Source organism: Phyllobates terribilis, unplaced genomic scaffold (genome assembly GCF_046119375.1).
Source record: "Phyllobates terribilis strain yellow unplaced genomic scaffold, ASM4611937v1 Scaffold_11__3_contigs__length_659146591, whole genome shotgun sequence".
NCBI classification, from domain to species: Eukaryota; Metazoa; Chordata; class Amphibia; order Anura; family Dendrobatidae; genus Phyllobates; species Phyllobates terribilis.
Genome location: NW_027362771.1, coordinates 482,496,330 through 482,640,508, shown reverse-complemented (window position 1 = coordinate 482,640,508; position 144,179 = coordinate 482,496,330). Strand labels below are relative to the sequence as shown.

Genomic DNA, 144,179 nt, shown 5'->3' with positions numbered 1-144,179 from the left:
ACACACTCTCTCACACACACATACTCTCTCACACACACTCAGACACACACACACACAGACTCACCATCTCCCGGCTCTGCTCCAGTCCTCCTGCTGCTCCTCTCCGATGCAGCACTGCAGTCCGGGCGCGCACTGTGTGACGTCACAGCTAGGAGACAAGGCAGCGCACAGGGCCGTGTCTCCTAGCAGTGACGTGGCCGGGCCAGCACAGGCAAGTTAACTGCTGCAGTGCTGGCCCGGCCAGAGAAGAAGCAGCGTCCGAGCGCCGCTGCTGGGGGAGCGGTCCAGGGCCCCCCCGCCACTGTCTGCCAGTATGTGCCGCAGCGCCGCACATATAATGAGGGCAATCTGGCCATAGACACCCCAGAGCCCCGGGCCCCCTGGAGGCCCGAGGCCCCGGGTGGTGACCCTTATTGCCCTCATTATATTCCGCCTATGGCCATAAGCCTCTTCTGACTCCAGACTTCCATCTTCCGGAACCACTGCACACATTCCAGGGCACACCAAGTGCTTTTCAACAGTCAAACTTTTACTAAACAGTTCACCGTCATTACAGTGGAGCATGTGGGATAGAGCACAACAGGTTCCAGTCTTTCCCTCATGTACCCGACATATATTCATCCCTAGCACTCGTTCTCGGTAGAGCATCCCTTCTCGTGCTGTCTCCATTACCTCTAGGGATCCCTCTCCACTGATTGCAGTGCACCCAGATTTCATCATCCTACCCTTTTGAGGATCTGTGTCCATCTTCCCCTACAAGCCTGCAGGTGTGATGTGCCCGATGGCCCCAGCGTCAATCTCAAGATGCCGGGCCCGACGAATGGATCTGCATGGAGGAGTGATAGGCCCATGTTGGCCCTAGCAGCCCACTGCACTTGAACTCCACAAAGAACTTGCTTAAGGCTATGTTCCCATGATGCAGAAATGCTCAGGATTTTTTCCTGAGCGTTTCTGCATCTCCCTGGCAGAAAAAAACGCATGCGAATTGTACATGCGTTTTCCTGCCAGGGACATGCGGAAGTGAAGCGTTCTTCACTTGCATTTCTGCATGCGGGTTGACAAGCGCTTTCCAAGCGATTTTAGCATCACTTGGAAAGTGCTTGTCAACTTGGTCACACTATATAAATCCATGCAAACGGCATGGATTTATATAGTGTGACCCGAGAGAATGTCAAAAAATAAAAAAATATATATACTTACCCTCTGAGGGCCCCCGGTGTCCTGCTTCCCTCCGTTCTCCCTTGCCGGCAGCGGTACACTGAAGGACCTACCGACGTCAGCGTCGCGTGGTGATCCGTCACATGACTATGACGTCAGAGCAGGTCCTTCAGTCCATCGCTAAACTGCCGACATGCGAGGAGGAGCGCATCGGGGGCCGCCAGAAAGTAAGTATATATTTATTTTTTATTTTATTCTTTTTTTTACAGTTTTCTATGGTACCCAGGTCCAGAGGAGAGTCTCCTCTCCTCTAGACCTGGGTACCATAAGCACATTAGAACACATGGAATGCGCATCTACATATACAGTGATGCGTAATTCATGCGATCTAATGCAAGTCAATGGCGGCGAAAACGCAGCGCTTCTGCTGGTTGTGGTAGTGCTGCGTTTTTTTTCCGCAATGATAATCTGCAGCGGAAATTTCCGCAGCATGTGCACAGCACATGCAGATTATCATTGGGGAACATGGCAGGCCTTCTACCATGCGTTTTTTTAAGCGTTTCTGCAGCGTTTTTGCCGCTGTGGAAACGCTTAAAAAACGCAACGTGGGCACACAGCCTAAACCTTCCACTACTCCTAACCACACATATCCAGGAAGCACCTCTCCTTTTATTAACACTATTTCCCTCCTATCTGTGAGCCTGTACCTAATATTAACAATTCCTAATCTGCTTCATGTTTTTAGAGTATATTAATAATAATCCTTGCTTTCTTTTATCTAGAAAACGCTAATCTTTATACACTATCATGGAGTTTCTGCCCTACTATTATATACATTACACACAACACATTACATAGGGATTATACACATACAGTAAACATAACATACATAAAACGTATAACACTGTTCACATTACACATATGCATACAGTGGTTGTCTTCAGGGTAGGGACGGGGTAAGACTGTCCACTTCCTCACAGTCACACACATGATGCTTGTATAGGGCACCAGTCACACAGATAGATGTAGTGCTGAACCACATTCAGCATCCATCACAACAGCAAGGCCTCGCTGAAGAAGAGTTCAGGGGATGAACCGGCCATTTGCAGTCCAGACCTTTAACCAATAGGAAACATTTGGCGCATTATGAAATGCAAAGATGACCCAGGGCTGTTAAGTAGCAGTAACATCTCTCTACCAAAACTCCAGCAATCGCGCTCCTCCTTCACAAAGTGGCAACTATTTGTGAAGTCTGAAGGAAATGATAGATGGTTTCCCAAATATTTTAAAAATATAAATCTGAAAATAGAGATATGCATTTGTATTCAGTCCCACTTGGTCAATACTTTGTAGGACAACTTTTCACTGCAATTATTGCTACAAGTCTTTTGGGGTATCTTTCTACCAGCTTTGCACATCTAGAGGCTGAAATTGTTTCCCATTCTTCTTTGCACACCTAATTCTAGCTCAGTGAGATTGGATGGAGGCGTCTGTGAACAGCAACTTTCAAGTCGTGTCACAGGTTCTCAATGGGATTTAGGTCTGGACTTTGACTGGGCCATTCACATACACATAACTATGCTCTGATCTAAACCATTCCATTGTAGTTCTGGCAGTACGTTTAGGGTCGTTGTCCTGCTGGAAGGTGAACCTATAACCAAGTCTCAAGTCTTTAGCAGCATCTAACAGCTTTTCCTCTAGGATTGCCCTGCATGTAGCTCCATCCATCTTCCCATCATCTCTAACCAGCTTCATTGTCTCTGCTGAAGAAAAACATCCCCACAGCATGATGCCGCCACTAGCATGTTTGACGGTGGGGATGTTGTTTTCAGGCTGATGTACAGTGTTAGTTTTCCGCCATACATAGTGTTTTGCATTTAGCCCAAAACTAAAAAGTTCTCTTTTGGTCTCATCTGATCAGAGTACCTTCTTTCACATGCTAGCTTTGTCCATTATATGGCTTTTTGCAACCTGCAAACGGGACTTCTAATGGCTTGCTTTCAAAAAATGGCTTTCTTCTTGAAATAAAGGCCAGATTTGTGGTGTATGCAATTAATAGTTGTCCAGCTTCTTGGCTGCTTCTCTAATTAGTGCTTTCCTTGCTTAAGATGTCAGTTTAGGTGGACACAGGGGTGGGATTCAAATTTTTAACAACAGATTCTGTGTTTGTGTGCAGGAAAACCTCACCCATTTTAAAGCCACACCCATTTGTAAAGCCACACCCATTTTTTTAAAGCCACACCCATTTACACACACTTTTTCCTCAAACATATAGAAGTAGGGGCGCAGTCAGACAGTTCCGAGCGCCCCTACTTGTACAGTATATGTTTGAGGAAAGGGTGTGTGTAAATACGTGTGGCTTTAAAAAAAAAAATAAGTGTGGCTTTAAAAATGGGTGTGGCTTTAACACTAGGACTACTGGACTCGTGACCCCGCCTAGAACTACTGAAAGGAGTCATTTTGACTCCTTGCTTGTTTTCGTTTATTTTTAGAGTTTCATTTGTGGTTATTTATTAATAATTATATTTTTTGTAATGTATTATTATTGTGAGATCCAACAGTAATGCTTTTGATTGTTTTTTTTCTGCTTTTCTTATTTTTCTACAGAAAATAACAATAATTATAATAGACGTTTTTCAAACATTTTTTTTTATTCAAGTGCACACATATAAACAACAACTGAAGAACAAAAAGCAGAGAAAATGTAGGTGGAGGAGCATAAAAATGAAAATATGGCGCAGAATTCACCTTCTAAACATTTGGTGTTTCGCATTTTAGGCATTGCCTTTGATTTATGGCAGTACATTGCCCACACAAAGACTTACCACAAGTCTTACAATTTCCGACAGATCTATTTTTCTTGCACTTTTCTTTGATCTGGCAAAATTTTGTTTGAACCATCACTTCTGAGCATGTAGAAACTTGGGACGTGGAACCCTTTTCCCTATCTGTGACATAAGGACCACTCAACTCTCTCACAAGCGTTTGCAAAAATGCCTTGCGTGACATTTTTTGGTGGGTAATCTCCTTGAATATTATCCATGCATTTATACCCGCAAAGTCTAAGGCATTTTCAAATGCATGAACAGGCCATCTCCTTGTGCATGTTCGTGTGGTATATTTTCGTGCCATCTGATCCACTACATCTACTCCACATTTTGTTTCATTGTAAAACTTTACCGTTTCTGGAGTTTTTTTAGCGGAATCAGACGCAACAACATCTGGATGGACGGAACTCAAAATGACAACATTTTTGTTGGGCTTTCCTTGATATACTGTAAGTGTAAAATTGTCTTCATTTCTAAACACTTTAGTGTTGTACAATTCCTCTTTCATGGATTTTATTTCTTTAGGCACTTCTCGCCTTATCTTGTTCAGTGTTCCCACGATGGTTGTTCCTTTGCTTTTTAGCTGTTTAGCTAATTTTACTGAAGTAAAATAATTATCGGTTGTAACATTGCGACCTTTTTTCAAAAACGGGTCCAATAACTTCATTACCACATGGTCAGCTAAACGGTCCTCAGCACGGCGTGTGTCATCTTTGCCTAGATAAGGGAAGCCATTTGCCAGATATTTGCTCCTCTTATCAACAGCTAGCCAATATTTGTGGCCATATTTATCTGGTTTGGAAGGCATGTACTGCGTGAATGGACACCTAGTTTTGCTTGGGAAAAGTTGCTCATCCACCGTTATGTATGGGCCAGGTTTGTAACACGCAATACAATTTTCAATAAACCTGTCCCACACAGTAGAAAATAGAGCAAACTTGTCCGTTTGCAGTCTCTCCGATCGAGTAGATTTCTCATCAAATCTGAGAAACCTCATAATTTCAACAAAACGGTCCCTAAACATTGTCGCTTTGCAAAACGGTATTCCCCAGTCATTACACCAAATACTGCTAATCGAGTGACGGTTCGTGCCAGATATTCCACGAGCATAGAATATCGCAATGAATGCATCTAGCTCCTCATCAGATAGAGTAAACTGTAAATTATTGTTCCTGCATGCTTCTGCAAGCGTACAATTCTTTATATGTGTCAATACACATTACACAGTAATACAAGCAGGTAAAACACAAGGAAAATGTGAAAAGTTGACATGTAAATTGAACTACATCTATATGAACATCAGGGTAAATAAGACAGAGTGAAAAAATTATGCACAAAACTTTATAGCAACATTTAGTGACAAAAGGACCTCAAAATATAGTAGGGAGTCAAAATGACTCCCTTCAGTAGTTCTTGGTAAATTTTGAAAAAAACGCGCAAATTTTTCACCAAAATTATTTATTCTCACAAAATCTTTTTTCACATCATATTTGAGGAAAAGTCACCGAGTTTCAAGCCGGAATTCTGAAAAATGTAGTCACAGAAGAGAAATAAAAAACGAAAGAAGTCAAAATGACTCCATCAGTAGTTCTAGTGTTAAAAAATGGGACATAGTGATACACCTAAATGGCCCACGGCCCGAATATTCCCCACCCCTGCTATAGATGTTACACTCCCTTTAGCAAGCCATTTTACCATATGAACTTCTTACCTGTTTTAGGGCCAGATAAGGCTTATGAGAGCCCTGTTGATGATGATACGCATAGAGCATTGTATCTAGTGTTGTCACTTCTGTGTTATGCACACGCCCGGGCTGACTGGCGTGTGCGTGGTTTAGTGATTCCACTGTGCCATGAACCGGAGAGTGCCTGGAGGGGCGTAACTAAGTATCAACCCGATCCGACCAAGGTCGCACGACGGCTAACGACGCCGTGCACTAGGGAGGAACCGAGCAGAGGGACCAGGTGCTACTCCAGGCCAGACCCCGGACACAGCTGTTGACCCACACCGGGGAATACAGGAACCGGCAGGTTAGGCTGGCACACAGACAGGTGGGTATTGGCAGGCATGGCAGGCATGCAGACAGGTGGGCACTGGCAGGCACGGCTGGAGTGCAGACAGGAGGATACTGGCAGGCACGGCTGGTATGCAGACAGAAGGGTACTGACAAGTACGGCTGGCGTGCAGACGAGAAGGTATTAGCAGGTTGGAGCACAGGCTGGATAGGGTCCAGTACAAACTGGAACAGAACTGCAGATGCGGTAGACAAGCAGAGCAGAGAGGAACCGCTGGAGCGGTGGGCAAGGCGGAGCAGAGAGGTACCGCAGGAGCGGTGAGCAAGCAGAGCAGGGAGAAACCGCCGGAGCGGTGAGCAAGGCAGAGCTTGCAGGAACCGCCGGAGCGGTGAGCAAGGCAGAGCAGGCAGGAATCGCCCGAGCGGTGAGCAAGGCAGAGCGGGCAGGAACCGCTGTAGTGGTGAGCAAGGCAGAGCGGGCAGGAACCGCCGGAGCGGTGAGCAAGGCAGAGCAGGCAGGAACCGCTGGAGTGGTGAGCAAGGCAGAGCAGGCAGGAACCGCCGGAGCGGTTAGCAAGGCAGAGTAAGCAGGAACCGCCGGAGCGGTGAGCAAGGCAGAGCAGGCAGGAACCGCCGGAGCGGTGAGCAAGGCAGAGCAGGCAAGAACCGCCGGAGCGGTGAGCAAGGCAGAGCAGAGAGGAACCGCCAGAGTGGTAAGCAAGGCAGAGCAGAGAGGAACCGCCGGAGCGGTGAGCAAGGCAGAGCAGAGAGGAACCGCCGGAGCAGTGAGCAAGGAAGAGCAGGACGAAACCGCCGGAGCGGTGAGCAAGGCAGGAACCGCCGGAGCGGTGAGCAAGGCAGAGCAGGCAGGAACCGCCGGAGCGGTGAGCAAGGCAGAGCAGGCAGGAACCGCCGGAGCGGTGAGCAAGGCAGAGCAGGCAGGAACCGCCGGAGCGGTGAGCAAGGCAGAGCAGGCAGGAATCGCCGGAGCAGTGAGCAAGGCAGAGCAGGCAGGAACCGCCGGAGCGTTGACAAGGCAAAGCAGAGAGGACAGGGCTCTGTTCACACTGAACAGACTGGAAGGGAAAAGCAGAACCAGATACACACAAGGTACTTACAGTGAAGTAGCGAGTGGACTCTAAACTCACAACAGAAGTACAGAGACAACGAGTAGGAGTTAGGTGCAGGTTCAGAGACTTCAGGAAGAGGGAAGGTATGGACACAGAGACAAACAGGCTAGGAGGGTGTTCAGACAGGAACTGACACTGCAACAAGATACAGGAGCGAGTCTGGGTATACGGCTCCCAGAGAGGCGGACAAACAGGCTAGGAGAGTGTTCAGACAGGAACTGACACTGCAACAAGATACAGGATCGAGTCTGGGTATACGGCCCCCAGAGAGGCGGACAAACATGCTAGGAGATAGTTCAGACAGGCCTGGGAATACAGCCCCCAGGTTGGCGGACAGGCAAGAACAGAACGGGACCTGGCACATCAGAGGCAAGGAGCCCTCTGAAGGTAAGAGTTGCTCAGGCACCAGCTTCAGGGTGGAGCTGGTTTAAATATCCAGTGACAGACAGCAATAGGCTGGAGACGCATTAGGGGTGTGCCCACAGCAGCTATAAGAATCAGGAAGTAACCGGGCCGCCGCCCTAAGCAGACAGACAAGGGACATGCACACAGCATGCACTGGAGAAGGAATAGCAGACTGGACAGACAGGTAAGATAGCGGTCTTGCATAGTGGGAGGTGGTGCACTATGCAAGTACGCCACCAGGGATGTTACAGTACCCCCCCTTACGCCCCCTCTTCTTCAAGCCTGCAATAGTCATCTGTAGAGAATTTGGAGGCCAACCCTTCTCTTCAAGAGGATTACCTCTTCTGTCCATTAGAGGAAATGAAACTGGTCTCATCATCTTGGTAACTAGGATGCTTCCTCCCATCGAGCCATCCTCAGCAACAGATGAAGTGGGTGAAGTACCAAGAACAGCACACAGAAAAGTCTCTCTCCATTTGTTATCAGGTAGCACCCTGGTGGATTCAGGAGACAACTGGAGGTCCTCCGCCTGGTTGGAGGGATGCAGAGACTCAGGGGTAATCACTGCTTCAAAGTACATTTTGCCAAGCTTACTGGATGAAGTGGGCGGCATACCAGGTACCGGGTGTAGGAAAGTCTCTCTCCATTTAACAGGTAGCACCCCGGGGAATTCAGGAGACAACTGGAGGTCCTCCGCCTGGTTGGAGGGGTGCAGAGACTCAGGGGTAATTACCGCTTTGATGGACGTAGGACCAGATTTATTAGAGACGGAGGGTCCTTGCTTTAGGACCATCTTCAGACTGGTTTCAGAGATGACTTGTCTGTAAGGTGGGACGGTACCTGAAGCCAGATCATTGGTACAATCGTCGAGACTGTGTGGGGACAATGCCTCTACTTCTCTTCCTTCGGAGACTTCAGCGCACATCGAGTCAGCGACTAGCAGATCTGGTGAAGAAGAAGAAGAAACTGCTGACTGTCCTGAAGATATGGGGACTGGACACCCCTTGTACCTTAGCAGTCCCCCAGGATACACCATACAGGGTCTCCAGACCTGAGCGGGCACTAGATCTCTCGGCTCTGGACGACTTGTGGATAAACCAGTCAGCACCTTGAATGTAAGCTTCTTCATGTGTAATGCTCCAATCTGGAGCTTAATTTGTACAGACATATTTTGACTGTTTCTGAGTAGGGCTCGTCCATCCGCTGACAATGCCCAAACCGGTTTCTGGAGTTTTCGGACGGGAATCAAACACTGATTCTTCAAGGCTTTAAGCCCGAAACTTCCGGTTAATCCAAGGCTTTTACTTGCCACGGAGACAGTCATGGTCATTTGTGGAGAGGAAATACTAAGGCCAAGGGCAGCCTCTCCTACAGGCCTAATGTCTTGGGATTCTCCAACCCTCTCTGGACAAAGACCGTCAGGGGGTCCCAAACAACCGCAGCGGGACCGCAATCCGATTTTGTGACTGAGTTCCGGCCTCTGCTTCGCCTGACGAACATGGTCAACCTTCATGGATTCAGTGCGGGTAGCTGCTTCTGCAGGCTGGGGAACAAGAGGTCTTTGGGAGGACAGAACCTGGCGTGATGGTTTGCCTCTACGCCTTGCACGTCTGGACTGCCTCTTGAGGTTGGGAAGAGAAGTATTCTGCAGAGCGTACTCATCCTGTGTGGATTCTGGGTGGGCAGCAGTCTCTTCGGGCTGGAGAACTGGTGAGCTACCCACACACATTACCCATCGGGGCTGCTCCGGGATACTGGGAAGGGAAGCTTTAGCAGAGGCTTCAGGATTGGGGTCATCGAAGACCATTAGAAAGGCCACCAGAAAGGCCTGCAGGTCAAAGACGATAGGATCCCATGCTTCCCATAGGGGAGTGATCCATTTCAAGGCATCACCAGCTAGGTAGGACATCATAAATGCCACTTTAACCCGATCGGTAGGAAAATAGTGAGGATAGAACTTGAAATGCAGCATGCATTGCTCCACAAACGCACGACTTCGTTTTGGATCCCCATAGTACCGTGGTGGATCCGCAGGAACGAGTGCTGATAGCTCCATTTGGGCTGTTGCGTACATCGCCTGGACATCAGCTTGTGAAAAAAAAATTTCTTGGTGCACGTATTCACCAGACAAGGATTCAAATGTCTCTGAGAGCGAAGGGCCGTGGGGCTCAGCGGGAAACATAGCCTGAGCAAACTGTTATGCACACGCCCGGGCTGACTGGCGTGTGCGTGATTTAGTGATTCCACTGTGCCATGAACCGGAAAGTGCCTGGAGGGGCGTAACTAAGTATCAACCCGATCCGACCAAGGTAGCACGACGGCTAACGACGCCGTGCACCACGGAGGAACCGAACAGAGGGACCAGGTGCTACTCCAGGCCAGACCCCGGACACGGCTGTTCACCCACACCGGGGAGTACAGGAACCGGCAGGTTAGGCTGGCACACAGACAGGTGGGTATTGGCAGGCACGGCTGGCATGCAGACAGGTGGGCACTGGCAGGCACGGCTGGCGTGCAGACAGGAAGGTACTAGCAGGTTGGAGCACAGGCTGGATAGGGTCCAGTACAGACTGGGATTCAGGAACAGAACCGCAGATGCAGTAGACAAGCAGAGCAGAGAGGAACCGCTGGAGCGGTGGGCAAGGCGGAGCAGAGAGGAACCGCCGGAGCGGTGAGCAAGGCAGAGCAGGCAGGAACCGCCGGAGCGGTGAGCAAGGCAGAGCAGGCAGGAACCACCGGAGCGGTGAGCAAGGCAAAGCAGGGAGGACAGGGCTCTGTTCACACTGAACAGACTGGAAGGGAAAAGCAGAACCAGATACACACAAGGTACTTACAGTGAAGTAGCGAGTGGACTCTAAACTCACAACAGAAGTACAGAGACAACGAGTAGGAGTTAGGTGCAGGTTCATAGACTGCAGAAAGAGGGAAAGTACGGACACAGAGACAAACAGGCTAGGAGGGTGTTCAGACAGGAACTGACACTGCAACAAGATACAGGAGCGAGTCTGGGTATAAGGCCCCCAGAGAGGCGGACAAACAGGCTAGGAGAGTGTTCAGACAGGAACTGACACTGCAACAAGATACAGGATCGAGTCTGGGTATACGGCCCCCAGAAAGGCGGACAAACAGGCTAGGAGATAGTTCAGACAGGCCTGGGAATACAGCCCCCAGGTTGGCGGACAGGCAAGAACAGAACGGGGCCTGGCACATCAGAGGCAAGGAGCCCTCTGAAGGTAAGAGTTGCTCAGGCACCAGCTTTAGGGTGGAGCTGGTTTAAATATCCAGTGACAGACAGCAATAGGCTGGAGACGCATTAGGGGTGTGCCCACAGCAGCTATAAGAATCAGGAAGTAACCGGGCCGCCACCCTAAGAAGACAGACAAGGGACATGCACACAGCATGCACTGGAGCAGGAATAGCAGACTGGACAGACAGGTAAGATTGCGGTCTTGCATAGTGGGAGGTCGTGCACTATGCAAGTACGCCGCCAGGGATGTTACATTCTGTATTTAAAGTCTCGCTCTTCAAAAAGGAGTGAGCGGCAGAACACTGGTCAATAAGGGTCTTCATGCATTTTCCTGAAAGGGAAACGAAAAAAAAAAAGTAGTAACGTCTTTGGCACGTCCAAAATATAATAATTTCTACAGCAGAAAAATAGAAGGTAGCAATTTTTAGATTTATATTTTTAAAATAATTAGAAAACCATGTATCATTTCCTTTACACATCACAAATACTTGCTACTTTTTGTTGATATATCACATAAAATGCCAATAAAATACATTTAAGTTTGTGGGTGTAATGTGAAAAAATGTGGAAAAGTTCATGGAGTATAAATACTTTTTCAATGCACTGTATGTCTGTTTGTACTTATATGGGGTAGGCTGTCTATTACGAAGCAGGATAGCTTATTCGACTTCTAAGTCCACGTTTAAATTAATGGAAAAAAAAATAGTTAAACTGAATTGTTCCCCACAAATATTTACACTGCTCAAAAAATGAAGAGAACACTTTCACATCCCAGTGTAATCCAATGTCAACTAAGCTTCAGGGATATCAAACTGTCCAGTTAGGAAGCATAAGCAATTGTGAATCAATATTACCCTTATTTCTGTTGGAGAGGCAACAGTAAGACAACCCACAAATAGGGAATGGTTTTGAAGGTTGTGGCTATAAACGATTAATCTCTCCTTGTCATTCCTAATTGATTATTTTTCAGTTTTGCATTTTGCAAGTATCCATGTCAGTATGGTAGCATTAGATGGTACCTGCTGCCAATTCAGGTTGCACAGATAGTCCATCCCCTCCAAGATGGCATAATCCTACTTGCCATCACAAGAAGGTTTGCTGCGTCTTCCAGCATTATCTCAAGAGCATGAAGCAGATATCACAACACGGGTTGTTAAGTGAGGAGAGTCGGACAAGGATGCAAAAGGCATCAACCCAGCAGCAGGGCCAGTATCTGCTCCTTTGTGCAAGGAATAACAGGAAGAGCACTGCCAGAGCCCTAAAAAATCCCCTTAGGTAGGCTACTGGTGTGCATGTTTTGGATCAATGTTAGAATGTAACACTTCTGAGGGTGGCATGAGAGCACAATGTTCTGCAGTGGAACCTGTGCTCACAGCTCAGGACCGTAACCATTAGTTCGCTCTTCTGAGAGAACATCGGAATTCGCAAATCCAAATATTGGAACCTGTTCTCTTCGCAGATGAGAGCAGCTTAAAATTGAATACATGTGACAGGCGAAAGAGTCTAGAGACATTTTGGTGAATGTTACCTACCTGCAACATCATCCAGCATGCCCAGTTTGGCTGTGGATCAGTGATGGTCTGGGGAGGCACATCCTTGGAGAGCCACACAATCCTCCAAATGATAGCCAACAGTACTTTGATGTTAGGTACCAGAATAACATTCTTAGAGCCATTGTGCAGTGAGCCTTGGGTTCTTTCCAGTACAGGATAATGTCAATACTCATGTGGCTAGATTGAGTAGGTAGGTTCTAGATGTCAAAATCATTGATGCCATTGTATGGGCCTTACTTTCGCCAGACGTGAATCTAATAGAGAACCTTTGGGACATTATGCATCAGTGCATCCAATATCATCACATAGGGCCACAGACTATCCAGGAGCTTGTTACCTTGATCCTTATCTTGGAGGAGATACCCCAGAAGGACAACATCTGCCATCTCATCAGGAGCATGCCTGGATGTTGTCGGGAGCCCATACATACAGCCATACACATCACTGAGTCACATTATGAGTTGCCATGATGAAATTCATGCAGATTGGATCTCCCTGTGATTTCAATTCTTTACTCTGATTTTTGCATTGATTTGGAACACAGCCCTCAATTAATTCATGATTTTGGTTTCTATTCCCCAGTGTTGATACGTCATTTTGTTCTCAACGCATTGCACAATTTATATCAGGAAAGATTTTCAACTTGAATCTTTTTTTCATCCATGTGTGAATTAAGTGTTCCATTCATTTTCTGAGCAGTGAATATAAATTTGCTCAGCTCTTCCTGTTCTACAACATGCAGTCCACAGATTGGATTTTTAACATAATGAGTTTAAAGGGGTTGTCCACTACTAGAACAACCACTTCTCAATCTGAATATTTGCCCCTGTTAAAATAAAAGCACCTATACTCACCTCCCATGCCAGTGGCATTTTAGCAGTTTTGGCACTCGCGTGAGGTTATGTCACATGAGCCCTGTGCCCAATCAGTGCTGGCGTCACTGTCCTTGCCTTCGGACTTATAAGTAATCAATAGGTAGGGATCGACTAGAGGCAGCTCTGACTTCCTCTTGATTACTTATTCGCCTGAATGCGGGGACAGTGACGCCAGTACTGATTAGGCGCAGGGGTTCATATGACGTAACAACCGCGCGTGAGCCCTGGATACGCGAGTGCCGTCAGCGCTCGAACGGTGCCGACACCGGGGGTGAGTATAGGTGTTTTTATTTTAATATTGTAAGGAGGGGCAAACATTCATATTGAGAAGGGGTTGTTCTAGTAGTGGACAACCCCTTTATTACGTGATGCAGATGAAGAAGAGGTTAAAATATATGATGATAAGGACCCAGAGGAAGCATTAGAAACATTTGCAAAATTACAGCTGTTCTTATAGCAGTATCAATGTATGGCAATATTACATCTGACCTCTTCAAAATTTGGAAACAACACACTGTTTCCTGAATAAAGGAAGCATTTGATGCCAGGGTGTTTGAGACTTACGGCATTCCATTAATGTCTAAGACAGGCACCAGATCAAGTACATAGACAAGCACCGCCTGTGTCAACAGCCACGGTACTATGAGTAATTCTGGTGTAACATATTCCACTTCCTCAGAAATATCCACTTCATAGCAAACAACATCACCAGATGTTCTTATAAATACCACCCAAAATAACGATGGTGCAGTACAGACTCATGCTGCATGATGTGGGTTTTCACATAAAGTTAAAAAGGTCTTGAAGTTAGTTATAGGATCTGGGGGAAGAGGTGCTTAACCGGCAGACAGTGTGGTTATGTACACCTTATCAACTCTTTGGGCCCGATTCATTAAGACTGGAGTTTCTCATTTCAGTCTTAATGAGGGCACTATTGGAGTAAGATGCGACTAATAAATTGAAAGGCGCAGAGACTGGAATTCATCTTTGGTGCTTTAATCTCACTATAGTGGCATACATTTGTATTGAATTTGTCAGGAAGGTTTTGCCACGCCCCGTCCCTTTCAACTCCATCTACTTTGGCATAGCTGGTCGGAACTGGCATAAAACACCAAAAGTCGCAAACTTTGAGCACAACTTCAAGTTATGCTAATGTTTTGTGACATTTAAAGGTGTTTTATTCCACAGTTCTGGCATACACACCTTGATGAATTGAGTCCTTCTTTTTTATTGGGAAATAATACTATGTAATGCAGGAAATTGTCAGATTAGGGTACCTTGGGTTCACTGGAGGAAATTTACCAAGGACATACACTCCTGCTGCTGATATGGGGTCCATGGAGAGGAGGGTTTTAAAACTGGTTGGTCCCACCGCCTTTGCTATTGGATGGTGAGTATTTATGCATGACTCTACTTTACTGTGTAGCTGCATTGTTAGCAAAAAGAAGGTGGAGAAATGGCACATGGGTCATGAGAAGTATGTGATGGGTGGCAGAACTCAGTACAGTAATAAAGAGGCTCATTTTGATCTTTCTTGCTAGGTCGCTTTCATTTATGTACTCCATTGCCTATACAGAACTCCTCTGTTATCACTGTACACGCAGGTTAATTATCGATAACGGCCAACAGAGTATATACTAAATATCCTAAAAATTAACCCTGATGGCTTTGCAATCAGGGCATGACCAGAATCATATGGGCCCAAGTCATTTTCTTGGAATGCCCCCCACGTTGTTGTTGCTTGCTTGCTAGAGCTAAACCTAGAAAAACATAAACTGCAAACAGCACTCCAGAAGGTTTAGATGCAGTGATTTATTTGCCCATGTGCAAAGTAGCCTCTATAATACAATTTTCTGTGTTTGATAATATACAGTTGAAACCAGAAGTTTACATACACTATATAAAAAGACACATATGCATGTTTTTCTCAATATCTGACATGAAATCAGAATAAACCTTTCCCGTTTTAGGTCAATTAGGATTACCATAATTTTTAATATTTGCCAAATGCCAGAATAATGAGACAGAGAGAATGTTTTAAGGCAATTTTATTACTAACTGCAAAGTCAACAGTTTACATACATTTCATTAGTATTTGGTACCATTGCCCTTAAACTGAATGACTTGGGTCAAACGTTTGGGATATCCTTCCACAAGCTTCTCACAATAGTTGGTCGGAATTTGGGCCCATTCCTCCTGACAAAACTGGTGTAACCGATCCAGGTTTGTAGGTCGCCTTGCTCGCACCTGCCTTTTCAGCTTTGCCCATACATTTTCATTAGGATTGAGATCAGGGCTTTGTGATGGCCTCTCCAAAGCATTGACTTTGTTATCCTTAAGCCACTTTGTTACCATTTTGGCAGTATGCTTTGGGTCATTGTCCATTTGGAAGACCCATTTCCACCCAAGCTTTAACTTCCTGGCTGATGTCTTGAGATGTTGCTTCAGTATTGCCACATAATCTTCTTTTCTCATGATTAGTGTTGAGCGATACCTTCCGATATCAGGAAATATCGTATCGGATTGGATCGGGCCGATACCCAAAAAGTATCGGATATCGCCGATTCCGATACCGGAAACCAATGCAAGTCAATGGGACACAAATATCGGAATGAAAATAAACCCTTTCTTTCCTTGTAGGTTAATTCTACATGAAGTAAAACAACTAAGAATAATGTAGAATGACATGAAAAGCCGGCAATTCATCAGCGGCATACACCGGTACCCGACAATTTACAACAGAAAGAATAGAGCTTCACACATAGATTAGATAGATAGAAACATGTCAGTCACATATATATGAAGTACAGTGACAGTGTTGCTTACTGTACTTGTCATTTAGTGTAAAGGATTTATTAAAAAAAATATTAGTGTTTTCGTGCACCGTCTCTTTAAAAAAGCCGGCCGGCAATTCAGCAGCGGTACCCGACAATTTATAACAGAAAGAATAGAGCTTCACACATAGATTAGATAGATAGAAACATGTCAGCCACATATATAAGAAGTACAGTGACAGTGTTGCTTACTGTACTTGTCATTTAGTGTAAAGGATTTATTTAAAAAAATATTAGTGTTTTCGTGCACCGTCTCTTTAAGAAAGCCGGCCGGCAATTCAGCAGCGGTACCCGACAATTTAGAATAGAAAGAATAGAGAATCACACATAGATTAGATAGATAGAAACATGTCAGTCACATATATATGAAGTACAGTGACAGTGTTGATTACTGTACTTGTCATTTAGTGTTAAAATAAAGGATTTATTTAAAAAAAAATTGGCGTGGGGTTCCCCTTAATTTTAGGCTCTAGCGGAGGTTAAGCAGACAGCTGGGGCAAATGTTTGAAGCCTGGGAAGGGGGTAATACCCACGGAGCTTCCCAGGCTACTAATATCAGCCCCCAGCTGAATACCTAGCCTTTACTAGCTATTAAAATGAGGGAACACCCCAAAAAAAATAACGTGGGGTCCCCCCTAATTTAATAGCTAGCACAGGCTAGGCAGACAGCTGGGGGCTGATATTAATAGCCCAGGAAGGGTGCCATGAATATTGGCCCCCTCCCAGGCTAGAAACACCAGCTGTCAGCCGCCCCAGAAATGGCGCATCCATAGGATGCGCCAATTCTGGCACTTAGCCTCGCTCTTCCACGCTGCCCTGGTGCGGTGGCAGGGGGTAATAGGGTTGGGGTTGATGTCAGCTTATAATGCCAGCTGACATCAAGACCACGTTAGTAATGGAGAGGCGTCTATAAGACACCCCCATTACTAACCCCATAGTCAAAGTTAAAAGAAAACACAAACACCCAGAATAAAGTCCTTTAATTGAAATAAAGACACAATTCTTTATTGTTCTAAATTAAACCATACTTACCATCACGCCCATTCCAGCTGAAGCCAACGATCTCCTGCAATAAAAGTAAAATAATAAAGCAACCTCATCCTTACCTTTCCATGGTTCCCACGACAGCTTCAGCTCTGCTACATCGAGATGACAGGCTGGACCGCAGCAGAACGCTGCCATCCAGCCTGTCATCCCGCAGACACTGAGAAGCGCAGGCATGCTTCCGCTCCTCAGTGTCTCTCTGTGACGGCATCCAGATGAGCCGAGTTCATGTCCAATGAACTCGGCTCACCTCATGCACGTCACTGACAGCGTGGGAAAATTCTCCTGCACTCAGCGCTTCAGCGTGAGAATTCTCCCACGCTGTCAGTGACATACATGAGGTGAGGTCATGTCCAATGAACTCAGCTCACCTCATGCACGTCACTGACAGCGTGGGAAAATTCTCACGCTGAAGTGCTGAGTGCAGGAGAATTTTCCCACGCTGTCAGTGACGTACATGAGGTGAGCTGAGTTCATTGGACATGACCTCGGCTCATCTGGATGCCGTCACAGCCAGACACTGAGGAGTGGAAGTATGCCTGCGCTTCTCAGTGTCTGCGGGATGACAGGATGGATGGCAGCGTTCTGCTGCGGTCCAGCCTGTCATCTCGATGTAGCAGAGCTGAAGCTGTCGTGGGAGCCATGGAAAGGTAAGGATGAGGTTGCTTTATTATTTTACTTTTATTGCAGGAGATCGTTGGCTTCAGCTGGAATGGGCGTGATGGTAAGTATGGTTTAATTTAGAACAATAAAGAATTGTGTGTTTATTTCAATTAAAGGACTTTTTTCTGGGTGTTGTGTTTTTTTAAATACTTTACTAGAAATTCATGGTGGTCATGTCTAATATTGGCGTGACCCCATGAATTTCGGGCTTAGGGCCAGCTGATAATGCCAAGCTGGCCTTAACCCCTTTATTACCCAGTGAGCCACCGCACCAGGGCCCTGGATGAGTTGGGTACAGCGCCAGAAGATGGCGCTTCTATGAACGCGCCATTTTCTGGGGCGGCTGCGGACTGCAATTTGCAGCGGGGGTGGCCCAGAAAGCTTGGGTCTCCCTGCGCTGCGGATTCCAGCCCCCAGCTGCCTAGTTGTATCTGGCTGGGCACAAAAATAGGGCGAAGCCCCACGCATTTTTTTTTAAAATTATTTCATGAAATTCATGGAATAATTAAGAAAAAAAGGGCTTCCCTATATTGTTGTGTCCAACCAGGTACAAATAGGCAGCTGGTGGTTGGGGGCAGCCCATTCCTGCCTGCTGTACCTGGCTGGACACAAATATAGTGCGAAGCCCCACGTCAATTTTTTTTTAATTATTTCATGAAATAATTTTTTTAAAAAAGGGCTTCCCTATATTGTTGTGTCCGGCCAGGTACAAATAGGCAGCTGGTGGTTGGGGGCAGCCTGTTCCTGCCTGCTGTACCTGGCTGGACACAAATATAGGGCGAAGCCCCACGTCAATTTTTTTTTAAATAAATCCTTTATTTTAACACTAAATTACATTTGAGGAGTTAATAAAGATGCAGTCCCTAAATTATTATTTATTTTTTAATTAATTTTTCCCAAAACTTTTGACGTGGGCTTCGCCATATTTTTGTATGCCAGCCAGGTACAGCATCCAGCTTCTATGAACGCGCCATTTTCCGGGGTGGCTGCGGACTGCAATTTTCAGCGGGGGGGGGGGGGGGGCAGAAAGCTTGGGCCTCCCTGCGCTGCAGATTCCATCCCCCAGCTGCCTAGTTGTACCTGGCTGGACACAAAAATAGGGAGAAGCTTCACGGATTTTTTTTTTTTAATTATTTCATGAAATTCATGAAATAATTAAGAAAAAACGGGCTTCCCTATATTGTTGTGTCCAACCAGGTACAAATAGGCAGCTGGTGGTTGGGGGCAGCCAGTTCCTGCCTGCTGTACCTGGCTGGACACAAATATAGTGCGAAGCCCCACGTCAATTTTTTTTAAATCATTTCAGGAAATTCATGAAATAATTAAAAAAAATTGATGTGGGGCTTCGCCCTATATTTGTGTCCAGTCAGGTACAGCAGGCAGGAACGGGCTGCCCCCAACCACCAGCTGCCTATTTGTACCTAGCCGGACACAACAATATAGGGAAGCCCTTTTTTTCTTAATTATTCCATGAATTTCATGAATTTAAAAAAAAAAACGTGGAGCTTCGCCCTATTTTTGTGTCCAGCCAGGTACAACTAGGCAGCTGGGGGCTGGAATCTGCAGCGCAGGGAGGCCCAAGCTTTCTGGGCCCCACCCGCTGCAAATTGCAGTCCGCAGCCGCCCCGGAAAATGGCGCGTTCATAGAAGCGCCATCTTCTGGCGCTGTACCCAACTCATCCAGGGCCCTGGTGCGGTGGCTCACTGGGTAATAAAGGGGTTAAGGCCAGCTTGGCATTATCAGCTGGCCCTAAGCCCGAAATTCATGGGGTCACGCCAATATTAGACATGACCACCATGAATTTCTAGTAAAGTATTTAAAAAAAACACAAACACCCAGAAAAAAGTCCTTTAATTGAAATAAACACACAATTCTTTATTGTTCTAAATTAAACCATACTTACCATCACGCCCATTCCAGCTGAAGCCAACGATCTCCTGCAATAAAAGAAAAATAATAAAGCAACCTCATCCTTACCTTTCCATGGCTCCCACGACGGCTCCAGCTCTGCTACATCGAGATGACAGGCTGGACCGCAGCAGAACGCTGCCATCCAGCCTGTCATCCCGCAGACACTGAGAAGCGCAGGCATACTTCCACTCCTCAGTGTCTGGCTGTGACGGCATCCAGATGAGCCGACAATGAACTCGGCTCACCTCATGTACGTCACTGACAGCGTGGGAGAATTCTCCTGCACTCAGCGCTTCAGCGTGAGAATTTTCCCACGCTGTCAGTGACGTGCATGAGGTGAGGTCATGTCCAATGAACTCGGCGCACCTCATGCACGTCACTGACAGCGTGGGAAAATTCTCACGCTGAAGCGCTGAGTGCAGGAGAATTTTCCCACGCTGTCAGTGACGTGCATGAGGTGAGCTGAGTTCATTGGACATGACCTCGGCTCATCTGGATGCCGTCACAGCGAGACACTGAGGAGCGCAAGCATGCCTGCGCTTCTCAGTGTCTGCGGGATGACAGGCTGGATGGCAGCGTTCTGCTGCGGTCCAGCCTGTCATCTCGATGTAGCAGAGCTGAAGCTGTCCTGGGAACCATGGAAAGGTAAGGATGAGGTTGCTTTATTATTTTACTTTTATTGCAGGAGATCGTTGGCTTCAGCTGGAATGGGCGTGACTGTAAGTATGGTTTAATTTAGAACAATAAAGAATTGTGTCTTTATTTCAATTAAAGGACTTTTTTCTGGGTGTTTGTGTTTTTTTTAAATACTTTACTAGAAATTCATGGTGGTCATGTCTAATATTGGCGTGACCCCATGAATTTCGGGCTTAGGGCCAGCTGATAATGCCAAGCTGGCCTTAACCCCTTTATTACCCAGTGAGCCACCGCACCAGGGCCCTGGATGAGTTGGGTACAGCGCCAGAAGATGGCGCTTCTATGAACGCGCCATTTTCCGGGGCGGCTGCGGACTGCAATTTGCAGCGGGTGGGGCCCAGAAAGCTTGGGCCTCCCTGCGCTGCGGATTCCAGCCCCCAGCTGCCTTGTTGTACCTGGCTGGACACAAAAATAGGGCGAAGCCCCACGTATTTTTTTTTTTAATTATTTCATGAAATTCATGGAATAATTAAGAAAAAAAGGGCTTCCCTATATTGTTGTGTCCGGCTAGGTACAAATAGGCAGCTGGTGGTTGGAGGCAGCCCGTTCCTGCCTGCTGTACCTGACTGGACACAAATATAGGGCGAAGCCCCACATAATTTTTTTTTAATTATTTCATGAATTTCCTGAAATAATTAAAAAAAAATTGACGTGGGGCTTTGCACTATATTTGGGTCCAGCCAGGTACAGCAGGCAGGAACGGGCTGCCCCCAACCACCAGCTGCCTATTTGTACCTGGTTGGACACAACAATATAGGGAAGCCCTTTTTTTCTTAATTATTCCATGAATTTCATGAAATAATTAAAAAAAAAAAAACGTGGAGCTTCTCCCTATTTTTGTGTCCAGCCAGGTATAACTAGGCAGCTGGGGGATGGAATCTGCAGCGCAGGGAGGCCCAAGCTTTCTGCCCCCTGCTGAAAATTGCAGTCCGCAGCCGCCCCGGAAAATGGCGCGTTCATAGAAGCTGGATGCTGTACCTGGCTGGCATACAAAAATATGGCGAAGCCCACGTCAAAAGTTTTGGGAAAAATTAATTAAAAAATAAATAATAATTTAGGGACTGCATCTTTATTAACTCCTCAAATGTCATTTAGTGTTAAAATAATGGATTTATTTTAAAAAAAAATGGCGTGGGATCCCCCATAATTTTAGTCTCTAGCGGAGGTTAAGCAGACGGCTGGGGCAGATGTTTGAAGCCTGGGAAGGGGGTAAAACCCACGGAGCTTCCCAGGCTACTAATATCAGCCCCCAGCTGAATACCTAGCCTTTACTAGCTATTAAAATGGGGGACCCCCCCCAAAAAAATGACGTGGGGTCCCCCCTATTTTAATAGTTAGCAAAGGCTAGGCAGACAGCTGGGGGCTGATATTAATAGCCCAGGAAGGGTGCCATGAATATTGGCCCCCTCCCAGGCTAGAAACACCAGTCGTCAGCCGCCCCAGAAATGGCGCATCCATAGGATGCGCCAACTCTGGCACTTAGCCTCGCTCTTCCACGCTGCCCTGGTGCGGTGGCAGGGGGTAATAGTGGTGGGGTTCATGTCAGCGCCAGCTGCCATGAAGCCCAGGTTAGTAATGATGGGCGTCTATAAGACACCCCCATTACTAACCTACAAAGTGTTAAAAAGAAAAAACACACTACACCCAGAAAAAAATAATTTATTTGAAATAAAACACACAATTTTATTTAATTCTTAGTTTACTAAAAATAATAGTTACCTGTCCACGTTCCTGCGCTGATCTCCCATGCACAGCTGTCACATCTGGAGATGGTGACAGCTGTGCATGGCTGCTGTAAGCTCACGCTGCCGGGAACACGTCCGCTCCCGGCAGCGGGAGCCACTGACTGAGGTCACCGGAGTGCATTCAGGCAGCGCAGCTCCGGAGACCTCCTTTACGGCACTGCTGTACCGTGGGAATTTCTCACGATACAGCAGGGCCGTAAAGGAGCTAACCGGAGCAGCGCTGCCTGAACTCCGGTGAACCCTTACGGCCCCGTCATTCTAGCGGCGGCAGCGGTTCAGAGCGGTCACATTCTATGTGGCTGCTCTGAACTGGAGATCTTCGTGGGACACTCGTGGACTGCTACGGAGGGGTAAGGATAAGGTTGTGGTTTATTATTTTATATTTTATTACAGGAGATCGATGGCTTCGGGGAATTAGGTGTCTTGGTGAGTAAAGGTGTAGTTTTTTATTTTTTACTTTATTTTAGGTGGCGATCGGCGGGGACAGGTAATGTATGAACTAATTTCTTTTAGGTAACCACTGGCCACCAATGACATGTATTTAACATTTATTGGGGACACAGTAGGGCAATTTAAATAGCAGGATCAGGCTGATGGGAACTACTGCTCCCATCGAGCTGATCCTGCTGGCAGGAGTGGACGGGGGACAGACATAGGCCGATGGGAGTAGTAGTGTCACATCGGCCTATGTCTGCCTGCACGCACACACCCGCACACACACCGCACACACCCGCACACATCGCACAGACACCGCGCACACCCGCACAAACATCGCGCACACACCCCGCACACACACTAATCATGACGGTCTGATCGTCTGGGAGGTGAGGCTGACCTGTGCGGCCGTGGGAAAGTTCATGTGAGTTCATGCAGTCAAGCATGAACTCACATGAACCCTCTGAGGGCAACGCGGCGACTTCAAATGAACAGCTGATCGGCATCAGCTGATACCTCAGCTGTTCATTTGAAATAACCGGCGGGAAAGCGCAGCACAGAACGGGAAAGCCGGCGGTGAAGTCTTTTCACTGCCGGCTTCCCCGCCCGGGTCCTTCACTCCCCGCTCCTTGGAGCTGCGCTCCCCGCCCGGTCCTAACTTACGATCGGGATGGGAGGTGGTGAGGGGAGCGGAGGATCGGGGTGGGAGGCTGCGGGGAAGCAGTATGGGGCTGTGTGATTGTTTAAAAGCCGGCGGCTTTATACCGCCCGCCGGCTTTTAAACAATCAGGAGAATTCTCCCCCGCTGGGATGGCATTCTGATGACAGGCTGGATCGCGCTGCCATCCAACTTGTCATCCTTCACAGACACTGCAGAGCGCAGGCATTATGGGAACTTCCGATTCCGGTATCCGATATTGTAAAAGTATCGGAATTAAGTATCGGAATTCCGATACCGCGAATATCGGCCGATACCCGATATTACAGTATCGGAATGCTCAACACTACTCATGATGCCATCTATTTTGTGAAGTGCACCAGTCCCTAATGCAGCAAAACAACTACACAACATGATGCTGCCACCCCCGTGTTTCACAGTTGGGATGGTGTTCTTAGGCTTCCAAGCCTCTCCCTTTATCCTCCAAACGTAATGATGGTCATTATGCCCAAAAAGTTAAATTTTAGTTTCATCAGATCACAGGACATATCTCCAAAAATTAAGGTCTTTGGTCTTTGTTACTGTGTGCATTTGCAAACATTAATCTGTCTTTTTTATGTTTCTTTTGGAGTAATGGCTTCTTCCTGGCAGAGTGGCCTTTCAGCCCATGTTGATACAGTACTCGTTTCACTGTGGTTATTGACACAATCTTACCAGCGTCCTCCATCATCTTCACAAGGTCTTTTGCTTTTGTCCTTGGGTTGATATGCACATGTCGGACCAAAGCACGTTCATCTCTGGGACACAGAACCCGTCTCCTTCCTGAGCGGTATGATGGCTGGACATTCCCATCTTGTTTGTACTTGCGTATAATTGTTTGTACAGATGAACGTGGCACCTGGCAAGTCCACAATTATTTTCCTGATATTTTGGCTGATTTCTTTAGACTTTCCCATGATGCTACACAAAGAAGCAGTGTGTTTCAGGTGTGCGTTAAAATACATCCACAGGTGTGTCAGAATATTCCAAACACATGACCTCATCATATGGGCAGTCCAGAATTGTTTAAAGGCATAGTAATCTTAGCGTATGTAAACTTTTGACTTTGCAGTAAGTAATAAAAATGCCTTAAAGCATTCTCTCTCTCTCATTCTGGCATTTGGCAAATATAAAAAATGATGGTAATCCTAATTGCCCTACAACGGGAAAGGTTTATTCTGATTTCATGTCAGATATTGAGAAAAACATGCATATGTGTCTTTTTATATAATATATGTAAACTTCTGGTTTCAACTGTACCTCTACATTATACAGTTACAAAATAGCACTGCTATACAAGGAGCTATCATCATACATATTTTACCACCACATAGTGATTGAATAATTCTAAAATACTGTTATTGATTAAAATCAACTTAACCTAGACCAATATTACCCCCATAAGATAATAGTATAGTAGTAGATACCAGTTCCACTTTGTGCCCCCATACTGTATTAATTTTTCCCTTTGTGGCCCTTATGCAGTAGTGATGCCCTCCCTGCTGTTACTGTAGTATTACCCCCTTTAAAGAAGCACCATCAAAGTTTTTATCCTCTTAATATATTGCAATCATTATATTATATAGCACTGGGCACTTATAATTGCTCATTTTGCCCTTCGACCAAGCTAATTCTTCTGTTTTCTCTGCTCTATGTAGAGACAGGAAGTAATCTTGTCCCTGCAGAAATCATTCCCCCTCTTCAACTCCAGTCCTGACCCAGCTGCTCTGTCCCGTCATTGACTTTTGCACTGACCTATCAGTCATACAGGGAAAATTAACCTCTTGTTTCTTCCTAGAGCTTAGAATAATTCAGCTAGTCAGTCTTTAATCACATGATTTCATAGACCTAATGGAAAAGAGAAGAATTAACTGGGTAGAAAGGCAAAATGAGCAATTGTAAGCACACAGTGCTATATAACATGATGACGGCAATATATTAATAGGATAATAATTTTGATGAGAGTGCTTCTTTAAGCAGCAAATAGTCTCTGGAGATATTAATTGACTTCTATGGGAGAGTTCAAGACATGCTCTGTGAACTGTGCAGAGGTCAGCTGTCATTATTGTAAATGGAAGACCTATTGTGTTTTTTCAGACTTTTGGGGGATGTGCATATCAGGGCCGGCGTCAGCACCCGGGCAAGTGCCAGGACCCTGAGCAGGCGGGGGGGTCCACTCACCGTCAGTCACCCTGCCGTTCTATGGGACCCGTGAGCGGAGGAGAGCGGTGTCAGCACCCGCTCCCCCCCGCTTGCTCAGGGCCCCGGCAGCCGGCAGCACAATACTTACCTCTCCCCGTGCCTCCACAGCAGTTCGGCTCTCTTCCGCGTCCTCTGACTGTGACGTCTCAGGTTAGAGGGTGTGGTGAAGTCTTTCCACCGCGCCCTCTCCTGAGCCGTCACAGCGCAAAGCGGGAAGACGCCGGCGACACTGGAGTTCAGAGCTGAGCAGCGGCAGCAGGTGAGAAGTGAGGTGAGTATTTGATTTTCTTTTTAATGTATGGAGGCATGGGACATTATAAGGGAGGGGTGTATGACATCCTGCATGGGGCATTAAAAGGGGGGGGAGTGAGATACTGCACGGGGCATTATAAGAGAGGGGGGGTGACATCCTGCATGGAGCATTAAAAGGGGGGGAGTGACATACTGCATGGGGCATTATAAGGGGGGTGACATCCTGCATGGGGCATTAAAAGGGAGGGAAGTGACATACTGCATGGGGCATTATGAGAGAGGGGGGTGTGACATCCTGCATGGGGCATTAAAAGGGGGGGGGTGAAATACTGCATGGGGCATTATAAGGGAGGGGGTGACATCCTGCATGGGGCATTAAAAGGGGGGTGGGGTGACATCCTGCATGGGGCATTAAAAGGGGGAGAAGTGACATCCTGCATGGGACATTATAAGGGAGGAGGGGTGTGACATCCTGCATGGGGCATTAAAAGGAGGGGAAGTGACATCCTGCATGGGGCATTATAAGGGAGGGGGGGTGTGACATCCTGCATGGGGCATTAAAAGGGGGGGAGTGACATCCTGCATGGGGCATTAAAAGGGGGGAAGTGACATCCTGCATGGGGCATTAAAAGGGGGGGAGTGACTTCCTGTATGGGGCATTACAAGGGAGGGGGGAGAGGTGACATCCTACATGGGGCATTATAAGGGGGGGAAATGACATCCTACATGGGGCATTATAAGGGAGGGGGTTGTGACATCCTGCATGGGGCATTAAAAGGTGGGGAAGTGACAGCCTGCATGGGGCATTATAAGGGGGGGAGTGACATCCTGCATGGGGCATTATAAGGGAGGGGGGTGTGACATCCTACATGGGGCATTATATAGGGGGGGTGACATCCTCCATGGGGCATTATAAGGGGGGGGTGACATCCTGCATGGGGCATTATAAGGGGGATGACATCCTGCATGGGGCATTATAAGGGGGGGTGACATCCTGCATGGGGCATTATATGGGGGGAACAGCTTGCATGGAGCATTATAAGGGGGGAACAGACTGAGTTGGGCATTATGTGGGGGGAACAGCCTGCATGGAGCATTATGTGGGGGGACAGCCTGCATGGAGCGTTATATGGGGGCCAGCATTCTGTATGGAGCGTTATATGGGGGCCAGTATCCTGGATGGAGCGTTATAAGGGGGCCAGTATCCTGTATGGCGCGTTATAAGGGGACCAGTATCCTGTATGGAGCGTTATATGGAGGCCAGTATCCTGTATGGAGAATTTTATGGGGGCCAGTATTCTGTATGGAGCAATTCACCGGTTTCTGAGCTATTGGGGAATTTACAATAGATATCGGTCATGTAATGTAAGAATTGAAATCTTTGGCATTGTACTATATATATATATTTCTCTGCGGTATCTGAGCATCATGAATCGTGGTATGTGTTAAAGGGGCCCACTGAGACTCTTTCGCCCAGGGCCCACAAAAACCTGGAGCCGGCCCTGTGCATATGGCGTCTTTTTCAGGCAGATTACACACAGAACTCGCCTGAAAAAGCATTGCAAAGGCACCTCATAAAATAATGAACAAAATGCAGAGCAATGTCAAAACAACATTGCTGAGTACATATTCCATGTCCATGAGTGATATGCTGATTCTTCCTAGCAGCAGCTGCCCACTCTCTATACTTCACAGAACAGAATGAAAGCTGCCACAAAAACGGCAAAGCTGCCAGTGAAGCCGGAATTTTCCTGATGCAATTTCGGCAGGGAAATCTTGGCGGCTGCCCCAGAGTTTAAATGACACCGTGTGAACATACCCTTGATGTGTTTTTCTTTTTTGGGAGGTCTTTGCCATTTTTTCCCAAACCCAGGTGTGTTTTTTAGATTTTCCCATAAACTTCTGTATGGGGTAAAAAAAAACATATCAAAATATGGTTGTGAAAAACACATATCGTTATTTACAAGCCAAAAACAAGTCTATGTGAATGAGGCCTAAAAGGATTGCAGAGCAGATATAAAGCAGTTGCACTAAATAAAATAAATGTTGCTGCAAACCTTCCAGGACTTGATTCACAGGTTCAATATGATAGTAAAAATGGAACCCAAAGCAGCACCATGCAATGTTACAGCTCAAAGAACCTTTCTTGAGTTTAACAAAAGTGCACTACAATGGTGTACAAATGCCAAGTATAAACACTTGCCACTTTTTGTCAAAGTCTATGGCACCGGCACAGGAGGTGAGTATAGGCTTTTTTATTTTATCAGGGCCAAGCTCTGTAGATGACAAGAAGTTGTCCAAGTAGTGAACAACTTCACTAACTATGCTCGCACAAAAATTAGATCATGCTGCCGATCTTTAAATTTGCAGCATGCTCATTTTTTCCTCAGATTTCACCCAATTTAATGTTACAGTTGTGCTCAAAAGTTTACATACCCCTGCAGAAGTTTTCTTTTCTTGGCCTTGTTTCAGTGAATATGAATGATAAAAAAAACTTTTTCTCCACTCATGGTTATTGGTTGGGTGAAGCCATTTATTGTCAAACTACTGTGTTTTCTCTTTTTAAATCTTAATGACAACCAAAAACATCCAAATGACCCTGATCAAAAGTTCACATACCCCAGATCTTAATACCGTGTATTGCCCCCTCTAACATCAATGACAGCTTGAAGTCTTTTGTGGTAGTTGTGGATGAGGTTCTTTAATTTCTCAGATGGTAAAGCTGCCCATTCTTCTTGGCAAAAAGCCTCCAGTTCCTGTAAATTCCTAGGCTGTCTAGCATGAACTGCGCGCTTGAGATCTCCCCATAGTGGCTCAATGATATTGAGGTCAGGAGACTGAGATGGCCACTCCTGAACCTTCACTTTGTTCTGCTGTAGCCAATGACAGGTCGACTTAGCTATGTCCCATGCGCAACCTCCGGGCTGGTGAGTGCAAATTTGCCTCCGGTATTTGCTGATAACATGCTGTATTCATCTTTCCTTCAACTTTTACCAAGTTTCCTGTGCCTTTGTAGCTCACACAAAGGAATTTACAGGAACTGGAGGCTTTTTGCAAAGAAGAATGGGCAGCTTTACCATCTGAGAAATTAAAGAACCTCATCCTCAACTACCACAAAAACTTCAAGCTGTCATTGATGTTAGAGGGGGCAATACACAGTATTAAAAAGTGGGGTATGTGAACTTTTGATAAGGGTAATTTGGATGTTTTTGGTTGTCATTAAGATTTAAAAAGAGAAAACAGTAGTTTGACAATAAATGGCTTCACCCAACCAATAACCATGAGTGGAGAAAAAGTTTTTTTGTTATCATTCATATTCTCTGAAACAAGGCCAAGAAAGGAAAAATTCTGCCGGGGTATGTAAACTTTTGAGCACAATTATGTAATAAAGTAGGGTGGAATCCATTGCTGAAGGAATTTATCCACATTTTTCTTCAGTTTTGTAGTCAAATCCACAGCATGTGTGAACATGGTCTAAAAATCCTGGTTCCATGGACATGGAAAACTGTAAACATGGAAGAAAAAGCATGGCTGTACAATTTTTTTTTAAAAAAAAGTAAACCTCCAAGAAGTGTGTCTCAAGCACTTACAAAGTACATTGAGCAGACTTATAGGAAATTACATAATTTATCATCCAAATTAGCAATTAGTCTTGATAAACATACAGTATATAAAATGTACATAACATTATCATAATATACATAACATTAAACACTATGCATAAAGTAAAAAATAGGAAAGGGCAATGTAAAGAATTTAATAATCATTTTCCAGAATTTCATGTAGGACATGTGTGGGTTTTCTGGTGTCCCCTAGGGGTATATACCTTTCCAAGCACTGTTTAGTTAGCATGTTCGGTAATGACGATTTTGAAATACTCTAGGTGGTTATAGGAATAAACACCTAGAGTACTGTAAATCACTATGCTCTATTAGGATGGTGTCTTAATATGATGATTTTATTGTTTATACTTGGGGAAATATAGTGCAATTATTTCTCAATGTTGTGTTCTTATTAATGAAGTGTATATTCTTTTTATGATTTCACCAAAAATTGCATCTTCATTTATAAGCTGTGTTTTATTGTGATGTCACAAAGTTGTTTGCTTTATGAGCAGTGGCATAACTAAAGTCTGATGGGCCCCGATGCAAGATTTGAACCGGGGCCCCCCATCCAGGCCCCCCCCATCTTGAATAACATATATATGTATATATACATACATTATTATTATTATTATTATTCATTGTTATAGCGCCATTTATTCCATGGCGCTTTACATGTGAAAAGGGGTATACATAGCAAAAACAAGTACAATAATCTTGAACACAATGTGACAGCGACTGGTACAGGAGGAGCGAGGACCCAGCCCGCGAGGGCTCACAATCTATTAGGGATTGGTGAGGATACATTAGGTGAGGGTAGAGCTGGTCATGCAGCGGTGGTTACTGCAGGTTGTAGGCTTGTCGGAAGAGGTGGGTCTTCAGGCTCCTTTTGAAGGTTTCCACGGTCGACGAGAGTCTGATGTGTTGGGGTAGAGAGTTCCAGAGTAGGGGGGAAGCACGGAAGAAATCTTGTATGCGATTGTGGGAGGAGGAGATAAGAGGGGAGTAGAGAAGGAGATCTTGTGAGGATCGGAGGTTGCGTGCGGGTATGTAACGGGAGACTAGGTCAGAGATATATGGAGGAGACAGGTTGTGAATGGCTTTGTATGCCATGGTTATGTATGCCATGGTTATGGTTATATAAACAGGGTGGTCCAAAAGTAGGTGGACAGAAAGTGTAAAGGCCCCGTCACACTTAGCGACGCTACAGCAATCCCGACAACGATATGACCTGTCAGGGATCGTTGCTGCGTCGCTATGTGATCGCTGGTGAGTTGTCAAACAGGCAGGCTCACCAGCGATGAGGGGAGCAGCGACATCGTGGAAAGAATCTTTCCACGATGTCCTGCTCCTGGTTACCAGTCTGCTGAAGCAGAAGCAGGCTGGTAACCATGATAAACAGTGGGTTACTAGGGGCACACGCGCACCTAGTATCCCGCTGTTTATCATGGTTACCACTCTGCTACGGTGAGCGGGAGGTTACCGCTCACCGTAGCAGAGTGGTAACCATGATAAACAGTGGGTTACTAAGTGCGCGTGTGGCCCTAATAACCCGCTGTTTATCATGGTTACCAGCCTGATTGCTGGGTCCCGCTGGTCACACACAGCGATGTGTGCTGACCAGCGGGAGGGCAAAGACCAAAAAATGGTCCAGGACATTTCTCAGCGATCAGCAACCTCACAGCAGGGGCCTGATCGCTGCAAAGTGTCACACATAGCGACATCGCTGGTGAGGTCGCTGTTGTGTCACCAAAACCGTGACTCAGCAGCGATCTCGCTACCGATCTCGCTATGTGAGACGGGAGCTTAACAGAATGTCCCTGTGCTGAGATAATCTTATCAATGTCCCCCTGCTGTGTACTGTGTAATGGCTGTGTTTGACCGCGCAGAAGCCTGGTCTGATCATACCACAGCTCCTGGGTGGGGGGTGCGCAAAAGAGTATACAGATATTACAGCAGGGGATCACAGCTGATTCTTTTTGTGAGGTAAATTCATTTCCCTGCCTGTTTTTAACCGGTTCCCGACCGCCCACTGTAGATAAACGTCGGCGCTTGCCGGGCTCTGTGCAGCGCCGACGTTTAAAAACGGTGGGTGGTCTCGCAGTGCTCAGGACCCCCAGGGTCCTGCAAGCACTGCGATTCCGGTGCAGAGCGTTAGCTCTGACAGGGTACATCATCGGGACCTGATTATATCAGGTCCCAGTGATGTTAACCCTTTGCTGTCTTCTATATGCTGCGATCTATAGTGATCGTGGCATATAGGAGACAGCAGGAAGAGAGGGGGTCGTCTTACTTACCTCCGAAGACCTCCGTTTCCTTCCAGGACCTGGGGTTGCTATGGCAGCTGGAGGTCACATGACCGCCTCCAGCTCTGCCATATATGGTGTCCTTCCTGTCTGGCTTCAGCCTGTATGTAGCTGATGCCAGACAGGAGACTCTGACTGAAACAGTCAGTGAAGATCTCATGTAATGTAATATATGTCTATTACATTACATGAGATCAGTGATCAGAAAAATAAAAATTAATGTCCCATACAGGGACTAAGTAAAAATGTAAAAAAAGTAAAAAAAAGTTTTTAAACTATTAAAAAAAAAAATCACAAAATAAATAAAAATAAATAAATAAAATATTAAACCAATAAATCCGTATATTATTACAAAACCAAAAAAAATACATATTTGGTATCGCCGCGTCCGAAACAACCCGAGCTATAAAACTGTCACACTAATTAACTCCTTCTGTGCACACCGTAATAAAAATAAATAAAAAACGGAGCAAAAAAATATGCTTTTTCATCATATCGCCAAACAAAAAGTGGAAAAAAATGCGATCAAAAAGCAGAATAGAAATAAAAATGGTACCACTGAAAACTTCATCTTGTTCCACAAAAAAAAGCCGCCATACAGCTCCATCAGCCGAAAAATAAAAAAGTTATAGCGCTCAGAATAAAGCAATGCAAAAAAAATATTTTTTTTTCTATAAAATTGTTTTACTGTGTAAAAGCGCCAAAACATAAAAAAATACAGTAAGTGTAGTATCACTGTAAACGTACTGACCCGAAGAATAACGCTGCCTGATCACTTTTACCACACGCAGAACGGCATAAAAAAAAACTCAAAAAACAATTCCTGAAGTGTTTGTTTTTGTTAACTTTACCTCCCAAAAAACGGAATAGAAAGCGATCAAAAAATGTCACGTACCCAAAAATGGTTCCAATACAAATGTCAACTCGTCCCGCAAAAAACAAGCCGTCACATGACTCTATCGGCCGAAATATGGAAAAATTATAGCTCTCAAAATATGGTGATGCAAAAACTAGATTTTGCAAAAAAAGCGTATTTTAGTGTGTGACAGCTGTCAGTCATAAAAACCTGATATAAATCTGGTATCTCTGTAATCGCACCGACCCGAAGAATAAAGTAATCTAATCAGTTATATCACACTAGGAACGGCATAAAAAATAAATAAAACAAATATTATTCACCTGCTACTGATTTGTTTATTATGTCTCCCAAAGATCCCAGTAAGGCTCTGCTCACATTTATCCTGTGCTCTGCGCTGAGCACTTAATAGCACTCCTTCCCCCTCAAATCTCACCGTATGGCTAAGTGGTACGATACAGCCACATATGGGGTATTGACACTTTTAGAAAAAATTGTGTGACACATTTCGGCACCATTTTTACCCATTGCCCTGTGTGAAAATGTAAAATCTGAGGGTAAAACATTTTTTTGTGGTAAAAATATAATTATGCTTTTTTCACTGCCCAATGGTATAAATTTAAAAATTAAAAAATGCTCACTACTTCCCTAGATGAATTCCTTGAGAGGTGTAGTTTACAAAATGGGGTCACTTGTGGGGGTTTCTGCTGTTTTGGCATGTCAGCGACTCTTCAAATGTGACATGGTGTCTGCTGCCTATCCCAGCCAACATAGCGCTTCTTTCTCTTCCGAACCCTGCCGTACACCAAAGCAGTGGTTTTCCCCCACATATGTGGTATCGGCTTACTCAGGAGAAATTGTACAACAAATTTCATGGTGCAATTTATCCTGTTACCCTTATGATAATGCAAAATTAGGGAATGAAAAACATTTTTTATGGGAAAAATGTGAAAATTTTATTTTTACGGCTCAATATTATCAACTTCTGTGAAGCAGCTGGGGGTGCAAGGTGCTCACCACACATCTAGATAAGTTCCCTAAGGGGTCTAGTTTCCAAAATGGTGGCACTTGTGGGGGGTTACCACTGTTTAGGCACATTAGGGGCTCCCCAAATGTGACATGGCGTCCACTAATTATTCAAACAAATTTTACATTCAAAAAGTCAAATGGCGCTCCTTCCCTTTCAAACCCTGCCATGTGCCCAAACAGTAATTTGCCTCCACATATGGGGTATCGGCGTGTTCAGGAGAAATTGCACAACAAATTTCATGGTGCAATTTATCCTGTTACCCTTATGATAATACAAAATTAGGGAATGAAAAACATTTTTTGAGGGAAAAATGTGAAAATGTTATTTTTACGGCTCAATATTATAAACTTCTGTGAAGCAGCTGGGGGTGCAAGGTGCTCACCACACATCTAGATAAGTTCCCTAAGGGGTCTAGTTTCCAAAATGGTGGCACTTGTGGGGGGTTTCCACTGTTTAGGCACATTAGCGGCTCCCCAAATGTGACATGGCGTCCGCTAATTATTCAAACAAATTTTACATTCAAAAAGTCAAATGGCGCTCCTTCCCTTTCAAACCCTGCCATGTGCCCAAACAGTAATTTGCCTCCACATATGGGGTATCAGCGTGTTCAGGGGAAATTGCACAACAAACTTCATGGTGCAATTTATCCTATTACCCTTATGATAATGCAAAATTAAGGGATGAAAAACGGTTTTGTGGGAAAAATGTGAAAATTTTATTTTTACAGCTCAATATTATAAACTTCTGTGAAGCACCTTGGGGTTCAAGGTGCTCACCACACATCTAGATAAGTTCCCTAAGGCAGGGTTCCCCAACTCCAGTCCTCAAGGCCCACCAACAGGTCATGTTTTCAGGATTTCCTTAGTATTACACAGGTGATAATTCCATCACCTGCACAGGCAATAATTCCATCACCTGTGCAATACTAAGGAAATCCTGAAAACATGACCTGCTGGTGGGCCTTGAGGACTGGAGTTGGGGAACCCTGCCCTAAGGGGCCTAGTTTCCAAAATGGTGTCACTTGTGGGGGGTTTCCACTGTTTAGGCACATCAGGAGCTCTCCAAACGCAACATGGCGTCTGCTAATTATTCAGACAAATTTTACATTCAAAAAGTCTAATGGCGCTCCTTCCCTTCCGAACCCTGCCGTGCGCCCAAACAGTGGTTTTCCCTCACATATGGGGTATCAGCACGCTCAAGAGAAATTGCACAAAAAAATTTGGGGTCCATTTTTTCATGTTACCCCTGTGAAAATAAAAAAAATTGGGTCTAAAGTAACATTTTTGTGAAAAAAGTTAAATGTTAATTTTTTTCTTCCACATTCCAAAAATTCCTGTGAAGCACCTGAAGGGTTAATAAAGTTCTTGAATGTGGTTTTGAGCACCTTGAGGGGTGCAGTTTTTAGAATGGTGTCACTTTTGGGTATTTTCTGTCATAAAGACCCCTCAAAGTGACTTCAAATATGATGTGGTCCCTAAAAAAATGTTTTTGTAAATTTTGTTGGAAAAATGAGAAATCGCTGGTCAACTTTTAACCCTTATAGCTCCCTAACAAAAAAAAATTTTGGTTCCAAAATTGTGCTGATGTAAAGTATACATGTGGGAAATGTTATTTATTAACTATTTTGTGTGACATATCTCTCTGATTTAAGGGCATGAAAATTCAAAGTTTGAAAATTGCAAAATTTTCAAAATTTTCGCCAAATTTCCGATTTTTTCACAAATAAACACAAGTTATATCGAATAAATTTTACCACTATCATGAAGTACAATATGTCACGAAAAAACAGTCTCAGAATCAGGGGAATACGTTGAAGCGTTCCAGAGTAATTACTTCATAAACTGGCAGTGGTCAGAATTGAAAAAATTGGCCCGGTCACGAAGGCAAAAACAGGCTCTGGCGCGAAGTGGTTAAACAATATTTTTATTCAAAGAAAGAATCAGTTGTGATCCCCTGCTGTAATGTCTGGATACTCTTTGCTCCCCCCCCCTGCACAGGAGATGTGGAATGATCAGACCATGTTCCTGTAAGGTCAGACACAGCCATTACACAGTACACAGCAGGGGAGCATTTATAAGATTATCTCAGCACAGGAATATTCTATTACACTTTCTGTCCACCTACTTTTGGACCACCCTTTATATATATATATGCGTCCTCCATCCTGGTATACATATTCCCCCTCTTGGCATACGTCCCTCGTTCTGCCGCTGTTCTTTAATGTATAGAATAGAAGAAAAGAAACCATTATAGTCACCAGGGGGGTACATTGAAGTCATGGGGCTCCATAGAAGAAGTATAATGCACACCCCATAATCCTCCATATAGTACAATGCATCCCATAGTCTTCCATATAATACACTGCATAGTTCATAGTCATCCATGTAGAATAATGCACAGCCCATAGTCATCCATACAGTATAATGCACGCCCATAGTCATCCATAAAGTATAATGCACCCCCATAGTCATCCATTAAGGATATTGCACCCCATAATCAGCCATAAAGAATAATGCATTCCATAGTCTTCCATATAATATACTGAAAAGCTCATAGTCATCCATGTAGTATAATGCACAGCCCATAGTCATCCATACAGTATAATGCACCCCCATAGTCATCCATAAAGTATATTGCACCCCCATAGTCATCCATAAAGTATCATGCACTCCATACTCATCCATAAAGTATAATTCATCCCATAGTCATCCATAAACTATAATTCACCCCAAAGTCATCCATAAAGTATAATTCACCCCATAGTCACCCATAAAGTATAATGCACCCCATTGTCCGTAAAGTAAAATGCACCCCCATAGTCATCCATAAAGTATAATGCACCCCCATAGTCATCCATAAAGTATACTGTACCCCCATAGTCATCCATAAAGTATATTGCACCCCCATAGTCATCCCTAAAGTTTAATGCAACCCATAGTCATCCATAAACTATAATTTACCCCATACTCATCCATAAAGTATAATGCACCCCCATAGTCATCCATAAAGTATAATGCACCCCATAGTCATTCATAAACTATAATTCACCCCATAGTCATCCATAAAGTATAATGCACCCCCATAGTCCGTACAGTAAAATGCACCTCCATAGTCATACATAAAGTATAATGCACCCCTATAGTCATCCATAAAGTATACTGTACCCCCATAGTCATCCATAAAGTATATTTCACCCCCATAGTCATCCCTAAAGTATAATGCACCCCATAGTCATCCATAAACTATAATTCACCCCATACTCATCCATAAAGTATACAGTAATGCACCTCTATAGTCATTCATAAACTATAATTCACCCCATAGTCATCCATAAAGTATAATGCACCCCCATAGTCCGTAAAGTATAATTCACCCCCATAGTCATCCATAAAGTATAATGCACCCCACAGTCGTCCATAAAGTACAATGCACCCCATAGTCATCCATAAAGTATAATGCATACCATAGTATTTCATAAAGTATAATGCACTGCATAGTCATCCATAGTAGTATGGCCACTCACCTTCCTTTCTCTCCCCCACCACATGGGTCCTCTCATGAAGCTGGCAGCTGCTGGCCTCTGATTGGTCAGCAGCATGTATTGTCGTGCACGTACCAAATGGGTCTGTGCGAGGCAATAGACTTCAACTGGATGTACATCCAGTTGAAGTTTCTGCTGGCATTGCGGTCGTTACGCAGCTGTTTATGAGTAATTCCTGGGTGATGTTCAGTTTTAATGATGACATAAAAGTCTTTGTGTTTAGTCGTTGTCCATGCTCTGTATTTGTGTTTATTTCTAAACGGTGTTTCTTTGAGATAATGTTACAGTACTATATATATTACCAGGCTGGACAGTATTTACTCTGATGACAGAACACATTATAGCCTTCATACCTCATCTATGTTGCATTGCTACTATTGTGTTGGCAGAATTTCCTATGTCATTAGTAAATGGAATCTGTCACCAGGTTTTTGCTACGTCATCTGAGAGCAGCATATTGTAGGGGAAAAAAAAAACCTGAATACAACGATGTATCACTTAGTTGACTGGGTGACACTTACACAATCAGAGTTTTTAGATGTAGCATGTAGCAGAGCTGAGAAAACTAACTCCGCCCACACCAGACTCTCTATGCACAATGTCTATTGATAGTGACCTATTAATCACAGGAAGGGGTGTGGTCGGACTAGCAAGCGTGTGCCATGTAGTCCTAGCAATGATAACCACCAGGTGATGAAACCTTCATTGTAAGTAAACAAGAGAACACAACCTTAGAAGTGACATATCATTGAAATGTGTTTTACCCTCTCTGTTATGCTGTCCTCAGATTACATAGCCAAAACTTGCTGACAGATTCCATTTAATGTGCTTTATTTAGTTCCAATTCAATATTTATTTACCATATATGATGTGTTCTGTATCAATGATGTTACAAAAGTGCTTTCCTGAGTATAACTGGACTGTTTAAACTGTGATGCTGTCACAATAGCTTCTTCCTTATTGATTATTATTTTTATTATTATTATTTATTTATTTAGCACCATTGATTCCATGGTGCTGTACATAAGAAGGGGTTACATACCAAATACAGATATCACTTACAGTAAACAAACTAACAATGATAGACTGGCACAGAGGGAAGAGGACCCTGCCCTTGCGGACTTACATTCTACAGGATGAGTTCTCTTTTTAATTCTTCAATAGACTGTGACTTCAGCTGCTTCATTCGATTGTGATTATGTGACAGTGATTCCAAATTTGTGCTATTATAATAATGTCACAATAGTGCTTGTCTTTATTCAAGATATTGTTCTATACTGTACGAATTGCTCATCAACTATACAATACAATGTAAAGTATACTTCTCACCCTCGAAGCTCTCCACAATACTGCACTGGCCTAAATATTTTCCCTCATTTCTTTGTACCACGATATCCATTCTGTTATTGACCTAATACTAACATCTTCCAATTTTAATCTAAACTTACTACTCCAATCCCCAAGACTTCTCTTGTGTTACATCGGAACTATGGAATGCACTAACCCAGACAATCAGGTTAATTCTCAGTGTCACATTTTAAGCACACCCTAAAAACACATCTACTACTTCACATCACTGATCTAACTTGTCTCAGTTTCCCCTTTCTACATGCCTTTTTACAACCTGGTCCCTTCTTTCAACAGTTTTCCATACAGTCGTGAGGGATCAAGAGTTTTGAGACTGACACATATTTTGGTTTACACATAATTTGCTGCTTCAGTGTTTTTAGATCTTTTCGTCATCTGTTTCTATGTTTACTAAAGTACAATTATAAGAATTTCATAAGTTTACACTTTTATTGGCAAATACATCAAGTTTATGTAAATTCTCAATATTTACAGTGTTGATCCTTATTTTTCAAGGCTTCTGCCCTTCAACCTGACAGCTGGATATCAGCTTCTGGGCCAAATCTGGACTGATGACCATCCCTTGTTGCCTAATCAGAGATTAGAGTTATGACAATTTCTATATTTTTGTTTGTCCACTTTTGGAGGATTGATCGTAGGTTATCAATGGGATTGAGATCTGAGGAGTTTTATGACCATGTACCCAAAAAGCATTGTTCATCACCAAATTGCTCCTGGATCGTTGGTAGAAGTTGCTCTTGGAGGATGATTAGATCCTATTCTTTATTCATGGCAGTGTTCTTAGATAAAATTGCAAGTGAGCCTGCTCCCCTGGATGAAAATAAAACCCCAAACATCTCTCAGGATGTCTCAGGATGCTTTATTGTTGGCATGACACAGGACTCATGGTAGTACTCACATATTTCTCTTCCCACAATCATTATTTCAGATGTCTCAAATAGTTTGAAGGGGCTTCATCAGAGAAAATAACTCTACCCCAGTCCTCTGCAGTCCAATCCCTGTTCTTCCTAAATAATGTCATTCTGTCCTTTATGCTTTTCTTGCAGAGAAGTGGCTTTTCTGCTGCTCTTCTTGACACCAGGCCAGCAACCAATGCCCTTTGCCTCACTGTACATGCAGTGCAGATGCACTGACACCTGCATGCTGCCTTTCTGGAGAAAGCTCAGCATTGGTGTTAAAACAAAGCTGTAGCTAAATTCTCTTTAGAACAAGGTCCTGGCACTTACTGGAGGTTCTTGGGTGTATTGAAATCTTCTTCACAGTAATTGAACCTCTTTCTTTGGAGTTTATGATGATCCAATAAATGGTTGATTTAGGGGCAATCTTACAAGGAGAAATGTCCTTGCCTGTAAAGCCTCTTTGATGCAAAGCAATGGTGACTGCTCGTTTCCCTGGAGGAAATCATGGTTAACAGAAGATGTCAATAATTTCAAATATCAGCCCCCCTTTGAAGCAACCAGTCTGTTCTTATAATTCCATAAACATGACAGAATGATATCAGCTGGCTTGTCCACGTTAATTCTTACTCCTGAGCGAACTAGAAGAGCACGGAAATTATGTAAGCGGGTCATTTTGTAATAGGTCTGAAATTAATTTGGAAATGTGTTTTTTGTAATTAAGCAAGTAATAGCTTTGCATTTTTTGCAATTCTTCTATTTACTCTTTATTACAATTCAGATTTAATGCAAATTGCTAGTTGTTTACTTTATGTAAACTTTATGAAATTTGGGTCAGTTTCAAAACTTTTGGTCACAATTGTACACAGATACTGTAGCTTTACATGAAGTCTTATTAATTATAAAATGGCTGGACCATAAAGTACAAGCAACTTATATATTTTGTGCCCCCCCACTTGGTAATTTTAGGATATGTAATCAATATCAAATCAGTGAGGGTCCAAAACTTGATAAAGCCACCAATCAGCTGTTTATAGCAGCCACTTTGGCAGGGTGTACACAGTATATAGAGCTGGAAACAGAACAGCATGGCTTCATCCGCTGTGTAGTGGCCGCTGTCAGGTACCGCAGCTCATCTCCCATTCACTTCAATAGTAACTGAGTTGAAGTACCCAAGAAAAGCCACTATACAGTGTATGAAATGTACACTGTACACCTGGCAACAAAGATCTGCAAAGGACTGATAGTGGGAGTTCTGGGTGTGGGATCTGCACAGATTTGATATTGATGATCTATCCTGAGGATAGGTAATGTCAAACTGTGACTGTAGGAAAGCCAGGGCAAAGGGATCCTATACTGTCCCTTAATCTAGCGGAGTCCTAGTCTGTCTCTAACCCCAGGGTTACCCTTGAAGGTGGAGATGCCTGGGTCTCATGCCTCTCTGTGCTCCTACAAAATACTAAGCTGCTCCCCCCCCCCCACCCATCCCTGAGGGAGGAAAGGGGCAGGAGTGAAAGGGTAAACACAGGCTGGACAGACAGGGGGAAACCAAGGCACAATAAAGTGGCAGACACACAGGATAAAATACAAGGGGAAATGAGTGCACATTAAAGAGGCAGAAAAGCAACACGAAAAAATGCCAAAAGGGCAGGATAGAGGTATTCACAACAAACCGCATGTAACAACCTCAAAACGATTAAGAGCGACTCTCCAGACCACTTTCTCCAATGAAGCCAGGAACAGAATGAAGATTCTAATGCACGCATGGAGGGAAGCCAGGCACAGGTTTATATAATGGAAGGGTGTGGTTCCAATAAGCAGCACAGCCAATAGACCACGAGAAACTCTGAGGGTATGTGCCCATGGTCAGGAGCCGCTGCAGATTTGAAGCTGCGTGTCTATGCAGAGTCAAACCCGCAGCGTCCAGATGTTGCAGCATAGTGGATGGGATTTCTAGAAATCCCATGTCCGCTATGCCTCTCTGTGCACCTGCGGATTACCCGCAGAAACTCACATGTGCCACGTCTTTCAGACCTGCAGCATGTCAATTTCTCTTGCAGGTCCGCTGGTGGACTTTCCAAATAAATTAACCTCTATGAGGTTATAATGACAAGGCTGGTTTGTTTGATAGTTTGATACTTTTCCCACTCTTGTATATAGTGGGTTAACTATTGTCAGATATCTACCAGGATATTTTTTACCTAGTAGCCTTTAGTACATTTAGTGCTTATGGAATTTGGGCCAAATGTGTATTTCTGCTTTTGTAGTTCTGATTATATATGTTTAATCTATATGGTATTATATACTGTGATTTATCTTTTTGTTACTATATATGTTTAATAAAATCATGTAATTTTTTATCCCATACACTCTGTGCCTCTGCAGACTATTATGTCTGCGATCCATATACGTTATACTGCTTTTTCTGCCACTGTATTTTGCTAGAGGTTATAGTATCAGTCAGAGTGTCACTGTATTACTCTGCAGGTTATTATATCACACAGCATGGGAACAGAAGCCTGTGCAAAGTTCTGTTCCTCTCTTCCTTTATTCCCCATTGCCTTTCCCAATGTACCCCTCTCCCTTCCCCTTGAGGGGAGCTAGAAATGTGACACAGAGTATTTCAGAGTTAATTCTTGATTGGAGAATTGGCGGGGAGCCACGTCCTCCCAATTTGAGGCAGAGGAAAGGACCTGATGGGACCTACTGATCCTTTTCCAACCCCCACTACTGTGTCCCACATAAACAGCCTGAGCTGATTGAGGTGACCCCACAGAGAGACACAGAGAGGTGGGGATGTCTGGCTCAAGGCATAGCCATAATTAAGGCACAACACAATAGGAAACCTGAGGAAAGCAAACGCAGGGGGTTAGGTCCAAGCCCAGCAGCTAGTCACACTTGTCACCAGCACTTCAGGCTGTGTCAGCCACTAATGAGGAAAAGAAAGTGACCTCATGAAAGCAAGGGCAGCTGTGAATTCCAGCCGTGACCTGTACGCATCCCCTGCTGCTACTCAACATCACATGAGGCAGGGGGTTAGGGAAGTGCAGCAAAATGCAAACACTTAGCCATGAAAATGCTTCACTCCTTCATATCTTAATGGGATATACAGTGCAGCTGCATTCATTAAAGGATTATGGCAAAGTAATCTAATACACAAGATGAGGGTTGTCATTTTCTAGTACATTACGGTGGTCAACATTTAGTGCATGCAAGGGTGTTGGCCTTATAGCCATTGTAACTGGTAACAGAGTAGAGTCTCTGATCATATTAATTGCTTGTGGAAGACTAGGGAAGACCCATTTCCACAGTGTCACCTTCTAGGATCTGCAAATCAAGAAGGATATTCTGGATATAGATGAATGAATGGTACTTTTAGATCCACTATATCTTTTAGATCTTCAATTTTTAGTATAATTGGAACATTGCACTTGCTATCCTTCCTTTCACCAGTAAGTGGCAGACTAGTGAAGGAAATAACCTCTAACACTAAGCAGATGTATAGAAGCCTGGACCTTTATTTCTGCACTCTAGTCCTAACCTAAACTTTTGTACAACTCTGTCCACAAATGTTCTGTAAAGCAACTTAGCCCATACTCAAGGTTGGCTTCACGTTTACAGAGGCCTAGGGTGATCAAGTTCCAATAGACCCTTCTTTTCTTTTGATTTTATCTTCTAGCCTTCCAAGAGCTTTTCATTTTTCAATTATTTCGATTGATGGAGTTGTAATGGGGATTGCTTTTTGCGGTAAGGGCTGTAGCTTTTATCATTACCTTTTTGGCACCCGTACTTCTTTCAGATGTCTTTTTATTTCACTTATATTGGGAGACAAAGTGGCCAAGAACAGAAATTCTACCATTTCAATGTTTTCTTTTCATTTTGGTGTTCTTGATAAGGAATAAATCTAATAATAATAATAATCTTTTTATTTATATAGCACCAACAACAGCGCTTTACAATTCAGACATTATCATCACTGTCCCCATTGGGGCTCACAATCTACATTCCCTATCAGTATGTCTTTGGAGTGTGGGAGGAAACTGGAGAACCCGGAGAATACTCATGCAAATACGGGGAGAACATACAAACTCCTTGCAGATGTTGTCCTTGGTGGGACCCCAGCCCTGCAAGGCTGCAGGGCTAACCAGTAAAATAAAATATTATATTTTACTAACTCAGACAGCTACGCATGAGTCGATGCTAAATATGGTAATTTTTTTTTTATATTTATTTTAAATATTTAATATTAATATTTTATTGTCAAATATAAATCTGTAATACTCCTTTTAATTATCTTTTTTTGTTGTTTCTTTCGGGGATTTGAACACTTGATCACGTTACTGCTTATATAATACACTGTAATATTGAAGTGTATTGTAAAATTACCTATCTCCTGTGAAGCCTCGGCTGGGCTTCATCGGTATACCAGCAAAAGCCCCTTCTCCCCTCCAGGTGCCATGACAATGCTACAACTTCTGTCTTATTCTTATATCCTGACTCATCATTCATTTTCGCCAGATTTTTGACATGAACAACACTCAATAATGGACCTCTTGATTTGCGAAAAATTCATCAAAGGATTTACTCCTTTTTTAAATTATTTGTTGTTGTCCAGTTTACTTTCTGATTTTTACTACAGTGTGGCTATTCCTGATGTTTTAGACAGATTCATCAAAAGAATTTTTGACTTTTTAAAAAGTCACAAAACATTTTGAGCAAATGTACTCCTGTCATTCACTGGAGTGATTTTTCTGCACGTCAGAACTTTTTGTTCAAATTTTGAGACATTTTTCGGAACATGCGACATTTTGCACTGAAAATAAAGATGATTTTACTTTGTGAAAAATTCATGAACCATGTGCATCACTTTGAAGAATTTTGCTGAAAAAAACAGCGACGAATACAACAATACAAAAAAGAAAAGAAAAACCCACAAAGGAGTTTAGAACTATATCTTTCATACTGCACTAGATGTGCAGAACATATTATGGGGGTAAATAGGGTATGTTGAAATAAAATTGCAATAAAAATATATCAGGAATGATTGTTATACAAAGTGCAGTCTACTTGTTGTGTAAAAGAATAAATTATTAGTAAATTATGTGGTATAATATTTTACCTACCAAGGGAATGTTTGTCATCAAACTTTCTGTATAATCACGTACCGAGCATTTATAATGCAGTAGCCTGGGAAGGACATATCATTGGTGTACAGGGGCCTAATAGGTAAGGGGACCCATTTTTACAAGCAGGTGCAATTTTGCATTTTTAGGAGCTCTTGGGCTGCAAAGGGCCCACATATTGTTCTTACACAGGGGCCCTTTTATGTCTGTGTCTGCCAGTGGGAGCGGCTGATGTCTAATCTGGGGTTTGGGGTCCAAACACCAATTTTAACGTCTTAATAGATTATAGATGGGTCATATATCTACTATTACATTAGGTTTAAAGGGGTTCTTCAGAAACTTAATATTCAAGGTTTGTATAGACTGTCACTACTTGATTGGTGGGTATCCTGGCAGTACCTGTCTTTGTGGTACTGATGAGCCACTGTGTCTATCTAAACAACTAAGGGGGCACATGCATTGGTGTCACTGTTTCTTCAAAATGCCGTTTGGTAGAGAGGTCTGACCTCCACTAATTAATGGACAATCCTACCGAGGATGCAATAAATGTTATTGTCCCAGAGAACCTCTTATCACACTAGACTATAGAGTATATATTTGGGACTGATAAAAGGTGGTTTATATAGAAAGAAATTCAGGTTCACAACATATTTTCCTTTTGTGCCACAAAATGGTAAAGTGGATTTCACATATTCTACAAAGCTTGACTTGAAAAAATGGTGGTATACAATGCCCACAAAAGTGACCACTAAATGGGGTGCCAGTATTATTAATTTAGTAGGCCTTATTTATCAAAACTGTCCTTGTTACACATAGCAACCAATCAGAGTTCAGCTTTCATTTTTCCAGAACAGTTTAAGAAATGAATGCTGAGCTCTGATTGGTTGCTGTGGGTAACAAAGCCACTCTTAGTAGTAAGATAGTTTTTAAGGCTGAAGGAACTAAGTCCATCTAGTTCAACCCATAGCCTAACATGTAGTAGTAGTAGGCAGTTTTGATAAAGGGGGTTCCTAATTATTTCTGAAGCATGAATATCATGTGTGAATTCATAGTGGATTCAAGTATGTCAGAGTCAAGAAGTCAATATTAACCAGCAATATAGACTGGTGTCCAAGTCTAATCTTTATAAATGGGAAATGAGCTGTTGACAAGTAAAAAGCTGTACTCGGCCTATGATGACTTGACTTGGATTAAAACACAGTCTTGGACTAAAATCTGTTAAAGAGGTTGTCTCAGCAAAACAACCATTTTCCATGTGACTTATTAGGGCACATGGGCGTCACACTCTAATTATCATCCAGGCTCCCCTGACACAACCTATATGGGGGGAAACCCAGTCGAGTACTCCTCCAGTGACAGAACAATAGTTACTGTCTGTGAGCAGCTTGCACTTTGACAGACAAGTCCCATCCTTGTATTATGGACGGTCATGGATTTAAACAGCCCCTCTAGGAATATAAAAGTTTGACTCCGATGAAAAAGGAAGATAATTAGCTTTGTTATATTTCACAGATCAGTCATTTAATGCACACGTTGCATAATATTGACCACTTTACTAGCAAGTATTTCTTAGATTTTCTAGTAGAGACCGTTGAGTTTATACTGCATGTGGTTTGTAATCTTACAATACCAATCCACCGCCGCCCTATATTATTTACTTCTAAACTCCCTGCTATTGGTTTATCCCCTCAATCCCTTGTTCTAATTTCAATCCCACCCATATTATCAGAGATGGACTGTATGGGAAATTGTATTGGGACAAGTTTGTCTCTGCAATCCATGGTTTTATTTGTGGAATTGCAAATAAAGAAATATTTTATGCTAAGTGATGAGTGCCCCTTTAACTACCTTCTGTATATATAAAGGTGGACTATTTTCATGGTTTGCTCCAGCTATATGACTGTTAATCAAGTCGTATATAGTTATTGATTTAGCGTGAATAGTGAGTAGTGTCAGAGCCCTGTTTTCTACTGCATTGAAAAATACTGGGACATCTACACATAAAACCCACAGGAACTTGGGACCTCCATTCTAAATCCATAGGCACTAATATGGAGTTGGTTCCCCCTTTGCAGCTGTAATAGCTTCCGCTCTTCTGAAGCTTTCCACAAGATTTTGAAGTGTAAATGTATGAATTTTTGTCCATTCATCCAGAAGAGAATTTGTGAGGTCAGACACATCATGATGTTGGACGAGAGAGCCTGGCTGATAATCTCCATTCTAGATCATCCCAAAGGTGATGGATGGGGTTTAGGTCAGGGCTTTCTGCGGCAAGTCAAGTTCTTTTACACTAAACTCACCTGACCATACCTTAATGGACCTCGATTTGTGCACTGTGGAACATGATCAGGCAAGTAACAGTCTCCTGACATTTGGAGAACCCAGAATTGTACATCAGACGGCCCGATAGAGAAGTGTGACTTGTCACTCCACAGAACACGTTTCCACTGCTCCAATGTCCTTTAGCAGCTTTACACCACTGTATCTGACAATTGGCAATGTGGTTGGTGATGTAAGGCTTACATGTAGCTTCTCAGCCATTGAAACCCATGTCAGGCTGTGTGCCCACAATGCGTTTTTTAAGCGTTTCCACAGCGGCAAAAACACTGCAGAAACGCTTAAAAAACGCATGGTAGAAGGTCTGCCATGTTCCCCAATGATAATCCGCATGTGTTGTGCACATGCTGCGGAAATTTCCGCTGTGGAATATCATTGCGGAAAAAAACGCAGCACTACCAATTATTTTGCGGAAGTGCTGCGTTTTCCCCGCCATTGACTTGCATTAGAACGCATGGATTCCACTTCACTAGATAAGCACATGCGGAATACATGCGTTCAATATGCGGATGGTACTCAGGTCTAGAGGAGAGGAGACTCTCCTCCGGACCCAGGTACCATAGAAAACTATAAAAAAAAGAATAAAATAAAAAAATAAATATATTTACCTTCTGATGGCCCCCGGTCTCCTTGTCTTCACTTGCCCGGAGCTCGCGGTGGACTGGAGGACCTGCGCTGACTGCATAGTCATGTGAAGGGTCACGCGACGCTGACGTCGGCAGGTCCTTCAGTGTACCACGATCTGCCGGCAGCCAGGACCGAGCGAAGCAAGACTCCGGGGGCCATCAGAAGGTAAGTATATATTTATTTTTTATGTTAACCATTTTTTCGGTCACAGTATATAAATCCATGCCGTTTGCATGGATTTATATAGTGTGACCAAGTTGACAAGCAATTTCCAAGTGATGCTAAAATCGCTTGGAAAGCGCTTGTCAACCCGCGTATGGAAATGCATGTGAAGAACGCTTCACATCCGCTTGTCCCTGGCAGGAAAAACGCATGTAAAATCCACATGTACAATCCGCATGCGTTTTTTTCTGCCAGGGAGATGCAGAAACGCTCAGGAAAAATCCGGAGCATTTCTGCATCGTGGGCACATAGCCTCATAAAACTCTTGGTGCATTTATGCACCATGCACCTCAGCATTTGGCAATCCCTCTCTAGAACTTTATGTGGTCTCCACTTTGTGGCAAAGTTGCTGTGGTTTCTAAATGCTTCCACTTGTCAATAATAACACAGTTGATCATGGATATTTAGGAGGAAAAAAAAATCTCATACTGACTTTATACAATGGTGACATCCTATTACAGGTCCAATGTGCAGTGAGCTCTTTAGAAGGAGCCATTCTGTTACAAATGTTTGTAAAGGCAGTCTGCATGGCTATGGGGCGGAATTTTGTAAATCTGTGTCAATGGCACTGAAATCAGTGATTAAGAAGTGTGACCCAATACGTTAGTCCATATAGTGTTGGTGTATTTCTAATAATTTTGAGTGTGAAGACAAAACGTCAACAACCGCCTCGTTTTAGTGATAAAATTTATATTATTTGTCTTCTATACTTTGGTGCTTGTTTTTCCAAAGCAAAGAAAAAAAAGAAATCTGCCTTTTCTCCTAAGTAATTGTTATGTTTCCATTTTTCCTCTTTCTGTAATTTGCACTGAAATAAACTAGGCAGGGCTTGTGCCCACAAAAAATGTCACCATGGACATTGCAATGACAGGCCGAACAATTACCTAAATTACTGTGTCCAGAACGTGTACAGCACCCACGTATTGAAGGGCAGATGTGGGGTGGTATGAAGTGACTGAAAATGACAGAGACACAATTATCCAGTGATTCATGCCAGTAACATAAACAGCAGAAATACTGCTACTCCCTACAAATAATGAAGTAATCCGGGTAATCCTTCCAAAATGCAGTTTAGTTTATGTCCCCATGGAAAACTAGTAACCTACACCAAAAGGGAACAAACTTTAGTGCCAGGTAGTTTTCTCACTATGTAGTTTCCATATGATTATACCGTGTTAGGTTATGTGCCCACGATGCGGAAATGCTCTGTATTTTTTCCTGAGCGTTTCTGCATCTCCCTGGCAGGAAAAAACGCATGTGGATTGTACATGCGGATTGTACATGCGGATTGTACATGCGTTTTTCCTGCCAGGGACAAGCGGATGTGAAGCGTTCTTCACATGCATTTCCGCATGCGGGTTGACAAGCGCTTTCCAAGCGATTTTAGCATCACTTGGAAAGTGCTTGACAACTTGGTCACACTATATAAATGCATGCAAACGGTATGGATTTATATAGTGTGACTGAAAGAATGTTAAAAAATAAATATATACTTACCTTCCGATGGCCCCCGGTGTCTTTATTCGATGCGTCTTAGCTTGCCGGCAGCTCGCGGTACACTAAAGGACCAGACGACGTCAGCGATCGCGTGACCCGTCACATGACAAATGACGTCATGGCAGGTCTTTGAGTCCACCGCGATCTGCAGGCAAGCCAAGACAAAGACACCGGGGACCATCAGACAGGTAAGTATAATGTTTATTTTATTCTTTTTTTTTACTCTTTTTTCTCCTCTTCTCCAGACCCGGGTACCATGCGCACATTGAAATGCTTGGATTTCGCATGTACAGATCCAGTGATGCGGATTGATTGAGTGCCAATGCAAGTCAATGGCGGTGAAAACACAGCGCTTCCGCAAAATAATTGGTAGTGCTGCGTATTTTTCCGCAATGATAATCCGCAGCGGAAATTTCCGCAGCATGTGCACAGCACATGCGGATTATCATTGGGGAACATGGCAGGCCTTCTACCAAGCGTTTAAGCGTTTCTGCAGCGGCAGTGCTTTTTGTGTGGCTCCATGTCTCGCTTTTAACCAATCTTTCTAGTGCATAATAATTCTATAATATAGTATGGAAAAGCATATGCCTCATTCTGTTCATGGACTTATATGGGATGGAACATAATGGTACAGCATGTGTCATTAAATGAGAACTGGATTTGCATTAATCAATAGCTCACGTTAATAAAAACTTTATTATATATCTTATCAGAAAATGTGCTTTTTTCCCCTCATTTATGAGCCACTTCTTCAAATCATCCCAGACTTCTGAAGTTATCATCCACTCAATGAGGAGTCAGATTGCACAGTGTATTATACTCTATGCAATGGGGAAGGAAGAGTGAGGAGCAGAGTGAGAAAACAAGTAGTAAGAGACACAGAAAGATCGTGCTGAGCTTTCTAACAGGTCTTTTACCTCATCCAAGAACAGGATTCACATCTATACAGCTCAATACTGATGTATCATTTCCTCCATGCTTCTGTTCCGTCTGTCTGTGTGCTAAAAAAAAGAATGGAGGGCAGCAATCCCTCCCTTTGTGCTGTGCTCTGTATGAAGAAATAATGGCAGCTAGTCTTCTCCAGCCAGCTAATTGCAAATTAGAGAGAGAGCGTACAGAGGAGAAGACTAGTGAAAATGCAGAATACAAGTCATAAAATGACCAAAAACAGTGTCATTCCTCATTTACACAAATTATAGTTTATTCTGAAAAGTGACTTGAAATACTTTCTCTTTGCAGGGAATAGGTCAGCAGGATTTTACACCCCAAACTATTTCTATGTGCATGTAGCTCTTTTCAAAGACAAGACAACCAATACCTTTACATAGTCAGTCCATTGCTCTGTTACTGAGAAATCAGTGTTAGAATTTATATGGGAATGAGGCTGAAGTTATATGGCAGATCTGAAGTCTCTGTCACTCCAGCTCTATTCTCTGCTCAGCTCTGCTTCTTCCTGCTTGACTGATGGCTCCTTTGAAGTCAGAGGGCATACAGGCTGTCAGTCAAGTAGGAGGAGGCGGCGCTTGACAGGGAATAGAGCTGGAGTGACAGAGGCTTCAGATCTACCATAGTCATTTGCATATCAATTCAACAATGATTTCTCAGTAATGGAGGAACGGACTGGCCAATTAAAGGTATTGCTGGACCTGTCTTCTAAAGAAATAAATTGTTTGGGGTGTGAAATCCTGCTGACAGATTTTCTTTAAATACTGATAACTTTTCATTATAGAAGTTATAACTGATACACTTATGTCCCCTAAAATGATAAGTTTATACATAGTGCATAGCTAGACTGAAATCTGCAAGCATTACATGAGCATTAGGAAGCAGATGTGCATGTGAATGTGGTTTTGTGAAGTCCAATTCTCCTGCATTGTACCGTACCTGTCATTTCAGGTAACATTTCAGAATACGCTGTTGTGTGCACCTGAAGCATAACACTAATGCTGGCCATTATATGACTTACATGTGGCACTTTTCAAAAGTTTTACCCTATGTTGTATCTGTAAAGCAGACTATAAATTGGAAATATTCTGCTCATGGCTGGCATGACTGTGGAAAGTTCTGACCTTGAGCCAGGCACAAAGGTTTTATGGATTTCATACATTAGTAAATGCTGTTATGACCAAGTGAGGGGGGAGGAGGCACAGCAGGTTTTGCTCTCGGATAATTAGTTGCATATCTGTATTTTTGTCTGCTCTACATTTCGTACATTGGGACAATATAGATCTATAGGATAGTGCTAGACAGTTGCATTGGTTCAGTATTGCAGTCAAGTCCCAGAATGTTGAGAGGCTCATTTCTCAGATACAGCGCTGCATCGCTAGGAGGGAGGAGGTTAAAAATGTTGAGGTCTGACGCCTGAGTCATGTTTCCCAAAGAATTTCAGGCAGCTCTCTAACTGTGAGGAGAAGACTGTCCCTTCATCTACCCCCTCTCACTTTCTTCTAATGTCTCCCCTTTCTTTTTATCTCTCCTCTCATCCCTTCTCTCGCTTTTTTAACCCATCGATATAGATGTTAACAGTCTACGAACAAACCATAAATTCATATGCTTTACATTTATGGAGCCTCGTCACCTAGTTGCTTAAAAACTAAAAATACTCCTCATCCTGGTTAGGACAGTACATACAATGAATAGGCTTACTAAGTTTTATCCACCATTTAAAGGGGCCTGTCAACAGGTTTCACAACAAAAACTGCATACAATTTAAAGGAAAAATATATATTTGCATAGTGTTAACCAGTAGATACCACTGTCCAGCAAGCGCTGATAGGGGCCTGCGTCATTCCATGCTCCCATCGCCACACCTGTGATGTGATTGCGGGGCACCAATGGGCTGCCATGACAGCTGGGGGTCTGCTGATGACCGCCGTACCTGTCATTACGATCCTCCTGTGAACACCAGCCCGTGGATGGCATTCATAGGAGATTGTGATTTCTGCTATACAGTGGGTACGGAAAGTATTCAGACCCCTTTAAAGTTTTCACTCTTTGTTTCATTGCAGCCATTTGGTAAATTCTAAAAAGTTCATTTTTTTTTTCTCATTAAAGCACTCTCTGCACTCCATCTTGACTGAAAAAAACAGAAATGTAGACATTTTTGCAAATTTATTAAAAAAGAAAAACTGAAATATCACATGGTCATAAGTATTCAGACCCTTTGCTCAGACACTCATATTTAAGTCACTTGCTGTCCATTTCCTGGTGATCCTCCTTGAGATTGTTCTACTCCTTCATTGGAGTCCAGCTGTGTTTAGTTAAACTGATAGGACTTGATTTGGAAAGGCACACACCTGTCTATATAAGACCTCACAGCTCACAGGGCATGTCAGACCAAATAAGAATCATGAGCTCAAAGGAACTGCCCAAGGAGCTCAGAGACAGAATTGTGGCAAGGCACAGATTTGGCCAAGGTTACAAAAGGATTTCTGCATGATTCAGTGCAAGACATATGAAAGTCCGCAGAGTTTGCTCAAAAACACATGAAGGACTCCCAGACTATGAGAAATAAGATTCTCTGGTCTGATGAGATGAAGATATAACTTTTTGGTGATAATTCTAAGCGGTATGTGTGGAGAAAACCAGGCACTGCTCATCACTTGCCCAATACAATCCCAACAGTGAAACATGGTGGTGGCAGAATCATGCTATGGGGGTGTTTTTGAGCTGCAGGGACAGGACGACTGGTTGCAATTGTAGGAAACATGAATGCGGCCAAGTACAGACATATCTTGGATGAAAACCTCTTCCAGAGTGCTCTGGACCTCAGACTTGGCCGAAGGTTCACCTTCTAACATGACTATGACCCTAAGCACACAGCTAAAATAACAAAGGAGTAGCTTCAGAACAACTCTGTGACTATTCTTGACTGGCCCAGCCAGAGCCCTGACCTAAACCCAATTGAGCATCTCTAAAGAGACCTGAAAATGGCTGTCCACCAACGTTCACCATCCATCCTAACGGAACAGGAGAGGATCAGCAAGGAAGAATGGCTGAGGATCCCCAAATCCAGGTGTGAAAAAACTTGTTGCATCATTACCAAGAAGACTCATGGCTGTACTAGCTCAAAAGGGTACTTCTACTCAATACTGAGCAAAGAGTCTGAATACTTATGACCAAGTGATATTTCAGTTTTTCTTTTTTAATAAATTTGCAAAAATTTCTACATTTCTGTTTTTTTCTTAGTCAAGATGGGGTGCAGAGTGTACTTTAATGAGAAAAAAAATTAACTTTTTAGAATTTACCAAATGGCTGCTACGTGTAGCACAAATGATCGGATGATTGCATCACAGCTTCAAGTCCTCTAAGGGGACTATTAAATACAGTAAAAAGTTAAAAAAAAGTTTTAAAAAACATGAAAATAATAAAAAAAACACAAAAGTTCAAATCACTCCCCTTTTGCCCCATTGAAAATAAAACAATTAAAAAAAATACACATATTTGGTATCACTGCATTCAGATATGTCCGATGTATCAAAATATAAAATAAATTAATCCGATCGGTAAACAGGTAATGAGAAAAAAATGGAAAAAACAGGGGTTTTTTTGCCACTGCAACATTGCAATAAAATGCAATAAGAGGTGATCAAAACATCGTATCTATCCCAAAATGTTATTAGTAAAAATGTTAACTCAAGCTGCAAAAAATAACCAATCCACAGCCCCATATCTCAAAAAATCAAAACATTACTGGAAAATGGTGACATAATCAAAAATATTTTTTCCATCACTTAAATAAAAAAAAAACCTATACATGTTTGGTATCTGCATATTCGTACTGACCTGGGGAATTATATTGCTAGGTGAGTTTTACCATGCAGTGAACATGATAAAGAAAAAAAATAAATAAATAGTTGTGGAATGGCACTTTTTTTTTGCAATTTCACCGCACTTGGATTTTTTCCGTTTTCCAGTACACTATTTGTTAAAATGAATGGTGTCATCCAAAAGTACAACTCGTCCCACAAAAAACAGGCCATCACACGACTATATTGTCAAAAAAAGTTATGGCTCTTGGAAGAATTGGAGGAAAAAATGAAAACAAAAAAAGGCCCAGGGGTGACGGGGTTAATAATGTCTAACTTAAAAGTTCTCATATATTAAAGGGAATTTGTCAACAGGTTTTTGCTATACCATGTGTTTGCAGCTTAATTATGGAGCAGAGACTCTGATTCCAGCAATGTATCACTTACCGGGTTGCTTGCTGTCATTTTTATAAAGTCCCTGTTTATATGTTACAGGTCTTTCAGTTTTCGGTGTACACTGTGCATAGGCAGAAAGCTGTCAGTCATTGGTGAGGGTGGGGTAATACAGAGCTCATGAATTTGGAGGTATACATGGCAGCAGATTTATTAGTCCTCTAGAGATAATCTCCTGCTTATAAATCAATGATTTTATCAAAACTACACAGAGCAACCCAGTGACAGATCTCTGGAATCAGGGTCTCTGTCTCTACATTATGCTGTTCTCAAATTAAAAGGCAAAAACCTGGTGACAGATTCCCTTTACCTCCTTCCCGTTGCAACCAATTATCTTTTTTTGCATTTTTGTCCCCCTCCCCATCCTTCTTCCAAGAGCCATACACTTTTTCTCCGTCCACAGACTTACGACGGATTGTTTTTTTTGGCATTCATTTTGTAGTAAAAATGACCTGGCATTGTGATACACCAGGCGAGTACGATTGCAGCCATACCAAACATGTCCAGTTTTTTATTACATTAATGTTGACAGCTGTGTGAGGTCCTGTTTATTGGAGCATGAGCTGACATTTTTTCTTTTTTGGGATACAGAATTTTTTTTGCAGCTTTGCGATGACTAAAAAACTGCAATTTTGGTGTAAAAATTGAAAAAGATGTGTCATGGTCAGCGTGGATGAAACACAGTGGTCTTGTATACATTTAGGCTGGGGATGCACATCAACTTTGGCCACAACACAGATCGCACAGCCAAAGATCGCTATACGTCGCTGCTACATGACGACGTAAAGCAAGGTTAAATTTTGATCCGCAAGGTATCGTGACTAGCAAGTCGCAGAGAGTAGTAACCAGTTGGCCCAATGCCATTCAATTGCACTACGACTCCACTTACACTATGCTGTGATGCAGCAGCTAAAGTCGGCAAGTAGCCTTAGCCTAAAGTTTCATAAACTTTGCAAAAGGTTTTTAAAAATCTTGTCCAGAAAAGCTGTTCTTTTTCAAAGATTTAAGAATGCCACATAAAATGGCCAAACCTCCTCACGGTATTTTTGCAGAATGTTATGTACTGGATCAAGGTGTCAGTGCCACTTTGTAACAAATGACACAGCGCATCTACAGGGAGGGAGACAGGTCTTGTACGAGAGCTATCAGTTTTTCAAACTTTTTAATTAGTTCCATGATGTCTTTGTGGCTTATTGTGCAATATATTTACTCGGTTTCAGTCTTACTATGAGAGGTATTTAAAAAGAACGCTTTGTCAGAACGTGGAACATTCTCAAGCAGATTGTTAAAAGCGTGTTTTTGGATAAATTAAATTTACTGCTAATGAAATCCACCGGCCTACACAATTTATGGGTTTTGTTGCCCTCGAAACCACCACAAAATATGAATTCATGATCCACCTCGGTCCTGGAGCAATATGAAGTGAATGCTGTAGACCTTGGACTGTGGGTTGGAGGATGCCACACTACTGTGCATGAATTTTACAAGTTACATTAACGGTTCCTTACTAAACCTTCCATTGTCTATTGGGAAATATAAAGTAAAATCTCTTGTGCCATTCTGATAATAGTACAAAGCGCTAGAACCTTTAAAGGAAAAAGGAGCTTACTGATAACCATTATAAGAGCATGTTTATTAGAATAATGCATACCGTAGGGCTGCGTGCAGGAAGCTGTATGGCGGCACATAAGAGTCCCATGTGGCTCTCTGTACCACCGAGCAGGTAGAGACAGTGTTGTAGTGCCATATGCTGTGGGGTGCTGTATGAGTTAAATAGGCCACTTTTGGACAAAGTACTATTAATAGCATTGGATTTCTGGCAATTTTCCAAAACCTGATCCATATACAGTAATGTCGAAAAAGTTTTAGGCAGGTGTGAAAAAGTGCTGCAAAAGTAAAATTTATTCCAAGGGAATATGCCAGAAGGTTTTTGCTATGTAATCCGAGAGCAGCATGATGTAGGGGCAAAGACCCAGATACCTGGGTGTTGCTTTTTCAATAAAATCAGTGTTTTATTAGCAGGAGATTATCACTGCTGGACTAGGTGTCTCGTGCCTCCTGGTCAACTGTTCTGTATGACCCCGCCCCCATCACTGATTAGCAGCTTTCTGCTCATTGACAAAAATCTGCCAATTAGTGGTGTAGGCATGGTTATACAGGGCTCAGCAATCTGAGCAGAGAAAATAGTGATTGTATAAAAATGATAGCAAGCAGCCAAGTAAGTGACACATCAGTGGAATCAGAGTCTCAGCCCCTACATCATGCTGCTCTAATCTTACATAGCCTGGTGACAGATTTCCTTTCAAATTGTAGCCTTTTTATACACACGGTGACATCCACATCAGAATTAGAGCAAAATTTGAAAGGTGGAAAATCTGTGTGACACGTGAATTTTACCTTATGATTAAAGCACACTACACATTCAAAATCGCACTAGTTTATTTCTGAAAACTCATGTGGTTTGGCATTAGCTTTGTATATTAGGTAAGTCCATGCCATGTATTTTTCTGATCCTTATTACATACATATAGGATCTGTTTTTGATTATATATGTATAAAATATGCTCTTCTGCATTGTCCCAACTCTGTGATTATTTTAAAATCAGATCTAATTAACCGATTAAAACAAATGTTTTTGTGAGATTAGTTTAATGTTCCCAGATTTCTTTCATTAACTCCCATTGTCAATTTTCAGGCAAAAATCAAAAACAATTCTGCATGCTGGGACTTTGTTTTTTTTTTCAATTGGATTCAGACTTTGCATTTGTCCAAATTTTAAAATAGATTACTTGAATAATTGACCATAAAATTGTTTACTTGGCCATTAACTAGAATCGGGGTCAGGGTGCAGTCTGATTTGCGGATGTTGCTTATACAGAACAAAAACGAATAAAGGCGCATTCCACAAGTCGTAAGCAATTTGACCAAAAAGACCCCTTTGTATAAGGTTGTAACCGTAAGAAGGTACAGTATGGCCCTCTGTGTACCCCATCTTTACATATTGCCCTGCCAAGTAGCACAGAAATTTGCAGTAAAAATGCACTAGCACATGTAGACACACTATCATGAGACAGAAATGCATCCGTTACTAATAATTCCTCACAACTGCTATGGATCTTTTGTTCAGTCTAAAATGTATATGATAAGGATTATTTGTCTTTTTATTTCCTACGGCCATTACATCTTATATCTTTCTCGTTGCTTGTTCAGCAGATAACTTTATGATTGTGTCTTCTTCAGTATAATTGGAAATTACTACAAGTCTGTTGTACCAATATCAGGACATACAACACTATACAATGACCCAAGATCAGCCAAATGCTTGTTTGGCCAACTGCTATTCTTCACAATCCATGCTGGGTTTGGCACAAGAGGGGGGAATATGTTACTGCTGAACACCTTTGATGGCAGCTTATTTCTAGTCCGAAAGGGCATGTTGTAATTAAATATGTCTCAAACTTCTTTCCTCCAACATTAGCCATTGGGGGAAGAGTCAGGATGTCCCCATACTGAGAGGATCGGCCTGACCCACCAAAGCACTGGGTTCAACAGATGCTCATCTAATGTGTTTGGAGACTGCACATAAGCATAGTGATTGCTGCTCCGTATAGCCATAAGCACACTGGGTGCTGCCTCGGTGCGGCACCCTATAACAGGTATTTTCTCAGAGGAGGACCTCTCTAGGTGCTATATTGGTTTAGAGCAGTAAGGAGGTTGCGTGCATAAGCCCTTTGAGTAGTCAATGTGGATAGAAATCTGCATTCAAAAAGGAGTTGGGCATACTGCAGAATAAATTGGGAAGGTGTCCTGTAATAGAATTTTACCATACGGTACAATGCTAAAATGTTATTGCTCATGAAGAAAAATTAAAAACCTTTGGGAATATAATTCCTGATCAGATGTACAATGTGATTTTGAACAAGAGTCAGAGCACTCATCTAAGTGTAAGAAAGGAAACGTGTGGCTATATCTACCCTACCCTAAACTGAACCAAACAAATGAGATCATTTTTGGACAAAGTTTTAAACTGTTAAAACCAGTTTGCACGGTCATCTGTTGACAGATCTCTCTCCGAATGCAATGGATTAGTGAAATATCCAAATGACAAACTGATCCAATTTAAACATCCACAGGATGGTCGAACAAATGCTGTATCCTGTTACTCCAATGGTTGTGTGATAAATAGGACAACACACATCCAGTGCACTCAGCTGCATAATACAGGTGAGGACGCCCCAATAGGTCAACAGACAAATGCATGTAACCAACTAGATCAATTTTAAAATCAAGTCAACAACATTTGCACATGCACTTTAATATTTTGAGACTTTCTTGGTAGGCAAATATTTTCCTGGAGTATTACTGTTTTGTAGCACATCGTAGTTTTATCTGTACCACAGCCTTAAATGTCTGATACATCGCAAATATAGATTAAAGGGATTATCCTGGAATGGAATACTAATTACCTACGCTTCTCAGGTAAGGTCTTCAATATCAGATCTGCAGTGGTCCAAAATCTGGAACCCAACCAATCAGCTGTAATTAGCTCCAGAGACTGATCTAAACATTGAACGGAGAGAACAGCACTGTGCCATTCACCAGCGGAGCAATTAACAGCTGATCGTGTGGGTGCCGGGGTTTACTATGGATCTAAAACTGAACAGGCAGGTAGTTGCTAACAGAGGAAACTACCTGCTTGTTCTATCCAGTGCCAGTCCGGATCTGTTATCGAAAGCTCCTGCCGGTGATTCAGCTCTTCCATGTCAATGGAGCAGCTCTTCTTCTTCCAGGCGGCTCTGTTGACGTCATGCTGATTGATAGCCGGCTCCCCGCAGTTATGCAGCAAGGAGCAGATTGTCAATCAGTATGATGTGGGCAGTCACCCATCAGCAAATCAGATCGGAAGAGAAGACAATGCTCTGTCAATGTGACGTCAGCCACCGAATTGCCACCAGGAGCGGTCAGTGATCGCTGTGTGCTGGCAGAGATCGGCGCAGGGCACAACAGGCAAGTAGTTAGCAACTACCTGCCGGTTAGTAAAAAAATTAAATAGTCCTCGATAAGCCTTATAAAATACTTCAAGTAGAGAAAGATCTGTCCTGTCATGTGATGGACGCACAGTGGCACAGCTCATTACAGTACAGGTATCAGAGTTGTGTCTTGTGAGACACACGTGCGAGGTTCGTTATATGTCCAGGACAGATTTATGTGATCAGGAAGTAAACAAAAAAAAAATAAAAAAAAAATAAAAGATTCCTAATGAATGACAGCAAGCAGAGATCTTGAAAAATGTGAGGAATTGAAAAAAAAATACTAGAAAATTGCATACCTTTACACGATACACAGACTAAGGTTTTAAAAAATTAGGATTTACGATGCTTTGTTTTACTGCACATATGAAATCATCAGAAAAATTCACAACTTACCGTACATGCAATGTAAAAAGTAAGTTCAAGGTAAGTCCACATCTAGAGGCCCCCCATACACATTAGACTAATGTTGGCAGAACCCCCAGGCATCAATGGGTTCAGCCAACAGTCTAAGGGTGTAGTCAGACGGCCATATAAATCAGATCTCAATGCTCGGACAGGCCGGCGGCTCTCCCAAACCGAGCACGACAGCTTCATATATTTCTATGCAGCTGTGATAATTGGGTCGGTATAACCGCTGGCCAGTCTGAGCATTGCAATCCGATCTCGATCCGATTTATTGGCCATTTGACTGCGTCCTAATTTGCATTTGTTGGGGCCTCTCTACTCTCCGCTGACAGATGATTGACGGTGGTGATAAAGATCTGTCCTGACTGATTTCTGGACTGCCGACCCTTCTGTCTATAAGAAATAAGTTGCCACAAGAGATGTCTGGCAATGTCTCTATCGTAGAGAACTCAGGACCACTTGGCAGAAGAGCGATCCTGTGAGTGGAGGTGACGACATAGCTGCCAGCTGAACCACGATTTGGCTGACAACTAATTAAAGTGTATGGGGGGCTTTAGACTTGCAGGTTATGTGACAGATTTGTCAGTGGCAGAAAATTACCCTACCATTACCTGAGCACTTGTTAAATAACATCATTTTGCATGCATTATCACTATACTGATTCTCGTTTATTGAGTCTGTGCTGGAAGATCTGTAAAAGCCAAAGTGCATTTTATTTGTATTTAGGTTCATATACACATTGCACCATACATAAATAATGACATTGTAAAAATGACTCCGTATTTACAAGTATAATATATATTTCCATATAATATATAAACATTTTATATTAAATCTAGGGCATGGTATTTGGGAGAGTCCTTTTTGTCAGGTGTGTGTGTGTGTAGTAGTGTGGATCCCTCAGTCAAAAGGGAATTAACTATTTCAATGCCAAAGGCCTGCAGTACATTGCAGATCGGAGAAAAAAAAAACAAGCAATGTAGTCCAGGCCCTGGTGGCAAGAAGAGGTTAATTTGTATGGCACCGGAAAGGTTAATGTGACATTATGCAGCTCAATTTTTGTGCATAGTTGTGCAGCACCAAGGTGTTCACAGCCGTGTTCTTATAACATGCAGGATGAAATGGCGGCTACAGCCAACGGCATGAGGAAACAAGGCTAACGAAAGGTTAAATCCCAAAGAAGGAAATGGCTCCTCAGTTCCCCAGAGACATCAGTGTATTGATGTTGAATACCCCATCTTCTGGCAGTGAGGCATGATACGCATTGTTATTAATGTGGGTGTTGATGTGTACAAGGTAATGCATGCCTCCCTGACGGAAAATGGGTTAATCAGGGGCCTCACTCAATAATCTGTCTGCTGGAAGTGGTATGTATCCTCCTTTGTTAATACACCAATTGGATTAAAAAGAAAAAAAAATTGTTTAAAAAAAAAAAAAAAAAAGGTGTTGGCTGGTTGCTACCGTCCTAACAACACCTCCAACCAGCACGGGCAGGAAGTGATCATCTGGCGAGAGTAGCATGGTCCCCAGCCCTTAGCGAAACTGATGCGTATACTGTTAGGGTCATACGGTCCATCTGCATATTCCGGGGGTGCAGGAAGATGCTGTAGGATACATGACTTTTTATAGTCAAATACTTTGAGGGAGTAGCCAGGCATCACCTTGCGTACAATAAGAGAGCGGCAGGTGGGCGAATCAAGCGTCGGGGAGTTAACAAAAATGGGGTGGTCACTGCGGTTATAGGCCCACACCCCATCCGGCTCCTTGCTCAGCACGATACCCAGTCCAATCTTCCCTCGTGTCCTGGAAGCGGCTTCACTCCGATTCTCCAGATTCAACTGGCCCAGACAGAAGCCACTCCCTTGAGGTAGATCATAGAAGATGCTGACTGAAGGCTGACACACAGCATAAAGACGGCCCACGCGGGTCCTGTGCTCCCAGTATGCTACGCTGCACCAATGGCCCTGCTTGCTTGAGTCCAGAGACAGACTGGTGTCTACTGTGGAAGGAAATAAAACGCTAAATTTAGTAGAAGTTATGGCAATTGTACATAAAATATCGACTTTGAATCAGTGCAATTTTAAAAAATACATCTTCAGAGTTGACCTGTGTCATTATGGCCCAGGCCTACACGGACAACTCTGCTGGTTGTCATAGACAAGCTTGTGACCAGACCCATCCCTAAGCGGATGGCCAGAAAAAGGATTCTCAAAAGCGGATTTTTTTCTTCATTTCTTTTCATTGGTTTTCTGGCATCTTCCAAAAATTTTGGAAAAATTCCACAAACACAAGAAAATGTGAATGAACCTTAAAAGGGTTTGTTCTCGCATATAACAGTGATGGCCTCTCTCTAGAATAGGTAATCAATATCAGATAAATGGGGGACCGACACCCGGCAAACTGTTATTACAATTGGTGGTGGCTGGATATACACATGTATGGAGAGTAACAGCACAGCTCTGTACACTGTGTAGTGGCCGCTGCTAAGGACTGCAGATCAGATCTATTCTCTTACAAATGTTTGCATCTGGCTGTTTCCGGAGCTAATAACAGCTGATCAGTAGGGGTAGCAGGTTTTGGACCCCCACCGATCAGTTTTACATTTAGGACATTAATATTATATGCCATTACAACCCTTTTAACAAACAGCTATAATGCAGTTAAGTATTTCGTTTTTACTACACCAGCTTACTATATAGTGTCTAGTATAGAGAATAAACCTTCTTCCTGCTCTGTGATTTCATCTCTGCAGGATACTAAATTAAAATAGCATTTTCAGACTATGGTAAAGGCTCAAATTCAGAAATCAGTACACAAATAGTAATATGCTCTATGATGGACCACGCTTCCGCTTTAAAAAAAACAAAAGTGCATATACTAAAAACCATCACATTAACTGTCATTATTATGCTTGCCGATATAGTGCCAATATATTCCACAGCACTTTACAGACCTCATCATCACTCTCCCCATTAGGGCTCATAATCTAAATTCCCTAGCATGATGATTTTGGAGTGTGGTAGAAAACTGGAGCGTCAGGAGGAAACTCACGCAAACACGGGGAGAACATACAAACTCCTTGCAGAGGTTGTCCTCGTTGGGATTTGAACTCAGGACCCCAGAGCTGCAACGCAACAGTGTTAACCACTGAGCCAATGTGCAGCCATTTTAAAAATGGATACATTTGTTGATCATTGTTACACTGAATAAAGTCTGGGACTAATTAGACATGAACCATATATAGCATTGCATCTGTGCATTTCTTAAAACAATCAATCTCTTAATTCCATGATAAATATATAGAAATGCAAGGATATTTAAAGTTGCGCAGTGCCCCTTTAAGAATATGCAATTCCCTTGTGCAGAAGCAGAAAGCTGGTTTTCAATTAACTCAAGTGATAAAGCTGCATGAGGGAGGGAAGAGGAAGGAGATAAGACATTTGCAAAATGTTCAGGAGAAGGATACCAGAGCCTGATTAGGGTTACTCCAACATGCCAGACCTCATACCCTGCCCTGGGCCCCTCGCATAGGAAGCTGCCTTATCCTGCGGCCACTGAGAGGAAAGTAGGGCAAGGGGACGGGATCAACGCAAAGCCTGGAAGAGACATACATTTAGATGAAGGGGAGAGGTCACCCTAAAATAAACAGGGTTTGGATATTACCGTAAGTGGCGTTCTACTGAGAACAATGAAGTAACCATTTAGAGCTTATTCTCGGGACCATCGGGCAGTATCTTCATTTTAAAAGCTAATTAAATTTTGTTCAGCACCCCAGGACATTGCCTGATCTCCTGCCAAGTGCTTTTGGACCCATTTGAATTTCGGACAGCCCTTGGGGACACCCTCCTCGTGAGAGGACCATATGATTTTACTTTTAGGCCTGGCTGTTCCTGCCTAAATGGAAAGTCTGTGACAGCAGTTTGGAAAGGACATCAAAGACCTCTGTGGTCTGAAAGGAGACGGCTCCTGTAGAGTGCGCACATCCTAAATCTTCTCAGTCTTCCTGGCAAAAATCAGAGAGGGGGGCAGGGCATAACCTTTCCTGCCAGGGACTTATGTAATGACATAACAGCCAGAGGCATTTCACGAAGCGAGGTGCAGCTTAACGAAAGCACCTAGCAAGGCAGTCCACGACCCAAGTCAGTTTACAAATAAAGGTTGGTATTTAGTTAAGGGGCATTTACCCTGCAAGATAATAGTGAGAGATTGTTGTTAAAAAACGCTCATTTCACTTTTATCTTGTGGTGTAAACAGGCTGCTGATCATCTGATGAACAATCGAAACTCTCCATCGGGTGAAATGATCTTTTATGCAGCATAAAAGATCATCGTTCTCAGTGGAAAACCACTGCAGCCTGTGCGGACGGAGCGATCTACTACAGGACCGCTCGTCCGCATCGTTTACTTTGGTCTGCTTGTGTACACAGGCATTCAAACAATTGGCAAAAAGTTCAGCGGTCATATCGTGCCGCCAGTCATCAGTGTGCACGGACCCTTAACATTATACTGTCAGTGTATGAACTGCAATGCACAGCAGGTCTCCTAACCCGAAACCTGTGGATACTCCTGGCATTGTAGTCCACACACAGACTAGATACTACAATCATGTGATTTTTTATTTTTTTTAAATTTTTCTTGAGAGTGTGAATTTTTGATTAGAGCTCCTTTATGGTGTGTCTACAACTAGCACATTTTCTGCATTAGGCCATGTTCACACATGTTGTGATTTTTTTATGCAGCTAAATCTGCAGGAAAACAGCTGCGTCAAAAATGCAGATTTTCCTGCATTTTTTGATGAGTTTTTGCAGCGTTTTTTTTTACTGTCCTTCTGTCTCTATTTAGGCATGTGCATAAAGTTCTGTGAAAAAAAAAGAATCCCATTCTATTTTGCCATCAAAAACGTTACAAAAACGCAGGTGCGTTTTTTGCTGTGTTTTTTTCACCACCCATTACATCCTGAGTGAAAAAACGCTGCAAAAACGCTGAAAGAAGTGACATGCTCTATTTTCTAAAAAAAGCAAGCAAGGCACAAAGTATGCAACAAAAAGCAACATGTGTGAACTGAGAATTCTGGTTTCTCATAGGCTTTGCTGGTACTGCAAGACGCAGCTGAAATCTGCATAAAAATCTGCTGCAAAATATGCAGCAAAACACAACGTGTGTGAACATAGCCTTAAACTTCCATAGCAAACTTGCAAAAAAATTCCAGATTTAGTCCAGGAGGATTGGTGGGGCGGCACCTGTAAAATCTGCTGCAAAATCGGCAACACCAAGGACCCAAGTCATCATTTGCATTTAAATTTTTTTGTCTTTATGTTTTATTTGCCAAATTCTTCAAAATAGTGCACACAGTTTGCGAAAAATAGAAAATGCTGGAGATTTTTTTTTTTAGAGCAAAAAGTTGCATTTTCTGCTAAAATGTAGTAAAATAAAAAATAAAAAAAAAAAACAGGTGTATATAAAAACTAGATAGTGGCCCGATTCTAACGCATCGGGTATTCTAGAATATGTATGCGGCCGACTGGGCGCGACTAATCAGCGAAGCAGTGTTTAAGTGGGTTGTGCACTACTTTAAATTAACCCCCCAATGTATCCCCCCGGGGCCCCTAATGAATTTTGTAATTACGTCACGTTGTCAATACTGCTTGTGACAACATCGCTGACCACGCACAGCCAGCACGTAATTCCTCCGGCTGCAGCCGGCTCTTACTTCCGCTTACATCACGACTATTTGCGGCTGCAGCCGGGGTCTCCTGTACCGCGTACCACGGTGAATGATGGGCTGTGGGCCCAGCATCCACCGCGCGCTCTCTCAATAAATGCGCGTGCGGTGGATACCGGGTGTGACGGGATGGGGGATAACCCCGCCCACAGCTCATCACTCACCGTGGAACGCGAAACAGGAGACCCCTTGTCTGCAGCCGCAAATAGTGGTGACATAAGCGGAAGCAAGAGCCAGCATCGCCGCTGACCTCCATGCGGCTACCGTCGGGAGATCAGCGGCTAGGGCCGCTGATCTCCTGACGGCAAGTGTGAAGGGAGGACTGGGGAGCGAGGCCGCCGGTCGGGGTACTTCTGCTGCGAGCAGCTGGGAGATGACCGGCTAGCACCGGTCATCTCCCGGCTGCGTCGCCGCTGATCTCCCGACGACGGTGGCCTGCGTGTTTCAAATCCGGCGCCAATTCGCGGCCGGACATTTGCAAAAGAAAAAACCCTCCTGGGTTGGCGAACAAATAAAAAGAAAAAAAAAAGAAAGAAAAGCAAACAAAAAAATATATATCCAAATAAAACATTTAAAAAAATGTCACAAATAAAAAAAAAATAGCTAGAAAGATGGCGCAAATGCAATAATGAATCGGACCATGAGACTTCATTGTGGATTTGGGCATTAAGAAAACTGTTAAGTCAAAAGGATCTTCCTTATTTTGATATAACCCTAATGTTTTAACTCCGTAAAAGAAATCACAAGTCACAGTCACTCCGTCTGCAGCTTTCCATCAACATCCATGACATCACTGATCGTCTCATTCCAAGCTTTATGCTCAGTTAAAAACCAGCTGCTCTCCGCAATGCTACCTCCTGGCCCCGTCAACAGCACCAAGATGTTGCTATAAGATAGGCACAGGACACTATAGAAGGAAATACTGGCACAATGCCCAAGTAAGGGACTTTGAAGCTCACATGGAAACCCAGTCATCAAGTTACAGATGTTTTCTCCCAATAGCCATTTGCATATGCAACTACTGAAACATGTTTTACCTGCCCAACCTTTATAGATGCACATCAGGAAAAACATTGTAAGGAAACATGTTTTCTGACATACAAAGGGTTGGTAAGCCTTTGGGGACTTTTTTTTTCTCACTTCAATTTACGTAATGTGAGTGCAAAAAAATCATTTTTCTCAATTGGGTTTCGTTAAAAACGTTACCCCATTTATCTTCTATAGCCTGAGTTGCAGTATCAATTGCTGGCTTCAGAATGAGTTTATTGAGAATCTGTCAGTGAGCTCTTTCTGATAGGAAATGTTATCTTATCTGTCTTTACTAGCTCTTCTCAGCTGATTTATGATCACAGACTACATCAAAATTGAATTTCCAGGGAAACACTGCATTGTTCCAACTGGTTAGATAGAAAAAAAAAATGTTGAGCAGCTATGAGAATATTGCCATTATTGTATTTACTTCTATAGCACCATCTCATAGCTCAGCGCTTATTGCCATTATTGTATTTATTTCTATAGCACCATCTCACAGCACAGCACTTTACAGACATCATCATCACCATTTCCATTGGGGCTAACAATCTAAATTTCCGATGGTTTATTAACATTCAGTTATCAAAACATTTATTTTTTTTTTTAACTATTTAGGATTAGTCAATTAGAGGTTTTACCAGCCATACTTGGGCTGGGCTCACAGGTTTAGGTAGTGTTGCAGCAGCGAGCGCTTTTATGTTAGACTCTATAAAGTTGGCCATACATAGAGATACTTTGCTACTCAGAAGGTGCAGCTATGGGAATAGTAGTGCACACATAGGAGAACAGTACACACAGGGAGAAGCCCTACTGGCGCACACTCTGACGCCCCTCCTTACACGCTCAGGATCCTGCGGTCGCGACTGTGCAGAAGTTTTGGTTTAAAGTCAGAATAAAAGCAGGATGTTTGTCTGAGGTTACCCTGCCCTCAAATAAACATCCCGCAGCAGCCCCATCCCAAGCACAGGCTGAGCAGTGTGAAATTGCTGGCTCCATTCTGCATTGCTTCCATATCCTGCCTGTGCTGAGCAGGGCACGTCTTCTACAGAGGCAAGGGCTTGAGAGATCTGGGGGGGAAGCAGAGGAATGTATAGGAGGGGAGGAGTACATCAATGTAGCAAGGGAGAAAGTAAAACAAGAGGAATTTAACTGGAGCACGGACGAGGAATGTTGGGTGGGGGAGCGGAAGAAATGACTGTTTGAAAGGTGGGTCAGAAAAGCAAAGAGTAGGCAAAATAAGTATAAAGTAGGGGGCAGAGGAACACTGGGCAAGTGAAGGTCTAGGAAATACTAACAACTCTTAGTGAAGGAGTCTAGTGTTGCTCTCTCCATCTCCTATGGAAAGGCCTCCCATTGATCCAGCCCCAGTGAGAGTCAGCGGGTTACACATTTTGACTATTCCATTCACATTCCTTCACAGGTTATAGAACTGCTGTTCATAAATGAGACCGATTAATCCGCTAAACCAAAAGTTTTCATAGTAAATGTAATGCCTAATTTCAGTGGAGAAACCTTTCCACAGACACATTTATCAGCATTAGCACTAAAGCCAAATATATGCAAGGCTATATTCACATGCCCAGTAATCATCCGTTACAACAGATCCAGCAGCAAACCGTTGACAACACTGTGCAGACACAACTTTTTTGTTTGGCTAAAAAATAAGCGGACTTCAACGGGATCCGTTTTTTACATTGAAGTCTATGGACAACGTATCTGTTAATTAGCCATCCATTTTTCTTTCATTTGAAAAAGGATCCGTTTTTAGCTTACTGGATCAGTTTATCATAGACTTCAATGTACAGAAAGGATCCAGTTGAAATCAGCTTTTTTTGAGCCAAACAAAAAATTTCTTTCTGCACAACTTTTTCGTCAATGGATTGGTGCTGGATCTGTTCTAATGGATGATTACTGGACATGTGAACTTAGCCTAAGAGAGGCCTGTACTGTACATCGATGAACACTTGGGAAAAACCAAACCACCGGGTACAGGACGTACCACAGCGCAATAAGAGTGGTTGTTGCATACATTTAAACATAGGTGGAAGGACTGGACCAGCTAAGTATGAAGTACAGACAATCGTCCATCGGAGAGAAGTATATGAATTAGCCCTTCTTCTCAGAACAAGAGAAGCTTTCAAGATCTCAGAAGTCAATAAGTTCATCCCCCACGCTGCCTCAGGGTGGTCACTCACCTCTACCTGTTTCGGGGTATTTGCCCCTCATCAGTCTAGAGTTTCAGGCTCAACATTTCTCCCTGGTCATGCTGCAAAGCTCAGAAATTGACTTCTACTTTACATACAAATGTATGCATGTATGTATGTATGTATGTATGTATGTATGTATGTATGTATGTATGTGAGGATCGCAGGCAGATGAACAATTTTTGGAGAAAATGACGCAGTACATCTAATGGAAATGTGCATATACCTTCTTTGCACTAGTTATTATTAACAGCCCCACTCTCTATATTGTAGAATTTAGACTGTGAGCCCCAATGTGGACAGCAAGTGATGATATTGTATTGGATGTAAAGCGCTCCACAATAGGTTGGCACTATATAAAAAAGCATAATAAATAAGCTGGAAGGTTAATTCTTTGCTACCTCTGTTTTAGTCCAGTCCCCTTTGTTTTTGGGGCAAGTCATGGAAGCAAATACAGGTGTATTGAGTAGGAAGAAATGTACCGACTCCAAAATCACAAATATAAGTATCATCTGTTAATATTGGAGAATAAATTTACTATGCATAGTTTGCTGCATATTTACTTTCATAGGGAAAAAAAATGTAATATTATTTATGAGGGAGTCGGCATGTGGACTCCTTATAAAAGCAGCTGCGGAAGCCGGGTAGTAGGTCCGGGCTGATGAATGATGAACTAATGAATGACAGTGGTGGATTCAATGTCATTTAGGATGCACGTGATCTATTTATAGTATCCCCACTTCTGAGACTTCACGCCATAGGAAAGGCCATTAGGATTGCTGGCGACTGGGGATATTTGCTGCGCTATACAGGACAATGGGCTTCCTGTTTCTCAGGGCTTAAAACTTCCAAGACAATAACAGATGAGAACCAGGGGGCCTGTCCTTAAAAAGCATTTACACCGTGTGAAGAAATGCCTGACATGACATTTAACACACATAAAGCATGTAGTTGACTTTACCAAGCAGAGGCAATAAACAACTGCTGAACACACTGGGAACCCACTATGTGGAAAGACAAAAAACGAGTGACAAAACAACAAGCCATGAGGGCTGCCCCCAATTTCCCATAGTGTACTTCTAGCATACAGGCTGAACATTACAATAAGGCTGCGTGCCCACTATGCGTTTTTCAAGCGTTTTTGCCACTGAATTTCCGCAGCGAAAACGCTTAAAAACCGCCTGGTAATATGTGCCCCATGGTCCCCAATGATAATCCGCATGTGCTATGTACATGCTGCGGAAATTTCCGCTCCGGATTATCATTGCGGAAAAATCCGCAGAATGTCCATTAATTTTGCAGACACGCAGCGTAATTGCCGTCATTGACTTTGAATCGCTTAATATCCGCATGACTACATGCGCACATGCGGATATTAAGCGATTCAATGTGCGGATGGTACCTGGGTCTGGAGAAGAGGAGACTCTCCTCCAGACCCGGGTACCATGGTACCTGTTAAAAAAAAAAGAATTTAAAATAAAAAATAAACATTATACTCACAGTCCGATGTCCCCCGGTCTCCTCTGTGGTGCGTCCTGGCTCCCGATGGTGTAAAAGGACCTTCCATGACGTCATTTAGTCATGTGACAAGTCACGCGACAGCTGATGTCGGCAGTTGCGTGACCGGTCACATGACTAAATGACGTCATGGAAGGGCCTTTTACACCACTGCGAGCCGTACGAGAGACTGGACGCACCGGAGAGAAGACCGCGGGCCATCAGAAGGTGAGTATAATGTTATTTTTTACTTTTTACTATTTTTCTTCTTTTTTTTTTGACTATTACTTGGTCACACTATATAAATCCATGCCGGTTGCATGGATTTATATAGTGTGACCAAGTTGTCAAGCACTTTTCCAAGTGATGCTAAAATCGCTTGTAAAAGAGCTTGATAACCCGCATGCAGAAATACATGCAAAAACGCTTGACAAACGCTTCTACCTGGCGGGAAAAACGCATGTAAAATCCGTATGCGTTTTTCCTGCCAGGGAGAAGCGGAAAAAATATGCATTTCTGCATCGTGGGCACATAGCCTTATGGAGACCAGGCACCGTATAAAGCAATGCTGAAATAATTTGAGTATCAGGGGCATCATATCCGACAGGGGCACATTTCTACTCCTCTCAGATTAGGGGGGCGTTTGTTCTGTTAAATGTATAATTTAATAGAAAAGGAGGTAATTAGCAGTGCAACATTAGAAAGGCAAAGATGAAAAAACCTAATAAAAAATGCTGTGATTTCTATAGATGCAAAAGAAACCATCTGGACCGAATCCATTAGAAGCGAACTATACAAGGTCCCGGTGATATAAGCTTGTGCATTTCTGCAGCTCTGGGATCTGGACTTTCGTGATCTCCTCTGATCAAGGCTGGACATATACATGACAACCCACTCAGCGCTTGTTCAGACAATAGTTATCTCTCCAGACTCCTACATACATATACATGCACTACTCAGCCACGTGAACGTGTATTTTCCACAGGAAAAGAAGATTAAAGGCCCAGATACATTAGATAGCTGCTGGCCGAACGACCCTCTAATATGTATAGCAATATAGGCAGGTTCAGCCAACTTTACTCTAATGTGTTTGGGGAACAAACTGTCCGCAGCTCACCTCTCCGAGTAAAAGGATCGGATACTTGGAATTCAACTGTCCGATCCTTAACTCCCCTGACATGTGCCATCAGGAAGCCTCTATACACATTAAGGCTATGTGCCCATGATCAGGAAAATTTCTCCAGCGTTTCTGCACCTCTTGGCAGCAAAAACACTGCAGAAAATCCGCAGCGTTTTTGATTCGTTTTCATTCGTTTTTGACTGCGGATTTGCCATGCGGTTTTTCCAATGCATTGTATATGAAAACGCACAAAGAATGGACCTGCTGCTTCTTTTTCTGCACATGATATTCAGTCAGGAAAAATCCGGATCATGTGGACAGAACTTGCAAAAAGTCATAGGAAACCATGGGATAAGGTTTGCAATGCGTTTTTGGTCCATTTCTGTGGGGAAAAGCGCACAAAAACGCACCATGTGTACATAGCCTTAATAGTCATCAGGCCAATATATGAATCTATTTTTAGGCTGGCCACACACATTAAATAGCTGCTGGCTGAAAGATAGCTCGACCGAACTCTGTTCTGGTCCCTCACTCACCCTCCCTGAACACATTCATGCTCGCTTCAACTGAGCGTGCATGTGTTCGCAGTAAAAGATAGGTCAAAGAGCCCCGGCGCATGCGCACTGCAGTACTTTACTCTGCCTTGGTCAGAAGTATGCCTGCGCAGGAGTGCGATGACGTGGAGACTGTGTGGATGACGTACGGGACGCGTCATCTACATGAAGCAAGAAGTATGGAGGCACCGGACCAAGATGAGCGACGCCCCTCGGACCGGACTGGCTCGCAGGGGAGTATAATACAGGGCTGTGGAGTCGACAAGCCAAACCTCCGACAGACTCCTCAATTTCCATGACACTGACTGAAGTTATAAATTTACCGTAGCACAGATTCATCTCAGGTAAAAGTCTAGACCCATAGATCAGGAATAGGACAGACATTTACAGGACATTTCATAAATTTCCCAAATTCTTATGAAAAAATATTCCCCACAAACTGCATTGAATTACTGTACCCAATTTATTATATATTTTAGGAGTCGGAGTTGGTCCATTTTATACTGACTCCACAGCTCTGGTTTCATAAAACGTCTTTTTGTCGTCTTGCAGGCCGGGTTGGGGGCATATATACAGAATTATAGAATGCTGTATATCAGGGCTGAAGTTGGTGGTCTTACCCCTCATATGGTAAAAACCTGGTGACAGGTTCCCTTTAATGAATTAATGCATTGCATTCATTTCTGAATTTCCTTTGTTACGAAATCCCCAATAATCAATAAACAGAAAAATGTGCGACCGGGGCCAAAGATTCCACATTGCAGACAGGATTGCAGTAAACTTTACATTAAGCATTTCGCGCACCGTCGGTGTGGGTAACAACGAAAAGCACGTATAATTCTGATCCTACCTCATCCCTTGTCAAACACAGTCTTCCTCCCACTCCTCTAATGACTTCATGCTGTCTGGACCTGTCCCCATAAAGAATAGGGATTGGCTCAGGCATCTCTGTGACTGTATTAAAAGATCTATTAATGTCATGACTGTTGTAGATAATGGGAGTTTCAGTACTTTCTACTAAAATAATAAACTAGTAAGTAGAACATCACATGGTTAACCTTGTCATGAAGTATAAAATCTAAGTAACGTTACTGGAGGCAGATACACTCAGATGTAACAACCGAAACAGGACATCTGGATGTACAGAAAAGTAAAAAAAAAAAAACTAAAACCCTTAGGTCAAGTTGTTTGCTGCACACAGGGCTGTGGAGTTGGAGTTGGGAGTCCATTGTGGTTGTGTTTGTATAAAATGGACCGACACCTAAAATACGTATTTAATAAATTGGGTACAGTAGTACAATGCAGGATGTGCTGTAAATGTTTTCATAAGAATTTGGGAAAGATATGAAAGGTCCTATAAATGTCTGTTCTGTTCCTGATGTAAGGATCTCGGCTTTTAGTTGAGATGAATCTTTGCTGCACTTTATGTACACGCTCAGTAGTGAGGTGGAATCGGGGAAAGTGAGGAGGCGGAGGCTTGGCTTTCTGACTCCACGGCGTCTCATCCACATATACACAGGTACCACTAAACAGAGATGTATTTGTTCTCTGGTAATAAAGGTGATATCATATTTTTAAATGTCTAGATACATGTGTTATCACAGACAATAATAACCAGCCCAGAGATTGATAAAATGGTAATTTCATGCAATGTCATCACTCTTCTATGTCCTTTTAAACACTTTTTGTGAATGGAAAAGCGATCATTCATTCCCACACAAAGCTGCTGCTAGCAATATTAGATCATTTGTTTAGTCTATTATGTATCACTTCAATCCCGCATAAATGCACATTTTACTTGGTTACCATCACTTATCCTGATTGGCAGTGGAGAGAATAGAATTGTTGTAAAAAATTGATTGCGTATTGGCACGATGGCGTTATGTGACACTTTTTCTTGGGTTTAAAGCCTAAACCCATCACACTATGCCAATAAACCTAACCATTAGACGACTAGGCCAGGTTGATGTAAGGCTGTGTGCCCACGTAGCGTTTTACAATAGTTTATGCTGCGGAATTTCCGCAGCATAAACGCTTGGGAAGCGCTTGGTAATCCGCCCCCCATGGTCCCCAATGACAAGCCCCACTTTCAATGCCCATGTTGCGGATTTTTCCGCAGCGTTTATGCTGCGCTCAAAAATCCGCAGCATGTCCATTAATTTTGCGGACACGCAGCATAATCGCCGCCATTGACTTGCATTGGACCGCGTGACATCCGCATCACTGCATTTGCACATGCGGATATCACACGGTTCAATGTGCGGATGGTACCCAAGTCTGGAGGAGGGAAGACTCTCATCCAGACCTGGGTACCATAGAAACTGTAAAAAAAAGAATTTAAACTAAAAAATAAAGTTTATACTCACCTTCTGATGTCTTCCCGGTGTTTTGTCTGCTCCGTCCGGTGTCTTGCAATGTTCGCGTTGATGTGAAGGACCTGCCATGACGTCACTGAGTCATGTGACCCATCACATGGCTCAATGACGTCACCGCAGGTCCTTCACACCCCCGCAAGCAGTGCAAGACACCGGACGGAGCAGACAAAACACCGGGAAGACATCAGAAGGTGAGTATAAACTTTATTTTTTTTATTTTTCACCATTCTTATTCTTTTTTTTTTAACTATTACGTGGTCACACCATATAAATCCATGCCGGTTGCATGGATTTATATAGTGTGAACAAGTTGTCAAGCACTTTTCCAAGTGATGCTAAAATCTCTTGGAAAAGCGCTTGATAACCCGCATGCAGAAATGCATGCAAAAACTCTTCACAAACGCTTCTACCTGGCGGGAAAACCGCATTTAAAATCTGCATGCGTTTTTCCTGCCAGGGAGAAGCGGAAAAAATATGCAGCATTTCTGCATCGTGGGCACTTAGCCTAACAGTGCAATTAAATAATCAATGTCTATGTATTGAGAGGAGGAGACATCCAGAAAGATGAGCAGAGGTGAGGCCTGAACAAATCGCAGTCAAGTCTTGGAGCAGGCCACACACTTTAAGATAACTTTCCTAGCCCTAAACTGTTCTGTACCGACCTGAGCAATTCTGAACACCTGCACTGCTTACTTCCGATGCTGCATATTAAGGCTCTCGGCTACCTAAAATAAGCAGTGTTAACACTGGACACATCCATAGCAGTTAAGATGGAGAAGCAGTCATGTCATTAACCACAACCATGATCTTCTGCACTAAAAGCAATCGGAACATGGAGTATCACAGGCAGCCGAATCTCCTACACTTGTGCACGGGCTGAATGGTTTTTGCATCTAGCAGATATCAGGGAGAAAGAAGGGTGTTGGATGTTCACAATAAACATTGGGCATACCTGAGACATCACCAGCAGTGATACACAGTGAACTTGAAGCATCCATTTCAGTGTATGAATCAGAAAGATCTGTAAAAAGAAGTACAACATTTATTTCACCAAATCATCTAGCATTTTCTAAATAAAAAATATTACATATAAGATCAGAAGGCCCTGTTATAGTCAGACGCAGTTGAAGTGTAAACTACTGGCTCAGTGGTTAGCATTGTTGCTTTGCAGTCCTGGGGTCCTGTGTTCAAATCCCAAGGACAACATCTAGGTTTCCTTATGAAGCAAAAAGAAAGCCCCTTAGACCAATTTTAAACATCTAAACCTTGTCTTGGTAATGTCGTTATACAGTAGTCCCAAAAACCGCCAAATATCTTGCGAAAAAAACAGCATCAGACACATTGAATATTGAATATATCCAAAATTCACAAATATAGTTCATAGTATCTGACTTTTTCAGACATTTTCATGGAAATGGCAAAAATAAGAAATATTCAATCACCATGATGAAGCAAATCCAAATGTATCCGGAGTAGACAACCTATTCGCTCTAGAGAGAACAGTATAGGCAGAGAAGCTGATCGACCTGTGGCGACGTTTCGGGGATCCTCACCACGTGACGCAGCATTTCTGCCTATACTGCTGCTCTTTAGAGCGAATAGATTGGATACATTTGGATTTGCTTCACCGTGGTGAATATGGTGATTGAATATTTCTTCTTATTGCCATTGAATGAAAATGCCTGAAAAGGTAGAATAATATTGACTATATTTGTGAATTTTGGATAAAAGGACTATTGATTATATCCCGTTTGTCTTATGCAGTTTTTTATTGCATTGGACAGGTTTCCTCCCACAGTCCAAAGTCAACCTGATAGCGGATAAAGATTGTGAGCCCCAATGGGGACAGTGATGACAATGTCTGTAAAGTGCTGCGGAATATGATGGTGCTATATAAGCAAAGCATAATAAATACTGTCACAACAGCATGGTGCTAGTTTAGGCCACCCACCAAACCGATCAGGACACTTGAAAAACCACATTTTCAGGTCTGCTTAAGTCTCAGTTTACAATAAGAGTCTCGGCTTCCATTTCATAATAGTCATGAAAGCTCCGCAGGATCAGTTTTCTCTTGGATCCTCATGAATTATGAGGAATACCATTGATGTATGGGGTGCATCGGTCTTGTCAGGTTTACAGTATATCTGACGCCAAGAATAGCACTACAGACCACAGTATTTTGTCAAAATAAGAACCTCAGGTAGAGCCTAAATAATAGCAAAACCCTCAACCAAAGCTCATTTTCAATCTTAAAATATAAACAAAAGAATTATTTAATTTGGGAAAGCATAAAACAGGTCATCACGCTTAGAGTCTCGGGTCATAGCAGGTGCCTATTATGTAGCATCATTAACATAGGTGTAAGCGTATATACAATACCGATAAAAAATAGATTACAATCATTAAAAAGCTTCAAAGGCCATATAGGAAAGAAGGCAGCCTATAACAGCTAAAAATCTAATAAATGCTACACATTCATTTTAACCATATACTCCGTGTGATCTCATCAGTGTAGACTTATTGGATGGTGACAGGATTAACCCTCCTCTACTAAAATTTATGAGGGTCTCACAACTGGATCCACTTGCAGACATCTCCATGTATATAGATTATATATACATTTCCAGTAACAATATCTGACAAATCCGGCCCGCTGATAGGAAATGACTGATTTGTTACCAATGACAAATGACTAGAAGTATCATTCACATTATGGGTATATGTCTATGGCAGCCAAAAAGGTTTTTCTAAAAAATAATAGGTTTTCAAAAGTCCTACTCATGCATACAGAGGTTCTCTTACAGGTGTCTAGATCCATTTGTTATCTATCTTTATTACTGCAAGTCAATCATTAGAAAAAAAGAACCATTGAAGGACAGGGTATCATGAAATCCATACAGACAGACCAATAGATCCACAAATATGTGAAAAATACTAAACTACATAATAGTCCATAATAAAGTCCCGATTCAGCGAAGTGTGTTTAAGCGTAAAATCTTTTGAAAAGTCACAATTTTTTTGCACAATGGGAATTGAGTAAATATTTTACGACTTTTGGCATTTTCATGCTGGTTCCTACCAACGTAGTCAAAATGGGCAAAACTGCGGAGGAGCCGGGGAATGGCCACGTACCGTCAAATTCATGATGAATGGAGGCATTTCTTATGTCAGAAATGGTACTTCAGGCACTGACTGGAGGCGCACGCCAGTGATAAGATGCCCTGAATCCATTTAGTGGTGTGTGCCTCTTAATGACTTCAGCACATCTTATTGCTGCATGCCCATTATTAAGAACAGCGCACAAAACACCAGTCTTAAAGAATCAGGGCCTATGGGTATGTGCACACGACGTCTTCTAGATGCCAGCGTACCAGCTTCGTTTTTGAAGCAGAAGTTGCTTTAGGAAAACGCCGGTGGTGTTTTCCCCGGAGACCCATCGGACGTCTTTTGTTGTGGTTTCGCTGCAGGTTTTTCTGTTCCCTATATAACAGTGACAGAAGCCGCCAGAAGAATGGACCGGTCGCTTCTTATACCCGCGTCACAGATTTTGAAGCCTGAAGCGGTTAAAGTAGTTACAAAATATGTACAGCAAATTGTTTTGACATTGCTGTGCATATGTTCATTCTTTTAGGTGTTTTTCTTTTTGTGTGCTTTTTTAAGTGGGTTCCATGTGGAATTTGCCTGAAAAACCCATTGTGTACACATAACCTAAAATCTCTGACATTACACATTTTTGCTTCTACTGGTTTCTTGCCTCCTACTTCGGCAGCCCTCATTCTCCCACCGATTGTTTGGTATGACAGGATTCATCTTGATTCCTTCTTTGTGGGTTAATAAAACCCCGCTAGGTGAGCAGTTGTCTCTTCCCTTGGATAAGACCCTATTTGGTGAAGAAAATGGAGGGGACACCAAGCACAAACAAAAGGAGCGGTCACTGAAATTCCAAGAGATCTTTCTTTTCCCCAACATCTATCGAGGGACAGTGAGGAGCCTCCCATACACATTAGATCAGGGTCTAACAGGCAAAGTGTCAGTGCATGAAAAACCATCATGGAAAAATGTTTGGCCACTAAAAATGCAGTTTTATGGAAAAACAATAAACAAAAGTATGTTTTGTATTGTCGTGTTCGGAACGGTGCACGCTATATAAAATGTACTACAATACAATGAAGAGCACAAAATAAAAAATGTGAAAAATTTAGCTTTTTCATTATGCTTACACACAAAAAAAAATAAATTGAAAAGTGATCAAAGTCATAAAGAAAAAAAGAAAAAGCATAAATTGAAAACTCATCCTGCAAGACATGTAGTCTATTAACATCAAATTTTTTCTACTTGTGGCCCATTTACCCTGCCGAGTTTGAGACACCTGCATTAGATGGTCGGCTGATCCCCATGAAATCATCAGGTTTGGTGAACTTTTTCTAATGTGCAAAGGAGGCGCAAATCATCAAATTTTAGTTAATAGATCCCTATAACTTTATGGGAAACAGAGAATGACTGGCCTGCAATCAATTCTGAAGAGAAAAGATAAGACTGTCCACTGCAAGTGAAATGTTGCATTACAAATGGATGGCCATACTTGCATGGCGTCCTCTAGATGGGGTAGCGGCTCTCTCCCCTGACTAATGGAAAGGGGAACCAAAACATGAAAAGCATATGCCATTTGAGCTCATATGATTGGGATGCGCAGCCTTTTTAAAAGGGTGGTCCTAAATATATTTAAGCTATGACAATGAAACAAGTCATGAGAGTCCAAGAACGAACATCTCCAGTAAAGGATGATATTGTAACACTGTTCATCATCACAGCTTTCAGGGCATTATATGGACATTGTTGGATCTGTTTGTACTAGCCCAATAAGTTTCAGTAATGATGTGAAAATTGGTGAATGTATTTAATCATCAAACAAAAAAAAAGTAGGAAAATCCCAACAAACCTGTCAGATATCTAACTTATTCATCAAAGAGAATAAAGGGCTGGGAGTAATCCCCAGCCAGATGTTCAAGTGAAGACTGTATAATCCAGGTAAATGCAGTGGTTCAGAGCGATGTCACCAAGTCACCAGTGGATCCCTGCTGAGCGAGCGGCACTGCCTGCAGGGTCTACATCCCTCCTCCTGTTACACCCACCCCCTCCTTTTGTCTGTAGCATGTAAAATTTCAACTGCCCTGACCACAAAGCAGGCTGAAACATGGTGCTGGAAGGATAAGGTTACATGAAGCCTTTAAATGCTTCATAGTTACCATACTTAATTACCCACATTAACATTCTTGAAGTTGTTTATTCCTGCAGGTTTCCTTCCTTCCTCCCTCTGCTACTGAAGCACAAGAAACTTTGTTTTAACAAGTTACCCACATTGTTCCTTCTCCATTAACAGAAGGAAAGTCTTACACAAGTATGAGAGCTGAAGACGCACAAATGTTGGACTTTAGTAGCTGAAAACTAAGACGATCACTACTAATTCTTAATAATTACTGTGCCGCCTTATGGAAGCGACCAGCAGCGTTCAGTAAAGGAAAACTCTGGTGAAAACCAGGTGTTTCCAATATGAAAATTAATTAGGGGGATCAAATTCCTAATTAACACAAAATTAATCAGCGAGCGCCCAAAAGGGCACTTAGGAAGCCATTCAGCAACTAGCAAAGGTGATAATGCAGGGTGCACAGGCCATAAAGGCTTACTTGCTAAGCTCACATTACAGATTTCGCCATGATTTTCTGAAATGGTTATAAAACCATTGCAATTTTGCAACTATTTCTAAAATGACATACGAATAAGATCTAAGCAGATATTTACACAGGCTGATAATTGGGAACAAGCATTTTTCTGATCATATCTAAAAGGGGCCGCCAATCACGGATCGAACGAGCAAAACGCAGATGATCTGTGATCAATATTAAATATACAAAAGGTGCAGCTAGCAAAGTGGCGCAAAAATTAAGTAAAAGAAGGTATTGGATGTGCAGTCACACTAATAACAATAATAATAATAATAATAATAATGCACTTATATCAAGAGTATAGAAAACAAGTGGCTAGGAATACCCATTAAATAAAAAAAACTACAAACACTTGTATATAGCTAAAGAGACAGTGTAAAATAATTTATCAACACATAACACAGGACACGTTAAAGTAGGGGGATCACAAAAAGGTGCGGCAAACACAGCAAAAGGAGATTATGGATGACGCTGTGCGTGATGTGCACGCCTCTTGGCAAATCCCACCACAAGTGCCATTCAATAGCAGGGGTATGTTGGACTACATTCTTATGCTTCAATTACTCGATGGGAGCATAAATAATGACCTCAGTCTGTCTGACGCCACCCCCTGACGAAGGCTTGCGCCGAAACGCACGCTTGGGCTGGAGCAATTCAAGCAGGAGGCGTCTATATGGGTAGGTCCTGCTATGTACTTTTGTTCAAGTCATTGTTTACCATGTGTTGATATTGATCATTTACTCCAGACCATGTGTTTTTAATCTCCTCCTGTTGTGTTTGTCGCCCCTTTTTTAACTTGTACTGAATGCGTTAGAAAGTGTAATTAAACAATTAGTTGGCAATATAGTAATTTTTGTAGATTAGTTATTAGCAGAACATACTCCTGTGTAAAGAGAACATGTGTTGACGAGAACCATGACAATCTATAGACACAGAACGATCATGTTAACAATGGTTCAGTGCATATGGAAGTGCATGTTAGCCTGTCTAAAGTCAGGCTATTAAACAAAAGGCTTACTTGTAATCGATTGGAGGTCATTTAATGGCCGCTATTGTGCACTGTAGACTCACCGTTAGGCCTCAAACATCAGCGATTTTTCTCGTGCGTAAAAAAATACCGATTTGCATCAGTGTTTTGGATCAGATCAAAATTGGACAAGTCTCTGATTTATTCACAGACACATGGTCCACAAAAAACCAATGACATGTGAACAGCCCATAGACTATAATGGATAGATGTTCTGTGAAAAATATACATGAATCACAGACGTCTGAATGAGGCCTAAGTTGTAGTTCTGCGCCTCATCTTTGTAGGAGACATTACTGCTGGTGCCTAAAATTAGTACAGTAAGATCCAGTCTAAGAGGCAACTCCTTCCTGACAAAGTTGATTGGCCTGTGTAACCGTCATTTCATCATTAGCTGATCCCATAATTCACGTCACCAATTTTCTAAGCAAATACAGGTGCATCTCACTAAATTAGAATATCATTTAAGTTAATTTATTTCTGTTCTTCAATTCAAAAAGTGAAACACATTATATAGAGTTATTACTAACAGAGTGATCTATTTCAAGTGTTTATTTCTGTTAATGTTGATGATTATGGCTTACAGCCAATGAAAACACAAAAGTCATTATCTCAGTAAATTAGAATACTTTATAACAGCTTGAAAAATATTTTTAAAATCCGAAATGTTGGCCTACTGAAATGTATGTTCAGTAAATGCACTCAATACTTGGTCGGGGCTCCTTTTGCATCAATTACTGCATCAATGCGGTGTGGCATGGAGGCGATCAGCCTGTGGCACGGCTGAGGTGTTATGGAAGCCCAGGTTGCTTTGATAGCAGCCTTCAGCTCGTCTGCATTGTTGGGTCTGGTGTCTCTCATCTTCCTCTTGACAATACCCCATGGATTCTCTATAGGGTTAAGGTCAGGCAAGTTTGCTGGCCAATCAAGCACAGTGATACTGTTGTTTTTAAACCAGGTATTAGTACTTTTGGCAGTGTGGACAGGGGCCAAGTCCTGCTGGAGAATGACATTTCCATCTCCATAAAGCTTGTCGGCAGAGGGAAGCATGAAGTGCTCTAAAATTTCCTGGTAGACGGCTGCGTTGATTTTGGTCTTGATAAAACACAGTGGACCTACACCAGCAGATGACATGGCTCCCCAAACCATCACTGATTGTGGAAACTTCACACTAGACCTCAAGCAGCTTGGATTGTGGCCTCTCCACTCTTCCTCCAGACTCTGGGACAACACCTTGGACCACTGAGCAACAGTCCAGGTCTGTTTCCCCTTGGCCCAGGTAAGACGCTTCTGGCGTTGTCTAATGGTCATGAGTGGCTTGACGCAAGGAATGCGACACTAGTAGCCCATGTCCTGTATACGTCTGTGTGTGGTGGCTCTTGAAGCAATGACTCCAACAGCAGTCCACTCCTTGTGAATCTCCCCCAAATTTTTGAATGGCCTTTTCTTAACAATCCTTTCAAGGCTGCAGTTATCCCGGTTGCTTGTGCGCCTTTTTCTACCACATCTTTTCCTTCCACTCAACTTTCCATTAATATGCTTGGATACAGCACTCTGAGCAGCAAGCTTCTTTAGCAATGACCTTTTGTGGCTTACCCTCCTTGTGGAGTATGTCAATGACTGCCTTCTGGACATCTGTCAAATCAGCAGTCTTCCCCATGATTGTGGAGCCTACTGAAAACAGACTAAGGGACCTTTTTAAACGCTAAGGAAGCCGTTGCAGGTGTTTTTTGTTAATTATTCTCATTTACTGAGATAATGACTTTTGTGTTTTCATTGGCTGTAAGCCATAATCATCAACATTAACAGAAATAAACACTTGAAATAGATCACTCTGTTTGTAATGACTCTAAATAATATAAGACTTTCACTTATTGTATTGAAGAACTGAAATTAACTTTTTGATAATTTCTAATTTTGTGAGAAGCACCTGTATATTTCTAAAAGGTGCTATTGACATGAAATTCTCACCAGATGTCGGTAACAACCCGCCCAATCCACACAGGTAAAGAAATCAAAGTATAGATGTCCATAAATTAAGTTATGTGTAATAATGAAAAATGACACGGAAAAAGTATTGAACACGCTTACTGAAATTTATTTAATACTTCGTTCAAAAGCCCTTATTGGTGATGACAGCTTCAAGACGCTTCCTGTATGGAGAAACTAGTCGCATGCATTGCTCAGGTGTGATTTTGGCCCATTCTTCCACACAAACACTCTTCAAATCCTGAAGGTCCCGTGGGCTCCTTCTATGAACTCTGAGCTTTAGTTCCTTGCATACATTTTCTATTGGATTCATGTCAGGTGATTAGCTGGGCCATTTTAGCAGCTTTATTTTCTTTTTCTGAAACCAATCGAGAGTTTTCTAGGCTGTGTGTTTAGGACCAATGTCTTGCTGAAATGTCCACCCTAGTTTCAGCTTCATTATCCTGGTAGATAGCAGATTTGTATCAAGAATGTCTTGGTACATTTGTTCATTCATATGAAGTTTGTCAGTGCCATATTTTGAAAATCAGTACCACACCATGATGTTCCCACCTTCAAAATTCACTGTTGGTACGGTGTTTTTGGGGTTATATGCAGTGCATTTTGGCATCCAAAAATGGTATTATGGCATCCAAAGAGTTCAAATTTGGTCTCATTTGACCAGACTATATTCTCCCAGTATTTCACAGGCTTGTCTAAATGTTGTTGAGCAAACGTTAAACATGCTAGAACATGCTTTTTTTTCAGCAATGGAGTTTTTCATGGTGAGCCTGCATACAGGCCAAGGAGGTTGAGTGCATTATTTACTGGTTTCTTTGAAACAATTGTACCTGCTGATTCCAGGTCTTTCCGTAGCTCTGCATAGGTGGATCTTGGATCTGTAACCAATGCCATCAGTATGTTTTGTAACTACAAGGTTGTGAAGGTATTGAGACAGCTCACTGATTTTACCCATCACGAGATGTTTCTTGTGTGGCACCTTGGTAATGAGACACCTTTTTATAGGCCATCAGTTGAACCAGCTGATATTGTTTTTCACTAAGTGGCAGGATTGCTTCCAATTACTGATCGATTTCATCTGGTGTCATGACTTTCAGTGGCTTTTTGCACCTCTCTTTCTTCATGTGTTCAATGCTTTTTCGTGTGTCAATTCGAATTTTTACACAACTTCATTTATGGACATCTATGTTATGATTTCTTTGCCTGTGTGGATTGGATGGGTTGTTACCGACATCTGATGAGAATGTCATGTCAATAGCACCTTCAGAAATATATTTACTTAGAAAATTGGTGACTTGTTCAATACTTATTTCACATGCTGTGTGTGTGTGTGTGTATTACACACACACACACACACACGTGTATGTATATATTTTTTTATAGAAATGTTGCAAAAGATAGGAAAAACAGCGCACATAGTAAATACCAGGTCCCACAATCAGTCTGACTCACCTTCTGAGGTTGTGTGAGTCACAACCAACTGTGAAGCACCTGTCAGATGGCCGCTGCAGGAGACCCCACTGATCAGTAAACAAATGAGAGGAGATAAGAAGCACTGATCCTCCCCGCTGGTCAAGAGACACACAAGGATTAATGATAAACCAAAACTTTCTTTATTACTTGGCCTACGCGTTTCGTGGCTACACTGCGAGCCCTGAGGAAGTGGCAGTGTAGCCATGAAACGCGTAGGCCAAGTAATAAAGAAAGTTTTGGTTTATCATTAATCCTTGTGTCTCTGGACCAGCACGGAGGATCAGCCCGGCTTCTTATCTCCTCTCATTTGTTTATAGAAATGTTGTCAGACGCTCATCTTCGTGTGTAAAATGATGTGCTGAAGACAATATGGAAATTGAATTGTATGGGGTTATTAATGATTGTCTCCATACAGTTTGCAATGGTCCAATAAATTAAACAGGTAGCCATCGACTTTTTACATAAGCAATTGATTACCATTGTGGGCAGAAATCTGTGTAAAAGCACCCATACCGGTACAGTCACTGACAACTTGGAGCATGTCAGAAGTGCCACCAATTACAGAGTGATGCTACTACAAGGCGCATTTACATTTTTTGACCGGGATGCCGATAACATGGAATAGAGGAATGATTGATTCAGTCTTATAATTTTTTTTTAAGGAGCTGATTAACATCCCAATATTTATATCATACGATTAGTCAATTGTCCAGTGTACAGGGACCCTAAAATGCTTTTTTGAGATTTTAAAGAAGCTTTTAATATTGATAAATGTAGCTAAAAACTTGAAAATTAACAAAACGGTAATCTAATTATACTAGTTATATGGATTTCCCATACTGATAGTAGCCACTCACCAATATACAATAATGTTTTGACTTTAAGAAGTCTGCATGGACATCAAATAATACAGATGTGATTGTGACAGTCGGGATAATCATATCTCATGGACATCATGTTATTAAAGAAGGACGAGGGACAGACAGCTACTGGTATTGTGGAAGCGGCACAGAATTACTAAAGCAAGTATTACAAATTGTCTTATTTTCAAGCCACTAAGGGTGGGGAAACACAATGATTTTGGCAGCAATCGGTCACACGACAAAAGATCGCTATGTGCTGCTGCTACATTACAGCATAATGCAGGTGAATGGGGTCACATTGCTATCCCTAGGGTAGTATGACAAATGGCCGCAGTACCTATAAGGGTCACAGTGCGACTCCATTCTCAACCATCACGCTGAATATAGCAGCGGTTCATAGCAATCTTTGGCCGTGCAACCTGTATTGTGGCCAAGTCATCATGTAGCCCCAGTTTTAAAGGGAATCTGTCACCCCCTGGCACTTATCTGACCACTAATATGGGCATGCAGGTGATAGAAATATAAATCTATTCCTACCTGTATGCCTCATATTAGAGGTCTTATTGCTGTGAAATGTCTTTTAATTCCTACAAGTTTCTGATGTGTTCCCATCCCGGGGCCCGCAAGAAATCTTGCCTCCTTTCTGAATTATGTTTCCCCCCTCCCCCACACGTTAGTGCCCTGTGACGTGCAGTCGCTGCAGCCAAATCCCGCGCACTTCACCTTTTCCGCAAGGCGCACTTTCTTCCGTGCCCCGGGATGGGAACCCAGCAGAAACTTGTAGGAATAAAAAGACATTTCACAGCAACAAGACGTCTAATATGAGGCATACAGGTAGGAATAGATTTACATTTCTATCACCTGTATGCCCATATTAGAGGTCAGGTAAGTGCCAGGGGGAAAAACTCCAGCATATTCTCCAAGTCTCATTCATATGATGCAGAAAAAATAAATCTGTGGTGTAAAGTGACCTGCAGAGTAGATTTTCAATCCACACTATGTCAATTTATGTTGCAGATTTCAAATTTTGCCTTTAAAGGATTCTACTGCAAAAATACGTGAATTTTCTGATCATCAGCTTAGGTGTAAAATGAGGTTTGGTCAAAACACTAAAATATTTCCAGATATTATGGATTTAACTAATAATGCACTCAAATACTGGCTGGTAATGGAGATGATCCCCCCCACCCAATAGCCCTCTCACACTGCCCAGTGTATTACAAGTCCAGCAGCCATCCTTCCTCTGGCTGATTTGTTTGGCTAATGGAGACAGAGCAATTAGTTTAGTGAAATAATGGAAATAATATTTACACAAGGAGTAAATACGGAATTTTGGGAGGTTGGACATTTGTCAAACGGACACAGTTTACAATAGAACATTAGATGTTTGCTGAAGAGAGTAGAGAGAGCACTCTCACCGCTCTGTTTAGGAAAAGAATACCGCCTAATTAATTTGGGAACACGGTTTAGATTATACTTCTAGATCTTGCAACCTCCGGTAGCAAGAAATCAACTAAAAGTCTGTGTGTCTGCGTGGTAGTCGCAACATCTGCACACAACGAACAGAAGGATCACTTCAGATGCATCAGGGCAGATTTATCAATGGAGAAAATAATGATGTAATACACAATCAGAATAGAATTACATAGGATGGCATTTATCCTAAAATCCATATTCGGAACCCATAAAACGCTTTACAAGACAAACAAAAGCATTTTATTCCGTGCTGAGGTCTAACAGGTGTGCCCCCGCTGGGGAATACAGAGCGTGCCTTACTGCCTGCTCCAACCAGACTATCTGCTCACAGGTACACCAGTATTGTTAGAGCTGCCCAAGTACTTCTTAAAAAGAACCTGTCATGATGACAAACCCCTTCAAAACCCGTCAGGACGTGCCTCTGCTGATGTCTACTAGTATGAATAAGGTACCACATGACCACATCCACGGCTCATTTACAATGAAAGGAAATTAGTATGGGTAAATGCTACCAGAGTGGTGCACAGGCGCTTAAGTTCAATATTAACAATTAAGTTCAATATTAACACGGGTCCATGCAAAGAGAATGCACAAGGGAGGTAATCTCTAAAAGGAGTTGTCCACCTTCAGGGAAGTGGACCCCAAATGCTGTTAAATATCTAATGTAACAAAGACAGAAGTTACTCGTCCTTCCAGGGTCTTGTGACGGCGGCCTCCCGCTGCTCCAATCTCAGTGTTTTGGCTGCACCGGTAACGTCACGTCGACATCACGCGTCATCGCTATTGCCAATCACTGAGCTCAGCAGCTCCTGCAGTCTACCTACCGCCTTTACATTGGGTGATCGGATGTATTATTCCAGCATAAAAATCACTGATATTGGTAGCTCATTGTTCTGTGTAAACATGGAATGTGCGGCCAATAAAATGACGCAATTTGGTGTTCACATTGATCTGTGTAAACGAGTCATTAAAGTAGAGCTGCTCAACTTATATGTAGTCAATCTGCGGTCATTAATGGGATAGATCACCCAGTCTAAATGCACCTATAACCTAGATAATACTCAGTGTTCCCTCTATAAAAATGGTACAGGACACAATAACTTGTAGAATGGCCAGAAACTTCTATCAAAATATACAGGATACAATCCTGACTGACACTTCCAATGGTAAGGTAGGATAATAACTGAATGCAAACGTGAAATCTGGCTGATCAATCTCCAGCCGAGTATCTGACAGCCGCACAGATGATATATATTGTAGGTGGATAAGCCAGCATTCTCATCAATATCCACTACTGGACCATACAATAAACAGAATGCTTGCACAGATATCAGAAATGGGCCTATTACCTGAGGGGCTCACAGAATACCACTTATGGCTGTTCTGTCTATAATACATCACTGACTGTGTTTTTAGACCATGACTGCAGCGTTAGGCGACATTCACTAATGGACGGTTCCACTCCAACCTCATCAGCCCAAGGTACAGGGCTCCGGTGAGCGAGTTCAAGATGGACAACCTCGTTATAACGCTGACTAAATAAACATGGGGCCACTTCTGGGAATTTCTACACCTAACGTCTTCTCCAAAAGGAAAAGCTACCTCCCATAGAAATGCCACCGGTAGATTAGTGTAACGTTTGTATTTGTCATCAAATAAGAACTAGGGCCCTAAACATGTAAGCATGCATTACTTAGCCTCTTCACGAGTGGAGGATTTGACATTTTTTTCTTTTGCACTTTGTTTTTTTTTTTTCCCCTTCTTCCAAGAACCATAACTTTATTTGTCAATAGACATAATCACATTAGGGCTTGTTTTTCCTGGACAAGTTTTAGTTTGTAGTTTTGAATGACCCCATTCACTTTACTACTAGTACTGAAAAATGGGAAAAAATTCCAAGTGTGGTAAAATGGTAAGAAACCATATGGCGTGAATTTATATCGTTACAGAGGGGGTTAGAGAAAACCACAAGCCACTGCCAAAACACCACTGGCAACGCCTCTCGGCAAAGAGAAAAAAAAAGATTGAAGGACAGTCGGGATACCATGTACCCGACTGTACCATGTAGGATTATTGGTGGAATTGGATGAAATGTAGCTAGTATGGCCAGTAGGTCACTGCACAGATATATCAATTCATGCAATATGGAGGTGAGAAGATTTGTATGAAACAAAAAAGAACGGATTTATCCTTGATAATGCTACATAATACAAATTGAAAACGTTCTTTAAAAGAAGATTTATCTAATGCGAAGAAATAAAAAATGGATTTCCTAAACTTCCAAGTTCTCCGATGCACCGGCCTCGCATGATGTGATCTGTGTGGAGCACAGGTGACATCTCACCAGCCCGGCTAAACACAAGCCAAGTTTCAGATCCCAGAGGGTAAGGAGATTTGCACAGCTCCGGATCATGGACAGAGAGCGTTGACCTGGACCGTTGAGCAGAATTGTCTCTATTCCTCACAGTATATTAAGGACTGTAGCCAGCATAGAATCTATAAGGCCGATTTCACACATCAGACATCCACGGTACAAGAACAGGCCGTGATGTCCAGATCAGTTGTTGGCCTGTAGACCCGAACTAGGCATATATACGAGGCTACTGAGCTCAGGTCATTAGAGCCACAGCTGAGGATGAGGAAATTCGTGCACACAAGCCCACACTGTCCCACCTATCACAGCAGGGCCATTGTCAATCGTCTCCAAAATTGCTATTGAACAATTCCAACAGTGTGCAATGTACATTCATTTTCTAAAGCCCTGATCTAAGCACCGACAGTGATGACCATAGAAGACGACAAAAAAGAACCATGAATAACTTGTGCATACTCACCCAGAGGTTTTTGCTCAAATTTTGGAGACAGACGTGAATATGGGGGTGGAGGAGATTCTGAAAGAAATAGAAACAAAACGTCAATTTTATAAGACGCGCACACACAAAAAAAAAAAAAACTTTGCTAAGCAATAAAATTCTGTAGTTCATTATATTTTTTGCAGCATTTTTACAGCTATACCATCTTGACACTAAACTGTCAGGTCCAGTGGCAGGTGTCCACCATGGTCAAGTTGGACATACATGAAATGACCCCAACAAAAAACTCAGGCGCCGATTGCATCTGTTCCGCAGACTTTAATATCCTGGTTGGTCAGCAGCACATCCACTTATTCAGAATGTAAAAGGGATTCAGATCAATGACACTGAATGTTTGTATAAACACATGTTAAAGTAATGAAAATGAGCACGGTTCAGTCACTCAGAGTGGTGCCCCCGCCCCCTGACTGAAATCAAATGCTGGCGGGAAGAATAAAGTTCATTTGCTCCCCGTTGCTTTCGGCTGCGTGCAGGCGCCGGGCAGCATAATATCGCTGTTAACCTGCAGATTAACCGCATATCTGTGGGTTTACAACGTTATTTCTGGTGACAAGTTCCCTTTAATTTATTGGCACTTGGTGCCTGATTTAAATTGTCAATACAAAAATTTGAAAGAGTTATATTAAAATTGGTTATTCACTATTACTACTATTATATCCCCCACACCTAAGAAAAACAACAAGTATTTATTAGGTCTTCCAGGGCTAGAGTGACATTATTATGCCATGTACGCACCAATATTAACAAGCGACTGCCAACATGCTGCAGTTATCACATTTCCTACGGATATCTGAATTTTCTCCAAAAAGAAGTGTGAGTGAATCTGCCCTCCAATTGGCTGCAGGGCTCAAGTGGCATAACAATGTCAAGTGAGCACTGGGAGACTTGGAGCCAACATCACTGAAACATGGGCCGGTGTATGTGTGGGGAGGTGGAGCGAGTACCTGTTATTTTTATTATACACTGGGGAATAGAGTATTTAAAGGAAATCTGTCAGCAGGATTTCACCTACCAAACTCTTTTCTATGTGCATGTAGCTCTTTCAAAGACAATCCAGCAATACCTTTACATGGCTGGTCCGCTACTCCATCACTGAGAAATCAATGTTTGAAGTAATATGCAAATGAGGCTGAAGAACTATTGTAGATCTGAAGCCTCTGCCATTCCGCCTAGTGTCACCTCCTCCTGCTTGACTGACAATCTCTATGCTGTGTGACTTCAGGCAAAGGCAAAGGAGACCTCAGTCAAGCAGAAGGAGGCTGCTCTGGGTGGGGAATAGAGCTGGAGTGACAGAGGCTTCAGCCTCATTTGCATATATATACAAAAAACAGTAGTTTTTCAGTAACGGTGGAACAGATTGACCATGTAAATATATTGCTGGTCTTGTCTTTGAAAAAACTACGTGAAAATATAAATAGCTTGGGGTGCGAAATCCTGCTGACAGATTCCCTTTGTGAAGGTGTTGTCTGACTAATGGACAGCACCTTTAAAAAATATTGTCATTCGCCCAGAGCCACAATAGTCCCCTTGCACTATTACGTATGACCCAACGCAGCCCCAATACGGCGATGCAGATGCCACTTTTTTAGTGTCAGCACCATTTCACAGTTGTCACAGACATATATAGATGTATGAAAATCCCAGAGACGGCAGCAATTATGTGAGACTTATTCTTTGGAGTTGCAAAATGGAAGCTTTATAAAATGCAGAAAAGACGGAATGAACTGTATGAAGAGAAGGAAAAAAAACACCACAAGAGTGAGGAGAATGGGGGCAGGGTTTGGTCTGTCTCCTCCAGCTCGTTACAGAGAAGAATTTTTTTTTTCCTCTGAAAGAGACGAGATGCCATTTCCTAGGATAGAGTGGCTGAATGAGAGCAGGAGGGGAGGGAAGGGGGGTGGTGGTGACTGCAGCTTTAAGAAAGCAGCTGTAATTGGCGAGATCTCCAGATAAACAGTCATTCTGGCGCCAGCAAAAAAGCAAACTCTGTATTATCACCACTCCTACTCCTCAACAGCAGAGGGACCTCCTCAGGAAAGCTGCGCTGAGAGTGATCTGATTTCAAAGAGAAAGCAGCCAGACCAAATAAACTTCAAACTCCCTGATTCCTGGACTCCTCTACTCCCCATTAGAGAGGACTCGACCTCATAAAACCATTACAGAGAAGAATGGCTTCATCCCACTGTCTGCACTCAGCACACAGCCGCTAATTCTACTTTCTACAGTCCCCATTCCTTAAGCCCCCGTCTCACATAGCGATATCGCTGCTGAGTCACGGTTTTGGTGACTCACCAGCGACCTCACCAGCGATGTCGCTGTGTGTGACACTTTGCAACGATCAGGCCCCTGCTGTGAGGTCGCTGATCGTTGCAAAGTGTCCTGGACCATTTTTTGGTCGTTGGCCTCCCGCTGGCCAGCACACATCGCTGTGTGTGACCAGCGGGACCAACGATCTGGCTGGTAACTATGGTAAACATCGGGTTACTAGGGGCACGCGCGCACTTAGTAACCCGCTGTTTACCATGGATACCACTCTGCTACGGTGCACGGAGGCTCCAGCGCACCGTAGCAGAGTGGTATCCATGGTAAACAGCGGGTTACTAGGGGCACACGCGCACTTAGTAACCCGATGTTTACCATAGTTACCAGCCTGCTCCTGCTTGCAGCAGGCTGGTAACGGGAGCAGGACATCGTGGAACGATTCTTTCCACGATATCGCTGCTCCCCTGATCGCTGGTGAGCCTGCCTGTTTGACAGCTCACCAGCGATGTATTAGCGATGCAGCAACGATCCCTGACAGGTCGTATCGTTGTCGGGATCGCTGCTGCATCGCTTAGTGTGACGGGGCCCTTACTGTCTGCATTAATATTTGCAACAGCATCAACATGAATTAACATGCGCTTCATTAACACAAGGGGCAGTTGTCCAAGAAGTCACATTTACAGTTTGGAAAACATTAAAAGTTTCACTTATCGCCATGGAAACTCAACGTTAATGTAAATTTTGTACCATAAAACCTACAATGTCATCTGATAACCAGGAAGGAAGATTGACGATGGCAAAGACCAACTAAAAGCACATTCTTGGAACTCATGCGCACAACCATATTATACAATCTACAGATCCAAGTAAAGGCAATCGTTCTGCAATGTGCCCACACACGGACAATGTGCCACACACACCGTATTACAGAGAATACCGTGCCACATGACCGCACCGGACAGTGGCAGACATGAGGTTGTTGTACCCAGAATTATGTCCTAAGAGTAGAATGAACGATCACATGTATAAAAAGCAAAAGCAGCTTCTTTCCCAGAAACAACTCCACTCTTGTTCATCGGCTGTGACGAGTATCCCAGTTCTTCCCAAGTTTCTTGACTGGAATGGAGTTGTGATGCCATTCATAGCCAATGGTCAAAATAGCCACGATTTCCTAATCTCAGACAACCAGCTTAAAAAAACATGGTGTAAAAACTGATCCCAATAAAGTGACCTATTCTCATTACATTCAGTACACAAATACAAAAACATTTAGCAGGAACCGACGCACACTAAATCAGAAGTACTAATCGGCCAATGAAGAGCTTGTACGTGCCAAGGTGGCTACTGTAGTGTGACTACACCTGTATCTCAAGGGCTCAAATACCGAAGAGGAAGTTTCCAAATACCGAGGAGGAAGTTTCCAAATACCAAGGAGGAAGTTTCCAAATACCGAGGAGGAAGTTTCCAAATACCGAGGAGGAAGTTTCCAAATACCGAGGAGGAAGTTTCCAAATACCGAGGAGGAAGTTTCCAAATACCGAGGAGGAAGTTTCCTGGCAGAACACAAGAGAACAGTCCAAACAGCAAGTAGCAGTTTATCAAAACAACGCAAAACCCAATTATTTGTAATTGGTCTCTGCAACAGGCCTGAGGTTACGTTCAGATTATGAGTTTTTGGACACTTTTAGGGTATGTTCATATATTGCGGGTTTTTTAAATTAAAAGCTTTTTACAGTACTAGCTAAAGCTATGATATTTCAGAAATCTCATGCACATGAATACTGCTTTCTTTTTTCCTGACTGAATTGGAAAACTACAGCATGTCAATTCTTTTAGCATTTTTTCACCATAGAAAGCAAATGAGAGTGCAAAAACGCTTCTTTTTTGTTGAAACTAATATTATTAAACATGCACTGTAGACAAATTACACAATTTGCTCAAAAAAGGCTGCAGAAAAAAAAAAAAACAGCATGTGAACATAGCCTTGGGCTTCGCGAAGAACAGGGCATCTTACAGCTCCAGCTGAAAGAAGATGCAGCAAAAACACACCAAAAGCTCAACGTGGGAACGTAGCCGAAAATGTACAGTCTCACAATCACAATGTTACACTAAGAACCTCATGTTCTGATTTGTATATTTTTGTTTAGCCACAATAAATCAAATGTACAAGTTTTGGATGTGCGGCCCTTGTCTTTTTCTACAGCTATGGAATATCCTGAATATAAAGTCAAAGCCCAGAATGAACAATTTTGCACAGAATGTGACCAAACAATGGAGTATAAAGGGAGAATGCCCACAAGTAGTGGATATGCTGCAGATATTTCGTCCAGATTTGTGCATGCAAAACTTACAGCAAATTACAGCACCAGCAGAGTGAGTGAGATTTTGCAAGACCCTGCAAAAAAATAATACATTTTGTGTGGAAGTTGCCATGCAGGATGGGTTTTAAATAAACAGGATTTCAATTCTCTCTGTGGATTTTCATCGTGGGTTTCACCCTTTGAATGACGCAACAGATTTCTTCTATCACGTATGGATGTAGTGTAACCCCTTAGGAGTACGTGCACACAAGTTGCATTTCCTATGAAAATCACTAGTATTTTCGCTGAGTAAACACTGCGGATATACCACAGATTCCAAACTATTCATGGCAAATATCTGCAGCATAAATTGACAGGTTTCAGGTCAACATTGTGAGTTCTCTGCTTTGTATCTCATCCACAACTTGGGTACAATAATGCAATACACAGAGGACGGTCCAATGAGCAGTGTATCCATGATCCGTGATCAGACCCTAAAAGTGCAAAGCTGATAAATCACCACTATAAATGAATGGGTAACAAAGCCACTCAACTAACGTCCATATACTGTAAAAAGACATTTGGAGAGGGGTCATCCAGGTAGGATGGACCTGAGCACTACTAGAAGCAATTTTCCCTGATCTCTGGCAGAGGAAGCAACTGTTGAGAAGTTAAATGTTCTATATTTTGTAGCTGGCACAGCTATGGGGGCGATGTCTGCGGCTGGCACTGTTGCTTACAGTGGGCATTCCTCTTTCTCCTGCAGTTAGGAAGTCTGATACAGGAATAGTACCAACAACTCTCAAACACCTTCTTAAAAATATCTGGGAAGGGCAAAAGTAACATATACTGAATGAATTGAGTGATAGAAATGACTCACAAGTACCATAATTGCTACATTTTTTCTGCACCAGAGTTTTGGCAGGAAAAACGCTGGGTACAATACAAGCATTTTTATTTCTGTTGGTTTTTCACCCATTTATTTGATTGGGTGATTTTAAGCACCAAATACGCTACACAAAATACATAGTAAACACACTGCAAATACACCACTTGCGACTATTCCCTAACACAGCAACTTCAAGCCAATAGCAGTACAGGTAGCAAGCTCCTTCTCCTGTCTGCTTTTAGAAGATAGGAGCATACCCCCTACACCCGTGTCTGAGCCCCACACGCATCGTTGGTCGCCTGCTATTCAACAAATGCCGCTCAACAGACCCAAAGATCCCCCCAGAAAAGAAACAAGTATTCTGTACGCTCTGATTCTTCATAACACCGAGCGCCTACCCTCCCCCTGCCAGCTCACACTCCATCAGCAGTTTACAGGGGGGCAATGCCTTTTACAGGATATCACAGCACTCGCATTAAATTCCAGTGCAATATTTGTTACAGGAGAGTTCTCCAAAGTGAAGGTTACAGCTTCTAAAGCTGGAAATACACAACTGCTGAGGCAAAGCAGACAAAAGGCATTGTGGCCTCTATAAAGGAACACACAAATAATAATTACATTTGGCATTCTGAAAAACAAAATGTTTCTATTGTGTCTGCCTCAGACCTAAAAATGCTACAAAAACCTCAGCAACCACCACAAGGCAAAAATTACACTGATATAATTGAAGAAACCCAGGCCTCTCGGAATTGTATGGAACTTTCCACGCAGCAAAATGAGCCGCTGGATGTAATCTTCTCCCAGAATTAAGAAAGGCTGTGGTGCTGCGTCCATGGCAGAAATATCTGTGCTTTGTGCGGTCTCCCCAAAAATACAGAGGCTCAAAAAGGACAGAGATTAAGGACCCAATTCATCAAAGTGTTTTCATCGGAAACTCGCGTAAAACACCTTGAAATGTTGCAATATTTTTATGTAGTTCAAAGCAGGAACTTTTTTCTATTTTATGCTTGTCCCGGCCAGCTGGAGCACGATAAGGGGTGACCGATGCCCACCCAGCAAATGCACCAGAGCTTACGCCGCTTTTGTTGCATAAATTACGTTAGAAATGTACTGTCCCTGACTGGAGTAACATTTCAGGAAGAGGCACATAGCTGTGGTAAGATGTGCCCAATTCATTAAAGGGGTTGTCCAGTTCAAAATTGATAAGTCTGCAGTTACTCTGTGCTGGGGGGATTCATAAGTCTGCAGTCACACAGAGTGACTGCAGACTTATTGATTTGGACCGGACAACCCCTTTAAGACTGGCGTGCACAACATCGATCTTAATGAATCGGGCCTTTTGTCTTTAAATCTGTAGTACTGTGTAATGTCACAGGAAGGATTAGATTGCAAACTTGTAGTATTTTGGGCTATACTATTACTATAGACACACACCAGAGGAGGGCAAGTGTCTTCACGGCATCTGAATGGCGAAATTCAAGTTGTGCAACACTTTCCTACAATTTAAGTAAATTAGAAAAAGTTGTGCAGCATCTGCTTTCCCATTAACTTCTATAAAGTTTAATAGTTCCACAGACGGCTCATTTTGGATCAAAAGCTGAATCAAGATGCATCTTCTGTGCCTCTACCTGCTGCAGAACTCCTGAGATGTACAAATAGTGCAATTCTATGTACTTTCATAGTAGGGTCTGTTACACCAACGTTGTGCAAAGTTATAGTGTAGCCATAGCTCCTGCACACAACTGGATTACGGATCTGTTCTGTAAAACGTTGATATCCCCACATAAATCCTTACTGTATCTACAAAGTTTTTTGCTCCTAGGGATCCAAACATAGTGAATTACAAACAAAGGGAAAGTAGCTGAACCAGATGATTTTGGAAAAATCATCAACTATTTCACGTGTCTCCACTCTCATCCAACAGCAGATGACGGCTGTACAAAAAAAATCGGGCATGTTGGATTTAAACATGCCTTTGTGGGAATGATCCTTTAAAAGATTAAAGGGTTATTCCCCAGATTCCTAGTTTTCCAGTCTCCATAGAGTATTGTAGGAGAAAGTCGAGAGTTGTATTTGTAGATTTCTGGCACTCACATTGACAATGAATGGAACTGTCGGATAGGGAACTTGCTATTTTGCGAATAACTAAGAACAGGTATATCGTACAGGTGTGCAACAGTAGACCCCCTTTAAATATTTTTATATGGCATAAAATAAAAAGTAATGAATGAAGTGAAAACTGAAGTCTAATAAGTCCTGTCCATTACAAAAAGTAGTAAAATGCTTGTTCAACTGGTGTGTCCATCCGATACTGTGCCTACGAATATTCTTGACATGGGATGGGTCATAAGCCTTGTGGCAGCAACTGGACAAGTAGTTCCTAAAAATGGAGAGATGCTGGAAGTACAAATCCAAACCATAAAAGTACTATGTGTCCCCACATGCCTGGAAAGTGTCAAGCATAAAAAGGTTATCATACTGTTTACTCATGACAGGCCTGTGATGTTTCCCACTAAAGACCTGTTTCTATATGTAATTACACTAGTGGCCCCAGGCAGGGAATGCAAAGCTAGTCCTGCGAAGATAAGGAATCCAGAAACCAGTAACCCCTTCTGTGCCAACAGGGAAGAAACCTTCATTTTCTTTCCTTTTTTTTTCCACATTGCTTTATGTACAGCCGTGGCCAAAAGTTTTGAGACTTGACACAAATTTTGCAGCTTCAGTGTTTTTAGATCTTTTATAGTCAGATGTTTTTATGGTTACTGAAGTACAATTATAAGCATTTCATTTTACTGACAAATACACCAAGTTTATGCAAAGACTCAACATTTACAGTGTTGACCCTTATCAGTCATTAGAGTTTATCATACTTTTGGGCTTTTGCTTGTCCACCAACTTTTGAGGATTGCTCACATGTTCTCAATGGGATTGAGAGCTGGGGAGTTTGCTGGCCATGGAGCCAAAATTTCAATGGTTTATTCAACAATCCACTTAATTATCATTTTTGCCTTGTGACATGGTGCTCCATCATGCTGGAAAAAGCATTGTTGATCACCAAAATGCTCCTAGTTCCATAAGGGGAGAAGTTGCTCTTGGAGGATGGTTACATACCATTCTTTAATCATGGCAGTGTTCTTAGGTAAAATTGTGAGGAAGCCTACTCTATTGAATGAACAACACACACACACACACACACACACACACACAGCTTTACTGTGAAGTCCCAGTATTTGTGAAGCTCTGTACTGGTGTTGAACAGATCGCGTCAAATCCTCTTGTAAAAGAAGGTCCTGCCTTTTGCTCGACTTTCTTCGGCGATCTGAAGCCTTCTTCACAGCAATTGAACCTCTCTTTGAAGGTCTTTAGGATGTGATAAATGGTTGAGTTAGGGGCAATGTCCTTGCCTGTAAAGCCCTTTTTATGCAAAACATTGATGACAGCAAGTATTTCTTTAGATGTAACCATAGTTAACAGAAGATGATCATGATTTCAAGCATCAGCCCCCTTTTTAAATCAACCAGTCTGCTCTTACAATTTAATCAGTATGACAGAGCGAGATCAGATGTCTTGTCCTCTGTAACACTTTCTCCTGTGCCAATGAGAAGATCGCTGAAATTATGTAAGCAGGTTATTTTATGGCAGGGCTGAAAATCAGTTGAGGTAGTTTTTCTGTGATTAATTTAATTTTATGGCAAGAAGTGAATGCAATATTTTGCAATTCATCTGATCACTCTTCATAATCTAAAGTTTATGCAAATTGCCCCTATAAAAACTGAAGATGTGTCAGTCTCAAAACTTTTGGCCATGACTGTAAAAAAAAACAAAAAACATCCCTATAGGCTGCATTTATATAGAGAGAGTATAGCAATGATCTGCTGGCATTAAGGCAGCAGCAAATTTCAAGTTTTCTCACCATAAACAGTCCATGAAAACAGAACGGAGATCATCAAAAGGGAACAAGTATATACAATAAGAACTTCTGATGATCTACAATGATGTACAAATATGAGTCACGTGGTATATATACTGCTATATGTAAATAGTGTGCAAAACCTGAGGGGACACTTTTGCAGTGCATGCGCTCTGTTGAGATGTGGTTGGGGGAAGTACACCGTGTTTCATTGTGGCACGTGCCAGATGGCACCAGAGTGGCCCTGTATAGACATAGGACATTCTGGACTGTGGGATAACAATCAAAAAAGGACGTGGTTCAAGACAAAACAATATGAATCTTCATGGGAACAGAATTATTAACCTATTTCCTTACAGTGTAAGGATTGGGTGGCAGTTAAGGGGCAGAAAATGTTATTACAAGGTCCTGTTTTCTCCCCCTTTCCATTACAGTATAAAGTAATATATAGTTTTTGATGGTCAGTGGTGGGACTGTTTGTGTAGTTTGTGAAAGTGGTGGGGTTTGTCGTTTCTTCCTTAATATTACTCTTTTGTACTTCACTTTTATGTTTGTTTTTTATATGAACATCTTTACAGCTCAGCAAGGAGGAAATGGAGCAACCAGACAAACGGCAGGGATAATCTGGGGCTGCTAAGGCCAAGTTCACATTTCCAGACCAGATCAGTTGAATTACTGATACAAACTGACCCCATTGATTATCATGGAGTATATTGCAGTTCCATTTTTAAAATAAAAGAAAGAGCGTTCTGCATGCTTAACTTTTTGAAGTAATAACAAAAAAAAATTTAGTCCTCTGGCTGCCATACGCATATCAGGTCACCTAACTCCGAACCTTTTAGCTAAAGAAGTAGACAAAAAAAAACTGAATAAAGTAAGGCAAAGGGATAAAAGCTTTAATAGCTGTGCTTCGTGATGTTGTCGTGGACGTTCTACTGGAAAAGCATGCACATTCTCCATGTGATTTCATATCTTGCGCTTTCACTAATTTCAAAGCTGAACTCAAATGAACTGAAAACAAAAACACACACCGTGCCCTAAACATTATTAATGACCAGTGATTAAAAAGCTAGAGAAACATTTGCTGAGCTGAAAAAATAATTAGTAGAAAATGTGCCCATGTGCCACTATCCTTACATAAATATTCCTAACCAACTATTCACAGAAAAACCATCAGTCAGTGTTTATTTTCTTAAATCAAACTTCTATAAAAATGCCATAAAAGTTTACTTTATTTGGGACCAAAGAAGAAACTTGGTGTGGATGTCAGATAGCCACGATAATAATGGTAGTAGTGACGCACAGACTTTAAAGGGGGTGTACATTACTTATAAAAGTTCATCTTAATAGGTCCAAAGCAGGAGGGAAAAAAATAAATCTGGTTCCATTTCTCTTGCCTATATTCCCAGTCAGATATTGATAGCAGGGAACACAGTACAAAAAGTGGACGAGAGGTGAAAGGTCATATCACTGGAACAAACACTGATCCCGAACACTTGCACCACCACACCATTCTCTCTCTATGGGAATGCCTTCCATTTCCAGCAGTCTCAAAGAATGAATAGCTCTGAAGTGAAAATACTCGACCCACATTCAGATGGGGCTCTTCAGGTTTTGGGGTTGGTGCGGGTCCATGCGGTTGGACCCACAGTGATCAAGTTGTCCTAAGGCCACAGCCCCACTATCAGTATTTGGTCAGTATTTTTTTTCATCAGGAGTGGGAGCCAAAACCAGGAGTGGGTGGTAAATGCAGAATTGGTGACTTGTTTCTATTATACCTTTTCTCCGATTATTCCTCACCTGGTTTGACTCCCACTCCTGAGAAAAAATACTGACCGAATGCTGACCAAATACTGGATGGTGGCTCAGTGGTTAGCACTGCAGTGCTGGGGTCCTGGGTTCAAATCCCACCAAGGACAACATCAGCAAGGAGTTTGTATGTTCTCCCTCTGTCTTTGGCGTGTGGGAGGAAACCCACACAAACATACTGATTGGGGCTCACAATCTACATCCCCTATGGGGACAGTGCCCATAAATGTCTGTAAAGAGCTATGGAATTAATGGCGCCATTTAAGTGAGTAAAATAAATAAATAAACAGTGGGGCCAGGTACTAAGGATAAAGACTAGTGTTGAGCGAGTATGTTCTATTAACCCTTTTGCCGAGTATGCTCGGCCCGAGCTCCGAGTATTTATTACATGGGAGGAATGTCTATTTCTTACACAATCCTCACATGTAATAAAGCTGTCAAACAGCTCATCACCGAGCAGCTGTAAATACTCGGAGCTCGGCCTGAGCATACTCGGACAGAACATACTCGCTCAACCCTAATAAAGACACAAGACCTTAAGAGCTTTTTACAACAAAGTTCAACTCTTTGCTTCTCTATGACTGGAATCACATGCAGTTTCCAATCACTCAGTAAGTAACAGTCTTTCCTTAGAAGTTGCCTTCTTTTTAATTCCAAGTCTGGATTTGGCACAAAGAACGAAAAAAAGAAAAAAAAAAACACCTCACAAAACCTACTTAGGCAGTTCCAGCCTGAAGCAGACATCTCTATGCTGTGCAATAACATTTTAGATGAATGAGCACGCTACAAGGAAGAATGTTGTAAAAGTGACAGCATTTACCCTTTAGCGAGGGTAATGTGAATGCATAAATCCTTACAGCAATGACAAGACAGTTGCCATTACCAGATCGAACGTTCACAGCAACTCGATCAGTCACATGTCTCTGCATGCTCAGAGTTGTACAAAAACATAGAAAAAAAAGGACAATCATTGCATTTTATGTGACCAGTAAATACTGCACATCTGTATTCATACAGGAGATATTTGTTTTGTTGTGTTTTTTTAACCTTGGATTCACATGGAATCAGATTTAATAATCATGTTATGCTTCATTGGGTGTCTTGTTTCAGAGGCATTTCACACTAGAAGCCTCATGAGGCTGCACACCGTACCATCGGGGCTACATCGGCCGCAAATCACAGATAGCCCTGGTATGTGCAAACCTTACAGAAAACAAGGCTGATGAACTGGAGAATTATGCTATCAATGGCTGAAAAATTGGTTCCCCCATCAGCATAAATTTCTTGGAAAGTTAAAATCAGACTACTTACATATACCCAAATTTATTCTTGCAATTGAAACTGACCTAGAGCTAGGAAGATAAAAGGAGAATCTAATTTTAGGCAGATTTGTGGAGTCGGAGTCTGAATAAAATGGACTGACTCCTAAAATATATAATAAATTGGGTACAGTAGTATAATGCAGTATGTGCTGAATATTTTTCCATAAGAATTTGGGAAAGTTATGAAATGTCCTATAAAGGTTTGTTCTGTTCCTGATCTAAGGGTCTCAGTTGTTAGTCGAGATGAATCTGTGCTGCACTTTATGTACACGCTCAGTAGTGAAGATCCTCCTCAATAGAACAGAGGAAAAAGGCGCTGGGAAGGAATGCCTGCACTCATCTCAGAACTGCTAGAGTGAACAGGAAGAGAGGATTAAGGCAAGTAAATAGTTTGATTATAGTATCACAATGGTGATGAAAAGCCTGATGTTACCATTTTACTACAGTAAATTTATCACTTAAAACATGAGATGTATAAAAGGAGTCAGTAATAGAAATTGAGGAGTTGGAGTAAGAAGTTTGGCTTACTGACTCCATGGCCCTGATTCTAGGGTAAGTAGCCTGGTCACTTTTAAAAGTGACAGACTGCTCATATGCCATGCCAATATTAATAATTCTCACCCAGCATCACAGTATTGAAAAACCTCTACTACAAAAAGAAATTTTGACGGTAAAGAAGTACAAGTTCTTTTCACACAATGGGGCTGGCCATATGATCTCAGCCAGGTATGTTGGACTCTGAAACACTGCGGCATTTCAGAGATAGACATGCTTTAAAAGCCGCTGGGGACCGAGCAACAAAGGAGACTAGATGGTAGATTAAAACTAAAATAATATAAAGAGAGTGGCTAAAAACACACAGATAGGCGGGATATGAAGGAACCCATTTTCAATCCAGTAATTCGATCTTCTTCAGGTGGACAACAGAGTGGCTTTACCATTACAGATAGAGCCATAGACTTCAATATTTTTGCTTGAAGTACATCATTCCGGACCCATTAGGTGGTCCGGATAGTAGCGGCAGCAGTCCTACATTGTTATACTTATTCGTATAGCTCACAAGTAAGCATTTTTTTATTCATTCAATTAACCTCTATGCCTCATAGAATGCTACCTATGAGAGCACCCCGGTCTCTCCAATTTATTCAGTGTAATTAGTATAAACTTTATAATTGCAATAATAGTATAAAATTAATTGCATCAGAACTTTCGTTAGCTGATAATTGAAGTCATTAAACACTTTTCAATTTTGTATTGATATAAGATCAACATATCAAGCAGAACTAAAACAGTCATTGTGGGCATACATAGTGGAAGAAACTCGAGTAGTCAGACACTGCTCTATAGCCCCCCTCTCACATAGCGAGATCGCTGCTGAGTCACGGTTTTGATGACGCAACAGCGACCTCACCAGCGATGTCGTTATGTGTGACACTTTGCAGCGATCAGGCCCCTGCTGTGAGGTCGCTGATCGCTGCAAAGTGTTCTGGACCATTTTTTGGTCCTTGCCCTCCCGCTGTTCAGCACACATCGCTGTGTGTGACCAGCGATCAGGCTGGTAACCATGATAAACAGCGGGTTACTAGGGGCACACGCTCACCGTTTCCGCTCACCGTAGCAGAGTGGTAACCATGATAAACAGCGGGTTACTAAGTGTGCGTGTGCCCCTAGTAACCCGCTGTTTATCATGGCTACCAGCCTGCTCCTGCTTCAGCAGGCTGGTAACCAGGAGCAGGACATCGTGGAAAGATTCTTTCCACGATGTCGCTGCTCCCCTGATCGCTGGTGAGCCTGCCTGTTTGACAGCTCACCAGCGATCACTTAGCGACGCACCAGCGATACCGGCCAGGTCACATCGTTGTCGGGATCGCTGGTGCGTCGTTATGTGAGACGGTACCTTAAGCTGATGAGGGGCAAACACCCTGAAAAAACCTGTCTGTATAAGAGATTCTGACTCGGCATTTATCCCTCATCGTGTTGCAAGGTTCCTTAGAGCGTCGGAAATGGACTTCTAAAAAGGTTTTAAACTAGGGCTGTGGAGTCGGTAAGCCAAATCTCCGACTCCTCAATGTCCATGACACCAACTCCCTCATACATGGCTCATGTTTAAAGTGATAAATTTACTGTAGCACAGATTCATCTCAGCTAAAAGTCTAGACTCTTAGATCAGGAATAGGACAGACATTTATAGGACATTTCATAACTTTACCAAATTCTTATGAAAAAAATATTCCCCACAAACAGCATTGAACTACTGTACTCAATTTATTATATATTTTAGGAGTCGGAGTTGGTCCATTTTATAAGGACTCCACCAAAATTGGCTCCGACTCCAACTCCACAGCCCTGGTTTCAACCTCACCTAAGGTAGCGCTTGAGTTGATTTTTCGTTCTGAGAGAGCCAATTTGCATACTTTTCTCCAGTGTAAAATTGCCAATAAAACTCCATACTAGGCTAACAATCAATAAGAAGGCTAGTGTTAGAAGAACTCAAGTTTTATCAATTCAGGGCTATGGGGCTCCATACAGAATAGATAGCAGCCATCTCCCTCAACTTTCCCATACACAGGAGCACTAGCTCTGTTTGGCGTTCCGGTGTCCTCTATGAAAGACGCTGGCTGACTCCTCTGGCGGTGGTATATCTTGCAGAGAGCAAAATGGATGGGTAGCCCGAAATCAGACATGCTGGAACCTCATCTACCCTGACAGTTTGGTGGGGGCGAGTTAGGAAGCCCCCATATTCAAACTACATTATTCTATAGCAGATGTATTTTACGGTCTATGTTATACCACACGTCTACGGCTGTGTGAATAAGCCCTAAATCTGCCTATACAAGCCTATGTTCATAAGCAGATCAATCTGAAGCGAAGGATAGGTTTGCTCTCCTTGGGAAATGCATCCAATGCCACTTATAATCCCTGCTTTAGTTAGGTTCCACATATTAAAGGATTGGGCAATAGGAGCACATTCAAATGGTAGAAAAGCATACAAGTGAATATTTGACTGACTCTTGCCAAATGCCACTCCTTAAGGGGGTTTTTCATCCCTTTTTTTTTTTATTATTAAATGGAATCTGTCACCAGGTTTTTGCCCTCTAATCCAACAGCAGAATGATATAGGGGCAGATACACTGTATCCAGTGATGTGTAACTTACTGGGCTGCTTGTTGTAGTTTTGATAAAACCAGTGTTTTAGCAACAAGGACTAGTAAACCTGCTACCATGTAGTCCTCCATATTCATGAGCTCTGCATAACCCCACCACTAATTGGCAACTTTCTGTGTACACTGTGCATAAGCTGCGGATTAGTGGTGTGGGCCGGGTTATACATGCAGAGTACTACAGCCGATAACAGTGATTATATCAAAACTGCAGCAAGCAGCCCATTGAGTGACACTACGCTGGAATCAGGGTCTCTGCCTCTAAATTATGCTGCTCTTATATGGAGTAGCAAAAGTCTGGTGACAAATTCTCTTTAAACAGAGAGAATTGGTCGTGGCGGTCATTGTTCGGCACCTGACAGTTGAAGCAAACTAGGCAAAAGAGAAGAGTTAACGGTGGGGCCATCTGTAAACTGAAAGAAGGGGAGGAAAGCACATTTAAAAAGGCAACCTTATGCAGTAAAATTAGGTGGGCCAAACATGCAGATTTCAGTGAGGACCATCTATGAATGTGGACCTCCCAATTGTTCTATGCCTGATGATGTTAGGGAGGTCCTAGGCATGTTAAATTTTAACTTTCAATCATTTTGTCCTCAGGTAAAGTAAGACACCGCCATAGGTGCTTGGCAGCAAATTATTCCCTTTTCCCCATTAAAAACACATACAGAAACTACATTTCTAGATATCACCAGTACATCACTATTCCATTAATTTCCTATTGCCCCCCTTTTAACATTTAATACATACTGAATTATCTGTGTTACCTTATGTATTATTACTTAGAGGTTTTCCAGGAATACAAAGTAGAGATTAAAGGGTATGTGCACGTTAGGCATTTGTTTTACGGCAATATGTAAATAATGAATGAAGTGCCCCCTGCGCTGGCTCTTTTTCAACGTTTGGCAGTTCAGAAAATTTCTGCATCTGTTGGCAGGAAAAAAGCAGCGACAAAAGCGCACATATTTGGTGCAGATTTCTCTCCACTCGTTAATATGGGTAAAATCTGCAGCAGAAAGGCTTATAGAATTGATATGCTACAGATTAAAATCTGCACGTCACAAATAAGCAATGTGTGCTTGAGAGATCAGGATTCTCATTCACTCTGCTGGCATCGGGATTCCCTTCAGACTGTGTGACAAGAAATGCAATATGTGCACACAATCTAATTTTTTTTTTTTTTTTTAGATTCAGAATAAACTAAAGTCTACCCTATCCCTATCTAAGCAATAGGACTCTGCGAGTGCTGCAGCCTGTCCTGCCGTCTCCCCGCACGTTATAGAGGTTATGCTCGGTATTGCAGCATTGATCAAAAAAAATAATAATAAAATATCCAGCACAACTGTTACCATGTATTCAGGTTTGTAAAACAGTGTAGGGCCATAACTTGGAAGAGATTATAAGGAAGTTACTAAAAGATCAACATTTTCATTCATAAAAAACTGATGATATCACCGGGTTTCCTGCAGGCTGAGGACGGCCTAGACACGCACTTTCAAGTGCGGACTGCTTTCTCCATGTGTCTCATTTGCATTTGAAAGACCAGTGAAGGTTCACATACTGGCTATGAGGCCATACATACTGTAGTATCCTCATAGCACAGAAGTACAGGTGTGCACAATAATGCATTTATATAGGGTCAGATAACAGTTACTAGTAAGCTGGGGCCACACTCATGAGATAGCCGGCAGCGCACTCCCGACTCCGCCATACACATGTGACTCCTCTGGGAACGGCTTACCCTCCTTGGAAATAAAAGGATCAGGCGCTTACATTTAAATGTCTGACCTTCTCTCTTCTGGCTTCATCTGTTGGGGGAAAGTTGGAGCACCCCCATAAATAAAAGATGATCACCAGTCTTGCTGAAAGTGACAGGTTCAGCTTACTTTAATCCAGTGTGAATGGGGCCTTTAGGGCTCATACTCCTCTGTGTATATCATGGCCAAGTGTTATGCAATAAAACATCACATAGCACTCGGCCCAGTGTTATTCTATGGGGCAGCTCAGATCTGTGATTGTTCAGCATGCTGCAATTTGCAGTAAGACTCGGCCCGCACAAATCTAGGCGTACATGTGAAACATTGGACTGCACTCGGAGGTCATCCAATATACGTAGAGACAGGCAATGGAGGAGATTGAGAAATTACGTTCTCCGTCACCTCCACAGCTGTGCTGTGATTCTCTCAGGCGAGAGGATGGGAGCGCGGAGCACTGACACTGCTCACACTCGCAGCAGAGCAGGAGCCGAGTGTCATTAGCATATCGCATCCGATGCTATACAGTCGTGTGACTCCAGCCTTTGAAATAAAAGCATGGGGTAGGTCGGAGCCACAATTTTAAAATACAATATGTCAAATGCTTTTTTTTTTCCACCCATTATCTACTGTCAAGGGAAAGTCAGGATATGCACATTAGAGGATAGTTCAGCCCTGCCTGTAGGGTCAGCCACTATTTATCTAATGCCTAGGAGCACTTAAAAACCTGGTGATAAATTCCCTTTTGACATCTAATCTGAGAGTAGCATAATATACAGTCATGGCCAAAAGTTTTGAGAATGACACCAAAATTATATTTTCACATGATCTGCTGGCCTCTGGTTTTTATTAGTGTTTGTCTGATGTTTATATCACATACAGAAATATAATTGCAATCGTATTATGAGTACCAATAGGTTATATTGACAGTTAGAATGAGTTAATGCAGCAAGTCAATATTTGCAGTGTTGCCCCTTCTTCTTCAAGACCTCTGTAATTCTCCCTGGCATGCTCTCAATCAACTTTTGGACCAAATCCTGACTGATAGCAGTCCATTCTTGCATAATCAATGCTTGCATTTTGCCAGAATTTGTTGGTTTTTGTTTGTCCTCCCGTCTCTTAATGATTGACCACAAGTTCTCAATGGGATTAAGATCTGGGGAGTTTCCAGGCCATGGACCCAAAATCTCTATGTTTTGTTCCATGAGCCATTTAGTTATCACCTTTGCTTTATGGCAAGGTGTTCCATCATGCTGGAAAAGGCATTGTTGGGCGCCAAACTGCTCTTGGACGGCTGGGAGAAGTTGCTCTTGGAGGACATTCTGGTACCATTCTTTATTCATGGCTGTGTTTTTAGGCAAGACTGTGAGTGAGCCGATTCCCTTGGCTGAGAAGCAACCCCACACATGAATGGTTTCAGGATGCTTTACAGTTGGCATGAGACAAGACTGGTGGTAGCGCTCACCTCTTCTTCTCCGAATAAGCTGTTTTCCAGATGTCCCAAACAATCGAAAAGGGGATTCATCAGAGAAAATGACTTTGCCCCAGTCCTCAGCAGTCCACTCCCTGTACCTTTTGCAGAATATCAGTCGGTCTGATGTTTTTTCTGGAGAGAAGTGGCTTCTTTGCTACCCTCCTTGAAACCAGCCCTTGCTCAAAGAGTCTTCGCCTCACAGTGCGTGCAAAAGCACTCACACCAGCCTGATGCCATTCCTGAGCAAGCTCGGCACTGCTGGTAGTCCGATCCCGCAGCTGAAACAGTTTTAAGATACGGTCCTGGCGCTTGCTGGTCTTTCTTGGGCACCCTGGAGCCTTTTTGACAACAATGGAAGCTCTCTCCTTGAAGTTCTTGATGATGCGATAGATTGTTGACTGAGGTGCAATCTTTGTAGCTGCGATACTCTTCCCTGTTAGGCCATTTTTGTGCAGTGCAATGATGGCTGCACGTGTTTCTTTAGAGATAACCATGGTTAACTGAAGAGAAACAATAATACCAAGAACCAGCCTCCTTTTAAAGTGTCCAGTGATGTCATTCTTACTTAATCATGACTGATTGATCGCCAGCCCTGTCCTCATCAACACCCACACCTGTGTTAATGGATCAATCACGAAAACGATGTTAGCTGCTCCTTTTAAGGCAGGACTGCAATGATGTTGAAATGTGTTTTGGGGGTTAAAGTTCATTTTCTGGGCAAATATTGACTTTGCAAGTACAGTAATTGCTGTTAAGCTGATCACTCTTTGACATTCAGGAGTATATGCAAATTGCCATTACAAAAAATGAAGCAGTAAACTTTGGAAAAATTACTATTTGTCTCATTCTCAATACTTTTGGCCATGACTGTAGAGTCAAAGATCCTGATTCCAGCAATGTGTCACTTACTGGGATGCTTGATGTAGCTTTAATAATCTCCTTCTGATAAAACAGTGATTTTATCATCACTAGAGGACTAGTAAATCTGCTGCTATGTACTCCTCCATATTTGTGAGTGCTTTAAAACTCCAGCCCCATCACTGATTGGCAGCTTTGTGTATACTGTGCATAGGCAGAAAGCTGCCAAACAGTGGTGTGGGTGGGATTATTCAGAACTCAGCACTCCGAGAACTGGAAGATCTACAGGAGAGAAAAGGGACTTTATCAAAACTGCAGCAAACAGTCCAGTAAGTGACACATTGCTGAAATCAGGCTCTGTACCTACATCATGCTGCTCTCAGATGGGGAAGCAAAGTCCTGGAAACATATTCCCTTTAATGGAAAGCATGATATGCCTCTGTAGCAATCATTGATAGACTGCCTATATACTAAAAGGTATTACACAACATTCCCCACCAATTTACATACTACACAACCACTTACTAAACACCAGGAATGGAGCTAACCATGCAGGCTAGAGCACTACACAAATCAAAGCCTAGACGTCAGGAAAAGAAAAAAATCCAATAACAGCCATAGTAAGGCCCAGTCATTACAAGGTACCTGCCCAGCTCCAGCTTGCACTACAGCACATGCATAGGGTGATACTGTACTCATCAGTCCTATAAATAGGATTTATAATAGATTGCCTTTAAGTAACCTTATTGATCTGCAGATCATTATATTGCTTTCTGTGCGGTTCCATTGATCTGCATGCGATTACAGCGTGATTCTTGCTATTGCACTCCTTCTCAGATATCCTGGAGCCTCTTATTGCCCAGGAAGGGGGCGGGTGAGGGACATGCTGGGGTCTGCACAGATTACACTGGAATGCAATACTAGAAACAGCTCTGGTTAACGTGACTTTCTTCAGCGTTTTTCTCCTAACTTGCTCAATCATAAAAGTTCTCTCATAAAACCATTGAACTTGTGTATATTTTATATAGATTAAAAATGTTTCCATCAAAAGTGTTCATGTTGCGTTTTATCACAATCATGTGAGGTTAAACGTGGCATCTTCTATACCCATCTATCTATAGTTATAAAAAAAAAAAAAGATGCCCGAGAACATAGTTGTATTAACCATTACTGTCACCCTTCCCATTGAAATACACATTAGGAAAGGAGCATGGCAAGGTAGGTTCAGGTCTCATCCATTTCAGTAAATATTTGCAATCCTCATGAAATAACACTACTAGAGAATGTTTCCTTCAATTATTGTGCTGTTCCTCTTTACTCCTGGAGCGGTCACTTATTTTCACACAACTGCCTCTTACCCATACCCGTCAGTAGCAGGGCTATGGAGTCGAAGTCCGTGTCCATTTTGGTGGAGTCGGTATAAAATGGACCAACTCGAACAATATAGAATAAATTGGGTACAGTAGTTCAATGCAGTTTGTGGGGAATATTTTTTCATATGAATTTGGTAAAGTTATGAAATGTCCTATAAATGTCTGTCCTATTCCTGATCTAAGGGTCTAGACTTTTACCTGAGATGAATCTGTGCTACAGTAAATTTATCATTTTAAACATGAGCCATGTATGAGGGAGTCGGAGTCATGGAAATTGAGGATTTGGAGGTTTGGCTTACCGACTCCACAGCCCTGGACACTTTGCAGCAGCGGGCTCTGTAGCCATCGTGCCACTTTAACAATGAGTGTTAAAACACACAATCGTCAATTTATTTCTGCATTTTCAGAAAGAACGGAGGAATGGCACAATGCAGTGTTCTAAAATAATGTTACAACCTTGATATTTTATGAGGAACACACACCTATCTAGGAAAACATCTGTCAGAGATACCAGCCCCTACCTTTTCCAATGTTCCTTTGACATTCATAAAAATGTATACTAGCAAGAGAATAACCAGCAAAGACACTATAACACATCGGGAAGCCCTCTACTTCACTTTTATCAAAACCATAAAGTGTCTACATCCATAATGCTTCTAATGCAATCCATTCAGATCACCAAAATATGGCCCTCGATTATTATTCAATTAAGGGCACAGTTGGCCATACACTAGTGATTTCACACCAACATTGTTCCATGTTTGGGCTATAAAAGGTTGCGGGTGACAATGGTAAAACAATAAGCGATGTTCAATGAGCAGATCGATCTCTGCCTTGATATGTATCCAGCTTCTAGGAGGCGTCATACCGCTACAACACCGGACCTCCCAAAGATTGTAGCAAACTAATGCCAGATCTTCATGGAAACAATTATGGTCATTTATGTTGGTTACGCAAGTACATTACCAGTGTCATGCTACCAAAGCAAAAGTATATAGTGAATAAGTTCTAAAAATATTATACATTTTTATATTTTTAGGACTGATCACTAGTATTAATCTACTAGCAGCCAAAGTTCCGAAACAAATAAGTTTCCAAAGCTAGAAAAGTGTGCTCTACATAATAAAAACTAACTCAAATTAACAATGTCTATTTACTTTCTCACCTTCAGCTGATCCTGTTAATCTCTGCCTCAAGAACATTTCTATTCAATGATGTTACAACTAATCGTGTACCATTGCAGAGTCCTCGTTTTGCATTCAAATTTCTCAACAACATAATAATGCTGCCCCCTTAAGTCTACGGCAATGACTTGGCATGCCTAATGGGGTAAAGCTATTTAAAAATTCAATAGGAAAATGTTCCCTTTCTTCGTCGTCATCTACAACAGTCATGGCTCCAACGTTAGCTAACGTTTTTCTCAGACTCACCTCAACATTAAGCTCTTTATGTAGTAAGAAGATAGTAATCCGCAAAGCATCTGAACTGTTCAGTCTAAATGCATTTTACTGTTGCGTCCAATTGTTTTTGTTTTAAATAATGGAAATCTGTTCCACAGGTAGAAGTGAAAAAGAAAAGTTTGACTCACTTGGCAATAATAACAATGGGTTCAAAACACACTTTTTTGTGGAGTTTCGAAATCCATGGGTGCTTTGTCTACAGTACAAGTTAGTTTATTCACCAAATACTTGTTGCATTTTTCGCCACATTTTTTTCCCCCTTACTCAGTGCCTTCTATGGGTGAAAAAAAAAAAAAAAAATTTACATGCTGCAGATTAACAAAAATGCTGCTGTTTTCAAATTCAGTCAGGAATTAAAAGAAAAAAAAACACAACCGTGTGCATGAGATCTGAAATCTCATTGCTTTTGCTGACACTGTTAGGCTGTGTGCCCACGATGCGCTTTTAATGCGTTTCTGCAGCTGCGGAAACGCATGGTAGAAGGCCTGCCATGTTCCCCAATGATAATCCGCATGTGCTGTGCACATGCTGCGGAAATTTCCGCTGCGGGTTATCATTGCGGAAAAAAACGCAGCACTAACAATTATTTTGGGGAAATGCTGCGTTTTCGCCGCCATTGACTTGCATTAGAACGCGCCAATACCGCAAGACTGCATCTATACTTGCGGAATTGGCACGTTCTAATGTGCGGATGGTACCCGGGTGTAGAGGAGAGGAGAGTCTCATCCACACCCAGGTACCATTAAAAAAGCTGTAAAAAAAGAATAAAATAAAAAATAAATGTATATTTACCTTCCGGCGGCAGGTCTTTCAATTCACCGCTGCCGGCAGCCGGGACCGAGCGAAACAAGCCAGCACGGGCCATCGGAGGGTAAGTATATATTTTATTTTTTTATTTTTACCACTCTCTCGGGTCACACTATATAAATCCATGCCGTTTGCATGGATTTATATAGTGTGACCTAGTTGTCACAAGCACTTTCCAAGTGATGCTAAAATAGCTTGGAAAGCGCTTGTCAATCCGCATGCGGAAATGTCAGAGAATAACGCTCCATTTCCGCATTTCCCTGGCAGGAAAACGCATGTACAATCCGCATGCGTTTTTTTCTGCCAGGGAGATGCAGAAATGCTCAGGAAAAAAATCCTGAGCATTTCTGCATCGTGGGCACATAGCCTAAAAAGCAGATTTTCTGTAGAAGAAAAAAAAAAAACGCTGCGAGTGATCATAGTTTAAGGATAAGTGCACACAGCGTCTTTTAGACATCGACTTACCCACCAAGTTTTCAAAGACGAAGACACTTTAGGAGAACGCCAGCGTCTTCGTTGGGAGTTTTTTTTTTGTTTTGGTGGTTTTTTTTTCTAATTTTAATGTTAAATAGCAAGCGGCTTCCAAGCTGAAGCCGCCCAAAAGAATGAGTGTGCTACTTTAACAACTGCTCGGCTTTCTAAGCCTGAAATGATTAGAAGAAGTGACCACAGACAGAACATGTACACAGCGATGTTGCTTTTACATTGCTGTGCACCATGTTCATCCTTTGAAGTTAAAGCACTTTTTCTTTTAGGCTGTGTGCCCACTATGCGTTTAAGCGCTTCCGCAGCGGCAATTCCACTGCAGAAACGCTTAAAAACGCTTGGTAGAAGGTCTGCCATGTTCCCCAATGATAATCCGCATGTGCTGTGCACATGCTGCGGAAATTTCCGCTGCGGATTATCATTGTCACAGCACTATCATTCCGCAGCACTACCAATTATTTTGCGGAATCGTTGCGTTTTCTCCGCCATTGACTTGCATTGGACTGCATGACATCCAAATCACTGCATCTGCAGATGCGGATTCCATGTGTTTCAATTTGCGGATGGTACCCGGGTTTGGAGCAGAGGAGACTCTCCTCCGGACCCCGGTAGTTTGGACACCTCATTTAAAGATTTTTATGTATTTTCATGACTATGAAAATTGTACATTCACACTGAAGGCATCAAAACTATGCATTAACACATGTGGAATCATATACTTAACAAAAAAGTGTGAAACAACTGAAAATATGTCTTATATTCTAGGTTCTTCAAAGTAGCCACCTTTTGCTTTGATGACTGCTTTGCACACTCATGGCATTCTCTTGATGAGCTTCAAGAGGTAGTCACCGGAAATGGTCTTCCAACAATCTTGAAGGAGTTCCCAGAGATGCTTAGCACTTGTTGGCCCTTTTGCCTTCACTCTGCGGTCCAGCTCACCCCAAACCATCTCGATAGGGTTCAGGTCTGGTGACTGTGGAGGCCAGGTCATCTGGCGTAGCACCCCATCACTCTCCTTCTTGGACAAATAGCCCTTACACAGCCTGGAGGTTTGTTTGGGGTCATTGTCCTGTTGAAAAATAAATGATGGTCCAACTAAACGCAAACCGGATGGAATAGCATGCCGCTGCAAGATGCTGTGGTATCCATGCTGGTTCAGTATGCCTTCAATTTTGAATAAATCCCCAACAGTGTCACCAGCAAAGCACCCCCACACCATCACACCTCCTCCTCCATGCTTCACGGTGGGAACCAGGCATGTAGAGTACATCCGTTCACCTTTTCTGCGTCGCACAAAGACACGGTGGTTGGAACCAAAGATCTCAAATTTGGACTCATCAGACCAAAGCACAGATTTCCACTGGTCTAATGTCCATTCCTTGTGTTTTTTAGCCCAAACAAGTCTCTTCTGCTTGTTGCCTGTCCTTAGCAGTGGTTTCCTAGCAGCTATTTTACCATGAAGGCCTGCAGCACAAAGTCTCCTCTTAACAGTTGTTGAAGAGGTGTGTCTGCTGCTAGAACTCTGTGTAGCATTGACCTGGTCTCTAATCTGAGCTGCTGTTAACCTGCGATTTCTGAGGCTGGTGACTTGGATAAACTTATCTTCAGAAGCAGAGGTGACTCTTGGTCTTCCTTTCCTGGGGCTTCCTTTGTAGCGCTTGATGGTTTTTGCAACTGCACTTGGGGACACTTTCACTTTCAAAGTTTGTCCAATTGTTTTTCTTTACTTAGATGCTTTATTCTTGCCATAATACAAATTCTAACATTCTATTCAGTAGGACTATCAGCTGTGTATCCACCAGACTTCTGCACAACACAACTGATGGTCCCAACCCCATTTATAAGGCAAGAAATCCCACTTATTAAACCTGACAGGGTACACCTGTGAAGTGAAAACCATTTCCGGTGACTACCTCTTGAAGCTCATCAAGAGAATGCCAAGAGTGTGCAAAGCAGTCCTCAAATCAAAAGGTGGCTACTTTGAAGAGCCTAGAATATAAGACATATTTCAGTTCTTTCACACTTTTTTGTTAAGTATATAATTCCACATGTGTTAATTCATAGTTTTGATGCCTTCAGTGTGAATGTACAATTTTCAGAGTCATGAAAATACAGAAAAATCTTTGAATTATATATATATATATTTTTTATTTTTATTATTTTACAGGTACTATGGTACCCGCGTCCGGAGGAGAGTCTCCTCTTCTCCAAACCCGGGTACCATTCTTTTACGGTCACATGGATTTATATAGTGTGACCAAGTTGTCAAGCACTTTCCAAGTGATGCTAAAATTGCTTGGTAAGCGGTTGACAACCCGCATGCGGAAATGCATGTGAAGAACGCTTCACTTCCGCATGTCCCTGGCAGGAAAAACGCATGTACAATCCGCATGCTTTTTTTTTTGCAAGGGAGATGCAGAAATGCTCAGGAAAAATCTGGAGCATTTCTGCATCATGGGCACACAGCCTTACGCAGACTCCTCCTTAAAAGAAAAAAAAAAAAAAAAAAAAAGGCCTTGTGTACTCAGACTGGCAGGAGAATCTCCCAATATGACCCACAACTCTCTAAAGAGAAGTACTTGTCACAATATACTTGAATCACTATGTACAGACAAAACCAGCATCTCATCATTTATCAAACTAGTTTATTATTTTACAGAAACATAGATCAGATTGTTAAAGAAGCACTCCTCCCATCAAAGATTTTATCCTAATATATTTCAATCATATTATATAGCACTGTATACTTACAATTGCTCATTTTCCCTTCTACCCAGTTAATGTCATAGACCTAATGGAAATGTGATTAAAAACTGACTAGCTGATTCCTTCTAAGCGCTATCTAGAAACAGGAGGTCAATTTTGTCTGCACAAATGAGTCACTGCAAAAGTCTATAGCGGGGCACCTCGGTCAGGCGTTGAAGAGGGGGGATGATAAATACAGGGACAAGAGACTTCCTGTTTCTACATAGATCAGAGAAAAGAGAAGAACAATTAACTGGGTAAAAAGGCAAAATGAACAATTTTAAGTACACAGTGATATATAATATGATGATTGCAATATATTAAAGAGGATAAAAACTTTGATGGGAGGAGTGCTTCTTTAATGAGGGTAATGCAATATTTGTGCACATTAGAGTCAATGTCACTGGTGGGCCCCTTTAACCCCAGTCTGACACTGTGTGCACTTACCCTGAAGGGGATTTCCAACTTGTGCTCACGATGCAAGATACTCCACAATTAACTACAGGTTTCTGGCACAGAAAAAGCTTTTTGCTTTTCTCATGACTTTTAAAGCATGGCTGAGGTTTTGTGTGGGGCCATCGTCTGTCTGACAGATTTTACTATATGATACTTAAGATTTAGAGCAAGATATAGCCCAAATCTACACCTACTTGTATGCAGTGGAGATATCAATTTATGGCAGATGACAATGAAGTGCCACATTATAAGGCAAGAGGCTCTTGATAAAATTGACACATTATACTCCAAGTACTAAGGTTTAAGATGATGTACGAAACATTGGTCTTAGTACATTTTCCCCCTCAGCTTACAACATACAGTGAAGGAAATAAGTATTTGATCCCTTGTTTTTGTAAGTTTGCCCACTAAGGCTGTGTTCACACGATGCGTATTTCATGCGTTTCCGCGGCGTTTTTGCAGTTGCGTAAACGCCGCGGAAACGCATGAAAAACGCATGGTAGAAGGGAAGCAATGTTCCCCAATGGAAATCCGCATGTGCTGTGCCCATGATGCGGATTTTTCCGCAGCGTTAACGCTGCGGTCAAAAATCCGCAGCATGTCAATTAATTTTGCGGAAACGCGGCGATTTCGCCGCCATTGACTTGCATTAGAACGCGCCAATTCCGCAAGACTGCATCTGTACTTGCGTAATTGGCGCGTTCTAATGTGCGGATGGTACCCGGGTGTGGAGGAGAGGAGAGTCTCATCCACACCCAGGTACCATTAAAAAAGCTGTAAAAGAAGAATAAAATAAAAAATAAATGTATTCTTACCATCTGTCGGCCCGCGCAGCGCTCCCGCTTGGTTCCCGGCACTTGCAGTGAGTTGTAGGACCTGCGGTGACGTCAGAGTCATGTGACGGGTCACGTGACGCTGACGTCGGCAGGTCTTTCAATTCAAAGTTGCCGGCGAGGGAGAACAGATTGAGCGGGACACCGGGGGCCATCGGAGGTAAGTATATACACTCTCTCGGTTCACACTGTATAAATCCATGCTGTTTGCATGGATTTATATAGTGTGACCTAGTTATCAAGCACTTTCCAGGTGATGCTAACATCGCCTGGAAAGCGCTTGTCAATCTGCATGCGGAAACGCATGTCAATCTGCATGTGGATCCGCATGTATTCTGCAGGAAAAACGCATGCACAATCTGCATGCTTTTTTTCTGCCAGGGAGATGCAGAAATTTTCTGCTTCATTTCTGCATCGTGTGCACATACCCTACGACATGAACAGTCTATAATTTTAAGGGTAGGTTAATTTTAACATTGAGAGATAGAATATCCCCCCAAAAAAGCAAGAAAATCACATTGTATAAATTAGATACTTATTTCTTACTGCAAAAAAATGTATTTGATCCCCTACAAACCATTAGGAGTTCTGGCTCCTACAGACCAGTTAGACGCTCCTAATCAACTCGTTACCTGCATTAAAGACATCTGTCTTACATAGTTACCTGTATAAAAGACTCCTGTCCACAGACTCAAGACCGTAACCTCTACAACATGGGCAAGACCAAAGAGCTTTCTAAGGATGTCAGGGACAAGATCATAGACCTGCACAAAGCTGGAATGGGCTACAAAACCATAAGCAAGATGCAGGGAGAGAGGGAGACAACTGTTGGTGCAATAGAAAGAAAATGGAAAAAGTACAAAATGACTGTCAATCAAGATCGATCTGGGGCACCATGCAAAATCTCACCTCGTGGGGTATCCTTGATCATGAGGAAGGCGAGATCAGCCTAAAACTACACGGGGGGGGGGGGGATCTTGTTAATGATCTCAAGGCAGCTGGGACCACAGTCATCAAGAAAACCATTGGTAACACATTACACCTTAAAGGTTTAAAATCCTGCAGTGCCCGCAAGGTCCCCCTCTAGGTTCGTCTGAAGTTTACCATTGAACACCTGGATGATTCTGTGAGTTATTGGGAGAAGGTGCGGTGGTCAGATGAGACAAAAATTAAGCTCTTTGGCATTAACTCAACTCGCCGTGTTTGGAGTTAGAGAAATGTTTCCTATGACCCAAAGAACACCATCCCCACTGTCAAGCATGGAGGTGGAAGCATTATGTTTTGGGAATGTTTCTCTGCTAAGGGCACAGGACTACTTCAACGCATCAATGAGAGAATGGATGGAGCCATGTACCGTAAAATCCTGAGTGACAATCTCCTTCCCTTATTCCCATAGAAAACTTATGGAGGGAGTTGAAGCTCCGAGTTACCAAGCGACAGCCTCAAAACGTCTGACTGCTGTGCTTGCCAACAAGGGTTTTGCCACCAAGTATTAAGTGTTTGCCAGAGGGATCAAATACTTATTTCTCACTGAAAAATGCAAATAAATTTATCTAATTTATACAATGTGATTTTCTTGATTTTTTGGGGGGATATTCTATCTCTCAATGTTAAAAATAACCTACCCTTAAAATTATAGACTGCTCATGTCTTTGTCAGTGGGCAAACTTACAAAAACAGCAAGGGATCAAATACTTATTTCCTTCACTGTACATGCATGCATCACTGACGCTAGAGATATTCCTTGTGACCATGTTCACCGGCACATTGGGTGCATATTGCATACTTGTGGACACATGACTGCCCGGCAGTCTGAATCGGTGTCCATTTTAGTTGAGTCGGTATGAAATGGACCGACTCCTAAAATATATAATACATTGGGTACAGTAGTACAATGCAGTTTGTGGGGAATATTTTTTCATAAGAATTTGGGAAAGTTATGAAATGTCCTATAAATGTCTGTTCTGTTGCTGATCTAAGGATCTCGGCTTTTAGTTGAGATGAATCTGTGCTGCACTTTATGTACACGCTCAGTAGTGAGGCAGGGCTGAGTCAGGGAAATTGAGGAGTTGAGAGGTTTGGCTTACCGACTCCATAGCCCTGCTGCCCAGTCTCAGCATCGGCACTGGAGAAGCCTTAGGCTATGTGCCCACGATCAGGCTATAGCAGCGCTTTGAACGCAGCGTAATTTTCGCGGAGTCTGATCCCGCAGGTGTTCATTGAACACATGCAGAGTTACCACATCCTTTACATTCTATTGTGGAAATTTTTGTTGCCATGCTGCGGCTCCTAATGCCGTGTCGCCGGTGAGTTTACACGGCGGCAAATAGAAGCACAGTGGGAATGGGATTTCTATAAATTCCATCCACTGTGCTTCAACTGTACAACGTAGCGTTTTGGACGCAGCGCAGATGAGCTGCATCCAAACTGCTGCTACTCTGGATCGTGGGCACGTAGCGTCGCAGCGCGCACTCTGAGGATTTCAAAGTCTACAGTCACTATGTGAAAAACATGGACAATCCCTTTAAAAGGAGAACTTTTACAAGTTGTGACCTCAAGCTATATATTCCTGCACTTAGTAGCAAGAATGTAGATAAACTCTTTTTCTCTCCAGTCCATTGGGGAAACATAAGGCACCAAATATGTCAATTTTCTTATCCAACTGAGCGTTGAATGAAATGAATGCCAGTTGAATAAGAAAATTAGCATATATGGCCCTAATAATTTTGTATAGAAAGAAAATAAATGGTTTGGGTATTGGTTGCTAGTAGTTGTCAATTCCATGGCGCAGAGAAACAAAAAACGGACCTCATCCTTCAATACTAAATTATGAGCTTGTCCAATCAGCAGAATCAGCCATAAAGAGGGAAAAAAATAGTTGGAAAGCCTGACACCACTTCTGACGCGTCTGGTTTAGTAAGTAACAAATTCCCTATGAAATATCAATTCTGGAGCATCTTCTGTAACTTTATGTTGTTATTCCTCCAGGATATGGAAGAATAAATTGACAACTGGGTGTGACTAAGAGGGGGAGGGGTACCCACACTGACGTTGGCATATCAATGCTGATAAGTGTCAGACTCTGCAGGGAAATGGTAACAATTACTTTATTCCAAAAATTTCTAGGAGTACTAATAAAGGAACAGCGTAATGGAAGTCAAAATAAAAAGTCCCCGATTTTTCATATTACAAATACCACAAGACGCATCAGAAGAGCCGACCAGTCCTCGATAATGGGAGTGGTTTGGGGCCAGTTGACCAGTAACATTGCTGTATAAATGCCTTTGTCACTTTAGAAACCTTCTTGTATATTCGCATTAAAGGACTTCTGCTTATGGCAGGAGTTGAAATCATTGGTAATCCTCGGATACACTGGGTAAGGGAATACATACATGTGGCACTTCCAAATGTCACCATGCTGACACGTCATAAACTGAGCAAGTCCGATACTAGCAAAAGCACTACAGAAAGCGATGGTCAGAACTAAGGAGCACCTACAAGAAAGCTCATGGGCCCAATGCAAAAGCTCCAACGGGGTCCACAATTATTGCAAGTCTTTCATAGAATTGGTCTTTTTATATAAGCAAAAGGGACTTTTGGGGCCCCCTAGGCTCCAGGGCCTGGGTGAGATTGCAATGCCTGTACCTATTGTAGTTACGCCCCTGCTAAAAGCCATACTCTATAGAAGCAAACAGAAACCATATGTGCCATTCTCACAGACTACCGACTGATGCCTTTTGGGTTGTGCCATCCAATAGTCCGGGCGTCTGGCTATGCAAGTTTTCTTATGAGAAAAAGCCCTAGGCTGACTTCACGTGAATCGGGCTGGGATCAGAATACCAGACAGGTCCGACGGGTATCCTGACCGGAGCTGGGAATTGTGATTAGAGCAAGGTCTGTATTTTATGGAAACCTACCTTGAAGAGGGTTCCAGTTTTGTATGTTTTTTTTAAAGACACCAAAATCAGACTTACTCCTCCCCCCCCCACCACTACTCAAGCAATGCCTCCAGCATTTGTTGCCAATCGCTGCAGCGGTGGCGCTGAGGTAGTCGGCAATAGACCACCGAAGCCAGTGATTGGCTGCAGCTGATTATGACGTCACTACTGCAGTCAAGTCAAAGACCTGGGACAGCGGCGGAGAGGAGGCGCTGCACAAAAAGGGGCCAAGTAAGGCTGATAAAGTAACAGACAAAAAAAAAAAAAAACACACACAACAACTATTTAACACACTGCTTGCTGCCAGTGAATAGAAACATACGGATCATAAACCTTCCCAGGTGAACTGGCTGCAGCATGTGCACTGTAGCCTCTAATCTCAATAGATGAGCAGCAGGAAGAACCAGGATGTATCGGACTGTATTCACACTTAATCTGTGTGCAGATCTGTTCCACAATCCCCCGCATACACACCTGGAAAACTTTCTAGGGGGAATCCTTTTTATGGTTCTCAGAAGAGGTTTTTGTTTTTTTAAGTTTTTCTGTCTACATCTTTTTTTCCACCGGGTGTTTTTTTAAAAACTTCCTTAAAGCGAATTCTGATGAAATCTTCTCCGAACTAAGCACGGTCCAATCAAAAAGCTGCAGAAAACGCTTCAGGACAACAAAAAAAAGTTTCTTAAACTCTTCAGTAAAATAAATACTTCTCAAAAAACTCCACTCAGGAGAAAGAGCGATTCTGCTTGAAAAACTGGTAGTTTGTTGTTTTTGTTTTTTTTAAACACTGCATAATATTCAGTGTGAACACTGCCTTAGTGAACAGCTCGGCTTCTCACCTGATAGACCTGTCTAAAGTAGTGACAAGTGTAGCCTGCCTGGATCGTCACTCACACATTCACTGACAGCAAGCAGCGGTACAGGATACATAGAGACCCCCATAAACTGCAGGGCAGAGGTGTGCGACCCCCGGGCGGTGCACTCACCGGGGCCGCACAGGCGGCTGTAGTGGTAGGGGTTGCAGCACACGCCGTGGCTGTCCGCTCCTCCGGCCCCCTGACACCCGCTCAGAGCCTTCAGTTGTCCGGGATGCTGCAGCTCAGGCCAGCGGAACAGTCTGCAGAGCGGCAGGTGAGGAGGCGGCACGGCCCGGGTCACCAGCACACAGGCTCCGGCCGCTGCGCCCCGGGACTCCACCGCCTCCAGCAGCGCGCACAGAGCCGGCTCCTTCAGGCGCTTCAGCACGGCCGACGCTGCAGAGCGCAGCTCCGGGGACCCGCCGGGCGGCTCGGACAGACCGCAGCAAGACACTCCCCCATCACCGCCCGCCCGGCTCCGCCACAGGCGCCGAACCAGCCCGGTGCGTCTGGACTTGAACATGCGACGCCCCCGGCGGGGATGCGCCCGGCTCTCACTGCAGCCTCAGCGGTGACCGATCCGGCATGTGTGGCTGCTGCGCGGAGGTGGCACAGCCGGGATGGGCACGATCCGCAGTCCTCCCAGTGCCAGGCAGGGCTGTAATCCTACGGTCTCCAGGAGATCGGTGCCTGGTGGGCACAGGACGGGCTCCGCACACAGCAGCGGCTCCCGGGTCACATCTCCCGGCTGCGGGCGGCAGCGCTTCTTCTCCGCTCCGGAGCTGTCACATGGCCGCAGCTGAGCGCAGAGGATGCAGCTCCGGGGAGCGCACAAGCAGCATCCTGCCTGGGGACCACACTGACAGGGATGCACGGCGGTGTGCAGCCTGCGCTGCCTCTGTTAGGTGGAGCGGCTCCGGTTCCCCGCCGCAACCAGCACACACACACACACACTGGCAGCTCCGGTTCTCTGCGCTCTCTCCGCTCTTTGTGCTCTCGCTCTCACACACACTCTCGGGCCCTGCACCGGGCGCCGCTATAGGCTGCCTCCCGTCACGTGACAGTCTAGACACTTTGGCGGCTCCGCTGCACTGACTGTTGCGCAAACAAATCTCAAGTTTCTTAACTCTTAAAGGAGCCGCTGCCCAGAATGTCACCAGCCATTACCAGTGCAGTGTGCGGACTGGTGGCGGAGCATCCCGGGCACTCAGAATACCAGCGCAGTACGGTGGGGCTCAGGATCATCCCAAATCAGCCATGGATGGACATGAATTTATTTCATGTTTAATAATATCCAAGTCTGGATGGGCATGACCACCATTCCATCTCTGGCAGGAGTTGTCACCTCTCCTATGCTCCTGAAAGTACCTAAAATGCTGATACTGATGTGAGGACCTTATTATGGGGGCATTAGTCATTCAGGAGTGTAGGAAAGCTGGATGATAATGGTTGTGATTGTCTAATCTGTAAATCCACCAGTATTTGGTCACTATTTGTAAGCTAAAATCAGGAGTGGAACAATCAAAGGAAAAAGAGGAGGTGGGATGCCTTCGGGTAAGAGGCAGCGGGCAGAGGACTGAGTCCTGCGTATCGTGCAGGCAAAATTCGGAGTAAGGCTATGTGCACACGATGCAGAAATGCTCAGGATTTTTTCCTGAGCGTTTCTGCATCTCCCTGGCAGAAAAAAACACATGTGGATTGTACATGCAGATTGTACATGCGTTTTCCTGCCAGGGACATGCAGAAATGGAGCGTTTATTCACTGATATTTCCGCATGTGGATTGACAAGCGGTTTCCAAGCGATTAGCATCACTTGGAAAGTGCTTGTGACAACTAGGTCACACAATATAAATCCATGCTACCGGCATGGATTTATATTGTGTGACCCAGATTTCTGCTTAAAATACTGCACGTATAGTAAAAAAAAAAAAAGAATTATAAAGTAAAAAAAAATAGTCATACTCACCTCTCCGGCGGCCCCCGATCTCCTCCCGGAGGCGTCCTCTCTCCTCGGCGGCCCACGGTGTTCTGACAGGACCTGCGGTGACGTCATTTAGTCAGCTGATGGTCACGCAACCAATACACCGGGGGCCGCCGAGGAGAGAGGACGCTGCCGGGAGGAGACCAGGGGCTGCCGGAGAGGTGATTGAATATTTATTTTTTATTTTTTACTTTATAATTCTTTTTTAACTTGCAGGTACCATGGTACCAGGGTTGGAGGAGAATCTCCTCTTCTCCAGACCCGGTTACCATCCGCGCATTGAACTGCATAACATCTACATGTATACATGCGGATCTTATGTGGTTCAATGAAAGTCAATGGTGGCGATTTCGCTGTGAAATCGCACAATAAATGGTTGTGCTTCGGATTTTTCCGCAATGATAATCCACAGCAGAAATTTCCGCAGCATGTGCACAGCACATGTGGATTATCATTGGGAAACATGGCAGTTTTTTCCGAGTTTTTTTCACTGTCCTTCTGTCTCTATGCATGTACATAAAATTCTGTGAGAAAAAAGAACCTCATTCTATTTTGCCATAAAAAACGCTGATGCAAATTTTGTTGCAATTTTTCACCACCCAATACTTCCTGTGGGTGAAAAAACACTGAAAGTAGTGACATGCTCTATTTTCCAAAAACCCAACCAAGACACAAAATATGCAAAAAAAAAAAATATGATGTGTGAACAGAGAATTCTGCTTTGTCATAGACTTTGCTGGTACTGCAAAACGCAGCTGAAAATTTGCATAAAAATCTGTCGTAAAAAATGCTGAAAAACCCAACATGTGTGAACATAGCCTTAAGGTTAACCATCCATGCAGATTTTTTAAATTCATAAATCAATTTCTCCTGCAAGTTGAGAATGGAATTTTGAGGATTGAATTCAGCGGGGAAGATAGAAAATCTGCAATCAAATCAGAGTGTAGATTTTGCGACACCTGGAAAATCCCCAGGTGCACATACTAGTTTAAAGGGAACCTGTCACCAGAAATAACACTATTAACCTGCAGATATGCGGTTAATCTGCAGGATAACAGCGATATTGTGCTGCCCGGCGCTTGCAAGTAGCCGAATGCAGCTGGGAGAAAATTAAGTTTATTCTCCCCGCCAGCATTCGGTTTCAGTCATGGGGGCGGGAGCACTACAGAGTATAGAGAGAGGCAGCTGTAAGGCTATGTGCCCACGATGCAGAAATGAAGCAGAAAATTTCTGCAGCATTTCTGCATCTCTCTGGCAGAAAAAACGCATGCAGATTGTTAATGCGTTTTTCCTGCAGAATACATGCGGATTCACATGCGTTTCCGCATGCAGATTGACAAGCGCTTTCCAGGCGATAGCATCACTTGGAAAGTGCTTGACAACTAGGTCACACTGTATAAATCCATGCAAACAGCATGAATTTATATAGTGTGAACCGTAAAAATTAAAACAAATAAAGCTATACTCACCCCCGAGGCCCCGGCGTGGCTGCAGCGCTCGTTTCTGTCTGGTTCCCGGCTGCCGGCATATCGCGAGACAGAGCGGTGAAGGGCCTGCGGTCACATGACTGTGATGTCACCGAAGGTCCTTCAGCGCTGCTGGCATTCAGAGAGAAGCCTTCGGAAAGGTGAGTATAAACTTTATTTGTTATTTTATTCTTTTTTTACAGGTACAATGGTACCCAGGTCTGGATGAGAGTCTTCTCTCCTCCAGAACTGGGTACCATCCGCACATAGAGACGCATAGAAGCCACTTGTAAAAATGTACAGTCGCAGTTTCTGTGCGTCTCAATGCAAGTCAATGGCGGGAGTTCCGCTGCGCTTCCGCAAAATTAAATGACATGCTGCGGATTTTTGTACGCAGCATAAACGCTGCGGAAAAATCCGCAGCATGTGCATAGAACATGCGGAATCCCCTTGGGGACCATGGGGTGCGGATTACCTAGCGTTTCACAAGCGTTTCCGCTGCGGAAATTCCGCAGCATAAATGCTTGAAAAACGCTACGTGGGCACACAGCCTAACCGTGCCCCTGGCACTGATTGACAGCTGGCCGCAATGCAGAGTGAGTGTCAGTTAGGGCCGGGGGTACGGTTACAGCAGCCCTACAGAGCGGTGACTGAACCCGAATGCTGGCGGGGAGAATAAAGTTAATTTTCTCCCCGCTACATTCGGCTGCGTGCAGGCGCCGGGCAGCATAATAACGATATTACCCTGCAAATTAACCCCATATCTGCAGGATAATAACGTTATTTCTGGTGACAGGTTCCCTTTAAAGATATATAAATATTGATAGCTTCATATATTCATTTGGCAAACTTACAAATTCTGTCCAGTATGTAGAAAAAGTAAAGAGAAAATGTTCCAAATGTATCAAAGTGGCTTATGCTGAATGACAAAGTGGCACATCTTTAGCGCTCATTCAGACATCCATGTTTTTCATGTACGTAAAAATTTGATACTAGTGTCATCAGTGTTTTGGATTTGTGTGTCATCAGTGTTTTTTCACTTGGATAAATAAATAAATCAATCACAAAGCTTCTCCTATACTTTGCAATATTAAACACGGATGGCACACACATGCTGTATGTATTTTTCATGGACCCATAGCCTTGTATTGGCCCTTTTCATCCATAATTCTGGACAAAAACGGTCAGAAACAGCCCTATAGCATATAATGAAAAATACAGATAGAACAGGTACATGAAACACGGACGTGTGAATGAGACCTTAGACATTTTTATCCAACTTTACACTACATATTGGCTAACTTACTTGGCGATACTTTTTTGCCCCTCAATTTTGGTGCAATTTGGCACAAAAACCGTTTCTAAAACAGTAGGTCTAAAACTTGATGCAACATTATTTCCCCAAAACTGTCACATTTTGGTGCATTTTTCACCAAGGTTTAGACGCAAACACATTATTAGTAAATCTACTCCATTATAATCCTCTTTGTAATTTTCTCCACACCGCATGAAAGGGATTTTGTAAAATCTTATTTTCCTAGGATAATTTATGAAAGTATAATAGTATAGGCATCTAGTCACAGAAAAGTCATGGCAACTGGGGTATGACTACAGTGATGGCTATTAATTATAATTGAGGCATGCAAACATTAGTGAGATTGGAGAATGCCCTGTTACGGTAGAGGTTTTTTATTTAGTACGTTTTCCAAGCAATGAAGCAGATTTGAATGTTTTGAGATTTATTACCATAGATGTGGGCAATCAGCATGTGTCCATCTTCAGTCATGTTGCAGGCTTCCTTCTGGCCATATAAGAGTTTAGTTGGCGCCTTCATGGATGTCCAATTATTGAGTTAGGCTGCGTACCCACTATGCGTTTTTCAAGCGTTTTTGCCGCGGAATTTCCGCAGCAAAAACTCTTAAAAAACGCTTGGTAACACGTGCTCCATGATCCCCAATGATAATCCGCATGTGCTGTGCACATGCTGCGGAAATTTCCGCTGCGGAAAAATCCGCAGCATGTCCATTATTTTTGCAGACACGCGGCGTAATTGCCGCCATTGACTTGCATTGAAACGCTTCATATCCGCATCCCTACATGTGCACATGCGGATATTAAGAGATTCAATGTGCGAATGGTACCTGGGTCTGGAGAAGAGGAGACTCTCCTCCAGACCCAGGTACCATAGTACCTGTTAAAAAAAAAAGAATTTAAAATAAAAAGTATACATTATACTCACCTTCTGATGGCCCGCGGTCTCCTGTACGGTGCGTCCTGGCTCCTCGGTGGCTCACGATGGTGTAAAAGGACCTTCCATGACGTCAGCTTCACATGACTAAATGACGTCATAGGAGGTCGTTTTACACCACCGCGAGCAGTACAAGAGACTGGACGCACCGGAGAGAAGACCGCGGGCCATCAGAAGGTGAGTATAATGTATATTTTTTATTAAATTCTTTTTCTAACAGGTACTATGGCACCCAGGTCTGGAGGAGATCCGGTTGCATGGATATATATAGCGTGACCAAGTTGTCAATCACTTTTCCAAGTGATGCTAAAATCGCTTGGAAAAGCGCTTGATAACCCGCATGAAGAAATGCATGCAAAAACGTTTGACAAACACTTCTACCTGGCAGCAAAAACGCATGTAAAATCTGCATGCGTTTTTCCTGCCAGGGAGATGCAGAAAAAATCAGCAGCATTTCTGGATCGTGGGCACTTAGCCTTAAAGACTACCAACATCAAATCAGAGTATAAAGCTGCATTCACACGTGCAGTCACTAGTGATGAGCAATCACTAAAATGCTCTAGTGCTCGGTACTCAAATCGAGCAGGTTGGACGGGTTCGATTCAAGTAACGAGTATAATAGAAGTCATTGGGAAATTCTAGCATTTTTATGGAAGACCCGAACAGGACGGCAGGGGGAGAGGGGAGGAATAACTGAAATGGATAGAAACAGCGCACAAAAGGAATGGGAACAGCATGGGGAAGACGCCTGGACAAATTTCTGACTCCCAGGTCACTGCTGGGAACAATGTTGTCAGAGTATTACTCCACATTTACGGACTCACAATAAAACATACAAAACCGAAGATAAAATGGATTTTTTTGGAAAAAATGATAGGAAACATTCTTTACTGTATAATGACTTGTATATAAGGCAAAATTAAAAAGTGGAAAAAAAAACGCCTCCTCCATCCCTTAGGCAATGTTCACATGTTGCGTTTTTGCACTTTATCATTGCTTTCAATGGTGAAAACACGCTGCAAAAACGCTAAAAGAATTGACATGCTGCTTCTTTCAAAAACGCAGCAGTTTTCCATTTCAGTCAGGAAAAAAAAAGCAATCGTGTGCATGAGATTTCTGAAATCTCATAGCTTTTGCTGGTACTTGTAAAAAGCAGCTTTTTAATATGCATAAAACTCATGAAAAAAATGCTGCAAAACAAAGCAGCAAAAACACAACGTGTGAACATAGTCTTAATAGCCGGGCCATCTCTCACCGTATTTCCCCATCGCCTATGACTACAGTAGATGACATACTAGAGGGAGAAATAAAACTACACCTACCAGTAGTCATCAGTATATGTAATTTTAACGTTTTACTAACTTATTTGGGCATGTGGTGTGTGCGACAGTCAGACACATCCTGTTTAATTTATGAAGAAGGGACTCTGAAACTCACAAAGCCTAAGCGGACAATGCAAGAAGTGCCAAAAATAAGAAGGAAGAGGGACTCTGATACACCCTGTATTAGACATAAAGGAGGGCCTCATACACATTCTGTTAAAATTGTTAGGTAGTGGGACTCCTAGACTTAAAAAGCCTATGCATTAAGTTCAAGGACTGCCATAAATTAGAAGGAGGGACTGCAATACACCCCGGAAGACACGTAGAAGAGGGCCTCAGAAAACAATTTTTTTCCCATTTTTAAGAAGTGGGACTCCTAGACTGGTAAAACCTATGCACTAAGCGCAAGGACTGCCAAAAATTAGAAGGAAGAGGGACTCCGATACACCCTGTATTAGACATAAAGAAGGGCCTCATACACATTCTGTTAAAATTGTTAGGTAATTAGACTAATAAAGCCTATGCACTAAGTGTAAGGGCTGCCAAAAATTAGGAGTAAGATGAACCTGTTGATATGGTGGAGGAGGAGGAGGACAAGAAAAAGAAGAAACCATGAACCATATATCCTTTTTTGGGTGGGAAGGGTTGCATGGAAATAGACCAGAAAAAAAACATTTGAATTGGCTTTATGTTCCGCTGTCATCCGGTGGGATTGAGAAGTCTGGGCCAATCCAGGCCTTGTTCATTTTGATAAGAGTTAGCCTGTCAGCATTTTCAGTTGACAGGCGGCTGTGCCTATCAGTTATTATGCCCCTCGTGGCACTAAAAATCTTCTCTAACAAAACGCTAGCGGCAGGGCAGGCCAGCACCTCCAAGGCGTAGAGGGACAGTTCATGCCACGTTTGCAGCTTGGATACCCATAACTTGTACGGCACAGAGGAATCATGGATGACACTGGTACAGTAAGCTAGGTACTCCTTCACCATCTTCCAAAACTTTTCCCTCCTTGTCAGACTACCCCGAGCATCAGGGCCTGGGCGCTGGGAGGCTCTAATGAAACTGGCTCAGACCTTTAAAGTGTTCCTCTGCCTCTGTTGGACCTGGTGTGTGCCTCCCTCATCTCTCCTCCTTGGTTGTCCAAGGATCTATGACCTCTGCCGCCAGCGTTGGCAGATGGGAATTTTTTTACTAATTGTTCAACTAGGGCCTTCTGGTATTGCACCATTTTACTAGTCCTCTCTGCCACAGGAAGGAGAGATGGAAAGTTCTACTTGTAGCGTGGGTTGAGAAGAGTGAACAACCAGGAATCATGGTTCGCCAAAATGCGTATAACGCGAGGGTCACGGCAAAGGAAGCTGGACATAAAGTCAACCATGTGTGCCAGACTCCCAACAGCAAGACTTCCCTGTCCCCCCAGGAGGACAACTTTCCATCTCCTCGTCAGCCCATTCATGCTGAACAGACGAGATGAAGCTAATGTGGGTAGTACCCTCTGTAGCGCAGCCAACCACCTCCTATTCCTCCTCCTCCTCAGTCTCCTCCTCATTATCACCCAATTCACGCTGAGAAGATAAGATAAGGCTGGGCTTGCTAGTATCAACCTTTGTACTTTCTTCCTCCATCTTTACCGAGCCCACAAAACTTCTTCTTTAATTGTGAATAGCAAGCGTTTGAGTAAACACATAAGCTGGATGGTTACGCTGATCATGGCATCATCGCTGCTCACCACCTTGGTTGTTTCCTCAAAGGTTTGTAGAACCTCACAGATGTCATCCATGCCCACTTGTCGGTTATGTGCGGAGGCTGACCGGAATAACAACGGGCATGTTGTGGCTTGTATTAAACTACTGCCCCCTGCTGCTCACAAAGCCTTTCCAACATGTACAATGTGGAGTTCCAACACGTGGGCACGTCGCACAACAGTCGGTGAGCTGGCACTTGCAAGCACTGTAGCTGACTTGAGGGAATGGGCGCACACACATTATACCTTCATAAGTAGCTCTGGCAAATCTGGGTAGGTTTTCAGAAACCGCTGAACCACTAAGTTGAGGATGTGGGCCAGGCATGGTACGTGTGCGAGATGGCCAAGCTTCAGGTTACCAACATGATCACAGACGACCATGCCTGGTTGTAGGTTTAGCGGCGAGAGCCACAGATCTGTCTGGTCTATTATATCTTTCCACAACTTTGCAGTGGTGTACTGTTTGTCACCTAGACAAGTTAGTTTCAGCAGAGCCTGTTGACCCTTCGCCGAGGCAGTGCTGCGGTGCTTCCAGCTGCCGACTGATAATGACGACGTGCTCCGAGATGACAATATGGAGATGGAGGATGAGAAGGAGGGGGTGCAGGAACTGGTGTAGGAGGTGAAGGATACCCTGATGGAACTAGGGCCCGCAATCCTCGGCATCGGTAGCACATGTGCCATCCAAGGGTCCAACTTGGTCCCGGCCTCCACAAGATTCACCCAGTGTGCCATCAGCTAAATGTAGCGTCCATGGCCACAAGCACTTGGCTACGTGTCAGTCGTTAAGTGGACCTCCCCAGTATTTGGCAGTATTTGCATTTATCAGGGCATGGGTGATGTTATGGGACACATGCTGGTGTTAGGGGGGGGCGTCCAACTGGGAAAAATAGTGGCGGCTGTGGACCAAGTACCGAGGGACAGTCACAACGAGGTTATGGAAAGCCTCAGTGTCCACAAGCCTAAACGGTAACATTTCCAGGGCAAGCAGTCTGGAAATGTGGCCTTTTAGTGTTTGGGCCTGTGGGTGGGTGGGTGGCTGGATATATTATTTTCCGTTCCAAGGCCTGGGGTAGGGACAATTGAACGCTGTGCTCGGACAAGGAATTGGACATGGTTGCTGATGGTGCTTACACATGTCCGCACTTTCTTTAAAAAATTGCCAGACTGGAGATCACCTAACCCTTGGCTTGGGAACTTGACGCGTGTGCATGCTCTGGGGAAGAGTTGCCCGTCTTCTCCCTCTGGCCACTCCACTGTCTGTTTCTGCCTGTTGCGGTGCTGTGGATCCCTCTCCCTCTGTGTTGCCGGCCTCGCTCTGCATAGCACCTTCCCAGGTTGGGTCAGTGACTTCATAGCCCACCACCTTGTCTTCCACTTCCACACTCTTGTTGGCAACTGTGTCTCATCATCATCTACATCTTGAGACACTAATTGCCGTTCCCCACAGTCGTCTTCTTCGGACCATGGCTGCTCAAATATTTGGGCATCACTACACACAGGCTCATCGTGTCACTCTTGAAATGTGCAGGGCGAGAGGAGAGAATCTTAAATGGAAATGTAAAGAGCTCCTCGGAGTGTCTGAGTGTGGGATCATTTGTCTACTGGGACTCTCCATGGTGGGAGGGAGGAGGATCAGGGTGAGGATTATGTGGCCCAAACTCTTGGCTAGTGAGACTGGACTGTGTGGAAGACAGGGTGGTGCTGGGAAACATACTGGAAGCATTATCTGCCATCCAACTGACCACCTGTTTGCACTGTTTTGGCTTCAAGAGTGGTGTCCTGCGCCCCCCTTGCAAAGTTGGACAGGAAGCCGAGTATCGTGGATAAGCGTGTTTGTAGCGCTCCCGCAGCAGGTACAGTTTCACCTGGCCCTCGGCCTCTGCGTGCACCATCAGCAGCACGTACACTTCCCTGTTCCTTACAGCACGCTTTGCACATTTTAAATTAGGTAGGTAGTGTAAGGCGGCGGTGTTACACACCGTGCAGTAACTGAGGCAGTGACCCAAGCAAGTCCAACATAAACAACTTTTATTCAGCACTCAAGGGTAAAACAGAAAGTCCTCCGGTTCGCAGCGGGTTAACATCAGTCCATAACAACGGTTGCCGTGGGCAACGGCCACGCCGGGCCGCTCAGAGCCTGACGGGTGCAGAGCCTTCCCAGGCGTAGGTTCAGCTACACACAGGCCCGCCAAGCTTTCCTGCTATGTTCCTAGCAGGTCCCAACACTGAACAACATTAATCCTTAATGCAGGGTTTTTAAAGGACCTGTGGCAAGAGCCACTGGAAAACCCGGGTTGGAGGGAGGAGGCCGCTTCAGTGCCTTCTTGTAGCCTCCTCCAAGAAATGAAGGCCCTGCTGGGTTTTACTAATCTGCCTTAGCCAGATCGCCTGACCAGGTCAATGCTCACCTTCATTCCTGCATTGCAGCCGCAGGTGAGTTTGTGACTGCAATGCACTCTAATGGATTTAATAGGTCTGTGTACACATTCTGGGGAATATATAACGTCCCTCGTATACGATCCCGGTCACTGCCTCACATACCCCCCCCCTTCTGTTCAAACTTGTGGGGTTGAACATTTGTCACCATACAGGGTGCCCGGGACAGGGCATTCGCGTTTGCCTGCGACTTCCTAGGGCGATTTTCTACAGAGAAACTGAAATTTTGCAGTGACAAGAACCACCTGGTGACTCGCGCATTCCTCTCCTTGGCTTTCCTCATCCATACCAAGGGTTAGTGGTCGAGTAGCGCTCAATCAGGCTGATCACCTGGTCGAGGGTGCCGGGGTCCCCTTGCCCCACTCAACGTTGGATAGCGGCCGGCACAGTCCTCACCAGCCGGTTGACCACCACCCTCTCCACCATCTGGGCAGGAGTCAAAGACTCAGGCTGGAGCCACCTCTTTACCAGCTGAAAAAGGTCATAAGCCTGAGACCGGGCGGGTCGGGTCTCCACATAGGCCCATGAAAATACGCGCTGAGCCCTCACGTATGTATTGACCCCCAGTCGGGCAAGGATCTCACCTTTGAGCCTCAGGTAGTCCTGGCGTCCTCCCGACTGAGGCCGAAGTAGGCCTTCTGGGCATCGCCGACCAAAAACGGAGCCACCACTTCCGCCCACTGGCCAGCTGGTAGGTTTTTCCGCTCTGCTGTACGTTCGTAGATGGACATGAAGGCTTCCACGTCGTCCTCCGGTCCCATCTTCCTCAATTCTGAGCGAACCTTGTCCCAGACCTCTCGACATTCCGGGGCTGGTGCCGTCAGCATCTCCCACAGGGATGTGAGCTGCTGCACGATCAGCTCATTGGTGTGCTGCTGCTGCTGCTTGAGCTGCTCCTATTTCTGCTGCTGTGTGAGGACCAATTGCCTTAACAGCGCCTCCATTTTGTCCACGGGGTTGGGCTGAAAGGTGGCCGGCCGGATTGTACTCATGCAGCTGCCGGTGGTGTATGCCTCAGTCACAATGACCGCTTTCTCCACCAAGCTGTAAGGCGGCGGTGTTCACACCGTGCAGTAACTGAGGCAGTGACCCAAGCAAGTCCAACATAAGCAGCTTTTATTCAGCACTCACGGGTAAAACAGAAAGTTCGCAGCCGGGTTAACATCAGTCCATAACAACGGTTGCCGTGGGCAACGGCCACACCGCTCAGAGGCTGACTGGTGCAGAGCCTTCCTAGGCGTAGGTTCAGCTACACACAGGCCCGCCAAGCTTTCCTGCTATGTTCCTAGCATGTCCCAACACTGAACAACACTAATCCTTAATGCAGGGTTTTTAAAGGACCTGTGGCAAGAGCCACTGGAAAACCCGGGTTGGAGGAAGGAGGCCACCCCACTGCCTTCCTGCAGCCTCCTCCAAAAAATGAAGGCCCTGCTGGGTTTTACTAATCTGCCTTAGCCAGATAGCCTGACCAGGTCAATGCTCACCAGGTGAGTTTGTGACTGCAATGCACTCCAATGGATTTAATAGGTCTCTGTACACATTCTGGGGGATATATAACATCCCTCGTATAAAATCCCGGTCACTGCCTCACACTAGGTTTAGCCCTGACAAGGACTGTTGTTTTAATAGTGCAGCAGCGGTAGACAAGTACTGCAATAGCAATATTAAACTCTGCCTATAATCCTAAATGTTCTGCCGGTGTTCCTGCATGCCGTTACCCCCTCCCCCTGGCAGGGACGCTAACATACTCACTACCGCGGCCGCCAAACCGCGTCTTCTGTTCCGAGTCTCACCGCTCTCCTGTGTCCCAGGGCCTGAACACGCCGTGCAGGTCTCCTGGCAGTGCGCTCCCTGTCTCTTATAGAGACAGTGTGCGTGCACCTGATGTGTCCCCAGCCAATAGCTGGGAGATACTTGGTACTTAAGACACCTTCACCTGTTGGAAGGTGCCTGAGCAAGATTAGTGTCTTTAGTGTTTCCCAACCTACAAGTTCGTTGTCAGGTCCATTTTACTGCACCCGTCCTGTGTTCCAGTACCTGTGCCAGTCCTGTTTATTCGTGTACCTGTCTAGTCTGAACTAGTCTCTGGACCTGTGACCTGTCCTGTCAATACCAGTACCAGAATCCGCTTTGTCTGAACTACCATCAGCATCCGTACGCAGAGTCCGCTTCAGCATTCCTGTTCCCTGGGGTCTCTCCTGGAGTGGTACCTGGCGACCACCTGTGGCTCAAGTCTAACCACTCCATCTGGGGCTCTAGTGAAGAACCAGGTGGTCGCTTAGTCACGCCCTTCCAGGCTCTCCCCGTTCCTGGACCCACCAGCATGATACTTTCCCTCCGCTGAATGCAGGTAACAGCGCGGTGGATTACTGGTTAGCACTGCAGCCTTGCAGCGCTTGGGTCCTGGGTTTAAATCCCACCAAGGACAATATCTGCAAGGAGTTTGTATGTTCTTCCCATGTTAGTGTGGGTTTCCTCCTGGTTCTCAGGTTTTCTCTCACACTCCAAATACATACTGATAGGGAATTTAGATTGTGAGCCCCAATGGGAACAGCGAGGCCACGGCCCCATTATCAGTATTTGGTCAGTATTTTTTCTCAGGAGTGGGAGCCAAAACCAGGAGTGGGTGATAAATGCAGAATTGGTGACTTGTTTCTTTTATACCTTTTCTCTGATTGTTCCTCATCTGGTTTTGGCTCTCACTCCTCAAAAAATACTGACCGAATACTGACCAAATACTGATAGTGGGGCCGTGGCCTTATGCTGATCTCTGTACAGCCCTGTGGATCTAATGGTGCTATATAAGTGAGTAAAATAAATAAATACTACAGAAAGGAAAATATTTAGCACTTACAAGGACTGTTGTTTTAACGGTGCAGCGGTAGACAAGTACTGGGAATAGCAATATTAAACCCTGCCTAGATAACCTGCTCTAACCTACGCTCTCCCTCATATAACAACTCTCCCTGAACTGCTTCCTAATGACAGTGTGCCGAGTATCACGTCACAGAGTCTCATATAAGATCCCGTGACGCAATGCGGCCAGCCAATCACAGTAATGCCAGTAGGCAACATGGCTACGGCATTACCATGCATAGCGAGCAATCCCCGCATGTTTATTGGCTGTCTTACAGGCGCCAAACATGCGGAGCGGGGACTCGAGTTTGGCGCTCAAACACCCGCAATACTGGATCAAGTACCGAAGGTGCCCGAACATACTCTCGGTATGATTATTTTGGTAGGTGATTGCTGTCCTTTTTAGACAGCTCACAAGCGTTCCTGATTATAGACCTGTCTAAATGGCCATTAGTCATCCTTATAGACTTATTAAGACCATCTTTTGCCACTTTTTATAATAATAAAAGGTTGTACTAAATGGTTCCCAAATGTAGTCAGTCTAAGATAAGAAATCTGGTATAACTGATGACAGATTGGTGTCATTATTTATGTGTCATTATCACCATTGCCTCATCCATCTTGATCCAACTGCTCTCAGTCTACACAGAGATCTGGGAATTGTCATTGTAAAGATTGGCATTGTTGTGGTACAATCTAACCACATTGCCAGAAAACAACAAGTCCGATATCACTAATGTATGGCCAGCTTATCAAGAGTAATAAAGGGGATCTTTGGCCTCCATGTAGATACTGATAGAATTTGTCATCTGCCTTAATTGACTAATTACTGCATTCATGGTCAGTACTAGTTTTGGAAACTTACTTTTGGAATCTTTTGTCCCTGACAGTGTCCCTGACCAAATCAAGTGTCAGTCCTCACTGTGAAGGCTGTTAGATATACATTATTTATAGATCAAGTGAAAATGTACTTTTATAGCAAGGTCTTAAAAAAAGGAAATCGTGCATCATTTTTTCATTCTTCTACATGAAATTATTTGGCTGATTTTATAGTCACATCTAGTTTTTTTTCCTTTTTTAAAGTCTTTACAATGCAATAAAATTAGCAGAACTGAAAAAAAAAATATTTGGTGATTGTTTCAGATGATTAAAGGGAACCTGTCATGTCAGGTAATGCTATTTACCTGCAAATATAGGGTTAATCTGTTGGTAAACAGTATTAGAAAGGTGAATGGCTGGCAGAAGTGCAGCTCTGCATTAATGCACTGCAGAGGGAGCCATCAACCAAAGTGCCAGGGTGTGCTTACAACCACCACTCACAATATACTGACCAGTGACTGAAGCCTCTATGATTCAGAGCCAGCTGCTCCCAAAAGAAATAAAAGTAATTTCCTCCCAGTAGCCGCAATATCAGTATGGCGGCCGGGCACCTTCCTAACGCTATTATCCTGCAAATTAATCACATTTCTGCAGATAAATAGCATTATCCAATGTTAAAGGTACCCCTTAAATGCTTCATTGGACTAAACCCTGTTATTGATAAAGTCACAATATATAAGACTGCTTTATCAATAGAATTTCATAGTATTATCTTACAGAATTGCATTCACTTATATTTCTGATCAATAAACATGCAGGACATACCCATATAGGATTTTTCACAATTATTTACTGCAGGTTTGTGGTCAGAAATGAAAATACATAAACAAAAATTTTGATATGGTAACTTCAAGATTGCCTAAAATGTTAAGAAACTGTATTTTAAGAGACTTATAAACCTACAAGAACCTTAGCCAAAATATTCCAAGCAAAAGCAAAAGCTGGGAGTTTAGGTTTTAAAGGGCAATGGTAAGGCTTCATGTAACACCCAAAACATGCTATATACTATGTGCCAAATTCATCAAAGTCTTTGAAAAGTCGTAAAATGTAGATAACTCAAAAGTGCGCTGCGCTAAAATTTTGCGACTATTGGCAGACTCCTGCCATTTTCACCCGGCTCCGACAAAGTGAGCGGCGCTGTGGCGGAACAGGGGCTTTGCAACCTGGGCTCATCAAATTCATGATTAGAGGCGGCGTTCCTTATGCCACAAATCTTACTTCAGTCTCCAACTCTAGAGTAAGATTTCTGGCGAGGTGCACACGGAGGCGCACACCACTTTCAGACGTTCCTGATTCATTAAGAGGAGTGTGACTCCAGCATGCCTCCTCATCAAGACCAGTGTGAAAAACGCCGGTCTTGATGAATCGGGCCTATGGGTGTTGTACAATATGTATTGCGCTATTCTTTTTTTGAAAATGACGGAAAGCACGACTGCACTCAATAAACCTGATTATCACAGAATGGATCCATCAGGCTCTGCCATGTGATAAATATGCCAGAGCCCTATGGCTTCTGTTTGAGCTCGAAGCCACAGCAGTAGTGTGAACACAGGCTCAGAACCTACATTTTCAGACCAATATGAATTAACAATAAATCACTGAGTAACCATTGAAACAACACTGCAAAACTGGCTATAGGACACCGGATCACAAGGGACCTGGCACTGCATCGGCCGGTCAATCATTGGCATTGTACCACTGGAACATTTTGTTTTGCTGCACTCCACATACACACATCTGTTTTCAGCGCCACTCCGCTCACAATCCGCCATCTTGTGACTGCAACTTCTGACTGACCGGAAAGCAGAGGTAACGGTCACAAACTCTCACTGTAAGTCTATGAGATCCTTGTTCTGGCCACGTTTTGCTCTCATAGATTTACATTGAGTTGTGACTCCCAGATCACTCAGCAAACACTGGAGGGATCCAGCAGGTCACAACCTGCAGAAGACGACCGGAGGGGCGCCGAGAACAGATGAACTTAATTGACACCACTCCAGCAGTAAAATTAACAAAAAACATGCTGAAGTGGTGCTTTAAAACAATGCCTCTATAAATATAAATTTTTGGGAGACATAAGATTTCCGTATAAAAAAAATATTTTTCATTAATTGCTAGGTCTGTGGCCAGCTTCAGGGTTCCCTCTGCCAAAAACTTTTAGATTGTTCAATACCCAAGACCAATACTTATTTTTTCCCTTCTACAGATGCTTGAATAGACAAAATAGAAAAAAGAATAAAAATTGATTCTTTCATAAAAAGATATCATTTATAAGACTCATTCAGCTGTTGGGCAATGAAAATTGTAAATGTTAAAAAATGGCTCTCTTTTTATGTATCTGTTATATAAGCCTTAAAAGTACTGGTATGTACTAAAATTAGAAGTTCCCCCCCTATCCTATTCAATAGGGAATAAACTCCTGATCACTGGGAATGTGACAGCTGGGATCCCACAGATCCCGCAAACAGGGTGCCTGTGCGAATGGAGCAGAAGTCGAGAATGCGCAACTCCACTCCATTTATTCTCAAAGGGACCACCGGAGATAGCTAAGCATTCAGGAAATAATCCCTTATGGACAGGGGGTTTCTTCTAATCTTGGTACATCCCCTTTAGGCTGAGTGCACACGATGCGGTTTTAAGGCGTTTCCGAGGTGGTTATTCCACCACGTAAACACATTAAAATCGCTTGGTAAGATGTCTGCCATATATACCAATGATAATCCGCATGTGCTGTGCACATGATGCGGAAATTTCCGCTGTGGATTATCATTGCGGCACAAACCGCAGCACAACCAATTCAGGCTTGATTTTGCGGCGAAATCACGCCCATTGACTTGCATTGAATTGCAGCAAACCCGCATGTATAATATCTATACATGTGGATTTGCTGCATTTCAATGTAATCAATAGGCGCAAAATCCCACCAGAATCGCGTCGCGGCTGGTACCCAGGTCGGGAGAGGAGGATGCTACTTCTCTCATCCGACTGCTGCTCTGGCTGATAACAGCGAGAGCAACGTGGATGGGAGATGCAGCAGCTTGCTCCTCCCAGCCTGCGTGCCAGCGGCAGTTAAAAAAGAATAAAAAAGTAAAAAAATTCTAAATACTCACCTGTCTGGTGGCCCCCTGTGTCCTCCTGGGCGATGCTGTCCCGTCGGCGGCTCACTGTACACTGCGGGGCGCGGGCTCGCGCCCCGCTGTGTACTTACAGGACCTGCGGTGACGTCACTGATCACCTGATGGTCACGTCAGCGATCACCTGATGGTCGCGTGACCATCACGTGATCAGCATCGGCAGCAATCAGCTTATGGTCATGACCATCATGCTGATGGTAATCATGACCGATCAGCTGATGCTTACCATGGGACGGTCTCTAGCTTACCGGGGCTCATCAGCTGATGAACCCCAGTGACCCCGTGCAGCATGTACACTGATAGGGGTGATTTTACACCGCTGTCAGTATACAGTGCTGTATTCTAAAGCTGTGACATCAGTGATGGCTGATGTCACAACTGTAGAAATGATCCGGATTGTCGTGATCGTGGATTGCGTCATTTTTTTCTGGGGTCCCCCTGTAATCTAGCCAGTAAAGGCTAAACAAACAGCTGTGGGTGTGGCTGATATTAATAGCCATGGAACATTGTTGGCTAATGGCCCCTTCCGCGGCTATTAATATCAACCCCCAGCGGTCGGCTTTCCCTCTGCTGGTTATAAAAATGACGCGGGAGCCCACGCCATTTTTTTATTTTATTTTAGGCTTTGTGCCCATAAGTCAGACGTAGCAGCACTTTGGACGCAAATATTTGCTGTATCCAAAACGTTGCATTCTATTGAATGCAGGTAAATCCACATGCGTTTACTGAACCATGTGGATTTACCGCATTCTATACTTTCTAGTGGTCAAATTTCTGTTGTGGAGACTAGCGACTCCACAAGAGAATTTGACATGCTGCGGTCCTGAAAGACGCGCTGCATATCAGTGTCCACGAGTGATTCGCAGCCTCTGATGCACACATAGCAGACATGGAATTTCTAGAGATCACATCCACTATGCTGTAACATCTGGACACTGCGGGTTTGACGCTGCATAAGCACGCAGTGTCAAACCTGCAGCGGCTCCTGACCGTGGCCACGTACCCAAACTCACACGCAGCATGTCAATTTCTGTAGAGGACATGCTAGTCTCCGCTGCAGATTTTGACCGATTGAAGTGTCATTATATGCGGTGGATTCACATTTACCGGCAACAAAAGTGCGGCATCAGAACAACACGTTTTGGATGCAACATAAATACGTTGTGTCCAAAGCGCTGCTGAGTGCTGATCAGGGGATGTAGTGGCTAACGAACCAGCTGGAGATATTAATTATGGCCAGGGAAAATGTTTGCCTAGTGGCACATTCCCAGGCTAAAAAAAAATCTCACAGCAGACACATAAATTACGTGAATAGAAATGCTGATGAAGATTGGGTGAATGGGACTAGCTGACACCTAGCTCTTTTGTTTGGTGATGTCAAGGTGTCAATCAGACCTTTTCATGACCAAACAAAGTAAAGAAGCACACAGACACAGTGTAAACACTTTATTTGAAATACAACAGACTCATTCTTTAATCATTTAAATAAACCAATATACTCACCCCAGTTCTATGGTAATCCAAGGGCTTACGCAATGTCCCACCAAACACCAAAAATCATTCATCGATACTCAAAAACACTTCAAAAACGCTTTACAAATTGCATGTAAAAACCGCATGCGTTTTTTCTGGCAAGGAAAGACAAAAACGCTCAGGAAACTTCTGCTTCAAATCTGCATCGTGGGCACATATCCTTAAAGTGGTTTTCTGGAATGTGTTTTTTTTAAATTAATTTAATATGCAGTGTTAAAGGGGTTGTGTAGGACTATTACATTTTTTTTTAACTATGGGCCTAAAAACTAACAGGCACAGGCTCAGAGCAGCTCTTCTCCTTCTGGGCTGCTCTGTCAACAGGGTGTGAGTGCTGATGTCAGTTAGGCAGTGGCAGTCACGCAGAGCAGATGTTGTTCTGTCAATGTGACATCAGCGGAAGCCACCGATTTGCCAGCAGGAATGCTGTGTGACCACTCCATAGCTCCCCACCGTCCCGGCATGTCAGAGCTTTTGTCCTGGCTTCAATATTCACCTCTCCAATGTCTTCATCACTTTTGTAGCTCCTCCCTCCTCATGGTGGAAAGTCTGCTCTGTGCATAAATTATATTCATTTAATTCTCCTGTGTTGAGTCTCCAGGGACTCAAACTCACATCCCGCTGTTCACAGGCAGCAGCCCTATGGATGAGCCACAGCTCATAATGATACAGATAGAGGAGAATATGGTAATCTTGACATGTATTGCAGAAAGTGAACCCAGAAGCAGATTATACATGTACATTGGATACAGTTATTTTATAACCAGAGGCTACGAACCATCAAATATGTATACAGCAGGGTAGAGGGTATTTTAAAATATAACCTTTAATATAATTAATTAAAAAGAGCTATAGACTCAAAAAGAGACACACAACATAAATTCTTATGATACCTATACCTGTAGAGACCAGGTATATTAATATTAGCACTTCCATTTGGGCAAGTGATAATACCTATTCTATGTTGACCCCTTGACTCCCCTGATGAGTTTTCAAATGAAACGCGTAGGGAGCGTTATGGGGCATTGATTTGTAGTTCCTTTGACTCTCCTTGAGAATGATTGGGGGTATTGTGTGGGGTGTGGTCATTGCCTCCCCCCCTAATGTCCTTCTCTCTACAATTTGACTACTAAGTAAGCTGACCTGGCACAAGGGACCAGACTTGGATCTTACAAAAAAGAACAGCGCCTCAAACTGTTGGTGAGATTGTTCCTTTATTATCTCTATACCCTTTATATGTTTTTATCCTGTATAAATAGGTATAGGTATCATATGAATTTATGTTGTGTGTCTCTTTTTGAGCCTAGCTCTTTTTAAATATCCTCTATCCTGCTGCATACATATATTGGATACAGCAGTGTATGTCTTTGTACGTGTATACTAAGGTGAAAAAAGTCTGTTTTTTTTTGTTCCTATAAGGATATGTGCACACGGTCGGTATTGGCAGCGCTTTGAACGTAGCATATGTTCATTGAACCATGCGGATTCACAGCATCCTATACATTACAGTGATACAGTGATATAATTTCTCTTGCGGAGACTGACGTCTCCGCAAGAGAAGTTGACATGCTGCGGTCTGTAAAGACGCGCCGCATATCCGTGTCCGCAGGTGATCCGCAGGTGCACGGAGAAGCATAGTGGACATGGGATTTCTACAAATCCCATCCACTATGCTGTAACATCTGGCCGCTGCGGATTGCACGTAGCGCAAGTGCGCAGCCTACAATCCGCAGCAATTACTGATCGTGTTCACGTATCCTAAAACTGAGCCACAAGCTCTGGTGATATCATGGGGAGAATTTTGTGTACTTGATCTGTATTGCAGGCTCTGACTCCACAGGCAGAATACATAGAGATTCATTGTAAACAGCAGTGGATTTTTATGTCTCTATACTAGAGGGAGAATAAAAAAAAAATTATAACATCCTATAACATTACTAAAAAAACCACTTAAAATAATGTAATTTTAATGTCCTTTTTTTAAATAATAAACATCACAAATCAGCAAATAACATGGACATATTTGGTGTTCCTGTAATCGTAATGACCCACCCAACACAGCGGTCAGATTTACGGGGATCGGCAAATGACGTAAAAAATGGCGTGACTGATATTTTTTCTCTAATAAACCTATAAAAAATGTAATACAAATAAAATGCTGAGGCTGTGTTCACGTGTAGCGTAAATGCTACGTTTTCTCTACTGCTATTTTTCCTGCACATTTTCTGCAGGT

At 43.1% G+C, this 144,179-nt stretch overlaps 1 protein-coding gene across 1 annotated transcript; it reads right to left on the bottom strand.

Annotated features, from left to right (window-relative positions):
• Positions 1–60,428: 60,428 nt before the first annotated feature.
• SMAD6 (SMAD family member 6) lies at positions 60,429–123,420 on the bottom strand. The gene is made up of 4 exons (XM_073653453.1): positions 122,479–123,420; positions 89,623–89,679; positions 75,190–75,258; positions 60,429–61,733 (listed from the first exon to the last, which is right to left on the bottom strand). Exons 1-4 carry the CDS (start codon positions 122,870–122,872, stop codon positions 61,192–61,194), a joined length of 1,062 nt encoding a protein of 353 aa, XP_073509554.1. The 5' UTR covers positions 122,873–123,420; the 3' UTR covers positions 60,429–61,191.
• Positions 123,421–144,179: the final 20,759 nt, after the last annotated feature.

Excerpts from the sequence above, each read along its gene's own strand:
- SMAD6 (XM_073653453.1), bottom strand. The coding sequence starts at position 122,872 with ATGTTCAAGTCCAGACGCACCGGGCTGGTTCGGCGCCTGTGGCGGAGC. Across the intron at positions 75,259-89,622 it reads ATTTGAGCAAAAACCTCTGG|ATCTTTCTGATTCATACACT; the intron begins GTGAGTATGCAC and ends TTCTTTTTACAG. Across the intron at positions 61,734-75,189 it reads CACTGCTGGTGATGTCTCAG|TAGACACCAGTCTGTCTCTG; the intron begins GTATGCCCAATG and ends TTCCTTCCACAG.